This window comes from Chiloscyllium plagiosum, unplaced genomic scaffold (assembly GCF_037043375.1).
Source record: "Chiloscyllium plagiosum isolate Xiang-an unplaced genomic scaffold, Cpla_swu_hap1 HiC_scaffold_40, whole genome shotgun sequence".
In the NCBI taxonomy this organism is placed as follows: Eukaryota; Metazoa; Chordata; class Chondrichthyes; order Orectolobiformes; family Hemiscylliidae; genus Chiloscyllium; species Chiloscyllium plagiosum.
The window spans coordinates 24,987,670-25,131,848 of NW_028270178.1; the positions used below are offsets into that span (position 1 = coordinate 24,987,670).

Below are 144,179 nucleotides of genomic sequence, written 5' to 3' on the forward strand. Positions count from 1 at the left end.
ACCTGCTGTGCTGTTCCAGCAATAAAGTTTCAGCTTTGATCTCCAGCGTCTGCAGACCTCACTTTCTCCTCAATAGGGAAGAGGACACAAGATGCCTGTAGGTGTGAGACAGTGGAAGAGTAACAGGGCGAGACTTTTGGGTCAAGTTTGGTTGAGATGGAGGCATTCATTTTCTAAATTGAAGGAAAGTTTTAAATTCTGAAGCGTACTGGGGTTGGTATCATAGTTCAGAATGCTCTTAAGTTTACCATACAGGTTCTGTTGTCAGTTAGAAAGACAAATGCAACGTTAGCACTCATTTCAAGAGAACCAGAATACAAGAGCAAGAATGAAATGCAGAAACTGTACTCGTCTCTGGTCAGATTGCATTTGGAATGTTGTGAGCAGTTGTGGGCTCCATATCTTAAACCGTTTGTGCTAACATTGTAACGGATCCAGAGGACATTTACAAGAATCATCCCGGGGATCACGGGTTTGTGATAAGAGGAGCAGTTGACGGGTCTGCGGCTGTACTCCAATAATTTCGAAAGATGAGAGGTGCATCTGATCAAAATGCACGGAATACTGTGAGGCCTGTAGACAGCGTGTGTGGCAAATCTGTTTCAATTTCAATGGGATAATGGGATGGAAGGGCATTGTTTCAGAGTGGATCATGACTCTTTAGAACAGAGGTGAGAAGGAAGAACAAAGAACAAAAAAACATTACAGCACAGGAACAGGAAATTCAGCCCTCCAAGCCAGCGCTGATCCAGATCCCTATCTAAACCAGTCACCTATTATGCAATGATCCTAGTCCCTCTGCACCCTGCCCATTCATGTGTCTGTCTCGATACATATTAAATAATGCTGTTTTGCCCGCCTCTACAACTCCACTGGCAATGTGTTCCAGGCACCTACCAACCTCTGTGGAAAGACATTTCCACGCATATTCCCCTTAAACATTTCCCCTCTCAACTTGAACTCATTACCCTTGTAATTGAGTTCCCCACTATAGGAAAATCTTCTTTTTGTCAACCCTATCTACACCTCTCATGATTTTAAAGACGTGAATCAGATCCGCGCCCCTCAACCGCCGTCTCTCTAATGAAAAAAGTGTTAATCCACTCAACCTCTTTTCATAGCGTCCTCCATACCAGGCCACATCCTTTCAAAAGCATCCACATACTTCTGCTAATGTGGTGACTAGAAATGTAAACAGCATTCCAAATGAAGAAAAGCCTTCTTGACTACTTGACCGAGCTGTGTTGCCACTTTTGTACGTTAATTCCCAGGAGCTTTTTCCATTTACGTATAGTTCACTCCAGAATTGGATCTTCCAAAATGCATCACCTCACATTTGCTGGATTAAACTTCATCTGCGGTTTCTCCACCCAACTCACCAATCTATCTATATATATATATATATATATATATACTGCTAAGTTCTCTGACAGTCCCCTTTACTAACTGACTCCACCAATCTGCAAGCTTGCTAAACAGTCCCTGATGAGTCCTTCAGTCCTCGAGGTCAGTTATCTATATTAGTGAGGAGGAGTTACGTCAACCAGAGAGTGTGAAATTATGAACCACATTGCCAGAGATGGCAGTGAGTAACTCGTTATTCCGTTTATTTAAGGCAGCAAGAGGAAAGTTTCTGGATTAGTAAGGGAGTCATCGCTTACAGGGAGAGGACTCGAAGGGCCGAATGATCTAATTTTGCTTCCACATTTTGTGGTGTTCAGGCTGCAAATGTCTAAGAGGCAGAAAAGGGATAATAGAGAGAGAAGAGAGGAAGGCTGCAAGGATTGGAAGGAGAGATTGTGAATGAAGGAAGATTGAAGGAGGAAGCAAGGGATCGAGAAGGGGAGAGAAGAATGGGGTTGGAAACCAGGAAGCAGAACCATTGGAAATCAGTGAGGAAATTAACTCCATGAATTATTCTGTTTGTAAGGTTGTATTTCTCCCATCGGATCAGCATGAATTTTGGCAGGAGAATGCATGTCATTCTGATCAGTAAGGAAACAATTGTTAAGTTTCAATTTGAGATCGAGGCCTGAGATGTGGCAACAAGTGTGCAACTGCCCGGATTAAAGTTTCCACTTTTGTGTGTCTTTATTGCAGATTCGTGCACCACGTTTCTGGTGAAAGCATGATCAGTGCGATGGCTTTCTATGGTAGAAGTGTGTTCATGGTTTTGAAGAAAGTGTCAGAAAATGCTGCACACAAACTTTTTGTGCTCTTGCGTCAAGTCAATATGGCGAGATGTAATACATTAATCCTTCTACTTGTGAATGTGGCTTTAAGAATTTTGGTGTTTGGAGACAGTTCAAAATATTGATGGGTCCTTCCAATCTAATTCCACTGAAATGTCTCACGCATCAGCACAAAAAATGGTTGAAGTTTTTACAGTAACGGTGTCACTTAATGGACATGTTATTGAGCATCACCCGAACATCACAAAGGAACGGTCCAGAATGAACCTTGCCCCTGAATCTGTGAAGTATGTGAGGGAGGTGTTTGCTCCTGAAGACTCTGATTCTGAACCATAGCATCAATGTGGATCCAGAACCTGTTTCTGCTACTTTTCACTTTCACTGAATGACTTTCAATTTCACGTGGCCAGCTTCATTTTCCTCCAAACTGAGTTTGGTCACAGATTCCCAGACCGTTGAAAGATTGGATTAAATATTCCGCAACAGCAGTACCTTGTTTCCGGACATGGCGAGTAATTTCCAACCCGTTATAATGAAACCCACCTTTTTAATGTTTTCAAATCGCACCAGCACCAGACACTACGGAATAAGTCGAGACTGATTGAGGTCTACAAAATCATGACTGGTATAGACGGAGTAGGTAGAGATAAACTTTTCCCATGGTGAGGGATTCAATAACGAGAGGTCATACGTTCAAGGTGAGAGGTGAAAACTTTAAGGGGGATACACGCGGCAAGTACTTTATGCAAAGGGTGGTAGGTCCTGGAACGCATAGCGAGCGGAGGGAGTAGAGTCAGGCATGGTAGATTCATTTCAGGTACGTCTGGGCAGATGCATGAATAGGTGGGGAGCAGAGGGATGCAGAAACTTAGGAATTGGGCAATAGGTTAAGACAGTGAGTTTGGATCGCTTCAGGCTTGGAGGACCGAAGGTTCTGTTCCTGGGCTGTACATTGTATTTGTTTTTTGTTCTTTGAGACTTCCCAGGCCCTTCCTCCTGCTACCAAGTGTTTCCATTTGCACGTTCATCGGCCTAAAGAGCTTCTCAAATTCTTAGCCAACTACGTCTATTCTACTTTCAAGAACTCATCACTGTTTCCACCTGCAGTGATTGTCATCAGGTCAATCAGCTGGACCTCAGGATATGAGTTCCCTGATTGGGGCTGCTAATCTGATCCAATCAGGGAGACCTGGTTAACTCAGCAGGGTGAATGTAAGGGAAATTGTGATGCTGAATGCCTGACTCATTGAGAGGCTATTGTTAAAGGCTTTGCAGTTGTAAATAAAGGATGATTGCTCATGAATTTCTGGCCTCTGCAGAGTTACTTCCTGAACAAACATTGTTGATGCCAATGTGGGGTCGGATCTCTGGATCTTCACTTTGCACAACTCCCGCTCCTGCCCTTACTCCCATTCCCATTCCACCCCAACCGTCCCGCAAAATGTCCTGTAACTGCCCTTTGAACATTTTGAACAGGTGCACTACTGAGTCAACGTATGATTCTGGAATGTGTCAAATCAGGAGTGATGATCCTGGAGGAGACCTTCAGTCAGCTGTTTTAGGTTTGTCCACTGAAGAAACTTGGTGTGAACAAAGCATCGACGTTGATTTCATTAAACTGGGAAAGGCAAGAATGATGGAGGCTGGGGAGTGCATGTCCATTTAAGTGCATCAAAGATTCACGAGAATGAAAGCTGGATAACAGCGCTTCAATGATGAAATCACACAAACTCAGGGTTGTATTCCGAAATCTCAGAAAGATCTGAGAGGAGTACAGTTTTCAAGAAAAAATTTGAAATTGATGGTCTGACTGCACAGAAAGGCATATTGTTGCTCTTTGATCGAGGACTAGGATCATCATCTATAAATCTAAGAATGGTCTGAAATGCTTTCAAGATTGAAATGAAAGAACATTATTTGACATTTCTCTAGCTTACGTTGCGCAGACTATATCTCTCTCACTCACTCACTGAACCTGCACTTCCTCTTTTCAGGTTTTCTGTGTCCTCCTTGTATTTTCCTGTCTCACCTAACAGTGTGTTCCAAAAAAATCATTTAAGTCATTGATTCAGATTATAAATAGCTTTGTCTTGATTAATGTTCCTTGTGGCATCCAATAACTTGGGCCTGACAATCTTGAAAAAGACATGTGTATTCGCATTGTCTGTTTTCTGTCCTTTATCAGCCCTGACGCAAAATCCCGTGTTCCCAACACTACTGGAGCTCACCGACAAATTTGACACCAGCTTAAACATTGCTGATTTTTTACACTTTCTACATCTTTGTCACTGCAAATCCCTCCCTGCCCCCACCTCTCCATTTCTCTTCGAACAACTCCATCAATTCATTGTTCAGCTGTTTTATGTTTCTTCACTGAATATTGCCAATACACCGGGGAACTGAAATATATTCCTGATAAAGGGTTTTTGCCGAAACGTCGACTTTCCTGCTCCTCGGATGTTGCCTGACCTGCTGTGCTTTTCCAGCATCAAATTCTGGACTGAGAAATATTAATATCCCTCGACTGCAGTGCAGCTTGTGTGTTTCTCAGGGTCACATCTGAAAAATCTCCAGAACAGTTTAAACTTGCAGGAGAATCTTTATCGTTTGAAGCTTATGTGACCTTAGAGGAACAAATCTCAAGAATTATTTGACTTGTTTAAAATTTTGTTTTAATTTATGAAGTTATACTGGATTGATACACTGCTGTGCATTGCGATGTTGGACTTGTTGACACCTCGAACACATCATCTCCATTCACAACTGTCATCTCTTTATGGAACAGCCGCTGTTTAACAGGGCAGCCACATCCCAGGGCTGAGGAGAACAGTTCTCAGAGAGACACTTAACAACCGGAATATCATTACGAAATTGTCCAATTGAAGGGAAGGACGACATTGAAATCAAAGGATATTTCAGAGTGGAACGGCTCGGTTTTGTGTATCATATTTGCAATTTCCAATATTTGAGATTGACCGATTGAGATTTGCATCATTCATTAACCCTCAGTTATCTTCTGTCACAACTTAGGGTGAATTCACTGTCATCACTTGTTTACTCAAATTCTTAAATAATACAATTGATGGGTGTAGTAACGTGTCTGTTCCCCAGGTGATACCATCAGGCATAAATGAAAGGCTTTGGGAATATTTTCCACAGCTTTTAGTACAGACAGATTGCCTGCACATAGGGATTCGCGCAAAAAATGTATCAAACAGTTTATCAGGCACGGAAAATATGTTACGTGATCCTTCCAATTGTAGCAGTTCCTGGTGAGTGCTGTGCATCGTTGACTTCGTGTAAATCTGCATGAGGATACTCTGCGGTTTCACTCTCCCGTTCACAATGATACATGGACATGTTGTGAACACCGTCACACAGGGGCAGACAATAGTTGATTTCGATTCAGACCGCAGGCTCCCAGCATTGCAGACTCAGCAGGAATTGCTTGACAAATGAATTTCCCGCTGGATAATTAATCTCTTCCTGGAACCTACAGTAAATCTTCATTTTAATCAGATGCTTCAGATTAAGTAGAATTAAGTAGAATTACAATATAATTAAGTAGAATAGTCACTTTGGATTGTGTGATGTAAACTGTGGAAATCGTATGCAGTAAGTGCTAAAGCATTTAGGGTGAATTTCGTTTTTGTTTTTGAGTAATTAACCGGTGTGCTTCTCTGTGTCACTGAAGATAATCATTATGTTAACAGAGAGAGTTTAGATAGTGGCATTTGCCCTCAATGATGAAACAGATTTTTTACCAGTTCAGTTATCATTCTCCATCGTATGTCCAATGCATCAACTCATGTTGTTGTGATATGTTTGCCAGAACCCGACCTGGTAAATGAAGCATGCTCCATCAAAGGTTCCATTGTAGATGAATATTAACACTTTGCATTCGAATTCCCTTCTGGAAACGAACGCCCACCCTAAATTGGCTATGGCATTGTTTTATAGCCCTCTAAAGGCTATTTTGCATTTTTGTGAATCTTTCCCTCTGAGCTTCCAAATACATTGATCGCATTTGGACGCTTGTTTTCAAAGGATTTTTTTGAAAATCACCCTTCCTACCTAAGTGCAGCAATGCATGTTTGACACTCCAGACATTATTTTCATTTAAATGGGAATCTGCAACCAAAATGTCAAATAGCAGTGCAGGTTCGAAAGGCTGAATGGACCTCACGTTCTCCAAATTCTTAAACCCTGGAAAGTCAGAGCTAAACTGAAAAAGCAGAGTAAGATAAAGACTTACGGCCTTAATGAATCAATTCAAAGAAAAACTAAAACTGCTGATGAAAGTTGGCTCGTCTGTTTGCATGTGCGAGAAGAAAGCATTCTTAACATTTTGAACCCAGCGATCCTTTTTCAGGAAAAGATGTCCTGACCAGTTATCCTGAATGCTCAGCTAAGGACTTAATCATATTTTTCCGCGTTCTCCTTTAACTGCCCTCCAAGGCAGTGCATTGCACGGTTCTCCAGTGTAAGCCTTAACCTCAAATACCCTCCAAAACGTAAGCCAGTCACCGCAAACGTATGCGCCCGTGTCATTTGCCAATTCACTGCACCACCCCTGAATTCCCCAAGTAAACTTAGAAGTAAACATTTTTGAAATGAGTCAGGCTCAGAGCTGATATTTTTAGATTTGACCACAGACAGTTCCCAACTAATGCATTTAGGTGCTAATACCATCCATTGCTTTCTGGATAGACGTGGAGAAAGTTTTATCAATAATCCCCGATTTGCATTTTACCCGCGTCTCTTTCAGTTAACTTCCTGGTGATTTTGGTTCTCGCACGTGGAAAGTGTGGCCTCTCAAACTGCACAAAGCGATGCCTAGTGGCCATGGCAACGGCAGATTTACTGTTCATTCTCGTGAACGTCATACTGTGGCAACTCAATAATTTTTATTTCCCAAGGAGTTTCCTGGACCTCACCCCTGTGTGTAGTTCTATCTTTGTTCTGATTCATATAACCACAGACTGTTCTGTCTGGTTCACTGTCCTTTTCTCCTTTGATCGTTTTGTTGTCATTTGCTGTCAGAAACTGAAGAGAAAATATTGGACAGACAAAACCTTGTCTGTGTCTCTAGCTACAATTGGCATTCTGCTCTGTTCAAAAAACATTCCTTTCTATTTTTTGTTTCAACCTGGGTGGATAGTTGACAATGTTCCGTGGGGCTGCCGAGTAAAGTCAAGTTTTTTTACTGATCCCAGGTGGCTGGGATTTAACTGGTTTGACAACGTTTTAACACCTTTCATTCCACTGGTGTTAATTCTGTTGATGAACACTTTGACGGTCAGGCACATCGTCGTGGTTAGTCGAGTCCGGAAGGCACTCAAGGGTCCAAGTACGGGAGAATGTCACAAAGATGCAGAGATGGAGAGCCGGAGGAAGTCAATGATTACCCTCTTCACCATATCCACCAGCTTCATACTTCTGTGGGTAGTGTACGTAACAAGTTTCTTATATAACTTCATTAATGGAACAACTTTAACTGTTTTTGCGCCAATCGGATACCTCATCAAGGATTTCAGCTGCAGCACAAACACATTATTTTATGCAGTGACTCTGTCCAAGTTCAGAGCGAAGTTCAGGAACGCAGTGCACCAACTGGTCATATAAATTCTTCACTTAATGATTCAGAAAAACAACTGAGAGAGGTCCAGAGGCAGCCACAGTGCTCCCTGTGCAGGAATTGTATATGTACAGCCAGGATTCCATCAGCACAGCTACATGGATCTGACAATAACACCCAGCAGTGAATGGGGAAGGGGTGCGTAACAGGACGGGTCACCTTTCACTATGCTCAGGAACAAGCTGCTGCCTTACACACTGTCACATACTGTGACACACAGACAATGATCAGCAAGCATTAGGCCATTCTGCCTTCGATTCTGATCCTCCTGCCATTCCAGAACATCGCATCTCATCTAATTCTAACGTCAAATCCGCTTTCACATCTGCCCCGAGGACGATCCCACTCCTCCCGCTCCGAAGATTAACAATAATCTATCAATTTCTGCATTGATATTATTGAAGGACATGACGAAGGGACATCAAGTAAAGAGGCAAGAGGTGACTGTCAGGCGTAGGGTAGGGTGGAAAGAAGCTGCAAAAGTGATTGTAAATGACGGACTGGCTGTGAGTGATGGGTTCAGCTGGAACATTGGGTTTTCACGGACTTCTCTGTGGTTGAGTGTTAAAGACCAGCAGGATGGGTCTCTGCATTCCCCTGCAGGGGAGGATGTCCCAACTACACCATGATGATAATCAGACTCTCTCTGTTTAACTCGCAATAAACACTTTATTACAACAAGAGACAGGCTCCTTGTGCTGGTCATTTCTCCAACTAAATTTGAAATTATTTTCTGCTGTTCTGTTCATTTTTGAAAGAGTTTCTTCAGTCCAGCTCCAATCCACTCTCAACACTGGGATATTATTTCCCCTTCACTCTGTCTCTTTCTGTCTACCATTGTCTCACTCTTCTCCTTCTCTCTATCTCTGTCTCACCCTCTCTTTCACTCTCTCTAACTGTCTCTCTCACTATCGATCAGTTTCTCGCAATCAGTCTCTTCTTCTGTCACTCTGACCGTCTTTCTATCTCGCTTCACCTTTCTCTCTTTTCGCTCTCTCTGTATTTCAGTCTCAGTTTCTCTCAGTTTCTCTCTATCGCTCTCACTCTCTCTGTCTCTCTCACTCTTTGTCTCTCTGTCTAATTCTTTCTCCCTTTCTCTCTGTATCCTCTCTCCCATTGTCTTTCTCTGTCTCTCGCTTTGTCTCTTTCTCTCATTGACTGACTCAGACACTTGACTCAGTTTACCACATGTTCACATACAGTGGCTCAAATCCCCTACTTATCCCTTCAGTCACTGATTTTACCGCAGGAAGCGATTTTGGAAAACACAACACGCACGGACACAACCAGCAATACGTTGATAAAATATTAATTAGAGTTCTCTAAAATTCTGTGTGCATTCATCTGCGGCACTCTGATTCTATCCCTCTTTCTCTCTATATCTATCTATCTATCTATCTATCTATCTATCTATCTATCTATCTATCTATCTATCTATCTATCTATCTATCTATCTATCTATCTATCTATCTATCTATCTATCTATCTATCTATCTATCTATCTATCTATCTATCTATCTATCTATCTATCTATCTATCTATCTATCTATCTATCTATCTATCTCTTTCTCTCTGTCTCACCCATCCCATTCCCCCGCTCTCTCCTCTGTTGTCAGTGTGGGAGATTATCTGTGCCTTTTTTTTCCCCTTTTGTTGTGTGAGGGTCTCGGCGTGAGTAGTTTCCTTGTCTTTGTGGTAATGTCACTCTATGTAAGTGTCCCTCCTTTTTTCCCCTTTGGATGTTTCCCTGTACCATTCTTTTTGAGTGTGTTTCTGCATCTGTGTGTGTTTTGATCTCTATGTGTGTGTTATTGAGTTTGAGTTTGTGCAGTTTGAGTATGTTATTGAGTCTGTGTTATACTGTGACTGCGAGTGCAATATATCGTCTATGTTTTGCACATGTACATCTGATGGGTTTCTGACTGTGTAAATGTTCTTTGTGCACTTGTGTGTGCGTCACTGTGTGTGGTAACCTTCCTAAGACGTGTGTGTGTGTGTGTGTGTGTGTGTGTGTGTGTGTGTGTGTGTGTGTGTGTGTGTGTGTGTGTGTGTGTGTGTGTGTGTGTGTGTGTGTGTGTTACTGTCAGCATCTCATGATGGTTCTTTGACTCTATGTTTAACTGTCTCTGAGTCTTTCTGGGAGTCAGCGTGCCTGGCTGTGTTTCTGTTCAAGTAGATGTGTCTATTGCTCAGACTGTGCTTGTCTGTACTTGTGTTCAGATCCTTCCGTGCCCCCAGAAGGGTATCTCTTTGCCTCTGGATTTGGTTATAATTGTTGCTCTATGACTTTATTTAATTGAGTGTAACTGTATTTGAGTGTGGTCATGTGAATATGTGAATGTATTGCAATATTTCGATAAGTCCTTGTACATTGTTGCATAATGTCTCGAAGTATAACTTCATTTCCATACGTTAGGATGTTTGCGTGATTCGGTGTCTATGAATAGATGTGTTCCTCTGTCGAAAGATGACTGTATTACCCTGTGTGCGGATGTACATGCCTTCTCATTGTATGCATAAGTGTATTCTATAACTTCCATTATGATTGGATTTCTGTCTGCGTGTGTGAAGTTTTGGGTGTACTGTACTTTCAAGGGAGCTGAAAAGCTGGCCAGGACTTCGCAACGACACACAGTACTGGAAACTTTAAATGTAAGAATTAGTTGAACAACTAGCAGGAGGTGGGTTGCTATGAGACAAAAACAAATTCAAATTCCGCTAATCGGCTTAAATCATGCCCTAACATACCAAATTGCAGCAAGTTTCAATTTAGTATTTTGATAATTTTAAAACCAATGAAACAACCCAATGTTTTCGGATATAAATATCAGCTATTTTTAAATTAGCCAGAGTAGCAAAAAGCAGCAGTCAATCAACTATTACAGGCTTCCAGCAGAACAGCTCTCTGAAAGGCACCTTTATCGATAAAAGACCTGGGAAGCAGAATCAGTGCGAAGTAGAAAAGAAGACAGAGAGATCTACAGAGGAAACTCGACAAAGATGATTGGCTTTGAAGCGTGTTTTTTTTTGTAAATCGTAATCGGGATTTTTTGTCGGATTTGTATTATAAAGGAGCTATTAAAATATAGTTTGAAGCGAAAGGCGGTGTATATAGTTGTTAGCTAATATTCACTGTTAGACTAAAAGATAAAGTTGTTAATTTACTTTAATTAGTGACTTTTGGGATAGTTCTTTGTCTCTCGAATTTTAACAGATTAGAGACGGGGTGAATCTTTCCTGTGCTGCTGGTTTAAATTAACAGAGGGGTTTACCCAATATCGTAAAAGTTTGGGGGGGCGGGATCATTAGGGATTAGTAGAAGTTTTTCACGGATGCGGTTTAAAGGATGTCAATGCCTTGGAAGTGCTCTGGAGGAGTTTAATAGTCAGAGGAATATAGCAATAGAAAGGAGTGACCCTCAAGCCTATTCCACCATTCAATGGCTAATCTGTAGCCTAGCCCCATATTCCTAACTATAGACCATATCCCTTAATACCCAGGCTTACCAAAAGAAAATCAATCTCGGATTTGAAGTTAACGACTGGTGCAGCATCCACTGCTTTTTGTTGAAGAGACTTCTAAACATTCATCACCCTTGCTGTGTGGACATGCTTCCGAGCATGCCCCTGAATGCTCTGGTTCTAATTTTCAGACTGTGTCCCTTTTGTTCTGCAATCCCCAACCATTAGAAACACCTCATCTTTATCTACCCTGTCTTCTCGTTTCTAAAGAAACCAGGCCTAATATGTGCAATCTTTCCAGTCCAGGTTTAAAGTCCAGGTAACATTTTTGCTAAATTACATTGTACGTCTTCCAAGGCAATGCATCCATCCAAAAGTGTGGTACCTGGATCTGCTGCCAGTACTCCAAGTAAGATCTAACCAGTGTTTTGTACAGCTGCAGCATAACTTCTGTTACTTTACATGTGTCGAGAGAGTCGCTGAAAGGCTAGCATTTATATATCATCCCAGACAGCAACTAACAGTCAACCACCTTACTGTAAGTCTGGAGTCACACATCAGTTAGACCATGTGAGGATGGCAGTTTACTTACCAAAGGGCATCAATGAAAATATTCCTTTTCTTTCTCCTGTTAATGCTGACGTAAAATAATTGATCAACATGTTGGCCATTTCCACATAGCCATTGGCAATATCCCCTCGAAGCTTCGTTTTTGTATGGACTGATATATTTGTTTATTTAGTGGGCCTTGTTTTACATTAATGAGACGCGGTTGACTACAAGATATCATTTAATATTTCTGAATCTGAAGACAGATAAATGTACAACTTTACAAAACTTGCCTTTTCCTCCAATATCCTGAATAACAGTTCTTAAATGTCTATGCACGTTTAAAATCTGCTTTGGGAAAAGATGATATTAGAAAGTGTATACTACACAGATTACAGCTCATGGAACTGGAGATAAGGCTGTTCTTCCTACTCCTAAGATTCCTGATTCTTGACACCAATGTCCTCTGGAGTGTGTGTGGAATTCATTTGATTTGGGTGTCATGTTTGAGCTCGCTATCGGGGTCATTTCTGTGTACACTGGCTTAGCAGTAGTTTGATGTAACAACGAAATTAGCATAGTTACTTGGAGTTTGTGTTTCGGGAAGGGTGTTACAAAAGACAGTATTTGGAAGTTTTAATTTATTCCTCTTAACTGAGCCAACCCTCGGAGCCTAGTCGTCGCTAGAACAATTGTTCTGAACCTCAGGTCTATTCTTGCACCCAAAACCTTGTGGCAGTGTCACATCAACAAACCATTCAATATTCTGAAGAAGGGCATAGGCCAGAAACGTCGATTCTCCTGCTTCTTGGATGCTGCATGACCTGCTGCGCTTTTCCAGCAACACATTTATCAGCTCTGATCTCGAGCATCTGCAGTCTTCACTTTCTCCCATTCAATATTCAATGAAGGTTTGTATATCTCTCTGGCATCATTCATTTCGCCAGTGAACACCGCAAGCTTCCTGCCTCACAGCGCCCGAGACCCGGGTTCAATTCCCGCCTCAGGCGACTGACTGTGTGGAGTTTGCACATTCTCCCCGTGTCTGCGTGGGTTTCCTCCAGGTGCTCCGGTTTCCTCCCACAGTACAAAGATGTGCAGGTCAGGTGAATTGGCCATGCTAAATTGCCCGTAGTGTTAGGTAAGGGGTAAATGTAGGGGTATGGGTGGGTTGTGCTTCGGCGGGTCGGTGTGGACTTGTTGGGCCGAAGGGCCTGTTTCCACACTGTAAGTAATCTAATTTAAAAAATTGAGTGTAGTCAATAAAAATAATTGGTTTGCGTACTTGAGCATACTCGCTGCCGTTGCCAGGATTCCAATACTGCCACCATACCTGCCATTGATGCCGTCTTCCTCCAGTGTCACCATCCAAAGGAAGAGAAGACAAAAGAGCAAAGTAGAAATAAGGATGCAATTGCCTCGTGATTGAAAGTTAATGGGTTCAGGGGCCCAAACGCTGCCCAACCTGCTACTGTCGCCATCATAAAAGAAATCACAAGGAAACAGACAAGGAAGATTGACCAAGTCTCGAGTTTTCACCTCTGAAGTGAGACGAGAGAGGCTTGGATTGTTTTATATCAGAGAAGCTCAGGGGGAACCTGACTGAGCTGTACAAAATTTTGAGGGATAGAGATAGTACAGATAGAAATAAAACTTTTTCTTCTTAGAACTGAATGACTAACTAAGAGGATTCGATTAAAGTTAAGGGACAGAACGTTTAGAGATGTGAGAAAAGTATTTTTCAGACAAAGAGTGATAGGAATCTGTAACTGGCTACCTGTAAGGGTGGTAGAGACATAAATACTTTTATCAGTTATTAAGTATTGAGATATGCACTTGTGATGCCAAGAGAAACTAATCCCCATGGGCTAAAAGTTGCAAAATGGCACGAGAATAGGCAAGTGGTTGTTTGCAACACAATGGGCTGAGGGCCGTTTTCTGTGCTTTGACTCCAATTTCTAATTACAAGCTGAATTACTCTACTGAACTGCCCTGCCTGGACTATGGACTATTCCTGGCCACTCCTCTGGTCTTCCTTCACGCCACTCCAACATTGTTTGCAATCCAAGTTTAAAAACTCAACTCTCTCCAGAAAGGATTAGCCACTCAGCGCAGCCATGACAACATGCCCAGGTTTAAATGCCCAGCTACATGTGACGCTTAAAGTGGTCAAATTGTCAATTGGCTGAACGGGACTAACTGGTGCTTGGCGAAACGAATCGGGACAGACGCAAACTGAAATCCCATCCTAAGCATCGCGCAGGCTCGCTGTTCAACTGTCACCGTGAGAGCCGCGCCGCTGGCAGGGAAATAACAGGGATCTGTGAAGATTTAGAGGTGCTGGTGTTGGACTGAGGTGAACAAAGTTAAAAATCTCCTTGCTCCTTTGTCACACGGGAAAGACAACATCCGGTCCCGGGACCGAGGGCCCATGCGGTTAACCCAGTACCGAGCATGTGCGGTCACCAGAGAAGGGGCATTGCCATGTTTTGTTCTTTGGTGATGGTGAGAAATGTATTTAATCTTCACAATTACAGCGTCAGTTTGAATGGTTTATTGGATTAACACAGTGGTGATATATTGTATGAATGTCCTATACTTAACACATGAACTGCGAAAGGAGATCTGAGTGCGGCTTAAGAGCCAAGTTATAAAAATCTGTGGAAAATGCACAGAGATATTGCTTCTGCAGAAAGCACAAGGCTGAATTATTAGGGTATGTGCATACTAAGAACCAACCGCAGAACAGAAGTGGGCAAAAAGCAAAACCAGACCATAAGACAGTTTAGCACGACCACAAATCGTTTGTACGGAGGCAGACACCAAATAAGGAATAGAACAAACAAGAGTAAGGTGCGACAGGCTTAGAGTAGTGGGAGAAGTAAACAGAGGTGGAGGGAAGCTAAAGCTTGTGATAGGCTATGCGCAACAGCAAAAGTTACCAATGGGGTAAAAGGGGGAGTATCGAGACACTCACAGAGACTGTATAATAATATGCTGATATTGTTCAGCTGTTTGCCGATTTCGGTACACCCGCTCTTACAAGAATGCTTGAATAAAATTGCTGCTTCAGAATTTGACTAACTAAATTTATTTATCGGTGAGCTTCGTATCTCACAACTGGGAGCTCGTCTGGGATACTGCCATCAGTGGTGGAGTAGGCACCATCAACATGTGAGAAGATGCATCCCATTCACCTTTAGAATGGTCCTGTGCTTCTTGGAGGTGGGTGCCCCTCCCGGTCACTGAACAAAATTTTAATGGAGTCATTCTGAACCAGGAAAGGGGTTCCAATGTTTTGATTCCCCATCGTTGATGGTGGGCAGAGCTGCAGTCTGGCAACTCCGTGCACGGACCGAGTGCAGTGAAGAGACTATTAAGTATTGCCTTGGTGACTTGGGGGTGAGATACGAGATTCAAATTGACGGGCTACATTTGATCACCCTGGGTCGTATGAATAGAAAAAAAAGGGCACCGGGCAAAGAAAATGGAAAATGAATAATCCCTGACAACATCCCTCCAAAAAGTCAGTTGGGACGGATGTTGAGAAACTGGAAAGAGAGTACATGTACTGGGGACAAACGTTTCCAGTGGGGGGGGGGGGGGGGGGGTGGTAATTCAGAAAATAGATGGGTGAGGTGAGAACTCACCGAATGGATTGATAAGTGGGGCACAGAATGTGATTGTAAGGAGACGGATTAGAAGCAGAAATAGAAGGCAAAAATGACGGTAGCCACGGATGACGAAGTAGTCAAGAAAAGGATAGAACCGGTGACTAACAACAGGAGTAGACCGTGACAGCATGTAGAAAAGAGAGAGTGGGGAAAAAGAGATAAGGTTCTTAGCTGTGCAAAAATAAAGTGAATTTGAACTTGACAAGTTGCGACTTAGTCAGTAAAGTCAACAGAATGGATGTTAAAAGAGAAGGTAGCAATATATATATAAATATGTCAAAAATCTGCCACGTTTTAATGAGAAAGATGTTGAAGCCTTCTTTGTTTCATTTGAAAACTTAGCTCGGGAGATAGAGTGGTTCGAGGATTTATGGGTAATACTAATTCAGACTAAACTGATCGGCACAGCTAGCGAGGTATTTGCTGCACTGTCAGATGAGGGGTCAAGAGATTATGAAGAGGTTAAACAGGCCATGTTAACTGTTTATAAATTGGTACCAGAAGCATATAGACAGTAGTTCAGAAACATAAAAGAGGAGCCAGGGCAGATTTATGTTGAGTTCGAAGGAATTAAAGAGTCATTTGAACGATTGGTGCATGCCTGAAAGATTATTCTGATGGGGGAGTTATAAAAACTCATTTGCAGAGATGGTAAGAATTCACGTGAAGGAACAGAAAGTTCAGGAAGTGAGAATGCAGCGGAATTAGCAGATGATACCTGTTGGTGCAGAAGACAAGCTCCTGGCCAGAACTTCGTCCTTTCAGGGATAGAAGTTGGGCGAATTGGAAATCCTACACTACGAAACCAAGAGTAGAGAGCACTGATAAGAGTTTACCACAGGTAAATAAAGAAGCCCCAGACGATGGAAAGGCGGAGTGACGATCGAAAAAAATGAAGGAAAAGTTGAAGGACAATTGTTATATATTCCAAGCATAGGGAGCAACTTATTAGGAAGAGACTTGGTCAATTTTTTTTCCGACGAGCAATTGGGGTTAGAGTCCCCTGGGTATATTTGAGGTTCAAGTCCCCATGGTTTAATAGGTGTTAGAGTCCCCTGGGTATATTTGGGGTTAGAGTCCCCATCGTTTAACAGGGGTTCGAGTCCCCTGGGAATGTTTGGGATTGAAGTTAGAAAGTGGTTTACGTCTCATCGTGACGAAGTTTGCTCCAGAAAACAATGAAGAGGGTCTCAAGGAATAAGTTACACTATGTAGAAATGTAAATGAAACACTTAGGACAATTGGTCAGTGAGGGAAAAAGGATAATTAGTCCTGAAAGGATTGAAGGAATAGTGGGAATACCACTTCATCGAACTAAGCGAGAATTAAGGAATTTTTGGGGTTTTGTAGATTATGTACTTTGTCGTACGCCCAAAAGACAAAGTAATTCAGTTTCATTTTAATCAAATTTGTTATTTCCTTCAGTCCTGCTAAGATCCTGGAACTTTTTGGGTGTATAGATCTGTGCTCTTGAGAAGGGAATGAGAGATTTAATCAATCACCTTATCGTGGAATGGAAAGTTTGTGTTCACTGCAGACCAGTATTGTTGAGTTTTAAACAAGGGTCTGAAGAGTTGATTTAAAACTGAGTATATTGGCACTGAGCTGTCTCTTAGCTCCAAGAAGAAGTTTAATGGAGTTCCAGGTTAATCATGGAAGTCACAAGCCACTTTATCAAACATTAGATGCGGAGATTCTGGTATGAGTATCATATGGACACCGGGAGCACTGTTTTGTCCAATAAATTAAAAAAAACTTTTTGTTTTCTTTTCATGTATGCATTTCTTTGAGATTAGTACTTTTATACTTTTACTGTGTGTTCTGCATCGTAAGTGAGTAGCTTGATTTACTCTGTTTAATCAACTTTTTTTTTATAATGAACTCCTGTTATTTTGCCTAAACATTATTTGCAGTTTGGGGTTTGGACAATTCAGGAAGAGGTCACTTCGTGAAATCAAAGGAAATAAGGTTTTAATCTATCAAGCTCGATTTCCACCAGGGGTTTCGCTTGATCCGTGATTGCGTCAGCTGGTAGCACAACAGAGGTGAGGTGAGGGTGTTAAATACATTGTCTAACTCGTGAGGAACTGATTAACTAACCCCATACTTCGATCAGACTGTGCCCCAACTGCTTCCCTCCAGTTCCATTATATATCATAGACCCTGACCGGACAACCATACTGAGGTATAATACCATATTACCCCTCCCCAATTTACTACCCCGTCAGCCTGCAAAAGATCCAACCCAAAACAAATTCCATCTCCCCCTGGCAGACCCAGAACACGGGAAGTACATGCGACATTAGATTCTCACAGTTCAGATTTGATGCTCAGTTTTGATCACCACCTAACATTGAGGACAGAATTGTAGTGAGGAGAGAATAAGAGAGATTTACAAGAATGTTGCTAATATGTGGACATTACAGCATCATCGTGGAAGGTTGGATAGGTTAAGGTCATTTTCACCGTAACAGAGGAGAAAGAGAGGTAATTGATCGAGGTGTCCGAACACTCTGGGATTTGAATGGAGCCATATCATTCCGAATGGAGGACCCTTTCCCATGGAACAAGAGGGAAAGGTTATAGGGGACATGAGGACGAGCCCTTTCATCTGTAGGGTGATCATATGTCTGGAATTCACTTCTCAGCTTCGGGGGAGGGGATGTTTCAGCTGGAATAGTTCAACTGATTTAAAGGAAACCTGGATCTGCACCTCAAATAGTGTTGTCTTCAAGGGACAATCTGCTGGAAAGTGGGATTACAACAGGAAGATAACTCATTCAGTCGATGCAGACATGAATGACCTCTTTGAATGGCACAACAATCCTGCAGTTGTTTGGGATCATAGAAGAACTGCGGGATGTTAACGTAAATTCCTTCATTGGGCTGAATGGCCTGTTTCTCTGCTGTACATTTCCACCAGTCCGAAAGAATGGTTGGAACACTGTGGAATGTTAATGCGAATTTCAGAGTCTGTGGTTGCTCCCTGAAGAAATGACTGCAGCTTTGTAATTTTTACAATGCATGAAGTCATTCTTCGTAGGAAGGAATAATTTTAACTGAGGTTACAACAGACGAATTTGTCAATTTGGTCATTAGGTTAACAATGCGTGCCTTGTTTAGTTATTCTCATTCTTCAATAAAGTGCTTGTAAGTCAATTTTGTGAACTCACGTTCTGTCCATGAACTGCTGGGTATTCGGATTATCAGCTTAAATTGAATGTATGCCTGACATGATCAGAACGTAAGAGGGAATCACGGAGTTCGGGTTTTTGTAATATTATATTTTATTATACACAGATTGGAGCAACAACACTCAGTTATTGCAAACGTGGACTGTTTGTTTGTTCTGTATTATGTACTTTATTCTTAAAATATCAACAAGCACATTCGAAAACTATTTAAGTCAGACAACGCAGAAAATGCAAAAGGAAGTTCACATTTCAAGATTTGAAATTTGCATTCCTTGCTGAATCAATGGACATAAAAAGTTAGAATATTTGCTAAACATTAAAAGGAATTGTTGACTTTCCAAAAACAAGTCATGAGGATACACTCATTTCACAGGTCCTCACTTTATCATCACAGTGAGGACTTAGATGGTATTTGGTGTCTTAAACGATGAAACAGAACGTTGTCAGCTCTGTTCGCATTTTCAATTGAATAATTGCATCTTCTCAAGTGCAACAATTCATCGTTTTGGAACATAACGCCGAGAACAACCTCCTGTATACTGAGTGCAGTCGACCAAATGTTCCATAGTCGATGAATATCAACACTTTGAACCTCAATTTCCTTTTCGGAATGAACACCTCTCCTTTGTTTGCAAGGATAGCGTCTTGTGCAGCAGGAAAGCTGTGATGACGTTTTGAGTCCAGTAATTCATGTTCAGATGAAGAAGTCCAGGTTAAGAGTGATTCTGGTAACACTCTTTCTCTTTTCAGAGATGGTGCCACACCTGTTGAGTTTCGCCAGTTAATTCTATTTCTGTTTCATGTTTCCAGCAACGACAGCTCTTTGATTAATCTGATCACAATGTTTCAGTTTCCAACCTGACCCCAGCAGTAATTCTTGGAACCATAGAACCCTACCAAAAGTCCCTTCAGTATATTGAAATTGTGTTTCAAGACTGCACTAAACCAACACTTGTTCCAGATTTCAGCGCCACACTCAAAATAGTGAACGTTATGACATTTCAAGTGTTCATCATCCAGGTAAAGTCCAAAGCACTGAATTATGAGATCCTCCTCTCTCTGGTTGAAAACCTTTCCCTCCAAACCCCTCAAAATCGCTTATCTTTCACCTTAAAAATTATGCTCCCTTCTCGTCTGTCAATTGCCTCTGCCCAATTACTTAAAGTCAGTATTAAGCAGCTTTAAAATGAATCAGGCTTGGAGCTGCCATGTTTAAACGTGACATCTGAACCTTCCCTACTGACCCAGTTAGATGTTAAGACCTTCCATTACTCTCCGGGAAGACACATAGATTGTTTGATCAGTAGTTTCATATACCTTAGTATAACTGTATGTCTGTGTGTGCATTGTTAAGACACAGGTTAAATCACTCTGATAATTTCAACAAGCAACACAGAAAATATTCTCCCAGTGCTATGATTTGGTAAAATTAGGGACGCAATAAATTATCCAAAAAGTCACTAATTAAAGTTAAAATTAACAACTTTATAAATTAAGTCGAACAGAGTAAAGAAACTGTCAACTGTTTACAACTCCTTTTTCTAAATTTATCTTTTATCTTCGCCTCTACTATGCTGGTGTGATAAAACAAATCCAGGTCACGATTAAGAAAAGAAAGTCATAGTTCACAACTACTTTGCTCTGCCGAATGTCCTCTGTTTTCTTTTCTTATTCTGAGGGATTCTGCTTCACAGCTGGTTGCTAGATAAAGGCACCTTGAAGAGAGCTGCTCTGCTGAGCAGGCTGTATGAATTGTTGGCTTGGATGTTCTCTTTGCCTCTCTGGCTGACTGCTCTAAAAGTCTGACATTATACCCCAAAAACAGTCGATAGGTTCATTGAACATCGAACATAGAACATTATAGTACACTACAGACCCTTCTGCCCTCGATGTTGCGCCAAACCGGGGAACCAATCTGAAGCTCATTTCATCAACACTCTTTAATTCTCGTTCATATTCCTAACCAATGACCATTTAAATGCCCATAACTTTGTCGAGTCCACGACTGCGGCAGGCCGTGCGTTCCACGCCCCTCCTACTCTCTGAGTAACGAAGCTACCTCTGACATCTGTATTATATCTATCACGATTCAATTAAAAGCTCTGTCCTCTCGTGCTAGCCATTACCAGGCGAGGCAAGCAGCTCTCCGTTTCCATCCGATCTAAACCTCTGATAATCTTATATGTCAGAATTTAGTCACCTCACAACATTCTTCTCTCTGATGATTTAGCCTCAAGTCCCTCAAACGTTCCTCGTAGTACCTTCGCCTTACCAGGCAACATCCGAGTAAATCTCCTCTGAACTCTTCCCAAAGCTTCTGCATCCTTCCAATAATGTGGTGATCAGAGCTGCATGCAATACTCTCAGTACAGCCGCACCAAAGTTCTGTAAAGCTGCAACATGACCTCATGGTTCCGAAACTCGATCCCTCTGTTACTGAAAGCTAACCCACCATATGCCTTCTTAACAGCCCTAACACATTGGGTGGCAACATTGAGGGTTTATATACATGGACACCGACATGTCTCTGCTTATCCACACTCCCAAGAATCTTACCATTTGCCCAGGAATCTGCATTCCTGTTACTCCTCCAAAATTAGTCACCTCACACCTTCCTGCATTAATCTCCATTTACCACCTCTCAACCCAGCTCTGCAGCCCTGTGAAACCTAGAACATCCTTCGGTACGGTCGACAACTGTACTGAACTTCGTGTCATCCACAAATATACGAACCTATCCATGCCCGCCCTCATCCATGTTGTTTATAAAAATTTTAAAAATCAGTGGAACAAAAAAAGATCCTAGTGGTACACCACTGGTAGCTGAAAATTGATAATTGACAATTGATAATTGGTTTTAAAATTGTTAAAATACTAAATGCAAACTTGATTGGAGTATGACATTTTGCGGCATAATTTAAACTGATTAATCAAATTTGAATTTGTTTTTGTCTCGTAGTAACACAGGTGCTCTAGCTAGTCAAACAAATGACACATTTTAAATTTTCCAGTACTATCAGTGTGGTTCTCTAAGTCTTTGCTCACTTTTCAAATCTCTTAAAGGTACAGTCCCCTTACACCGACATAAAATTGAAAAGGAAACTGCTGTTTTTCAGCACATTGGTTAACAGTGACATTACACTGCTCAAGTTTGGAACAAAGTTCCAGTCGAATTCGTTGAGTCCTAGGAATCAAAGCACCATCTTTTGAGGTTCGTAATCGAAATTCCTCGATGGCCTGCATCTTTGCATTCCAATGAGTTGACCTTCTATGCCCGATGTTATGGCCCAAGAACGTCAAATCTGCTTTTGCAAATTCAGTTTGGTATAAGTTTCTTACTACTTCTGTTTCTCGTAGTCGTTCAAAGAGCTCTGCTAACTGTACCATATGTTCTTTCCAGGACGTACAAAAGATCACAACATTGTCCAAATAGGCTGCACAGTTTGTTAACCCAGCCTCAACTCTGTATGAGTCGTTGGAATGTGACTGGTGCGTTCTTCATTATAAAGGGCGTCACTTTAAACTGATGCAGCCCATTTGGGGATAAAAATGTAGAAATTTATTTCGCTCTCTCTGATAAAGGTACCGTCCAGTTACCAAAAATAAGTCCAAAATGGCGATGTAACTGGCTTTTCCGACATTCTCGACATTGTCTTACAAAGTCAGTATTGGATACAAGTCCGATTTTCAAGTGGCGTAGACCTGCCGATACTCCACACAGTACCATTTTACCCCACCCAGTTTGGGAACTAAGACAATCGGCGAATTCCACTCGCTTGGCTCAGTTCGATGATATCCTTGGCAAGCATGGCCTCCCCATGTATCTGGCCCCGCGTGGCTTTGAAAGGATTAAGCCAATAGGGTGTTGCTTTACTAGAGCAGTATTCCCTACATCTACACCATGTTCAACAGCATTAGTCCTCCCATCCGATTCTTACAAATATCCTTGTACTGCTGTAACAAACCTTTCAGCTGCGTTCTATGCTCATGAGGCAGATAGTTTACGAGCCTTGCCAACTCCTCAGGGATATTTTTATTTTTTCATCTATTTTGAGACACATCCAAATCCACACCATCTAGATTTGATTCCTCGTTCTGCGGGGCAGTAAGTAACACATATTTCTTTCGTTCTTTCTCTCTAGTAAAATACGGTTTCATTATATTCACATGACACACCTGACACCTTTATTTCTATCTGATATCTTTACTAGATATTTCACCTGTGTCAACTTTTTTCTCAATTTGATAGCGACCACTACAATTGGCTTTGAATGAATCTTCTAACATTGGATACAGTACGAAAACGTCACCCACTTGTGCAGACGCCCGATTCTTAGAGCTTATGTCTGCCACCTGCTTCATTTCATTCTGTGCGCAGTTTGGGTCCTGTTTAGTTAACTCACCAACTGGATTTAATATCTCCCTTACCTCTGATACATAATATAAGTGTAAGATCTCCCCCTTTCGTCCTGTCAGTTTTTCTTTAATCAGTTTCAAAGGGCCTCTTAATTTAGGCCCGAATATTTAATCGAAGGGAACGAACTGAGTAGATTCGTTTGGGGCATCTCTAATGGTAAATAATACGAACGGGATACCATTATCCCAGTCATTCGGATATTCCTGACAGTCTGCTCTCAACATGGTTTTCAGGATCTGATGCCATCTTTCGAAAGCTCCCTGAGATTCAGGACGATATGCACTTGATTTAAAGTGCTGTATACTTAAGCTATCCATAACCTCCTTAAACATCCAAGCAGTAAAATTTGACCTTGCTTCAACTGAATCTCTCCGGGTAGCCCATAACGAGTGAAAAAAGATCCTAACTCATCCACCACACTTTATGCCTTGATACTCCATAATTGAATTGAATCCAGACATCTGGTAGACACATCCATTATGGTAACAAGATCTGGTTCCCACTTTTTCTTTTCAGGAGGTGACTTACACAATCGTTCATAACCTGTGAGAAATGTTCTTCAAATGCGAGACTTGGCCACAAAGGTACTAGTTTTGGTACCGCCCGTGGCTTAGCTAACATTTGCCATGTATGACACATACAGCAAAAGCTTACTACATTCTTGTACGTTCCAGGTCAATCAAAATGTTATTGTACCTTAGCCTGAGACTTTCATATGTCTAGGTGACCTCTCACAGGTAGTTAATGTGTTACCCATAACACCGCCTGTCTAGATGCTATCATCAACACCACCTGATTCACTTCGGCCCATTTCTCCTCTGCACTAACCTGCGGGGGAGGTGTTCTCCATTTTTGTCTCAGGATTCCATCTTTCAGATAATAACCTTCAAGAATAATCTCTGCCTCTGTTTCAGAGTACGCCTTCACATATATATGTTGTCTTTCTATTGCAAGTCCCTTCGCCTTTCAAGACTAAACACGTCTGTCTAACTTTGGACTGTTCAGGCTTTTCCTACGACATTACGTCAAACAGGGTGTTCGCTAATTGAACCTCAACTTATTCATTTTTCTGTTTATATTTAGCTTCGTGCTGTGACTTATGATAGTGGGATCTTGTTACAACACAGTCTGGGAAAATATCAGGCTGTTTCTGTTTTACCTCCTCGGTTTCTTTGTCTTCCTTAGTCTTCTCCACAAGAAGGGGCTTCACTCCCACCTTGGACCCTGCTAAACTGTTCCCAAGAGCAAACTGTATCCCTGTAACTGACAATCAGTCCATTACCCGAACTGTTACTTCGTGAGTTGGCACTCCAACCTAATCTGTCATAGGGGAACGGTAAATTCTGTCCATCGATCCAACAAATGACCACACTCTCGGCGAACAGGTCAGAAAGATTGCAAATTCGTTCATCTCTTACTATCAATGACTGTTTAATTCTTTAGCTCTCAAAATTATAACTTCTTGCCCTTCTCCCTCTGTATTTCTGAGTACATTTTACTCACAGAAGTGACTTCTTTACAGAGATCAGGTGCTAACTCCAACTCCACTCCCTGCCTAGGCAATGCACTCTCCTCCAGCTCCTTGACTGTTTGTGGTGTCTCATTTACTACCTTCACTAATGCCACTGGCTTAGCAGTTTTTCCAACATCTTTTCGCACAATGCTTTTCTTTATGAGCAACATTGTGACTTTACATGGTCTTCCTTCTAGCGGGGAAAACCACTTTAACCACTTGCCCCTCTGATACGACCAGCACTTTAATTTTCAGTGTCCCACTCCATTACAGTGAAAACACCTGAGGCATTTCGCCTCCTTTCCACCCTCTTCGGCTTCTTCTTGCAACTTGCGATAAACTCTTACCAGGGTTCTCCACTCTTTGTTAGTGTAGGATCGCCCCTCTTCCCAACTTTCATCCCTCACAAGACGAAACTCTGACCGAATGCTTGTCTGATGCACCAACTGCTAATTTACAGCCAGTCTCAATTTCTGAACATTTTGTTCCTCCACATGAGTTATTATCAACTCTCATCGGTCCTATCTGTATTTAAAGCACGCACCCATCTCGCTAAATGTCTGTGGTTACGACTTTCAAACTCTACATAAGTCTGACCTGTTTCCTTCTTTATATTCCTGAACCGCTGTCTATATGTTTCCAGTACCAATTCACAAGCACTTAAAATAGCCAATTTCACCTCTTCATCATCTCTGCAAACCTCATCTGACAGCACAGCGAATACTTCACTTGCTCTCCGTGCCAGTTTAGCCTGAACAAGGATTACCCATAAATCCTTGGGCCAGTCCATCCGCCCAAACATTTTAGCAAACTAAACAAAGTGGGCTTCAACATTTTTCTCATCAAAACGTGGCAGACTTTCCCATCTTTGTGTATTTCACTACCTTCTCTTTTAATCTACATTCTGTTAACTTGACTTTGCTGAGGAAGTCGCAATTTCACAAGTTCAAATTCTCTCTCGTTTTGTGACTCTGTCTTCCTTCTCTCCCTTTCTCTCTCCCGTTCATTTCTCTCTCTTTACTTTTCTGTCTCCTTCTCTGTTTCATCTCTTTATCTTTGTTTATCTTCTAACTCCCTTCTCCTCAAATGTAATTTAAGTTTTTCTATCTCTACAGCACTTGTCTGTTTCTCTGACACACCAAAGTATTTGAGTAATACCCTTTTTAGCTTTACTTTTTAGATTAGTAAATTTTAGCTTTACTTTTGTCCTTGGTTAAATCGAAATACAACTTCTTTGCTAATTCTATAATTATGACCTTTTTCTTTCCTTCTCAACTTTCTTGGTAACTATGAAAACCACCGTTAAATCCCAGAACCTCTTTAGCAATTTTAAGAGGCATTTCTCTCACTTCAAAGTCAATCAACTACAAATCCGCGAAAGTAAACATATTGCCTCATCTACTTTTTTATTTAATTTTCTTGGACCTTAACCTCCGAGCGTTTGAATCTATTGGGATTCTTCATACCCACGAATCTATTCAAATGTGTCTAAACCAGTTCATAATCTCATATGAAAGCCCCCAATCTGTTATGACGCAGCATAAATCCTCCCCTCCCCCAATAATTTAGTGCAACAATACACAAAAGTTTCACCACCGGCTGTAATCTGATAAAAGTTGACAGGTCAAGAAGTATCCCAAAAGGTCATTATTGGAAGTATAATATAAGAATTTAATTCGTTACAGCCTAACAGAGAATAATTAACTGACAACTATTTACAACTCCTTTCCCTAAACTGTCATTTACCTGCTCTTCTACAACACTAGTTCGCTAAAACACCCGATTAACAGTGACAGAAAAATTCAAATTTCAAAACCAGCCAGCTGTCGAATCTCATCTTTGCCTCTGTAGATTTACTCTACAAATCAGTGTCAATGTTTTTCTCTGTGCAAAAGTCTTCTCTTGTCAGGTATCTCTCAGAGAATTCTGACTAGCAGCCTACATCTATTGGTCTTTTGGCAGTTCTCCTCCAATTGTCCATTTTTATTTCAGTTTTATACCACACAGCATTGTATCGTTTCATTGGTGTTAATACTGTCAAAATACCAAATTCAGACTTGATTCAATTTTGTGATTTTGAGTCACAATTTCGACTGATTGGACAATTTTGAAATTGTTTTTGTCTCCAGGCAACGCAGTGAATGGCTTTGTTCGACTAAATGTCACATTATAATTTGTTCAGAACACTTTGTGCTATATGAGATAGTTATGCAAGCTTTCAACTCTCTTCAAGGTACCGTACCACTTACACCTTCATCACTCCGTCATATCCCAGGTTTTGGCCACTGTTGTGTTTGCAGTCTGGAGACCGACAAGAATATATTATTGTTGAAGTTGGAAAATCTTGTAGTTTAGGAGAGGGATATTGGGTTTGCAATTCGAAACAGGAAGATGAGGGGAATTCAGAGAAAAGGGTCAAGCAGAGTAAGCAGGACATCGTGAAAAGGAAGTTATGTTTGACTACTTTATTAGAGCTTTCTGAGAAAGTTTTAACCAGAGTGGATAGAGGGGAGGTGGTCTTGGTGTTGCATTTGGACTTGCAGATGACATTGCACAAAGTACCTCACAGAAGTTTGAATCATCATCTAAAATCCAATGGTATGGGTGGTACAATAATTGATGCAGATAATAAATTGATTGAGTAAACAGTAATTTCTGGTTTTTTTGTTTCTGATTGACAGCTTCAGAAGCAAACAGCCACCTCTCTCGCCTGTTACACCGGAGGAGGCCATTCAGCGAGTGGCGGCAGTGGCCTAGTTGAATTATAACTGGATTGTCAGTCCAAAGACACTGGATTTTGAATTTTAATTCAATAGAGGTCTGGAATTAAAGATTCCTGGAAGAGATGAATAATTTCCCAGGTAATGTCTGTGGAATCTGCGATGATGGGATTCCACGGGGTATCTTTAATCTGAGACCTCATTACTTTCCTCTGCAACTGTGCAAAATGTGCACTTGGAATGTTGTGTACAGTTCTCGCCGCCCCATTGCAGGAAGAATATAGAAGCATTGGAAAAGGTGCAGATGAGATTTATCTGGTCTGGAGCAAAGATTTTATGAGTAAAGGCTGATTGACTTGGATCTGTCATCATTGGAGATAAGAAGGCTAATAAGCATTGAATAGAGACTTAGAAGTTGATCAGAGGATTAGGGAGGGAAGACTGCGAGAGTCATTTTGCCTTGAATGTTGAGGCCAGCACGTACGAGGGGACATAGCTGCAAATGGAGTGGTGATAGACTTAAGACAGACGTCAGAACCTTTTTTTTTAACTCAGAGAGGGTAATACTCTACATGCTCATATAGTTAACGCAGCCACATGAAGGATTTTTAAACATCCTTGGATATTCATATGGATGCTGATGGGATAGTGGAGGGGGGTGGGCTTAGATTAGTTCATAGGTCGGTGCAACATCGAGGTTCGAAGTGCCTATTCTGCGATATTCTGGTATCGGTAAGGAGGAAAGACCAGGTGAATGCGCTGTCTGTGGTGTTCATGTCATACTGTCTGGCATAAAAGGTTTGATCTTCAGGATTTCGGGCTGTGATAACGTTACAGATTCATGTTTTCCCTTCAGTCTCTGAGCACAGAGCAGTCCGTGTGAAACTTCTCGAAGAGCAAACATGAGCATGTGCCGTCCTGCTACATAGTGTGGACCATGGACTCGAAGATTATCTTGGAAGCATCTGAGGTAAACAGTGAGGCTTTAAGGTTCTTCGACTCCTGGAAATTGACCACGGCATCGACACCCATCGTCTGCATCTCGGGAAGGTTCTGCATGATTCACCGGAATCTGAACAGTTCTCCCCATTTCTCTCTCACATTAAAAGTACTTTTCAGAATAAAGATCCTCTTGATGCTCCCCTTTAAAAGTTATCATCAGTTTGATGGAGACTAAGAGAGGGGCTTCCCATTTCTCCAAATTGTGGAATCCCTTTTGAGCTCCTCCACTGTTGATGGTAATACCAGTTTCACATTCAGATTCCACGTTGCCTTGTTGACCAGCAGGAGGCAGTGGTCAGAGAAAAGAGTAATGTCAGCTTGACGTTGGTGGATTTAAACAATACAAATCCTAACCTGTGTAATCTCACTTTACTGGTGAAACACTTGAGCCCTGGTGAAACTCTCTCATTCCCTTCCTCATGAATTTTTGTTTCAAGGTGACTGGCATTGACAGGTCTGCGGCATCCAGGCTCCTGAATCCGTTTGATTCCAATCACCAAGCCGGTTGCATCGTTCATTCTTCTTTGCTGATTAGACTTCATCTTTATCTTATATTCCTTGTGGAAGTCATGGTGGAGGAAGTTGTCAGCAGTGACGTCCACACCGACGAATTTGTGAACTTGGAATAAGAATCCTGATGTCGGGAGTGGCGTCGGTGTGGTAGGCCCACATATACAACCCAATATCTTGAATTTTTTTTGTACCGGTGTAAATGAAACAGTGGAACTGAGATATAAAAACCGGAAGCTTGGTACGAGGAAGAAGAGAGTCAACTCTAATTCAATGAGCTGTAATCGCGCATTTTAAGCTAAACTGTGGGCATAGACATGTCAGAATCTGAACGTTGCTTGGGATATTCGAGAGAAAGACTAGTTTTTTTTAATCGAGTGGAACAGTTGGAGAGACAAATAGAAGCGATGAGGAATTTGCAACAGCTACAGTATGTGATGGATGACAGTTATAGAAAGGGGGGAAAGTCTCAGATACAGTCACATAGATGGGATAATTCCAGGAAGGGTGAGAGAGGTAGGCAGCTAGAGCAGGAGTCTTTTCTGGATATACCCATTTCAAACAGGTGTGCTGTTTCGGAAAATGTAGGGGGTGATGGATTCTCAGGGGAACGTAGCACAACCAGCCAATTTTCTGGTATTAAGACTGGCTCTAATGCAACGAGGGGTACGTCGGCTTCCAAGAGATCAATTATGTTAGGGAGTTCTGTAGTCCGAGGTACAGACAGACGATTCTGTGACCAGCAGAGAAAAAGCAGAATGGTGTGTTGTTTCCCTGGTGCCAGGATCAAAGATGTCTCAGGGAGCGTGCAGAATGTTCTCACGGGGGAGAGGGGCCAGCAGAAGGTCATTGTCCACATTGGAAGGGAAAAGGTTGAGGCTCTGAAGGGAGATTACAGACAGTTAGGTAGAATTTTAAAAAGGAGGTCCTCAAGGGTAGTAATATTTGGATTACTCCCAGTGCTACGAGCTAGTGAGGGCTAGAATAGGAGGATAGAGCAAATGAATGGATGGCTGAGGAGCTGGTGTATGGGAGAAGGATTCACATTTTTGGATCATTGAAATCTCTTTTGGGGTAGAAGTGAGCTGTACAAGAAGGACGAATTGCACCTAAATTGGAAGGGGACTAATGTACTGGCAGGGAAATTTGCTAGAACTGCTTGTGAGGATTTAAACTAGTAAGGTGGGGCGGGGGGGGGGGGGCACCCAGGGAGATAGTGAGGATCGATCTGAGACGGATACAGCTGAGAACAGAAGTGAGTCAAACAGTTCGGAAAGGCAGGGACAATGTCGGACTTTTCAATTAAACTGCATTTATTTCAATGCAAGCGGCCTAATAGGGAAGGCAGATGAACTCAGGGCATGGTTAGGAACATGGGACTGGGATATCATAGCAATTACGGAAACATGGCTCAGGGATGGGCAGGACTGGCAGCTGAATGTTCCAGGATACAAACACTACAGGAAGGTTAGAAAGGGAGGCAAAACAGGAGGGGGAGTGGCATTTTCGATAAGGGATATCATTACAGCTGTGCTGAGGGAGAATATTCCTGGAAATACATCCAGAGAAGTTATTTGGGTGGAACTGAGAAATAAGAAAGGGATGATCATCTTATTGGGATTGTATTGTAGACCCCCCCCCCCTCCCCCCACCCCCCCACCAATTGTCAGAGGGAAATTGAGAGAAAAACTTGTAAGGATATCTCAGCCAACTGTAAGAATAATAGGGTGGTTATGGTAGGGGATTTTAAATTTCTAAACATCAACTGGGGCTGCCATAGTGTTAAAGATTTAGATGGGGAGGAGTATCTTTAGTGTGTACAAGACAATTGTCTGATTCAGTATGTGGATTTACCTACTAGAGAAGGTGCAAAACCTGACCTACTCTTGGGAAATAAGGCAGGGCAGGTGACTGAGGTGTCAGTGAGGGAGCACTTTGGGGCCAGTGACCATAATTCTATTCGTTTTAAAATAGTGTCGGAAAAGGATAGACCAGATCTAAAAGTTGAACTTCTAAATTGGAGAAAGACCAATTTTGACGGTATTAGGCAAGAAGTTTCAAAAACTGATTGGAGGCAGATGTTCGAAGGTAAAGGGACGGCTGGAAAATTGGATGTCTTCAGAAATGAGATAACAAGAGTCCAGAGAAAGTATATTCCTGTCAGGGTGAAAGGGAAGGCTGTTAACTATAGAGAATGCTGGATGACTAAATAAATTGAGTCTTTGGTTAAGAAAAAGAAGGAAGCATATGTCAGGTATCGACAGGATAGATCGAGTGAATCCTTAGAAGAGTGTAAAGAAAGTAGGAGTATACTTAAGAGCGAAATCAGGAGGGCAGAACTGGGACATGAGATAGCTTTGGCAAATAGAATTAAGGAGAATCCAAAGGGTTTTTACAAATAAATTAAGGACAAAAGGGTAGCTAGGAAGAGAATAAGGACGTTCAAAGATCAGCAAGGCGGCCTTTGTGTGGAGCCACTGAAAATTGGGGCGATACTAAATGAATATTTTTCATCAGTATTTACTGTGGAAAAGGATATGGAAGATATAGACTGTGGGGAAATAGATGGTGACATCTTGCAAAATGTCCAAATTACAGAGGAGAAAGTGCTGGATGTCTTCAAACGGTTAAAGGTGGATACATCCCGAGGACCTGATCAGGTGTACCCGAGAACTCTGTCACAGGTGAGGTGCCAGAAGACTGGAGGTTGTCAAAAGTGGTTCCACAGTTTAGGAAGGGTGGTAAGGACAAGCCAGGGAACTATAGACTGGTGAGCCTGACCTCGGTGGTGGGCAAGTTGTTGGAGGGAATCCTGAGGGACAGGATGTACATCTATTTGGAAAGGCAAGGGCTGATTCGGGATCGTCAACATGGCTTTATGCACGGGAAATCATGTCTCACAAACTTGGTTGAGTTTTTTGATGAAGTGACAAAGAAAATTGATGAGGGCAGAGCGGTAGATGTCATCTATATGGACTTCAGTAAGGTGTTCGACAAAGTTCCCCATGGGAGACTGATTAGCAAGGTAAGATCTCATGGAATACAGGGAGAACTAGTCATGTGGATACAGAACTGGCTCAAAAGTAGAAGACAGAGGGTGGTGGTGGAGGGTTGTTTTTCAGACTGGAGGCCTGTGACCAGAGGAGTGCCACAAGGATCGGTGCTGGGCCCTCTACTTTATGTCATTTACACAAATGCTTTGGATGCGAACATAAGAGGTACAGTAAGTAAGTTTGCAGATGACACCAAAATTGGAGGTGTAGTGGATGGCGAAGAGGTTTACCTCAGATAACAACAGGATCTTGACCAATTGGCTGAGAAGTGGCAGATGGAGTTTAATTCAGATAAATGCGAGGTGCTGCATTTTGGAAAAGCAAATCTTAGCAGGACTTATGCACTTAATGGTAAGGTCCTAGGGAGTGTTGCTGAATAAAGAGACCTTGGAGTGCAGGTTCATAGCTCCTTGAAAGTGAAGTCGCAGGGAGATAGGTATGCTTTCCTTTATTGGTCAGAGTATTGAGTACAGGAGTTGGGAAGTCATGTTGCGGCTGTACAGGATATTGGCTAGGCCACTGTTGGAATATTGCGTGCAATTCTGGTCTCCTTCTTATCGGAAAGATGTTTTGAAACTTGAAAGCGTTCAGAAAAGATTTATAAGGATGTTGCCAAGGTTGGTGGAGCTGAGCTACAGAGAGAGGCTGAAAAGGCTGGGGCTGATTTCCCGGAGCGTAGGAGGCCGAGGAGTGACCTTATAGAGGGTTACAAAATTATGAGGGGCATGGATAGGATAAATAGGCAAAGTCTTTTCCCTGGGGTTGGGGAGTCCAGAACTAGAGGGCATACGTTTTGGGTGAGAGGGGAAAGATATAAAAGAGATCTAAGGGGCAACCTTTTCACGCGAAGAGTGGTACGTATAAGGAATGAGATGCCAGAGGATGTGGTGTCGATGATACAATTGCAACATTTAAGAGGCATTTGAATGCGTATATGAATAGGAAGTGTTTGGAGGGATATTTGCCGGGTGCTGGCAGTTGGGACTAGATTGGGTTGGGATATCTGGTCGGCATGGACGGGTTGGACCGAAGTGTCTGTTTCCATGCTGTAAATCTCTATGACTCTATGACTCTATCTATTTAAAACTTATTAATATTTATAAAATTATTTAACCACGTCCCATTAGTACTGTAAAACGTGGCCGACGAAGGAAGCAAATAGATCAAACCATACGAAAGCAAATCTTCCAGGGGATATTGTTAATGTCTCCAGGCAAATGGTCAACGACCTGATTAATCTTTTGCCTCAGTGTTTTTCAGTTAAAAAGTCAACAGGTAACGTTTAATGCATGCCCGTTCGGGAAGGAAACAGCCATCCTTACCTGGTCTGGCCCATATCTGACACAAGATCCACAATGTGGTTGAGTCTTAACGGCCCTTTGGGAGGGCAACACATGCTCTCCTAACTCGTGACACACTCATCCCATATGTGGCCACAGAAGTTACACTGCAGCTATGAAAAGCCTGGTTCGATCACGCTGGGACTACTAGCAGATCCAAGTACCATGCCTTTGGAAGAACACATACAGAGCAGATTTGAAAAAATAATACCTCTACTTTGTGCACAAGGTAAGAGCGGAGAATGTACAAATTAGGTCTGCTCTTCCTATAAATTAGAAGACAGTGTAGATTAAGATAAACTATATCCCCTGGTTGGGAATTCTCAAAGAAAGGTATATAGTCTGCAAATTAGAGTCAATGTGTTCAGGAGCGATGATAAGAAGCACTTTTACACAGAAAAGAGAGTAGTCGTTTGAAAGTTTCTTCCACAAACGGCACTGGATGTTGGACCAGTTGTTAATGTTAAATCTGAGAAAGATTTTCTTCTTTGGTTCTGCGTATTTATTAAGTGATAATTCACAAACACGAATGTATGAAGTTAATTTGAATAACAGAACAGGCTGAGGGGTTAAAGGTCTGTAGCTATGATGCTATGACTATTAATCTTCTTCCAGAACCGATCCAGGGCATTGACATTCTTCCTAAACTGTAGTGCTCAGAAATGGGATAATCTCAGTTTTAACACATTACCAGACAAGAGTTCAAAACATGTCTTGTGGTTGATGTGTTCTCTTTGGATTTCAGAAAACCATTTGATAAGTTTCCCCACGGTTTGCAATTACAGAAAATAAGGAGACATGGGATCAGAAATTGGCTAGCTGAAAGAAGACAGAGGTTAGTGGTTGATGGGAAATGTTCACCTCGAGTTCAGTTACTAGTGGTGTACTGTAAGGATCTGTTTTGGGGCCACTGCTGTTTGTCATATTTATAAATGACCGAGATGAGGGTGTAGAAGAATGGGTTGTGGAGATGTGAAAAGTGGAGAAGGATACTGAAGGTGAGAGAGAGGACACTGCAGAGCTGATCTGAGAGGCGAAAATTGGAGTTTAATGCGGAAAAGTGTGAGGTGATTCTCTTTTGGAAGGAGTAACAGGAATACAGAGTACCAAGCTAACGGTAAGATTCTTAGCATGTGGATGAGCACAGAGATCTCGGTGTTCATGTCCATAGATCCCTGAAAGTTGCCACCCAAGTTGATAGGGATATTAAGAAGGTGTAAGGTGTGTTGGTTTTTATTGCTGGAGGGATTGAGTTTCTGAGCCATGAGGTCATGTTGCAGCTGTACAAAAATCCAGTGCAGCCGCAGTTAAAGCATTGTGTACATTGTGATAAAGCATTGCTTCATTTTCAATGATACAATGAGTGTGCTGTTGGCGTCGACACACCCAGAAAGACGAGACTAGGAGATCATTCAGCACCTTCTTCAGTCTGATCCAAAGGAACAGGAGGCTATTCAGCGCCAATTTCTCTCAACAGCTGCTGCCAAACGTGCTGAGTTTTCCCAACAATTTCTGTTTGTGTTTCTGATTTACAACATTCACAGTTCTTTCAGTTTTTAGTCAGGTCCTTCTGCAGCCTGTTGCACAGGAGGAAGCAATACAGCAGGGAGACACAACGGCCAAATTGGAATTATCGCTAGACTGTTCTTGGAGAGACCCAATTAAATATCTGGGCACCCAAGTTCAAGTCCCACTACAACAAACGGTGGAATTTGAAATCAATAAAAGCCTGAAATTAAAGAGGCTAATGATGTCCACAAATACCAAGTTGATTGGCAGTTCATTTATATTGTGTCGAGAGGGAAAGCTCCATTCTTAAATGGTCAAGACCATATGTGATTCCAGATCTGCGGCACTGTGGTCGTCACTTAAATGTCCTCTTCGCAATTAGAGATGAGTAATAGATACTTGTGCTAGCCAGCGAAATCCTCAGCCGATAACTGAATTAAAAAAGTCCCTTTTGAGACCCAAACGGAGGAAGTGGAAGAGACAATTTAGCTCAGTTTGAGATTGTAAAGAGGAACAGCTGAAGGCCATTCATCCTCTCCCATGTGAGTACAGAAAGAGCAGATAGGCAATACTTCAGGAGGGAATGGAAAGGTGGGCATGTGTGACGTTCAACGTCAACTAGATAGGGAATGAGGCAGTTCTCAGTGAGGTGGAGACAGGTGATTTTGGGATGCAAAGAATATCAGAGGCGACTATTTTTTGTCTTGGACGGAGGGAGATCCAAGTCTCAATATTGAGGGTCTGAAGTTTGAGGGTATGTCGCCTTTTCTTGGTAGCTCATCAGATGGCTACGCCTGCTTCCACCCTGTCAACATTAAACCTTGAAATCATCTCTGTTACCGGATATTTCATCATTTCTCTATTCCCGTGTCTTTAATAATCTCTGTTGCCCTGTATGTAATACATTCTATTCCTCAGCATTTACTTCTCTCCGAATTAATTCGTCCTTCACTGCCTATTTCGATGAATTTAATCGACTCCCTATTAATTTGAGGTTCCGCCACTGTATTGATCAGTCAACTCTATCAATTGCCCTGTATTTTGTATTTTAATTTTTTTGTACTTACTCCTCCCCTATTAGCTTTACTTTACCCTCGTGGGTAAAGCTGGGAATTTGTGTTGCAAACGTTTCGTCCCCTGTCTAGGTGACATCCTCAGTGCTTGGAAGCCTCCTGTGAAGCGCTTCTGTGAGTTTTACACCGGCATTTATAGTGGTTTGTCTCTACCACTTTGTGGTGTAAAATTCCAAGCAGTGGAATGTGGTGAAACGGTTAAAAATTATGTCCCAATACATGTGTGAATCTAACCGGAATGGAGGTGTTGCTTAGTCCCGTGTGAATCTTATTACACACCTCCCCGTGTGAATCTTCTTATCTGTATATAACCAGAATGGAATGTGTTTTTTAGCCTTGCTCTGCTGTTCACATGAATGTTTATATCTGGAAAAGAGTATATCAGCTGGAAAAAGTCTCCAGTTCGGTGAGTCTGCTCCGGGGTTACGTTTAACCGCCGAGCGTGGGTTGTTGGCAACCGCTCTACGAGAACTGACGGCTCCCAGTTCCGGTAACATGTAGAGTGAGTATAAGCCATACCCGGGAGTCTGCTCCGGGGTTACGTTTAACCGCCGAGCGTGGGTTGTTGGCAACCGCTCTACGAGAACTGACGGCTCCCAGTTCCGGTAACATGTAGAGTGAGTATAAGCCAGACCCGCTGTACCTGGTTGTGGCGACGCTGCGGGGAATAAAAAGCTGAAGCATATTCTAGCAGACTCGCCTCTTGGTCGTTTGTTCTGTGTCAGACTACTCTCCTACGAACCTGACCTTGAGAATTTTTTTAAAACACACTTCCAGTTGTCAGTTCCAGCTGTCTGTTGCAGTGGCTACTAAGAATAGCTGGTCGTGTCGTTTCGCAGCTAGTTGGTGTTCATGGATGCGTATCGTTCGCTGTCTTCCTGTTTGTCTTATGTAGTGTTTTGTGCAGTCCTTGCAGGATTTTGCACACTACATTGGTTTTGTTCATCCTGGGTATCGGGTCCTTCGTTCTGGTGAGTTGTTGTCTGAGAGTGCCTGTTGGTTTGTGTGCTGTTATGAGTCCTACTGGTCGCAGTAGTCTGGCTGTCAGTTCGGAAATGCTCTTGACATATGGTAGTATGGCTAGCCCTTTGGGTTGTGGCATGTCCTTGTTCTGTTGTCTTTCCCTTAGGCATCTGTTGATGAAATTGCGCGGTTATCCTGTTTTTGGCAAATACATTGTAGAGATGTTCTTCTTCCTCTTTCTGCAGTTCTGGTGTACTGCAGTTTGTTGTGGCCCTTTTGCACAGTGTCTTGGTGCAACTTATTTTGTGTGTGTTGGGGTGGTTGCTTTTGTAGTTCAGGACTTGGTCTGTGTGTGTGGCTTTCCTGTATACCTTTGTGGTGAATTCTCCGTTTGGTGTTCTCTTTACCATCACGTCTAGGAATGGGAGTTGGTTGTCCTTTTCTTCCTCTCTATGAATCTGATTCCTGCGAGTGTGACGTTGATGATCTGGTGTGTGTTCTCTATTTCTGTGTTTTTAATGATTACAAAGGTGTCATCCTCATATCTGACCCAGAGTTGTGTTTGAATTTGCGGTAAGACTGTTTGTTCTAATCTTTGCATTACCGCTTCTGCTATGAGTCCAGAGATGGGTGAGCCTATCGGTGTACCGTTGATTTGTTCATATATTTGGTTGTTGAATGTGAAGTGTGTTGTGAGGCACAAGTCCAGTAGTTTGAGTATGCCGTCTTTATTGATAGAATCACCGACCTGTTGTCTGTTCTGTATTTCCAGTAGGTTGGCTATTGTTTCTCTGGCGATGGTTTTGTCGATAGAGGTGAACAGTGCTGTTACATCGAATGAGACCATAGTTTCTTCCTTGTCTATGTGTATATTTCTGATGATGTCGAAAAATTCCTGTGTTGACTGTAGAGAGTGTGAGGATCCGCTGATCAGGTGTTTCAGTTTCTGCTGTAGTTCTTTAGCCAGTTTATGTGCTGGTGTTCCTGGTCTGAGTGGGACGTCTAGTTTGTGCACTTTCGGTAGTCCATAGAATCTGGGGGTGTTGTTGTTTTCAGGTTTCATTCTTTGTAGGTCAAATATGGTTATCTGTCCGTTTTTTTGTACGTTCCTCAGTGTGTTGTTTTTCCTATTGTTGAGCTTTGGGGTGGCGTCAAACTCCCTCTTTTGTTAGGTGTTGGTATCTGCAAGTAGCTGTTGCGCTTTTTGGATGTACTCTGCTTTGTTTCGGATGACCGTCATTCTGCCTTTGTCTGCTGGTAGTATGATTATGTTCTTATCGTTTCTTAGTGATTTCAGTGCTTCACTCTCCTTGGTGTTGAGATTATGTGTTTGTCTTTTCCTAGTTATCGGGGATACGATACTTTGTCTCACTGTTTGTTGTGTCTCTTCTGTCAGTCCATTGTTCCTGAGTGTGCATTCTAGTGCTGCTAGGAAGTCTGCTGTCTTGGAGTGCCTGTGTTGTAGTTGAATCCCTTGGCCAGTCTTGTTCTTTCCGTGTCTGTGAGCTGTCGGTGGGCGAGGTTTCTAAACCAGTGTGTGTTGTGGTGTCCTCTCTGTTGTGTGTTAGTTCGGCCATTTTTTGTCAGTGCCTTTTTTTGTGGTGTGTGGTCCTATTCTGTCCTATGGTGACGGCTTGTTCTATGGTCCGGGTCCATTCCTGATTAGTGGTTTTTGAAATTAACGATGTTTGGCGTGCAATTTCTTGTCTATATTTGTGCAGTCTGTTGTGAGCGTCTGTAATCATTACCTGGATCATCCTGAATCCGTTCTGTCTGGCAGTGTCCCTGGCTTGTGGATTGTTGACTGGTGGTCTGTATCGTGCAGGATCAGGAGTTGTTCGTATGCGGCGCTTAGGCAGTTGGCACAGGATTCCTATTTTCTGGCTTGTCTTAGCGTCTCCCACCCGTGGGTGTTCAAACTTTGTGAGAAGATTTGTAGCGCGGGTGCTGGTTGTTGTGGTTCTGTTCGCCGAGCTGGGAATTTGTGTTGCAGACGTTTCGTCCCCTGTCTAGGCACGAAACGACACGACCAGCTCTCCTTAGTAGCCACACACGCAGGTGACAAGCAACATGAGTTCGACTGGAGCAACACTACCATTATAGGACAAGCCAAACAGAGAACAGCCAGGGAATTCCTGGAGGCATGGCACTCATCCACAGATTCAATAAGTAAGCACATCGACCTGGACCCAATCTACCGACCACTGCAACAGACAGCTGGAACTGACAACTGGAAGCGGCAGAGACAAAGCACTACAAATGCCGGAGTAAACATCACAGAAGCGCTTCACAGGAGGCTCCCAAGCACTGAGGATGTCACCTAGACAGGGGACGAAACGTCTGCAACACAAATTCCCAGTTCAGCGAACAGAACCACAACAACGAGCACCCGAGCTACAAATCTTCTCACAAACTTTACTTAACCCTCCCTTGGGCTGTATTTAATCTTGTATATTCTCCTGTATTTAACTATCTCTCTATTCCCTTGTGTTCAACCCTCTCCCTACTACTCTCTGTTTAACACTGCCCCATTATACTTTCCATTTGACCTTCTCTTGATTATTCTCCATTGAATCCACTCTATTTAAGCCAATATTTAAAAGACAATCTTCAACCCTGTCTCTGTATTCATCTTACTCCCGATTGCTCTCTCAGTAGCTTTCTGATTATTACGCTCCATTTAATTCACTCATCTTTGTAGTTTAAAATCTCCTTTTTCCTGCATTTAAGATTTTACCGATTATCCTGTACTCAACTTCTTCTCGTTAATATCTGCATAGTTATGTCTCTATTACGCTGTATTAACACTCTTCCTATTACTCTGTGTTGGATCCTCTCATCTTCCACAAAGGCTGGGAACCCGTCATCAAGTCACTGCTTTTACACTTACACAGTACACGATCCTGATCCAGATAGCACAACATTTGATTCCTTCAGTTCGTTAGAACCCATAAGACTCCTGTTTATATTTCTCTCAGTCAGGACCCTCTGATGGGACCAGCTTAAGAGCCCTACTCAGGGAGCTTATTTAATAAGATTCATCTGGCTGACCTCATTATAATTCCTACAGCTTGCCCTGCATTAATTCTCTTCCTGTTTCCTTGAAATCTGCACTCTTTCTCTTACTCTCTATAGACTTCTACCACTATTACTTCCTACTAAATCTTCTCCATGTTCTGCCTTTAATATTCCTCTCGTTCCTTGTATTCGGCTCTCTCCCTATTACCCTCTCCTATTGCCTGTTTAATCCTCGCCACTATTCTCAACTGAATTCTCCCCAATTACAATCTTTGATCCTCACCCTGTCTGCATTCAATGCTCTGTATTTCACCAGTCCTGTTCAATTATTGTTGCCTCTTCCAGGAGATGCGTTTACACATGACAATAACCAGAAAACAGCTTTCACTGCCATTTCGTTCCCCACATCGGCTAACAAGTGACTGCTGCTGGTCTGTGCTGCCACCTCTCTGGCCAGTGCTCGGTCTGCAAATCCATTCCAATGTGTTGATGGTGCCCCATATAGACCCATATTTAAGATGGGTTGGACACGATTACAACTTTACAATTAACTAGCAGTGTTGATATGCAAATAGAAACAGCTCCAATGCATAAGTGTATTTACACATAAATACGAACAGTTCGAATGGACAACAGTATTTAGACATTAATTGGAACAACTCTAGTTCAAAACAATATTTATGTAGAAGCACAAGCACTTCCAATACACAAGAATATTTGCCTCTAAACGCAATCTGTTCTAATACCCAATAATATTTGCACAGACACAAAGACCTCCAACATTACGTCAGTACATGTTATACATATAAATCATGTAATATGGAGTACGTGAATGACCTGGAGGAAGGAAACAGATGTACCATTGCAAGATTTGCAGATGACACAAAAATATTGGGAAAGCAAGTTGGCACATTGCATGTCTTTTCTTAGGCACACGGATGGAGCAAATTCTTGCAGATTGGTGACAAATGTCTCTCGCTCTGAGTTCATGTGAAGATGTCGGTGTGGTTCTGTGTCTGTGTGCAGATGTGTTTCCATATCCTGCATGACTGGTTTTGTGTGAAGGTGTGTCGAGGTGCTGCTATCTTACAGTAGAACTGCAATTCTGTGTATGTGTGCATGTGCATTTGTGTGTTTGTGTGTTTTCGTGTGCGCATGTGTTTTTCTGTATGTTTGTGTGCGTGTGGATGTATTACTATGTCAGTGTGTAGGTGTCTTCTTAAAGTAGGTGGGGACGTCGGCTTGTTGGAGAGAGAGTTTGAAGATGTCAGGAAGATGCCAGTTGGATCATACATGAATTGAATGCATGGGCAGGGACTCTGTTCAGGTCCGTCGCATTCCTTCTTGACTCCCAGGATCATTGATCTGATGTCTGTAGCGGTGAACGAGGGATCAATTCCACTCATACCTGTGAGGACAGTTGACACTGCGCCACTGGCATTCTGCTCAAACCAAACAGAAAAAGCATTGAGCACCTCAGGGAGGGGTGTGTCTTTGTCCGCTATCTGACTCTACTTCATTTTCCATAACATAATGGTCTTTAGACAATCAGCGTGTTCCTGGGTGTGGTGAATGTCGACCCATCCTGTTCTCCCCCTCCCCACCTACCGCTGGGTGTTATACTCAGATCCATGAGGTTGTGATGATGGAATCCGTACATATGCAATTCCTGCACATTCACCACTGTGGCTGCTTCTGGAGCTCTCTCAATTGTTTTGCTGATTCATTAAGTGAAAACTTTACGGGACCAGCTTTTGCACCGTATTCCTGAATTTCGATCTGAACTTTGACAGAGTCACTGCATAAAACAGTGTGTTTGCGATGCAGCTGAAATCCTTCAGCATTTCTCCGATGGATGTAATACAGATCTGTTCCTCCCTCTGCGTCTGCCCAGAGAGCAATGGAAGATCCTACTATCATATTGAGGCAGGGAAGTAACAGATGGAAAAGGGACTTTTTTATGTTGAAAGGTAAGAGTTTTGTAAGAGATTTGAGGAAAAACATTCAGTCAGAGAATGTTGTGGTTTCTGGTAATTCAGTACATGTGAGCGTAGTTGAGGCAGGAAACATCACAACCTTTCAAAACTACCTGGGACGAGTTTGGATTTCATTTCGTTATGATGGCACAGGCCTCATGGACTCACATACTTCTTCTGTCCATTTGGGTTACACAATTCTAAAAATTGCTTCTGGAAAGTAGGTTGTGAAGTGAAACGTTTTCATGAATTAAATCAAAGTCTGTGAATACTGAAAATATGAAACAGAAACAGAAATAGCTAGCGAAACTCAACAGGTATGGGAGCATCTGTGGAGAGAGAAGCAGAGTTAATGCAATCATTCTTCATCAGAAAATCTTCGTCTGCATATTTGTCAACGAACTCAAAGCATCAACTTGGTTTTCTCTTCGCAAAAGGCCCTATCATTGCAAACAAAGGAAGGGGAGTGATTTCCAAAAGGGAATTGGAATTCGTAGTCTTCATATTCATCTACTACGAAACATATGTTTGACGGCTCTTAGCAGGTTGGGCTTGTAAACAGACCTTTTGGTCCAAATCATTCATGACAATCAGGCTTTCTATCATAATCTACTCGCATTAGCCCCAATATCCCTCTAAACGTTTCACCTTCATTTACCCATTCACTTGCTTTTAAAATGTTTTAATGTTCCAGGCCCTACTATTCATTTTCTCTGGCAGTTCATTTCATACATACACCAGCCTTTGTGTGAAGGACGTTATACCTTTGAAATCATTCCACTCTCATCCTAAACCTCTATCTCTGGACTCCCACACAACAGGGATAAGACCTTGTCTACATACCTAATCCACGACTCTCATGGTTTTCTTAACCACGATAAGGTCACCCCTGACCTCTAACTGCCCATTAAAAACAGAAGTTTCAGCCTTTACCGATTGCCGAAATCCTCCAGACCTGGTAATATTCTTGGAAATCCTTTCTGAGTCCTTTCATGTTTCATACTATCTTTCCTTTCGGAATGAACCAGAATTGTACACACTTCTTCCAAAAGTGGCAGAACCAACGTTGTGTATAGCTACAACATAACCTCACAACTCCAATAATCAGTTATTTGACCAATAAAAAAAATATACCAAACACGTTCTTTACTGTCCAATCGACCAAAGACTCCACTTCCAGAAATCTATGAATCTGCATTCCAAGGCCTGTTTATTCAGTAATACTCCACAGGATTTTACTATTCATCTAATATAAATTCCGTCTGCTACTCTTTGGCCCATTGGTCCATCTGATCAAGATCCGTTGTACTCTGTGGTTACCTTCTTCACTGTATCCTACACTTCCATTGACATTTGCAATTTTGATATGCACACTGAACAACTACCTCTCCATGCCAACCTTAACACTGTGGTAGTCCCAGTCTATGTTTGGAAATTTGAAATCCTCTACAGTTATCACACTATTATACGGTCAAATAACAGAGATTCCGTTTCAAATTTGTTTCTCAATTTCCTACTGACGAGTGAGGAGTGTCTTGTACAATCACAATAAGGGAATCAATCATTTCTTAATTCTCAGTTCCACGCAAACAACATCTCTGAATGTATTCCCAGGAATATCCTCCCTAAGTCCAGCTCTAATGTTATCAATTACCAACAAGCAAATCCCCTTCTTCTCTTGTGCCTCTTTCTATCCATCCTACAGCATTTCTAACCTGGAACTTTTAGCTGCTAGTCCTGTCCATCCCTGAACGCATCTGTGTAATTGCCATGTTTTACCAGTCCCATATTCCTTACCACATTCTCAGTTCTTCTGCCTCAACTGTACGGCATCTTATATATAAATAATTGCTATTTAATTTGTCAGTCCGCCCTCGTTCACTGCTTTGTTCTTGCTTGCCCTGGCTATTGAATTGGCTCACTTTCCCAAATGTACCAATCTCAGAAGGATCTCTTCCCTCACTATGTCCCTGGCCACACCCTTCCCCATAGCCTCGCACCCTGCCTGCCATGACTATTGGAATTTTCCCAACATTACCTATCATACCGACACCAGGTCCTAGCTCCCAGACCTGCCGAGTTTTCACCATACCCCCAGACCTTCTTCTCACTGAGAACGAACAATCAGTCCTCAGCAAAGGTCTTAATCTTGTTTCCCTCTGTCCACCAAACAACGATTTTAATATGCATTGTGATGTCGAGCACTTCTTCCGAGCTTACTTTTGCAGTCAGGGCTCGTGCACACCTTCCAATGACCCCTTCATTTGCCTCCAACACACTCCATCCACCAGGACACCCCACTCTGGCCTATTACCAGCCCTCTATTTCTTCATTTCCACCGCCGCCGAGACATTAACCGCCTCAAACTGTCTACTCCTCTTCCCCACGCCAACCTCTCACCAGTACAATGTGCAGCCTCCACTCCCTCTGCTCCAAAGCCAACGACACCATCAAACTAGCGGATAAAGGGGTTGCAGTGGTAGTTTTGCACACTGACCCCTAAACTGCTGAAGCCAGACGCCAACTCGAAGACACCTCTGCCTAGCGCCCCCTGTCTATGACCCCACCACCCCATCACCAAACCATCATTCTCAGACCATAGAGAACCTCACGAGATCTCACAGGCACAACTTCCAACCTCGTAGTCCAGGAACCCCGCACCGTCCGATATTACCTCCTTCCGAAGATCCACAAGCCTGACCACCCCGGCTGACACATTGTGTCAGCATGGTCTTGCCCCACTGAACTAATCTCCACTTATCTCGATACTATCTATCCAACAGAGTCCAGAAACTCCCCACATACTTTCGAGACACCACCTACGCCCTCCACCTCCTCCAAGACTTCCGTTTCCCCGGCCACCAATGCCTCATCTTCACCATGGACATCAAAGCCCTCTACATCTCTATCCACCATGACCAGGTCCTCCGAGCTCTCCGTTTCTTCCTCTCACGACGTCCCCAACAGTCCCCAACAAATCCTCTCGCTTTCTCCAAACCAAAGCGTTAACCACGGGTACCCGTATGGGCCCCAGCTCTGCCTGTCTCTTTGTCGGCTCTGTCGAATAGTCCATCTTCCGATGTTACACCTGCACCATTCCCCACCTCTTCCTCCATTACATTGATGACTACATTGACGTAACGTCATGCTCCCGTGAGGAGTTTGAGCAGTTCATCAACTTCACTAACACATTCCAACCCGACCTTAAATTCACCTGGTCCATCTCTGACATCTCCCTCCCCTTCCTACACTTCTACATCTCTGTTAATGTCGACTGACTTGACACTGACATTGTTTACAAACCCACTGACTCCCACAGCTTTCCGGATTACACCCTTTCCCAGCTACCTCCAGCAAAAATGCCATCCCGTATTCCCAATACGGCCTCCGCCGTATCTGGTCCCAGGAAGACCAGTTCCACCACAGAACACACCAGATGGACCCCTATTTTACAGACTGCAATTTCCCTTCCCACGTGTTTGAAGATGCCCCCTAAAACATCTCATCCACTTTCCGCATCTCCATCATCAAACCCCTACAGTAACAGAAACCCCAACCGTAACAGAAACCCCAGTCCACGCTTCCAACCCTACCAAACTTCGCATAAACTGCATCATCCGCTGACATTTCTGCCGTCTCCAAATGGATCCCACCACCAGAGAAACATTTCCCTCCCCACCCCCTATCTTCTTTCCGCAAAGACCGTTCCTTCTGTGAGTACGTGGTCAGGTCCACTCCCTCCTGCAACCCATCCTGCTTCCAGGTACCCTCCCCTGCCACGGCAGGAATTGCAAAATCTGCACCCACACCTCATCCCTCAAGGGAGCCTTCCACAAGCATCAAATTTTCACCTGCATATCCACCAATGTCATTAATTATGTCCATTGCTCCAGGTGCAGTCTCCTCTACATTGAGGATACTAGACTACCTCCTTGCAGAACGCTTTATGGAACATCTTCGGGAAACCCGCACCATTCAAGCCCACCGCCCCATGGCCCAACATTTCAACTTCCCCTCCCACTCTGCCGAGGGCATACATGTCCTGTGCCTCCTCCACCGCCGCTCCCACACCACCCGACGCCTGGAGGAAGAACCCCTCACCTCTGCCTCGAAACACTTCAACTCCAGGGCATCAATCTGGACTTCATCAGTTTCCTCATTTCCCCTCGCTCTCTTTACCCTAATTCCAAACTTCCAACTCAGCACTGTCTTCATGACCTGCCGTACCTGCCAATCTCCCCTCTGACCTATCACCTCCACCTCCTCCCATTCACCCATTGCACTCTCAGTTGCATTTTCCCCAACCCCACCCCACCTCCAATTACCTATCTATTTAACCCTTTTCCTATTCCCATGTACGTAACCCTCTCCCTGTTTTAAACACTTTCCCAAATTTCCCTGTCTTTAACCTTCTCCCTGTTCCCCCGTATTTAACCCTCTCCCTGTTTTTAAACCCTTTCCCTGTTCCCCTGTATTTAACCCACTCCCTGTTTTTAAACCCTTTCCCTGTTCCCCTATATTTAAGCCTCTCCCTGTTTTTAAACCCTTTCCCTGTTCCCCTGTATTTAACCCTCTCCCTGTTTTTAAACCCTTTCCCTGTTCCCCTATATTTAAGCCTCTCCCTATACCCCTGTAACTAACTCTCTCCCTATATCCCTGTCTTTAACCTTGTCCCTGTTCCCCCGTATTTAACACTCTCCCCGTTTTTAAACCCTTCCCTATACCCCTGTAAATAACCCTCTCCCGGTTTTTAAACCCTTCCCGGACCCTATATATTTAACCCTTTTCCTATTCCCATGTACTTAACCCTCTCCCTGTTTTAAACACTTTCCCTAATTTCCCTGTCTTTAACCTTCTCCCTGTTCCCCCGTATTTAACCCTCTCCCTGTTTTTAAACCCTCTCCCTGTTCCCCTGTATTTAACCCTCTCCCTGTTTTTAAACCCTCTCCCTGTTCCCCTGTATTTAACCCTCTCCCTGTTTTTACACCCTTTCCCTGTTCCTCTGTATTTAACCCTCTCCTTGTTTATAAACCCTTTCTCTATTCCCCTGTATTTAACCCTCTCCCTGTTTTTAAACCCTTTCCCTGTTCCCCTGTATTTAACCCTCTCCCTGTTTATAAACCCTTTCCCTGTTCCCCTGTATTTAACCCTCTCCCTGTTTTTAAACCCTTTCCCTGTTCCCCTGTATTTAACCCTCTCCCTGTTTTAAACCCTCTCCCTGTTCCCCTGTATTTAACCCTCTCCCTGTTTTTAAACCCTTTCCCTGTTCCCCTGTATTTAACCCTCTCCCTGTTTTTAAATCCTCTCCCTGTTTTTAAACCCTTTCCCTGTTCCCCTGTATTTAACCCTCTCCCTGTTTTTAAATCCTCTCCCTGTTTTTAAACCCTTTCTCTGGTCCCCTGTATTTAACCCTCTCCCTGTTTTTAAACCCTCTCCCTGTTCCCCTGTATTTAACCCTCTCCCTGTTTTTAAACCCTTTCCCTGTTTTTAAACCCTTTTCCTATTACTCTCTTATTAAACCTTGTCCTCATTATCCTCCATTTAATTCTCCCACTTTTACAATCTTTAACCCTCTGTCAATCTCTCTTTAACCCTCGCTCTTGCCCCTGGTGCTCTTTAAATACATTCCCCCCATGCCGAATATTTGTTCCTGCCCCAACAGCGAGAGACCGAGTGCCCCCGCCTAATCATTCCCCGCAGGCGCTAACACGCGACCGCGGGTGCTCTGTGCTGCTGCCCGTCCGGCCGTCGCTGGGACTGCAGATCCATCCCGTAACACTGAGGAGCTCAGCAGCAGCCCCACGTGGTCAGACATTGTAGTGCTGGTGGGTGGAAGGCAGCTGCAACTTCAACACTCCCTAATATTTATATATAAACAAGAGCAGTTTCAACATGTGATGGTATGTGTATATAAACACGAACAGCTCCAATTCACAACAATGCCTATAGCATGTATACACACAAACATCTCCAATACACAGCAATATTTATCTATAAACACGAACAGCTCCAAAAAAGTTGTACATAATTGTGTATTGGAACTGTTCTCATTTATTTGTAAATATTGTTGTAATGTAACTATTAGTACTTATGTATAAATATAATAGTGTATTGGAGCTGTTTATTTATACATAAATAACAAAATAAAATGTTATTTGGCATATATTTAATGGAATTTATATATAAGCACAAACAGCTCCACTGAACAAATAATATTGATAAATAATTAAGAACTGTGCATGACAATTTTTATTCATAAATACAAAATATTCAAATATACAACAATATTTATGTACGAACACAAACGGTGGATACTAGATAGCATTGGCAGGTAAGGTTAAGTATAATATAAAGAGATTCTGCAAATTATATTAAGGGTAAGAGGGTACCTCGGGCAAAAGTAGAGTTTCTAAAAGATCAAGAAGCTTTTCTTTGTGTTGAACCTCAGGAGATGGGAGAGGTGCTAAATGAATACTTTGCATCAGTTTTATTACTGTGCAGAAAGAAAAGGAGTCCAGAGAATGCAGAGAAATAAATGTTGATGTTTTAGAAATGGTTCGCATTACAGAAGAGGAAGTTCTGAGGGTCTTAGAAAATATAAAGGTTGGTCAATCTTCAGGATCTGATCTAATGTATCCAACAACATTTTGAAAATAAGAGAGGAAATTGCTGGAACTCTTGCAGAAATATTTGCTTCATCGATAACTATCAGTGAACAGCATAATCACTGGAGGTTGGCTAATGTTGTACCTTTGCTTAAGAAAAGTTGTAAGGAGAAACCAGCGAACTATAGAGGGAGGGTGAGGGAGGGTGCAATATCCCAGTGAGGGGGGTGTAATATCCCAGTGAGCAGGATGTAATATCCTAGTGAAGGGGTGTGTAATATCCCAGTGAGGGGGGTATAATATCCCAGTAACAGTGGGTGTAATATACCAGTGAGTGGGGGTATAATATCACAGTGAGAGGGTGGCGTATTACCCCAGTGAGGTTGTGTGTAATATCCCAATGAGGGGCGATGTAATAATCCAGTGTAATATCCCAGTGAGAATGGTGGTGTAACATCCCAGTGAGGGAGGTGTAATATCCCAGTGAGGGGGGTGGTGTAATATCCCAGTGTAGGGGGTACAATATACCAGTGGGGGGGGGGGGTTGCATAACATTCCAGTGAAGGGGGGTGTAATATCACAGTGAGGAGGGGTGTAATATCACAATGTGGGTGTGCGTAATATCCCAGTCAGGGGTTGTAATACCCCAGTGAGGGGGTGTAATATCTCTGTGAGGGGTGGGTGTAATATCCCAGTGAGGTTGTGTGTAATATCCCAATGAGGGGCGATGTAATAACCCAGAGTAATATCCCAGTGAGGATGGTGGTGTAACATCCCAGTGAGGGAGGTGTAATATCCCAGTGAGGGGGGGTGGTGTAATATCCCAGTGTAGGGGGTACAATATACCAGTGGGGGGGAGGGTTGCATAACATTCCAGTGAAGGGGGTGTAATATCACAGTGAGGAGGGGTGTAATATCACAATGAGGGTGTGCGTAATATCCCAGTCAGGGGTTGTAATACCCCAGTGAGTGGGGGTGTAATACCCTAGTGAGGGGGTGCGTAATATCCCAGTGAATGGGGTGATGTTAATATCCCAGTGAGTGGGGGGTTGTATAATATCCCAGTGAGTGGGGGTGTAATACCCTAATGAGGGGGTGCGTAATATCCCAGTGAATGGGGTGATGTTAATATCCCAGTGAGTGGGGGGTTGTATAATATCCCAGTGAGTGGGGGTGTAATATCTTAGTGAGGGGTGCGTAATATCCCAGTGAATGGGGTGATGTTAATATCCCAGTGAGGGGGGGTGTAATATCCCAGTGAGCGGGGTGTAATAGCCTGGTGAAGGGGGTTTAATATCCCAGTGACGGGGGTTGTTGTATCCCAATGAGGGGTGTGTAATATCCCAGTGAGGGGGTGTAATATACCAGAGAGGGGGGTGTAATTTCCCAGTGAGAGTGGGTGTAATATACCAGTGATGGGGGGTTATAATATCCCAGTGAGAGGGGATGTAATATCCCAGAGAAGGGAGGAGGGTGATATCCTAGTGAAGGGGATGTAATGCCCCAGTGAGGGGTGTAATATCCCAGTGAGGGTGGTGTAATATCCCAGTGAAGGGAGTGTAATATCACAGTGAGGGTAGTGGTTAATATTCCAGTGAGGGGGGTGATATAATACCCAGTGTGGGCGGTGCAATATCCCAGTGAGGGGTTGTGTAACACTCCAGTGAAGGGGGGTGTAATATCCCAGTGAGGAGGGGTGTAATATCATAATGAGGGTGTGCGTAATATCCTAGTGAGGGGTTGTAATACCCCAGTGAGGGAGTGTAATATCCCAGTGAGGGTGTGAGTAATATCCCAATAAGGGTGTGCGTAATATCCCAGTGAGGGGGTGTAACATCTCAGTGAGTGGGGGTGTAATATCCTAGTGAGGGGATGCGTAATATCTCAGTGAGTGGGGGGATGTTAATATCCCAGTAAGGGGGTGTAATATCCCAGTGAGGGGGGTGTAATATCCTAGTGAATGTGGTGTAATAATCCAGTGAAGGGGGCTGTAATATCCCAATGAGGGGGGTGTAATATCCTAGTGAAGGGGGTGTAATATCCCAGTAAGGGTGGTTGTAATATCCCAGTGTGGTGGGTGTAATAACCCAGTGAGAGGGGTGTAATATACCAGTGAGCAGGGTGTAATATCCCAGTGGGGACGCGTAATATCCCAGTGAGGATGGTGTAATATCCCAGTGAGTGGGTGTAATATCCAAGTGAGGAGCGTGTAATATTTCCCGTGAAGGGGAGGTGTAATATCCCAAAGAGGGTGGTGTAATATACCAGTGAGTGGGGTATAATAACCCAGTAAGGTGGGGGGATGTAATATCCCAGTGAGGGGGTGTAATATCCCAGTAAGGGTGGTGTAATATCCCAGTGAAGGGGGTGTAATATCCCAGTGAGGGTGGTGTAATATCCCAGTAAGAGTGGTTGTAATATCCCAGTGTGGTGGGTGTAATAACCCAGTGAGAGGGGTGTAATATCCCAGTGAGCAGGGTGTGATATCCCAGTGGGGGCAGTGTAATATCCCAGTGAGAGTGGTGTAATATCCCAGTGAGTGGGTGTAATATCCAAGTGAGGAGCATGTAATATTTCCCGCGAAGGGGTGGTGTAATATCCCAGAGAGGGTGGTGTAATATACCAGTGAGGAGGCTATAATAACTCAGGAAGTTGGGGCGTGTAATATCACAGTGATGGGGTGTAATATCCCAGTGAGGGGATATAATATCCCAGTGAAGGGGGGTGTAATATCCCAGTGAGTGGGGTGTAATATCCGAGTGAAAGGGATATAATATCCCAGTGAAGGGGGGGGTGTAATATCCTAATGAGGGAGTGTGTAAATCCCAGTGAGGCTGTGTAATATCCCAATGGGGGTGTGTGTAATATTCCAGTGAGAATGGATGTAATATTACAGTGAAGGGGGTGTATAATGAGAGGGGGTGTAATATTGCAGTGAGGGGGAGGGTGTAACATCCCAGTGAGGGGGATGTAATATCTCTGTGGGGGGATGGTGTAACATCCCAGTGAGGGGTTGTAATATCCCAGAGAGGGGTGTAGTGTAATAACCGAGTGCAGATGGTGCAATATCCCAGTGAGGCGTTGTATAATATTCCAGTGAAGGAGGGGGGATGTAATATCCCAGTGAGGAGGGCTGTAATATCACAATGAGGGTGTATGTAATATCCCAGTGAGGAGGGGGGTGTAATATCCTAGTGAGTGGGGGGTGTAATATCCTAGTGAGGGATTGCATATTATATCAGTGAGTGGGGGGGCGCAATATCCCAGTGAGAGTGTGCATAATATCCCAGTGAGGGGGTGTGATATCCCAGTGAAGGGGGTGTAATATCAGAGTGTGAGTGGGTGTAATATTCCAGTGAAGGGGGTGTATATTATCCAACGAGAGGATGCGTAATATCCTAGTGAGGGGTGTGTAATATCAGAGTGAGAGTGGATGTAATATTCCAGTGAAGGGGGTGTATATTATCCAACGAGGGGATGCTTAATATCCTAGTGAGGGGTGTGTAATATCCCAGTCAGAGTGGATGTAATATTTCAGTGAAGGGGGTGTATATTATCCAATGAGGGGACACGTAATATCCTAGTGAGGGGTGTGTAATATCCCAGTGGACGGGATGTAATATCCCAGTGAGGTGGAGTGTAATATCCCAGTGAGGGGTGGAGTAATATCCCAATAATGGGGGTGTAATATCCCAGTGAGGGGGGTGTAATATCCCAGTGAGAGTGGATGTAATATTCCAGTGAAGGGGGTGTATATTATCCAATGAGAGGGGGTGTAATATCACAGTGAGGGGGATGTAATATCCCTGTCAGGGGGGATGGTGTAACATCCCAGTGAGGGGGATGTAACATCCCTGTGAAGGGTTGTAACATCCCAGTGAGGGGTGTGGTGTAACATCCGAGTGCAGGTGCTGCAATATCCCAGTGAGGGGTTGTATAATATTCCATTGTGGGGGGGGGGGGATGTAATATCCCAGTGAGGAGGGCTGTAATATCACAATGAGGGGGTGCGTAATATCCCAGTGTGGGGGTGCAATATCCCAGTGAGGGTGTTGTAATATACCAGTGAGGGTGTTTGAATATTCCAATGAGGGTGTGTGTAATATCCCAGTGAGGGGGGTGTAATATCCCAGTGAGTGGAGGTGTAATATCCTCGTGAGGGGGTGTGTATTCTCCCAGTGAGTGGGGGGGGCCCAATATCCCAGTGAGGGTGTGCATAATATCACAGTGAGGGGGTGTAATATCCCCGTGAGGTGTGTGTAATATCAGAGCGAGAGTGGATGTAATATTCCAGTGAAGGGGGTGTATATTATCCAATGAGGGGATACGTAATATCCTAGTGAGGTGTGTGTAATATCCCAGTGAGAGTGGATGTAATATTCCAGTGAAGGGGGTGTATATTATCCAATGAGGGGATGCGTAATATCCTAGTGAGGAGGGTGTACTATTCCAGTGAAAGTGTATGTAATATCCCAATGAGGGTGTGTGTAATATCCCAGTGAGGGGATGTAATAACCCAGTGAGTGGGGATGTAATATCCTAGTGAGGGGATGCGTAATATCCCAGTGAGTGAGGGGATGTTAATATCCCAGTCAAGTGGGTGTAATATCCCAGTGAACAGGGTTGTAATATCGTAATGAGGGTGTGTGTAATATCCCAGTGAGGGGGTGTAATATACCAGTGAGGAGGGTGTAATATCCCAGTGAGAGTGGGTGCAATATACCATTGATCGGGGGGCTATAATATCCCAGTGAGAGGGGGTGTTAAATCCCAGTGAAGGGGGTGGGGTGATATCCTAGTGAAAGGGGGGTAATATCCCAGTGAAGGGGGGGGGGGGGTAATATCCCAGTGAGGATTGTGTAATATCCCAGTGAGTGTGGGTGTAATGTCCCAGTGAGGGGGTGTAATATTCCAGTGAATGTGGTGTAATATCCCAGTAAGGGGGGTTTTAATATCCCAGTGTGGTAGGTGTAATATCCCAGTGAGAATGGTGTAATATCCCAGTGAGAGGGTGTAATATCCCAGAGAGGGTGGTGTAATATCCCAGTGAGGCAGTGTAATATCACAGTGAGGGTGGTGTAATATCCCAGTGTGGTGGTTGTAATATCCCAGTGTGGTGGTTGTAATATCCCAGTGAGAGCGGTGTAATATCCAAGTGAGGAAAGTGTAATATTTCCCATGAAGGGGTGGGGTAATATCCCAGAGAGGGTGGTGTAATATACCAGTGAGGAGGGTATAATATCCCAGTAAGTTGGGGGGTGTAATATCCCAGTGAGGGGATATAATATCCCAGTGAAGGGGGTTGGAATATCCCAGTGAGTGGGGTGTAATATCCGAGTGAAGGGGATATAATATCCCAGTAAAGGGGGGACGTAGTATCCCAATGAGGGAGTGTGCAACTTCCCAGTGAGGGTGTGTAATATCCCAGTGAGAATGGATGTAATATTCCAGTGAAGTGGGCATATAATATCCAATGAGAGGGGGTGTAATATTGCAGTGAAGGGGGTTGGTGTAACATCCCAGTGAGGGGGATGTAATATCCTTGTGGGGGAGCAATGGTGTAACATCCCAGTGAGTGTGGGTGTTATATCCCTGTGAGGGGTTGTAATAACCCAGTGAGGGGTCTGGTGTAATATCCGAGTGTAGGTGGTGCAATATCCCAGTGAGGGGTTGTATAATATTCCAGTGTAGGGGGGATGTAATATCCCAGTGAGGAGGACTGTAATATCACAATGAGGGGGTGCATAATATCCCACGGAGCGGGAGCAATATCCCAGTGAGGGTGGTGTAATATCCCAATGAGGGTGTTTGTAATATCCCAATGAGAGTGTGCGTAATATCCCAGTGAGGGGGGTGTAATATTCTAGTGAGGGTTTGCGTATTATCCCAGTGAGTGGGGGGGAGGGTAATATCCCAGTGAGGGGGTGTAATATCCCAGTGAGTGGGGTGTAATATCAGAGTGAGGGGGTGTAATATCCTAGTGAGGGGTGTGTAATATCCCAGTGAGCGGGGTGTAATATCCCAGTGAGGTGGAGTGTAATATCCCAATGAAAGGGTGTAATATCCCTGTGAAGGGGGGTGTAATATCCCAGTGAGGGTGTATAATATCCCAGTGAGTGGAGTGTAATATGCTAGTGTAGGGGATGTAATATTGCAGTGAGCAGAGAGTAATATCCCTTTGAGGTGGAGTGTAATATCCCAATGTAGGGGGTGTAATATCCCAGTGAAGGGGTGTGTGTAATATCCCAGTGAGGGGGTTTAATATCCCAGTGAGGGGGTGTAATATACCAGTGAGGGTGGTGTAATATCCCAGTGAAGGGGGTGTACAATATCCCAGTGAGAGGGGGTGTAATATCCCACTGAAGGGGGTGGTGTAATATCCTAGTGAGAGGAGGTGTAATATCCCAGTGCCAAGGGGGTGGTGTAATATCCAAGTGAGAGTGCTGTAATATCTCAGTGAGGGGGGGTGTAATATCCCAGTAAGGGGAGTTGTAATATTTCAGTGTGGTGGGTGTAATATCCCAGTGAGGGGTTTTTAATATCCCAGTGAGCAGTGTGTAATATCCCAGTGGGGGGGGGGGGGGGGGGGGTGTAATATCCCGGTGAGGGTGGTGTAATATCCCGGTGAGTGGGTGTAATATCCAAGTGAGGGGGGTCTAATATCCCAGTGTAGGGGGTGCAATATCCCAGTGAGGGCGTGCATATTATCCCAGTGAGGAGTGGTGTAATATTCCAGTGAGGAGGGGTGTAATATCACAATAAGGGGGTGCGTAATATCCCAGTGAGGTGGTGTAATATCCCAGTGAAGGGGGTGTAATATTCCAGTGAGGGGAGTGTAATAACCCAGTGAGGGTGTGTGTAATATCCCAATGAGGGGGTGCGTAATATCCCAGTGAGGATGGTGTAATATCCCAGTGAGGGTGTATGTAAAATCTCAATGAGCGTGTGCGTAATACCCAGTGAGTGGAGTGTAATATCCCAGTGAGGGGAGGGTAATATCCCAGTGAGTGGGGGTGTAATATCCTAGTGAGAGATTGCAAAATATCCCAGTGAGTGGGGGGAGGGGAATAATATCCCAGTGATGGGTGGTCTAATATCCCAGTGAGGGGGTGTAATATCCCAGTGAGGGGGTTGTAATATCTGAGTGAGAGGGGGTGTAATATCCTAGTGAGGGGTTGCGTAATACCCAGTGAGTGGGGTGTAATATCCCAGAGAGCGGGTGGCGGGCAATATGCCAATAAGGGGGTGCATAATATCCCAGTGAGAGGCTGTAATATCTCAATGAGAGTGGATGTAATATCTGCTGTGAAGGGAGTGTAATATCCCAGTAAAGGGGGGTGTAATATCCCAGTGAGTGGGGTGTAATATCCCAGAGAGCGGGGGGTGGGTAATATGCCAATAACGGGGTGCATAATATCCCAGTGAGAGGTTGTAATATCTCAATGAGAGTGGGTGTAATATCTCATGTGAAGGGAGTGTAATATCCCAGTGAGAGGGGGTGTAATATCCCAGTGACGGGCGTGGGTGGGTGTAACACCCCAGTGAGAAGGGGTATTATATCCCAGTGACGGGGTGGGGGGTGGATGTAATATCCCAGTGAGGGGTTGCGTAATATCCCAGTGATGGGGTATAATATCCTATTGTGGGGGTGTGTAATATCCCAGTGAGGAGGGTGTAATATCCCAGTGAGGGAGGTATTATCCCAGTGAGAATGGGTGTAAAATCCTCATGAGTGGGGGTAATATCCCAGTGAGGGGATGTAATATCCCAGTGAAGGAGTGTAATATTCCAGTGAGGGGGTGTAATATTCCAGGGTGGGGGGTAATATCCGAGTGAGAGTGTGGTCTCACCAGGGCCCTGTACAGCTGCAGAAGGACACCATTTACTGCATCCGCTGCACCCGATGTGGCCTCCTCTATATTGGGGAGACAGGCCGCCTACTTGCGGAATGTTTCAGAGAACCCCTCTGGGACACCAGGACCAACCAACCCAAACATCCTGTGGCTCAACACTTCAACTCCCCCTCCCACCCCACCAAGGACATGCAGGTCCTTGGACTCCTCCATTGCCAGACCATAGCAACACGACGGCTGGAGGAAGAGCACCTCATCTTCTGCCTAGGAACCCTCCAACCACAAGGGATGAACTCAGATTTCTCCAGTTTCCTCATTTCTCCTCCCCCCACCTTGTCTCAGTCCCAACCCTCAAACTCAACACCACCTTCCTAACCTGCAATCTTCTTCCTGCCCTCTCCACCCCCACCCCCACTCCAGCCTATCATCCTCACCTTATCACCCTCACCTTAACGGCACGGCGGCCCAGTGGTTAGCACTGCTGCCTCACAGCGCCTGTAGACCCGGGTTCAATTCCCGACTCAGGCGACTGACTGTGTGGAGTTTGCACATTCTCCCCGTGTCTGCGTGGGTTTCCTCCGGGTGCTCCGGTTTCCTCCCACAGTCCAAAGATGTGCGGGTCAGGTGAATTGGCCATGCTAAATTGCCCGTAGTGTTAGGTTAAAGGGGTAAAGGTAGGGGTATGGGTGGGTTGCGCTTCGGCGGGTCGGTGTGGACTTGTTGGGCCGAAGGGCCTGTTTCCACACTGTAAGTAATCTAATCTAATCTAAAAAAAAACCTCCTTCCACCTATCGCATTTCCAACGTCCCTCCCCCAAGTCCCTCCTCTCTATCTTTTATCTTAGCCTGCTTGTCACACTCTCCTCATTCCTGAAGAAGGGCTCATGCCTGAAACATCGATTCTCCTGCTCCTTGGATGCTACCTGACCTGCTGCGCTTTTTCAGACCTAACAGTCTATTCAACACCAGTTCCTGCCTAATATAAATTCCCTTCAGTTCATCCATTACCCTCATGATGGGGGCTGAGATCCCAATGGGGGAGGGTTACTATCCCAGTGAGATGGTGGGTAATATCCCAATGAGATGGGGGGGGGGGGTGATATCCAAGTGAGGGAGGGTTACTATCCCAGAAAGATGGAAGGTAATATCCCAATGATGGAGGGTTAATATCCCAGTGAGATGGCGGGTAATATCCCAATGAGGGAGGATTAATATCCCAGTGAAATGGGGGTAATATCCCAGTAAGATGGGGGTGCTTAATATCCAAGGATTGTGAGTGCGTGGGAGTTGGGCTCAAGAAACTCTTGCAAAAGTAAACAGAAAATAATTTCAAATTTCAATGAGAGGGGGCCATCAGCACCCGGAGCCTTTCCCCTGTTGTAATAAAATGTTTATTGTGAGCTGAACAGACAGAGTCTGACAATCATCATGGTGCAGGAGGGACTGTTGCTGCTCCTCCCCCTCCTCCTTTGCAGGAGAAATGCAGAGATCCCTATTGCCGGTCTTTAATACTCATCCACAGGGCAGTCGGTGAAGATCCGATGTTCCAGCTGAACCCATCACTGACAGCCAGTCAGTCATTTCCAGTCAATCTTGCACCCTCTTCCCATCCTCCCCTGACCATAACAGTCTCCTCTTGCTTCCATACCTGCTGTCCCTTTGTCATGTCTTTCAATAATTTCAGTGCAGAATATTGTTAACATTTGGGCAGGGAGGAGTGGGGTTATCCTCAGGGACAGAAGTGAATTCGAATTTGACATTATAATTGGATGAGCCTTGATCTTCTGGGCCAGCAGGAGGGCCAGAATGGAAGGGCTGAATGGCCTCCTGCTGCTCATTGTGTGTCCCCATGTGTGACAACCTGTCAGTCAATCAGGGATAGCAGCGTGTTCCGAGCATGGTGAATGGTGACCCATGCTGTCCCCCTCCCCCTCCCGTCCACCACTGGGTGTTATACTCAGATCCATGTGGTTGTGCTGATAGAATTCTTGGCCATACATGTGCAATTCCTGCACTGGGAAAACTGTGGCTGCCTCTGGAGCTCTCTCAGTTGTTTTACTGAGTTATTAACTGAAGAGTTTATGTGACCAGTTGGTGCACGGCATTCCTGAACTTTGCTCTGAACTTGGACAGACTCACTGCATAAAATAATGTGTTTGTGCTGCAGCTGAAATCCTTGACAAGGTATCCAATTGGTGCAAAAATACCAAAACTTGTTCCGTTAATGGCAAAGTATAAGAAATTTGTAACGTACACTAACCACAGAAGTATGAAGCTGGCGGATATGGTGAAGAGCGTAATCACTGACTTCCTCCGGCTCTCCATCTCTGCACCTTTGTGACTCTCTCCCTTGCTCTGACCCCTCAGTGTCTTGCGGACTCGACTGACCACTAAAATGTACCTGACCGTCAGAGTGTTCATCAACAGGATTAACATGAAAGGGACGAAAGGGGTTAAAACGTTGTCAAACCAGTTAAATCCCAGCCACCTGGGATCAGTAAAATAGATTGCTTTTGTTCGGCAGCCCCATGGAACGTTGCCAACTGTCCACCCAGGTTCAAACCGAAAATAGAAGGGAATGTTTTTTGAACAGAGCAGAATGCCAGTTGCAGCCAGAGCCCCAGCCAAGGTTTTGTCTGTCCAATATTTTCTCCGCAGCGTCTGACAGCAAATGACCACAAAACGATCAAAGGAGAAAAGGACAGTGAACCAGACGGAGCAGTCTGTGGCTGCGTGAATCAGAACAAAGATGGCACTGCACACAGGGGTGATGTCCAGGAAATTTCTTGGGAAGTAAAAATTATTGAGTTGCCATAGTACGACGTACACGAGGAGGAACAGTAGATCCGACGTTGCCATGGCCACCAGGCATCGCGTTGTGCAGTTAGAGAGGCCACACTTTCCACGTGCAAGAACCAAAATCACCAGGAAATTAACTGAAAGAGACAGGGGGTAAGATTTAAATCGGAAATTATTGATCAAACCTTCTCTGCGTCTGTCCAGAAAGCAATGGATGGTCTTAGCACTGAAATGAGTTAGCTGGGACAGGTCTGAGCAGAAGTGGGTATTGCAGATGCTGGAGATCAGTCAAGATTAGAGTGGTGCTGGAAAAGCACAGCAGGTCCGGCAGCATCCGAGGAGCAGGAAAATCGCTGTTTCGGGTCCGAGTCTGCTCCGGGGATGTTGCCTGGCCTGCTGTGCTTTTCCAGCACCACTCTAATCTTGATTGGGATAGGTCTGAGAGCGAATCTAAAAATGGCAGTTCCGAATCTGTCTCATGTCAAAAATGCTCCCTTTTGAGTTTGTTTTTTGGGATTAGGTTACTTACAGTTTGGAAACAGGCCCTTCAGCCCAACAAGTCCATACCAACCCTCCGAAGAGCAACCCACCCAGACCCATTCCACTCCCTTTACCTAACACTACAAGCAATTTAGCATGGCCAATTCACCTAACCTGCACATTTTTGGACTGTGGGAGGAAACCCACACAGACAGTTACCTGAGGTGGGAATTGAACCCAGGTCTCTGGCGCTGTGAGGCAGCAGTGCTAACCACTGTGCCACCGTGCCACCCAACCTTTAACTGGGAGGTTTAACTGGGAGGGGTGTACTGTATTGACAGATGACAAGGTTGTATAATTTAAGGTGAAAGGATTGAGTTTTAGAGGGAATTTGAGGTTCAGACTTTCACCAGAGGATAGTGGGTACCTGCTTTGGAGGGTAGTTGAAGGAGGGAACCTAAAAACTTTAACATTTCCTTGGCTGAGCATTCAGGACATCTTTAACTGAAGAGGGATCCCTGGACTCAAAACGTTAACAATGCTTTCTCCCCGCAGATGCTACCAGACTAGCCAGCTTTCGTCAGCAGATTTTGTTTTTCTGTGAAACGTTTCATTAAGGCTGTAAATCTTTGTCTTAACCTGCTGTTTCAGTTTAGCTCTGACTGTCTAGGGTGCAAGAATTCGGAGAAGGTGAAGTCCATTCAGCCCTTTGAACCTGCCGTGCTATTTGACATTGTGGTGGCAGATTCCCAACAGCAGTGCTTTCTTTCTGGCCATTCCCCTTGGTGCTCTTAAAATCACAGAACGCACCTGTCTCACACCCCAGAAAACACACTCAGAGTTTGAGGGAGAGAGATGGAACGGTGGAGACTGGAAGCATTATCTCTTACTCCAACACATGACAATCAGGGTCTGAATCAACCTGAGGATCATGAAACTGGAGTCCCATCTCAAGACTCGGTTTTTGCTGACTTTCTGTTTCCTGCCCTCTAACCATACGCTGTGCACACTCTTACATTAGCTGTGTTGTCATTAAATCATTTTCCCGATAGCAACATCTAACATAGCACTTTCCCAATGCGCTCTGGAAATGCACAGTCTACGTACACAATCTACATTAATGACTACAGTTGCAAATACAAATAGGACTGCCCCTAAAGCCATAATCATTGGGGTCATACGGCACAGACCCTTCAGTGCGACTCATTCATGCCCAACACATATCCTAAATTAAGCAAGTCCTGTTTACCAGCATTTGATCTATATCCTATTCATTTATCCATATAGACGTATTTTCAAAGTTGTATTTGTACCTGTCTTCACTACTTCCTCTGGCAGCTTATTCCATAACCGCATTACCCTCTGCATGGAAACGTTGCCCCGCAGGTTCCTTTTAAGTCTTTACCCAATCAACTTAAGCCGATGTGCTCGAGATTTGGGCTCCCTACAATGGGGAAAAAACAAACAATGGCTATTCCCTCTATCTGTGCCCTTCATGAATTTATAAGCCTCTAGAAGGTCACCTCTCAGCCTCCAATGCACCAGACAAAATAGCTCCAGCCCATTCAGCCTCTCCCTATCGTTCAAACCGTTCAGTCCTGTAACAGCCTTGTCAGTCCTTTCTGAACGTTTACAAGATAGCAGCATCTTTCCGTTTGCAGTGAGATCAGAATTGAATACAGCATCCTATAAGTCACCTCACTAATGTCCTGTACAGCTGCAACATGACGTCCCAGCTCCTATACTCAATACACTGCGAATAAAGGTTAGCTTGCTAAACACTGTCTTCACCATTCTGTCTGCCTGCGTCTCATCCATCTCTGTTCGGCAAAACATCCCAGGACCCGACCATGAAATGTCCAAGTCCTGCCCTGCTTTGCCTGACCAAAATACAACATCTTACATTTATCCAAATTAAACTCCATCTGCACCTTCTCGGCCCAATGCCCAGCTGATCAAGGCGCTGTTGTACACTGAAGTAACCTTTTGCACTCTTCACTACACCACTTGTTCTGGTGTCATCTGCAAATTTGCTAACCATCGCTGCTCTTTTCACATTCAAATAATTTATATAAGCGATGAAAAGGTCGTGGAACCAACACTTGCACCATACTGCTGTTCAAAGAGTTCGAAAAACAAACTGTCGAAATTAGTGGCGTGCATGCAAGTCAACATCCCTAAAGTTGTGACATGTCTCAGCAGAGCGTAAACTTCACTCTGTTTGGAAAGAAGGGGGACAGAATGCAATACAATACAATACATAGAGTACTACGTGCATTTGAAAACTAGGGCTGACCCTTGCACTACTCTCTAGTAAGAGAGGGATGACCGGTGGTGGTGCAATCTGAATATTGTGTGTCTCAGCCAATGACAGAGATTGAGAAAGAGAATCCTTAACTGGACGCACGCTGTTGGCGTCACGCTGCATTGCCAAGTAGCTATCCAGCCAATTGAACTAACCGACCCCAAAATACCACAGTGCGCGTTTACATGAAAATAATACCTTACAGTGTCAAGCAGGCAGTGCTGCAATTTGGTCGAAAGGGTGATTTTCAAAGATTCCTTGGAAAACAAGCATACAAAAATGGGATCAATGCGTTTGGGAGCTCAGAGGGACAGATTCACAAATGTATAAAATAGCGTTAACAGGGTAACAAAACAATACAATTGCTAATTCAGGACAGGCGTTCATTTCCAGAATGAAATTGGAATACAAAGAGCTAATATTCATCCACTATGGAGCCTTTGTGGGAGCACGCTTAGTTTACCGGCAAGATTAGAGTGGAGCTGGAAAAGCACAGTAGGTCAGGCAGCATCCCAGGAGCAGGAAGTCGATGCTACGGGTAAAAGCCTCTCATCAAGCTTTTGCCAGAAACGTCGATTTTTCTGCTCCTCGGATGCTGCCTGACCTGTTATGCTTTTCCAGCGCCACTCTAATCTTGACTCTGATCTCCAGCATCTGCAGTACCCACTTTCGCTTAGTTTACCTGGTCGAGTTCCGGTAAACATTTCACAACAACATGAGTTGATGCACTGGACAATATATAATTATACGATGGAGAATGGCAACTGAACTGAGAAAGACTTGTTTCATCATTAAGCGCACATGCCACGATCTAAACTCTGTTAATATAATGATTAACTTCAGAGGCACAAAGAAACACACCGGGTTAATTACTCAAAACCCGAACGAAATTTACCCTAAATGCTTTAGCACTTAGTATATACAATTTCCACAATTTACATCACACTGTTCCAAAGTGACTAATCTACTTAATTCAATTGAAACTCTCCGAAGTCTCTGGTGAAAATGGAGATTTCCAGAAGGTTCCAGGAGGAGGTGAATTATTCGGTGGGAAATTCAATTGTCAAGCAATTCATGATGAGCCTGCGATGCTGGAGATTCTGCAGTGAGCCTGATCTGAATCTAAATCACCCATTGTCTGCCCTGGTATGACCTTGGTTAGAACCTGCCCATGTATCATTGTGAACGGGAGAGTGAAACCGCAGACTAACCTCAGATTCACACAAAGTCAGCGGTGCAAGGCACTTACCAGGAATTGCTACAATCGGAAGGATCACGTAACATATTTTCCGCGCCTGAGATATCGTTTCATGCATTTTCTGCGCGAATCCCTTTGTGTAAGCAATCTCTCTGTACTAAACGCGGAATATTATTCCCAAATCCTTTCATTTATACCTGATGGTATCGCCTGGGGGACAGCCACGTTGCTACACCATTCAATTGTATTATTGAAGAACTTGAGCAAACAGGTGACGACAGTGAATTAACCCTAAATTGTGAGAGCATTTTTCATACTGTGGTTTACTGGATGATACAAATCTCAATCGGTCAATCACAAATATTGGAAAATGCATCTATGATACCCAAACACTATCCGTCACACTTTGAAATCTCCTTTGATTTCAATGTCGTCCTTCCCTTAAATTTGACAACTTCGTAATCAAATTCCGGTTGTTGTGTCTTTCCTCAACACTGGGATGCGGCTCCCTGTTTAACAGTGGCTGTTCTGTAAGGAGATGGTCAATGGACGTGATGCGTTGCAGGTGTCAACAAATCAAACATCGCAATAGAGCTCCTCGAAGTGCACAGTAGCGGCTCAATCCACGATAACTTCCCAAACGAAAATAAAACTTTACAAATAACTCACTGGAAGGAATCCTTAAAGATTACATAAGCTTCAATCAATACAGATTCTCTGACAAGTTGAAACTGTTCTGGGATGTTTCAGAGCTGACTCCGAGTCACACGCAAACTGTATAGCAGCAGATGGGCGTTAATATTTCGCGGTCTCCCCCCCCCCCCCCCCCCCCCCCCCCCCAGTGTACTGAACACGTTCAGTGAAGAAACCTGAAACAGCCGACCGAAGAAGTGATGGAGTCGTTTGAAGGGAAATAGAGAGGTGAGCGCAGGGAGGAATTTGCAGTGACCCGGATGCAGAAGTGTCAAAAAGCAGTGTTGTTTAAGCTGATGTCAAATTTGTCAGCGAGCTCAAGTAACAGGACTTAGTGTCAGGACTGATAAAGGATAGAAAACAGAGAATGGGAATAAACATGTCTTTTTCAGTTTGTGAGGCCGGAGTTAGTCAGTGCCACAAGGAATATTAATTGAGACAAAGTTATTTATAATCTCTGTCAATGACTGAAATGATGTGATCATGTGTTTTCTTTTTCTGAGAAGGCACTATTAGGTGAGACAATAAGATACAAGGTGGACAGAGAAACCCTGAAAAGGGGAAGCGCAGGTTTAGTGAGTGAGTGACAAAGAAATAGTCTGTGCAACGTAAGCTAGGGAAATACTAAGCATCGTTCGTTCATTTCAATATTGAAAGGATTTCAGACTACTCTTAGATTTATAGATGATGTATCTAAATTTCCAACAAAGAGCAAGAAGCCTTTCTGTGCAGTCATGCCCCAATTCCCATTTTTCTCTGGAAAGCTTTACTCCTCTCAGATCTTACCAAAGTTCAATAGTGCAACCCTGGGTTTGTGTGATTTCACGCCCTCGCCATTGAACCGTTGTTATCCAGCATTCATTCTCTTGATACTTGGCTGCACTCAAATGGACACGGACTCCCAAGCCTCCACTCTTCCTTGCTTTTCACTGTTAATGAAGTCAATGTCGATGGCTGCGTTAACATCAAGTTTCGTCATTGGACAAACCTAAAACAGCTGACTGACGGACCCCTTCAAAGTCATCAGTCCTGACTTGACGCAGTCCAGAATGATGTGTTGACTCAACCGGGTACCCGCTCAAGAAGGACCTAGAACAGCTCCAGGACATTTTGGGGAGGGGTGGGATGGGGATGGGATAGAGCGGGAGCGGGAGCTGTGCAAAGTGAAGACCCAATGGTCCTGGCCCACAATGACACCAACAAGGTCCATTCGTGAAATAACCCTGCAGAGGGCGGCACTCCATAAGCAATCACCCTTTATTTACAAATGCGTAGCCTCTCAATGAGTCAGGCATTCAGCATCACAATATCCCTGACATTCACCCCGCTGTGTTAGCAGGTCTTTCTGATTGGTGCAGATTAACAGCCTCCATCAGAGAGATCATATCCTATGAGGTCCAGGTGGCTGACCTCATGACAGTCACTACAGGTAGAGGCAGCGATGAGTTCTTGAAAGTAGAATTGACATAGATGGGCAAGAAATTGAGAAGCTAATTAGGCCGATGGACATGCGAATGGAATTACTTGGTAGCAGGAGGAAGGGCTTTGGTAGTCGCGACTTTTACAGTGGTTTCTGGGACTGTTGTGATCTGAAAACATTGTAAAGGTGGGTTTCCTTTTAACGGGGTGAAAATTGCTACCAGTCTCGGGAAACATGGTACTGTTGTTGCAGAATATTTAATCAAATCGGTCAGAGGCTGGGAATCTGTGATCGAACTCCGTTAAGAGGAAAATTAAGCTGGTCACGGAAAGTTGAAAGTCTGTAATTGAAAGAGAAAAGCAACAGAAACACGCTCTGGATGCACAATGATGCTGTGCCTCAGAAGCCGAGTCTTCAGGAGAAAGCACCGCCCTCACATACCTCACAGAGTCAGGGGCAGGGAGACCCTCAATAACATGTGCACTAAGTGATAATTTTACTGTCGAAACCTCATTTTCTTTGTGATGATGCGTGCGGCATTTGGATGGAATCAGAATCGAAGAACCCATCAATATTTTGAACTGTCTCCAAACACCCAAATACTTAAAGCCACAACGCACAAGCAGAAGGATTAATTTATTTCATCTCCTATTGAGCTGACACAAGAGCACAGATGTAAGCATGGAGCAGTTTATTATATTTTTTTTCAAAAAATGTGGACAAACTGAGACAGCATTATGTAACAATATTATTGTATTTGGGAAGAATAGCTATAAAATACTGAAATTGTTTATTAAGATGGAGAATGCAGAAATTGAATTTGAAACTCAGGGCTTTGAATCTAAATAAAGAGAACAACAAGGAATTGATGCATAACTGGGTAAAAATGGACTGAGTTCACAGTAGATAGGCAATGCTGGAAGACTGGAGCGAGGTTAATGTGCTGCCACTATTTAAGAGAACTGGTAAGGAAAGGCCAGGAAACTATAGACCAGTGAGCCTAATGATAGTGATGGTTAATTTGTCAGAGGGTGAAATAACTCTCAAAGGAGGCAGTTTCCCTGTCAAAATGTTATCTGTTATTTTACACGTGCACAAAACAACTTGTTCAGATCCAGTTGCAAGAATGCAACGACACTATGAGACTGCTTGTTTCTATCTGTCAGCCAGGGCTCCATGATTAGCCTGGAGATACAGCTCCAATCAGTGATCTCATACTTGAGGAGATTTACCAGGTCCTCATTCTAATCACTACAAAGGGGACTCTGAGGAATAGGATTTACATGTTTTTGGAAAGGTAAGGGCTGATTTTGGATGGACAAGAAGGCTTTATGTGTGGCAAATTGCATCTCTCTAACTTGACCGAGTTTTTTTTAAAGAAATGACAAAGAGGACAGAGAGTCATACAGCCATAGAAATGTACAGCATGGAAACAGACCCTTTGGTCCAACTCTTCCATGACGATCAGATATCGCAACCCACTCCAGTCCTGGCCCATATGCCTCCAAACCATTCCTACTCATATACCCATCCAGATGCCTTTTAAATGTTGCAACTGTACCAGCCTCCCACCACTTCATCTGCCAGCTCATTCCAAATGCCCACTGCACGAAAAAATTGCCCCTTAGGTCGCTTTTACAACTTTCCCCTCTCACTCTAAACCTTTGCCCTCTAGTTCTGGACTCCCCAACCCCAGGGAAAATACTTTGTCTATTTATCCTATCCATGCCCTCATGATTTTATAAACCTCTATAAGGTCACCCCTCAGCCTCCGATACCCCAGGGAAAACAGCCCTAGCCTATTCAACCTCTCCCCATAGCTCAAATCCTCCAACCCTCACAACATCCTTGTAAATCTTTTCTGAACCCTTTCAAGTTTCACAACATCTTTCTGATAGGAAGGAGACCAGAATTGCATGCAATATTCCATCAGTGTCTTGTACAGCTGCAACATGACCTCCCAACACCTGTACTCAATAATCTGACCAATAAGGGAAAGCATACCATACTTCACTATCCTATCCACTTTCAAGGAGCTATGAATCTGCACTGGAAGGTCTCTTTGCTCAGCAACACTCCCTAGGACCTTACCATTAAGTGTATAAGTCCTGCTAAGATTTGCTTTCCCAAAATGCAGCACCTCACATTATCTGAATTGAACTCCATCTGCCACTTCTCAGCCCATTGGCCAGCTGGTCAAGATCCTGTTGTAATCTGAGGTAATCCTCTTCACTGTCCACTACACCTCCAATTTTGGTGTCATCTGATAAAATGACAAGGGGCATGGATCAGGTGAATACCGAGGTCTTTTTCCAGGGTAGAGGTGTCCAAAACTAGAAGGCATAGGTTTACGGGGAAAAAAGAAATATCTATTCCTCTGAATGAATGTATGATTTATTTATTGTCAACTATATTTCAAACAAAACCAGGAAAAATGTACTGTAGCCACAATCTGGTGCCATTTGAAGATAAAGGAAGAATAAAAGCAAGTACTTAAAATAAAATTCATCTTCATTGGTTAGGATATAGAGAGGAACCTCGATTATCTGGCATTTGGTTATCCGAATTTTGAATTAAATACAAGCAGCACATCTTTCCAGGCCACTCTGGTCCTAATTCCCAGACTGTCCTCCCTCGTTCTAGAATCCCCAACCAGTAGAAATAGTTTATTGACCCTGTGTTTTCTCTGCCATACAAAGCAGTTGACAACAAAATATTCAATATTTTGAAGAAGACATATTTAGTTCTGAGCAGTAAATGAGTAGAAGAGCATGGGGAGAAAGATGCCTTATGATTTTATGCTTATTTTTTTTTATCTCCAATCGTTTTTTGGAGCAGGGTATTTTTGGGTTTATGCATGGATCAAGGCACATTTACATGTATAAAGAATGCTGTATTAAATTAATGCCTAGTTGAAGGTATCCTCTTTTTAATTTTTAATTATATTCAAATGCTGTTTGGTTTAGATTGCAACCTTATGGCTCATTTTTCCTTCTCATTACCAAGATATAAAATGTTGTGAACTTTGTATTGCTTCTTATCTTCAATGCAAACAGGAAATGCAATTTTATTCTGAGCTCTGTCAAACACCAATCCTCTTGACCTTTCATTGTGAAGCTGGTACAGTTTAAGTTTACAATGGTGGGCCCTCTGGTGGGTTCAGAGCATATTGCTGTCAGTCTGTTTGGCTGCTCTATGTTGACTTCACAATAGTCTGCCCTCTTTCGAGCATAATTCAGACTCTTCGCTGGAATCCAATTGAAATATAAAAAAAGATTTCTTTCTGCTGTTCATTCTGTCATTTCGAAACTGCAATCTTGCGACCTGCGCTGGAGTTTTAGATGGGGTCGGTTAGATATGGGAAGTCCAGTGAAATGCCAGGAGAACGTTAATAATGGGAGCTGTGAAGTAATGCTTGTTTGATGTTAGACTGAAGACAAGATAAACTAAAAGGTCAAATGTTACACTGGAGCAAGAGCACAGAAAGCTGCTGGCTCATTTCTGTTCTATTACATATTTCCAAGTTTCAGTTTGGGGCTGAATTCCTGCTGCAATAGGGAATGTCTCAAAAGATGTTTTCTGTCCTGCATAAATGCATCATCAAAATGTGAATTCCCTTAGAGAGATAGAAAGGGAGTCAGCTCTTTGAAGGCGTGTGCATGTTTCTGTGTGTGTGTGTGTATGTACGTGAGTGTTGAGAGTTCCATCATGGAATTATTGACACTCAAGTTGGACACATATAGGCACGGCCTCTCGCTCACACAGATATATTCACTCTCAGTCAGAACCACACACACACATAGATACACATGATAGAAATACAGAAATATAAGTCAGAGAGAGGAAGTTTTTACTGGGAGTCAAACTGAGAGCAGGAAAATTCCGAGATAGAACGTCATTTTGGGGGGTTTAGGGTCAGAGAATCTTAGGTGTTAGTATGGGACCAATGTTCAATATTTCCAAACTGTATTGATGTTCCTTCTCCCTTGCCTTTCCCTACTTATAAAGTCAACGTCAGTGCTGTGCTAATAGGAAATTGTGGTTGTGAACAAATCTAAGATGGCTGACTTGACTCGTTTGTCAGCAAGGGTGGGGAGGGGGAAATGTGTCAAAAGCCATTTCCATTCGCAGATTCTCGCTGAGGTAGCAAATAGAGACAGCTGTTTGAAGGTGATTAAATGCAAATTCCAGAATCTGTTTGCAATGAATGCCTGAGATAAGGTCAGATTCCAGTAATGTCTGCCTTACCTTCCAAGCTCCATATATTGTATCTGAGAAACTCAAATAGACAAAACCTGAAATAGCTCAGCCACTGAATTCTATCTCTGCAGCCTTGGATTGGAATCTGTCACAGACTGAGAGCACTGCGTGGCTGGGCCCGATCCAAATATCCCTCAGTGCCTTTGTAACTGTTGGTCGATGTGTGAGTGTCTGTCTGGTTCTCTCCATTCTTTCAGAGGAAATGGAAATCGCCACCTTCTGGTCTGTAACTCACTCTCTATCATGTTAAGTTCATGTTTCTACAACAATCTCCTGGCAACAACAGTCAATGTATCACTTGTCTTCCTATCTGCTGGCACTACCATCATGTTAACTTTCTGATATTCTGCACAAGATCAAACAAACCCCATGGACAACGGCATTCCAGAATTTCTCACCATTTGCATCAGAAACATTCTGCTTTTCCTTTTCTTCCTGCAAATCACATGCCAATACATTATGTTGCACCTGCCAATGTTTAAAATATAACTCAGACAACACAGACAGCAAAGTAGATGATATGATGGGATGCAGCAACTCTGTTACACTCAGTAACTTCATGTTGCAATGTAATAATATGCCGTCAGAAACCTGCCCTCCCCCAAGGACAAAATCTCCCTGGGTCTGGAAGTGTGGACTAGGCAAGGAACGGGATTTTAGTCCGTCACTAAATTAGTTTGGAAATCTGCGCTGCACATGGACATTTCTCCACATTATATTCCATTGGCCAATGATTTGCCCACTCAGTGAAGCTGGCCATATCGGATCACAGTCTCTTTGGTTGTCCCCACAGCTTTCTCTCCCACCCAACATGGGTCTTGTCAGTGACCCTGGGAGACACTACATGGGAACATAGAAGATGGGAGCAGAAGTAGGCATTTGGCCCCTTGAGCATGCTGTGCCATTCAAGATGATCAATGTTTGGGAGATTTGTAGCTCAGGTGCTCGTTGTTGTGGTTCTGTTCGCCGAGCTAGGAATTTGTGTTGCAGACGTTTCGTCCCCTATCTAGGTGACATCCTCAGTGCTTGGGAACCTCCTGTGAAGCGCTTCTGTGATGTTTCCTCTGGCATTTATAGTGATTTGTACCTGCCGCTTCCGGTTGTCAGTTCCAGCTGTCCGTTGCAGTGGCTAGTATATTGGGTCCAGGTCGATGTGCTTATTAATTGAATCTGTGGATGAGTGCCATGCCTCTAGGAATTCCCTGGCTGTCCTCTGTTTGGCTTGTCCTATAATAGTAGTGTTGTCCTAGTCAAACTCATGTTGCTTGTCATCTAAGTGTGTGACTACTAAGGATGTTGTTTTGTGGCTAGTTGGTGTTCATGGATGCGGACAGTTAGTTGTCTTCCTGTTTGTCCTATGTAGTGTTTTGTGCATGGGATTTTGTATACTGCATTGGTTTTGCTCATGCTGGGTATCGGGTCCTTTGTCCTGGTGAGTTGTTGTCTGGGAGTGGCTGTTGGTTTGTGTGCTGTTTTCTGAACCCTTTCAAATTACACATTTTCTGAACTCTTTCAAATTACACATTTTCTGAACCCTTTCAATTGACACAACACCTTTCTGATAAGAAGGAGACCAAAATTCCACGCAATATTCCAACAGTGGCCGAACCAATGTCCTGTACAGCCGCAATATGACCTCCCAACTCCTGTACTCAATACTCTCACCAATAAAAGAAAGCATACCAAACGCCTGCTTCACTATCCTATCTACCTACGACTTCACTTTCAAGGAGCAATGAACCTCTACTCCAAGGTCTCTTTGATTAGCAACATTCCCTAGGACCTTACCATTAAGTGTATAAGTCCTGCTAAGATTTCTTTTCCCAAGCAGCACCTCAAATTGATTTAAATTCCATCTGCCACACCTCAGCCCATTGACCCATCTGATCAAGGTACCTTTGTAATCTGAGGTAACCTTCTTCACTGTTCATTCCACCTTCAATTTTGATGTCATCTGCTAACTTACTGACTATACCTTATATGCTGGGAGGGAGAAAGAAATTGAGAGATTTTACATGAACGAGAGAGAAACAGTGAGAATGTGTATGATCCAGACAGAGAGAGACAGAGAGTTTGTACATGAGAGAGATTCCCCTTCCCCCTGACACTGAGGGGTTCTGGTATCACACACCAGAATGAAATCAGATGGTGTGTTTGTGCAGGACATAATCCCTGGAAATTGGACGTCTGTTCATGCAGATGTTCAGAATCAGGAATCTAGCAGAGAAAGCCAACAGAACAGAGAGAACTAAACAAGTAACTTTGTGTTGAATTTGGGGAAGAGTTCAGTTACTGTTGAGAATGTTGAGCCAATAATATATTGGGAAAAGGTGAGGACTGTACTTACTGGAAACCAGATTCTAGATTAGAGTGGTGCTGGAAAAGCACAGCAGGTCAGGCAGCATCCGAGGAGCAGGAAAATCAGGCAAACGCCCTTCATCAGGAATGAAGGCAGGGTTCCTCCAAGGTGGAGAGATAAGTGGAGAGATAAGTAATATATTGACCTTGTTGTACTGCAGTCAAGAGCTCAGGAGTGAGTGAGTAAGTGTGTGTGTCTGTGTGTGATGGAGCAGTTCAAACTGAATTTAACTCTGTGTCTGTGCTTGGAGAATGCCTGCACTTCAGATATTTGACTGCAATATCATGGAGAGCTCTCTCCATGCCTGTCCCAGGAGTCATTATGCAGACGGTGTAGAGAGAGATTTACTCTGTATCTCCTCCATTAAACAGGAGATATCATTGCAATGTACAGATGACACAAATTGTAACTGGAGTAAACAGAGAAGAGCAGGAGTCTTTAGGAGGATACAAGCAGACACTGTTTACTGTCATTGGGAAGATGTCTGAAGGTGAAAGTGATCCACAGAATTGCTGAAGTCATCTCAGTAAAAGATTCACAGAGAGACTTCCTTCCTGCTGATGGCCAATTAATGTGAAGCACAGAATTCCTGTGAAATAGGCATGTAAGGGCTGAGGGATTTCTGTTTGTCATAACGAGCAAAACAGTCACCTAACGTCATGGTGGGAAGAGGCCAGGCCTGAATTTAGCCCAAATCACAGCCTGACACTGCAAACCCACAAGACAACTGAGAGATGGACATTTATAAAACACATCCTGTGTTTTCAGTGTAATCTCAAACTGGGTTACAGTTTTCTAATGTCCTCAGTGAGGTTGAGGGAATGGGGAAGCTAATTTCAGAGACAGAGCGAGAGAGTTACAGACACAGACACAGAGCCAGGAACACACAGAGACAGGATTGGAGGATCCTGAAGATGTTTCAGAGCAGACTATGAGACGGACACAATTTATACATCAGCAGATAGGAGTGAATCATTCTCTGTGACTTCCAGTGCACTGAGCACAGTTTCTATGAATGAATGAGATGTTGGGATCAGAACAGAACCGAGAAAATCAAATAAAGAACTTGGTATCGAATTTGTTGAGTTCATCCATTTTTTGCTGTCTGTGTGTCTCTGTGTGCGTATATCTGTGCATGTATGTGCACACGTGTGTGTGTGTGTGAGAGAGTGTGTGTGTGTGTGTTTGTGTGTAAAATGGAGAGAGTAAGGCGTGAGTTTAAATCAGCATCTTTCAACAGATTTTACCTGCTGTTAATATTTTGAGTCATATCATCTAGGGAGCTGTCCCTAACTCTGTGTTGTCTCTTCCCTGGAAGTGTTTGATGGGGATTCAGTAAAGGGAGCTTTACTGTGTATCTCACTCCATACAGTCCCTGTCCTGAGAGTGTTGATGGAGACAGTGTTGGATTTAATCTGAACAACTGATCCAGCATCCACAGCTGTTTGTGGAAGAGAGTTCCAAATCTCTCCCTCGCTTTGCATGTCAAAGTGCTTCCTAACATTTCTCCTGAATGCTCTCGACCCTCATTCTCAGACTCTGCTCCCTCTCGTGCTGCAATCTCCCATCAGTGTGAATCGTTGACTTTGATCTACCTTGTCTTGTTGCTTTCATAAGATATCGATCAGATCACCCCTTTACATTCTCAATACATTCTCAATAATCTCTCCTCAGAATGAGGTCCAGGATCATTCCTGTAACCCTCCTTTATGCCCCCTCTCTGTTCTCCAGCCTGATAGCCACACACTTGTTTACAGTAAACTCCATCTGACAGTTTTGCCCATTCACCCAGTCTATCAATCTCCTCTTGTAATTCATGGTACCACCTGCACTGTCTACAATGCTGCTTAACTTTGTCATAGAATCATCGGGTTAGAATCCACCAGCATGGAAACAGGTCCTTCAGCCTATACTGCTCCAAGCTGACTACAATATCCATTCACACTAACCCCATTTCCCTGCACTTGGCCTATAACCTTCTAATTCATTCCTATCCATATATTTGGCCAAATGCCCTTAAATGTTGTTAATGTACCCACCTCAACCACTTCCACTGGCAGCTCATTCCATATGTGTACCATCCTCTGTATAAAAAAGTTACTCCTCGGGTTCCCTTTCAGTCTTTCCACTCTAACCTTACACTGATGCCTTACAGTCATTGGTTCCCTAACAAGACTGAGTGTATTCACCCTACTCATGCCAGTCATGATCTTACACATTCCATAAGATGCCCCTTCAGTCTCCTACACTCTAAATAAAAAAGTCCTTGCTTGTCCAACCGCTTGCTATTATAACTCAGTCCCTTCAGTCTTGGCAACATCTTTGTAAATTTCTTTCACACTCTTTCCAGTTTAATAACATCCTTCCTGTATCAAGGTGACCAAAACTGAACACAATCCTCCAACTTCCCAACCTCTATACTCAATGCCCTAAATGATGAAGGCCAGTGAGCCAAAAGCCTTCTTCACTGGCCTGTCTACCTATGACTCCACTTTCTGTGAACCGTGCATCTGAATCGCAAAATCCCTCTGTTCCACTAAACTCCATCAGGCCCTACCATTCACCATGAAACTCCTGCCTTGATTGGACTTTCCAAAATGCAAGACCTCACACTTATCTAAATTAAACTGCGCTTGCCATTTCTCAGTCCACTTCCCCAGCTGATCAAGATCCTGCTGATATTTCCTAGAACCTTCCTCATTGTCCATGAGACCACCTATTTTAGCGTCATCTGCAAACTTACTACTCATGCCTTGTACATTCTCATCCAAATCAGTGGTATGGATAACAAACAGCAATGGGCCTAGAACCAACCCCTGAGGCACTCCATTAGTCACAGGCCTCCAGTCCAATAAGCAGCCTTCCACTATTACCCTCTGCTTCAGCGTAGAGGGAGATTTACTCTGTATCTAACCCCATGCTGTCCCTGCTTTGGGAGTGTATGATGGGGGGGGGGGGGGGAGGGGATAGTGTCAAGGGAGCGTTACTCTGTATCTAAACTCGTGCTGTTCCTGTCCTGGGAGTGTTTGATGGGGACAGTATAGAGGGATCTTTACTCTGTAAGTAACCTAGCGTTGACCCTGTCTTGGGAGTGTTTGTTGGGTTTACTATCAAGGCATCTTTACTCTGTAACTAGCCCAGTGCTGTCCATGTCCTGGGAGTGGCCGAAGGGTCAGTGTAGAGGGATCTTTGCCTGGATCTAACTCCACGCTGTCTCTGTCCTGCGAGCATATGATAGGTCAATGTAGTGGAAGCTTTTTCTGTCTCTCAACCCATTCTCACCAAACTCTGGGAGATTCAGGTGGGAAAGTGTAGGGGGGACACATACTCTCTATTTAACACAGTGAAGGAGCTGACCTGAGTGTGTTTGATGGGGACAGGATGGGGGAAGTGAGTAATTCAATCAGTACGTAATCCCATGCTGAACATGGCAGGAAATTTGAAACGCTGCAGTGCAGAGGGAGCTTTCCTCTGTATCTAACATCAGCCTCTCAACCAGCCCTGGAGTTTTAGATGGGACCCGTTAGATATGGGGAGTCTGGTGAAATGGCAGGTGAACTGAAATAATGTGAGATGTGAAGTAATGCTTGTTGGATGTTAGACTGAAGACAAGATAAACTAAAAGGTCAAATGTTAAATTGGGAGCAGGAATACAGAAAGCTGCTGGTTCATTTTTGTTCTGTTACGTATCTCCAAGTTTCAGATTGGAGCTGAATTACTGTCACAATGGGGAATGTCTCAAAATCTATTTTCTGTCCTGCATCATCAAAATGTGAATTCCTTTACAGAGATAGGAAATGGAGACTATACTTTGATGGTGTCTGTGTGTGTACATACGAGAGTATTAAGAGCTTGATCATGGAATCATTGATCTCAAGTTGAACACATAAAAGCATGATCTCTCACTCACATAGATATGCTCACTCACAGTCAAAACCATAATACACACACACACAAAACAGACACACATGATGGAAATAGAGAAATAGAAGTCAGAGAGAGAGAGTTTTTACTGGGAGGTCACACTGAGAGCAGAAAAAATTCCATTTTTGGGGGTTTTTGGTCAGAGAATCTTAGATGTTAGTGTTGCACCAATGTTCAATATTCTCAAACTATATTGATGATGCCAGTCTCTCTTGTTTTTACCTATTTATAAAGTCAATGTCAGTGCTGTGCTAATATAAAATGGTGGCTGTGAACAAATCTGTCTGACTTGATTCATTTGTCAGCAAGGGAGCGGGGGGAAATGTGTCAAAAGCCATTTCCATTTCCATTCATAGATCCTTGAAGAGGCAGGAAATACAACCATCTGATGAAGGAGCAGCACTCCAAAAACTAGCTTTTCCAATTAAACCTGTTGGATTATAACCTGGTGTTGTGTGATTTTTCTAACTTTGTACACCCCAGTCCAACACTGGCATGTTCAAATCGGAAATAGAGACAGCTCTCTGAAGGTGATTAAAATGCAAATTCCAGAACCTGTTATAATGAATGCCTCAGACAATGTCAGATTACAGCAAGGTCTGCCTTACTTTCTAAGCTCCAACTATCTGAGAGACACAAATATACAAAACCTGAAATAGCTCAGCCATTGAATTGTAGATCTTTAGCCTTGGATCAGAATCTGTCACAGACTGAGAATCCTCTATGGTTAGGCCCTATCTAAATCTCCCTCAGTCCCTTCCTGACTGTTGGCCACTGTGTGAGTGTCTGTTTCTCTCCCTGCTTTCAGAACACATGGAAACTTCCACCTTCCAGTCTGTAACTCACTCCCTATCATGATAAGCTCACATTTCTATAATAATCTCTTGACAACAACATTTAATGTATCACTTATCCTCCATCTGCTGGCACTACTATCTGATATTTCTGTACAAGATCAAACAAACCTCATGGACAATGGTGTTTCAGAATTTCTCACCATTTTAAACAGAAACATTCTGCTTTTTCTCATCTTCCTGCAAATCACATGCCAATACATTATATTCCACCTGCCAATGTTTTAAATATAATTCACACAACAGTGATTGCAAGTCGATGATATGATGCGATGCAGCAAACTCTGATACACTCAGTATCTTCATGTTGCAAATTAATAATATCCTGTCAGAAACCTGTCCTCCCCTCAGGGACAAAACCTCCCTGGGTCTGGAAGTGTGGACTATGCAGGGAACGGGAATTTTAATCTGTCACTGAGTTAGTTTGGAAATCTGTGCTGCGCATGGACATTTCTCCACATTATATACCATCTGCCAATGATTTGCCCACTCAGTGAAGCTTACCACATCGGATCTTAGTCTCTTTGGTTGTCCCCACAGCTTTCTCTCCCACCCAACATGGGTCTTGTCAGTGACTCTGGAGATATTACATAGAGATAAAGAAGATAGGAGCAGGAGTAGGCCATTCAGCCCCTCGAGCATGCTCTGTCATTCAAGATGATAAAGACTGATCTTCAAGCTCAATTTCCTAATCCTGTCCTCCCCCTCAGGTCACCTTTGTTCATTTAGACACATGAACCAAACCGAGATCCTGTATCAGAGAGAGAGAGAGATTGTGTATGAGAGAGAGAGTTGTTGAGATGTCAGAGAGATGGATAATTGAGATGGTGTACGATAGAAAGAGAGTGATACTCAAATGGTGTATGGGAGAGTGTTGGCGGGACAATATATGAGATTGAGATTGTGTTCGAGAGAGGAAGAGACCACTAACATTATGTATGAGATAGATGTTGACAGACGGGGAGATAGTGAGATTGTACATGGGAGGGAGAAGGAAATTGAGAGATTTTACATTAGAGATAGAGAAAACAGTGAGATTGTGCATAAGCCAGAATGAGAGAGTTTGTACATGAGAGAGAGGAGTGAGTGAGTGAGTATGTGTATGTGTGAAAGAGAGAGAGAGAGGGGTATGAAGACAGTTCAACTCAGTTTACCGCTGCAACTCTGCTTGGGGAATGCCTGTCCTTCAGATATTTGACTGTGACATCATTGAGAGTTCTCTCCGTGCTGTACCTGTCCCAGGAGTCATTAATGCGGACAGTGTAGCGAGCTTTACTCAGTATCTCCCTCCATTAAACAGGACAAATCATCGGAAGGTGCAGATGATGCACAAATTGCCCATGAAGTAAACAGGGAAGAGCAGTAGACTTTAGGAGGAAACAAGCAGACATTGTTTACAGTCGTTGAGAAGATATTTAAGGATGAGAGTGGTCCACAGGATTGCTGATGTTATCTCAGTAAAACTTCCTTCCTGTTGTTGGCCAATTAACATGAAGCACTGAATTCCAGTGAAATAGGCATGTGAGGGCTCAGGGAAGCGATAGTGTTTGGATGTTAGACTGAGGAGGGACAATACAGATTAATGGTACAATGTTAATCTGGGGGACAAAACAGAGACTTCAGTTGTAAATCTGGAATTCTGTCAGCACAGGAGAGGGGAAAATGTCTCAAAAGCACGTTTTAAATTTGGTGATATAATCACATTAGCTTTCTGTGATTTGTGAGCAAGGATCTGGAATATATTGCTGAATATCTATTAAGTCCTGGAGTAAAGTCGTATTTGATCCAATAATGCAGAGCCCTGGTGGCACACACACACATTCTCGCTGATCCCTCAGAATCTCCCGATCGAGGGTGGATTTGGTTGCCCCCCACATATCAATCATAAACAGGATTGGATTTTCAGCAACCACTAAGGTAATGTGAGGCTTCTGCTGGAGTGGTGGGAAAGTACTGACGACTGGGAGGTTCTGGCTCAGAAGTTGTTGAAGGTGAAAGGAGTCCGGGGTGGCAGATTCTGGGATTGTGTGAAAGAGACATTCGGTCCTCCAGTGCCCGGGCATTCTACAGCTGAAACACAAACCTATTTGCGTAACTGGGTATCGACACCATCTCCCCTTCTTCCAAAGTACATTAGGGAACAGCCCTGGTTCTCCTCTCCAGGGTCCCCTTACGAAGGGTCACTTGGTAGGGGCCTACATCTGGGGAAAGAGTGTGTGCCCATGGGATATCCCACTCCCAATGAAAATCCCACTCCCAATGAAACTCATCAATACTGACTGAAGGCGTGTTGTGATCATGGAGCAGCTGAACAAACTCAGTTTTTGTGTGACATTTAGAGCATGACTTGGGGTGGTTCTGGCCGTCCCTGTAATAAATAAGGACCCTCCTCATCTGGGATCTGCTGTTCTCAGACCAAACCATATTGTTTGTGCATACCATGTCTGCGACACTCTAGGAGACACATTGTAAAATCATATAGTTAAACGATGGTGTGTCCTATCTGCCATGAAAAGCTTGATCCCCAGCATAAGTCCCATAGCACGCAACAAATATTCCCCAAAAGTCCTCTCCAGCTCTTCAGACTTACGTTTGCAGTCTAGGACCTTAGTAATGTTGATAGGCAGTTGCAGGGCACGCTCTAATGACTGGACAATTTGGTTCACTTGAGTGTCCTCTTTGAATTAGTTATTTAAATCATTGTAAGTGTGGACAGGTCTCTTTCTGTCACCCTCGCCCATTTGCTCTTGCCACTTAATAACTTCTTCTAGTGACAAGATCATATAACAGAGGACTAACAGATGTTGCATTTTACATTTGAATTGTGCGCTGGTTTATCTGTACAATCCAGAGCCAGATTCATTATCATGATCATCTCTTGGGGGTTCCAAGGGACATAGACCCCGATTGTTGGCGGCTCATCCCCCTCATCTGCTTTGGGGTTTGGCAGCTGCCTTGTAGGGAGCATAGTTTTGCGGGTGACATGGAGATGGTGAACTCCAGTGCAAAGGTCATAAGGTGCCTTTGGTTTCCTGGAGCACATCTTAACCCGATCTGCTACACATGTTTTCCCGGGGCTTGGGTATGGTGGCGGGGATGGAGTCATAGGTGGCTCAACTGGTGCACTCAGGTAACATCCCATTCCTCCTCTGCCTCAGTATCATTCCCTTCCTCCTCGCAAAGGGTCGGTATGCCAGACATGAGCTCAGAAGTGCTTAGGTTCTCTCTACAGCATTGTCGCTTTAACCACTCTTGTATATCTTCCTCAGCTTTAGCCTCTTTATGCTGTTTCTCCTATTCCCTTTTGTGCCTACCATCCAGCTATTCTCACTCAACCTTCAACACCTCCCAACTCCCAGCTGCTGTTAATACCTCTTGTCACAAGCATTATTTCCCCAGCTGGCTGGTAAGGTGTCCTGCCATTTACTGCTGGCTCTCACCTTCCATTCCTTAATAATGGATTTCCAATTTTCCTCATGATTTCTTTTTTTCCAAATCAGGTTCACCGCCTGCTCACAGGAGTCCATATCCCAAGTCCTGCCCAGGGTGAAATCTTGTCCCCTAATCATTCATGCAGCGTAAGTTTTGTGAATTATTTTCCTGATCAGGTAAATTCCTGCACATGTTCTGAAATGGGGTCCCCTTCCCATCCACAAGAAGTGATTGTCTCACTATACCGCCCTGCTCTAGTATAAACAAATTTCCGCTGGTCTGATGAGTACTAAGGAGTGAGAAATTTATAGAGACTACTCTCTTTCATATTATATATTAATTTCCACCATCCATGTCTGAAAGAGTCAATTCCCTAAACCAAACCTGTCAAGGTGGCAGGGTGGTTCAGTGGTTAGCACTGCTGCTTCACAGCACCAGAGACCTGGGTTCGATTCCAGCCTTGGATGAACTGGCTGTGTGGAGTTTGCAATTCTCCCTGCGTCTGCATGGGTTTCCTCCCATAGACCAAAGATGTGCAGGTTAGGTGAATTGGCCATGCTAAATTGCCCATAGCGTTAGGTGAAGGGGTAAATGTAGGGGAATGGGTCTGTATGTGTTAAACTGCGGTAGGTTAGTGTGGACTTGCTGGGTCAAGTGCCTGTTTCCACACTGCATGGAATCTAATCTAATCCAAAGTCGTGATGACCACTTCCCTGACCAGAGTCCCCAGTCCCGATCTTTTCTTCTATAGCAACAATGCAGAGCAGCCAATGTCACCCTGCAGCAATTTAGAGCAGTCAGACAAAACTTTGCTCCCTTACAAGCTGGGTCCTGGTGGTTCGTTCAACCCCTTCAAGGTGCCAGTTCCACGGGGCAAGGGATAGATTGTCTGGCCGAACTAAAGGAGTGGTCTGGAGTAAGATACCCCAAGCTGCCCTTACCACTCTGTTCTGTTCAATTCAGCCAGGCGAGACTTTCCCTATGTTGAGGTCTGAGTCTCGGAACTAAATGAGGAACTCTTGACTCTTAATTCTGGACAACACAAATTTCAGTTCAAAGGTAGACACTTTATTTTTTTGAACAGCCAGTGAGAGATTCTGAGTGATACCAAAAGGAGTCATGTAGCCTACTTGTGGTGGCACCCCCAGGTTGCATCCCTCGATGAATCTCTGAACATTACATGCAAGCAGTGTGTTTTATAAATAATTTGGGTGTGACTAATACAATGTTCTCAACATCAAGTGGCTGATTGCTGTTATGTTGTTAAAACAGGTATTTCTCAATCTTACAATGACTAGTAATTGCTACCTTCCTGTGATAAATATCGAATTGTACACAGGAACTTGTTATTGTATCATTCACAATCTTATGTTAATAGGTAAGGAGGTAGATAATAGAATTTTTGTATTGTTCGCACTGTTGGTCTTCATGTTCCCTTGCTAATAGGTAAGGAAGCATGTTAACAGCAACAGGAGGCAGTTAATAAGATCTATAACCAGGGCTGACAGTCTTATTCAGGGAAACAAATATCTTTGCCTGGGGCTGAGAGTAAAATACACATGTATGGCTCCAGATCATTTTGGCAGCTTGGAGGCAGCCAGCCAGCCACTGTGATTTCCAGTCTCAGCCTGTAGAGGACAGGTACACAATTGAACATACAATGAGTCACTCGAAGAAGGGATCTTTAACCCTTGAAATCCTAATGTTTCAAAACACTATGATAAGCCAGTAAAATCAAATTTCTTTGGTTTTGGGGTTCTCAAACTTCATCACTATCTCCATTCTTTCAAATTCCAATACTTCCTTCATCTTTTCCCTTTTATTGGTTCTTTGGAATGCTGTTTCTAACTGCTTTATTGCTTCTTCATGCTCAAACTGTTTTAAGTAACTTTTTTACAGACAATTCCAATGACTCACGTATTGGAGTGATCCCTCATATTCCACATATTTCAAATGCTTTGACAAAACTTCAATTCCCTCTTTTTTTCTTGGCTCTGACAGGCATTTGCACCTGTAAATCATTTGGCAGTTTTCAGTTCAGCCTTGGTTAAGACTTGTACATCAGTCAGTGTTAACTCCTGTCTCTACTGCATGGTTGGAGCTACCTCCATTGCCATCTGATGTTTTAGTGCAGCCTTTAATACTGGTCTCTGTTCTGCTTCCTCATGAATTACTCTTACCCCACATTCAATCCGCATTCAGAAATTCATCACAGAGCCTCCAAACCTTTGTCATGAGTTATTCAGCCAAGAGTGTGCTCACAATCAAGTATATTTGAACATATGAGCTGGTGGCATTATGGGCACATTCCTGGTCACATTTGACCCTCTTCTAGGTAACAAACCATCTCCACTTGAAAAATATTCAGTCTCCATTATCCATGAGCCATTACAAATGCTTAAATATACTATATACATTATATACATATGTAAATGCATCTTTCATAGACAATCAATTCAATCACAAAATGGTAAATTTTCCAACTCTACAGAGGACAAAATAAATAGATTTTATCAATAATAACTGATATAAAATAAACAAACTTTAACAGGTGACAAAATAGATGAACAATAATCATAATGAAATTTAAGCGGTATCCTCCTTAATCCCAAATATGCACATAATTAGGACAGACTAGATCGACAGTTTGGCCACAACATTAACAATGAAAAACTGAGGAAAAAAGGAACAAATTCTGTGGATCGAGTTCAGACTACAGAAGTGGGATGAAGTAACTTCCTCAAATTGTTGGCGAAAACCACAAGAAATACCACGTAGATGTTGACTGCAGTGAGAGCAGTAGATCATCAATTCCGTAGCTGGTCAGTTGGACCTAGGTCATTGCTCGAGATAGAAATTCTTGTTTTTTGAGTCTTTCGAGTGTTTGATCATTACTCACGAGAGAGAGAGTCAAAGATCTCTGTTTACAAGGTTTTCAAAAATTTGTATGCCACCTCCATTTCTCAAGTTTGCAACACACTGCAACTTAAAACCCCAAAGATTGTTAAAACACTTGGTGTCAGCTTGCCTCAATAGAGGATCAAGATCCAGCTTCTCCAAAGATTACATGCCTTTGTGTAAGATATATGTGAATACCTTAGACTTCCACTTTCAACCTTGGAGTTGTGAAAAAAAAACCCTCACTTTGTTTGGACACTGCTGTGTTGCAAAGATTCAAACTTTCCCAGTTTATGTAACAAGAGGCCTTTGAATCAGCATCTTCTGACTTTCTCTTATTCTTTCTTTATTTCACCATTTAGCTATTCCGTTCTTTTGCAATTTTTCACCTCTATTTGTTAGTCTGTTGCAAAAAACAAATGCTCAAAGACGAAAAAACGGTTTTAATAAAATCTGGTGGACGGATAGTATATGGCTCAAGGAAGAAATTATTAAAAATGCTGACAAAGGTGAGTTCGGTTCTTGAAATCTTTAAAATGACGTGCAATCATTGGGGAAATTGGACAAATTGACTTTCTTTCTCAATATTATGGAATTGTTTGAAAACCTTCTCTTCTCCCACCTACAGTCAAGGAGGTGAAGAACCAACAAAGGAAGCAGCTTAACATTAACATTTCAGCCTTCTCTCAACTCAGTCTCTACTCAGTCTGAGATTAGATTAGATTAGATTAGATTAGATTAGATTAGATTACATTACAGTGTGGAAACAGGCCCTTCGGCCCAACAAGTCCAAACCGACCCGCCGAAGCGGGGTTTTAAGTTGCAGTGTGTTGCAAACTTGATGGCCAACTTCTTATTCTGATACTATCTTCTTGCGCTTTGGAGGCCCCCAGCCAAGAGCAGCATCCTTCCTGCAGCTATCCTATTCAGCTTTGTCAGACGTTTGTATGCCTCAAAGAAAATCAGCTCAGTTTTCAAACATGCGGTGAGTCTCTAATCTAGGTGAGCGTGGACTGAGGAAATGGGCTGAAGGGAACACAATTAGGTCAGGACACATGGAGACCAGGGTGGGGGGGAATGAATGAAAAGAGGTGGACAACAGCCAAAGGAGGAGCCAATATGGCTGGCACAATGTGCATAGTCATCTGGCCTTGCTGTGCTGTGCAGCAGACAAACTGGGATGTGATAGATGGGAACTGAGGCAGATCGGAGCAGTCTCCCAGTGAGGAAGCTCAGCTTGTCTATGATGGGGCTCTGTTGTATCAGGCACTGCAAGCCTGGCCAGTTCCAGTCGGTAATACTGGATAAGCAGTGACTACGATGAGAGAATGGGGTTGTACCCTAAGGGGAGTGTCAGCCACACTGACTGTGTAACAAGAGCAGTGTATCTTTGTGGCTGTTGCTGCTGAGGCTCAAAGCCAGATTATCACCTCTTCCCTGGGTGTACAGCTGCCTTTCAAAGGTAGTGTGGCTGCAAGGGACGCTGGTCTTTGGGCAGTTAGTGGTGAGCTGTTCCAGGAATAGTACATGGTCAGAAGGGTGGAAATCACACAAGAAAAAGATGCAATGTATATCGTTAATGATGCATGTTTGGCTAAGGTGTGGCAAGAAATCTCACTAGCCCTCACTGAGTGAAACGCTGCCAGAAACCCAATTCAACATGGACTTAATTCAAAACAAACCCCAAAGATTCAGCGTACAATTTCTGCTGCATCACTCAGCATTTCAAACCTGTTTAATGTTGAGCAGCAAGTGATTTTCATGGATCAACTGCGTCATTTGACAAACCTTAATCTCTGCAAGTTATTCTGGCTGTGAGTGAATGGCAGACACATTAATAAGGAAGAGTGTTTATTACATACATGGTTTCAGCAACTTCCTTTGAGTAAGCAAAATCATTGACTTCTTTTGTGCTCAATAGCCTGGATCTAACTCAATCTGATCCTCTCCCTGGGTGAACCCAGACCATACACCTCAGACAATGAATACTGGTCCCCATTTGACAATGATATCTATTCCAGCTCAGCAGCCCCTGTCCACATCATGAATCCACACACTTTCCATGAGGGTTACTGGGCACTGATACTGACCAAGACCTTGAAATCTAGGAATATTGATTACAACTGCCCATGCTCCACTGCAGCCCAGCGTGAGGCTCTTCCTGGCTCCTTCCTGTCTGTGCCTGTCCCTGCTGGGAAATATTGAGGCCCAGATATCCTATAGAAACCACACTGGGAGGTTGCGGATGTTGTATCTCATTACCCAGTGGTCGGCCTCTGACCAAACAATGGGTGATGACCCGCACCCCCATCCCCCACCCCGCAACTCAGTGTGACCTGGAATCTGGGAAACAGTCAACTGTATTTCAAACTGGAGCATGGCTGATTATAGAGTCAAAGAGATGTACAGCATGGAAACAGACCCTTCGGTCCAACTCGTCCATGCCGACTAGATATCCGAACCCAATCTAGTCCCATTTGCCAGCACTAGGCCCAAAGCCATCGAAACCCCTCCTATTAATATTGCATTCAGATGCCTTTCAAAAGTTGTAATTGTACCAGCCTCCACTACTTCCTCTGGCAGCTCATTCCATACACACACCACCTTCGGTGTGAAAAACGTTGGCCCCGAGGTCGTTTTAAATCTTTCCCCTCTTACCTGAAACCTATGCCCTCTGGTTCTGGAGACCCCATCCCAGCGAAAAGATGTTGTCTATTTATCCTATTGATGCCCCTTATAGTTTTATAAACCTCTATAAGGTCACCCCCCCAGCCTCTGATGCTCCTGGGAAATCAGCCCCAGCCTATACAGCCTCTTCCAATAGCTCAAATCCTCCAACCCTGGCAACATCCTTGTAGATCATTTCTGAACCCTTTCAAGTTTCACAACATCTTTCCGATAAGAAGGAGACCAGAATTGCATGCAATATTCCAAAAATGGCCTAACCAATGTCTTGTATAGCCGCAACATGACCTCCCAACTCCTGTACTCAATACTCTGACCAATAAAGGAAAGCATACCAATGCCTTCTTCACAATCCTATCTACCAATGACTCCACTGTCAAGGAACTATGAACATACACTCCAAGGTCTCTTTATTTAGCAACACATCCCAGGACCTTTCTATTAAAGTGTATAAGTCCAGCTCTGATTTGCCTTTCTAAAATGCAGCACCTCGCATTTATCTAAATTAAACTCCATCTGCCACTTCTCAGCCCATTGGCCCGTCTGATCAAGATCCCATTGTCCTCTGAGGTAGCATTTCTCGCTGTCCACTTCACCTCCAACTTTGTTGTCATCCGAAACTTACTAACTCTACCTCCTACATTCACATATAAATCATTTATATAATGACAAAAGGCAGCGGACCCAGTGTTGATCCGAGTGGCACACCACTGTTCACAGATCTCCAGTCTGAAAGGTAAGCCTCCATCACCGCCCTCTGTCTTCTACTTTCAAGCCGATTCTGTGTCCAAATGGCTAGTTCTTCCTGTATTCCATGAGGTCTAACCTCACTAACCAGTCTCCCAAGAGGAACCTTGACGAATGCCTTAGTGAAGTCATAGAGTCAAAGAAATATACAGCATGGAAATAGACCCTTCGGTCCAACCCGTCCATGCCGACCAGATATCCCAACCCAATCTATTCCCATCAGCCAGCACCCAGCCCATATCCTTCCAAACCCTTCCTATTCATATACCTATCCAAATGCCTCTTAAATGTTGCAATTGTTCCACCCTCCACCACATCCTCTGGCAGGTCATTCCATCCACGGACCACCTTTGGTGTGAAAAAGTTGCCCCTTAGTTCTCTTTTATATCTTTCCCCTCTCACCCTAAACCTATGCCCTTTAGTTCTGGAATCCCCCATCCCAGGGAAGAGACTTTGTCTATTTATCCTATCCATTTCCCTCATAATTTTGTAAACCTCTACCAGGTAACCCTTCAGCCTTTAATGCTCCAGGGAAAACAGCCCCAGTCTATACAGCCTCTCCCTATAGCTCAAATCCTCCAACCCTGGCAATATCTTTGTAAATCTCTTCTGAACCCTTTCAATTTTCACAACATCATTCCGATAGGAAGGAGACCAGAATTGCATGCAATATTCCAACAGTGGCCTAACCAATGTCCTGTACAGCTGCAAAATGACCTCCCAACTCCTGTACTCAATAATCTGACCAATAAAGGAAAGTATACCAAACACCATCTTCACTATCCTATCTACCTGCGACTCCACTTTCAAGGAGCTATGAACCTGCACTCCAAGGTCTCTTTGTTCAGCAACACTCCCTTGGACCTTAGCATTAAGCGTATAAGTCCTGCTAAGATTTGTTTCCCAAAATGCAGCACCTCGCATTTATCTGAATTGAACTCATCTGCCACTTGTCAGCCCATTGGCCCATCTGTTCCAGATCCTGTTGTAATCGGAGGTAACCCTCTTTGCTGTCCACTACACCTCCAATTTTGGTGTCATCTGCAAACTTACTAACTGTACTTCTTATGCTCGCATCCAAATCATTTATGTAAATGACAAAAAGTAAAGGACCCAGCACTGATACTTGTGGCTGATCCATTGGTCACAGGCCTCCAAGTCTGAAAAACAACCCTCCACCATCACTTTCTGTCTTCTACCTTTGAGCCAGTTCTGTATCCAAATGGCTAGTTCTCCCTGTTTTCTGTGAGATCTAACCTTGCTAATCAATCTCCCATGGGGAACCTTGTCAAATGCCTTACTGAAGTCCATATAGATCACATCTACCGCTCTGCCCTCATCAATCCTCAAAAAACTCAATCAAGTTTGTGAGACATGATTTCCCACGCACAAAGCCATGTTGACTATCCAAAAACAGTCCTTCCCTTTCCAAATCCATGTACATCCTGTCCCTCAGAATTCCCTCCAACAACTTTCCCACCACCGACGTCAAGCTCACCTGACGTCTATAGTTCCCTGGCTTGTACTTACCACCCTTCTTAAACAGTGGCACCATGTTAGCCAACCTCCAGTCTTCTGGCACCTCACCTGTGACTATTGATGTTACAGATATCTCAGCAAGAGGCTCAGCAAACATGTCTTTAGCTACTCACAGAGTTTTAGGGTAGACCTGATCAGGTCCTGGAGATTTATCCACCTTTACCCATTTCAAGACATCCAGCACTTCCTCCTCTGTAATATGGACATTTTGCAAGATGTCACCATCTATTTTCCTACAGTCTATATCTTCCATATCCTTTCCCACAGTAAATGCTGATGCAAAATACTCATTTAGTATCTCCCTCATTTTCTGCGGCTCCACGCAAAGGCAGCCTTGCTGATCTTTGAGGGGCCCTATTCTCTCCCTAGTTAACCTTTTGGCCTTAATGTATTTGTAAAAACTCTTTGGATTCTCCTTAATTCTATTTGCCCAAGCTATCTCATGTCCTCTTTTTGCCCTCCTGATTTCGCCCTTAAGTATACTTCTACTTCCTTTATACTCTTCTAAGGATTCACTCGATCTATCCTGTCTATACCTTATATATGCCTTTTTCTTTTTCTTAACCAAACCCTCAATTTCTTTAGTCATCCAGCATTCCCTATACCTACCAGCCTTTCCTTTCACCCTAACAGAAATATATTTTCTCTGGATTGTCGTTATCTCATTTCTGAAGGCTTCCCGTTTTCCAGCCACCCCTTCATCTGCCCCCAATTCAGCTTTCCAAAGTTCTTGCCTAATACCGTGAAAATTGGCCTTTCTCCAATTTAGAACTTCAACTTTTAGATCTGGTCTATCCTTTTCCATCACTATTTTAAATCTAATAGAATTATGGTCGCTGGCCCCAAAGTGCTCCCCCACTGATACTTCAGTCATCTGCCCTGCCTTATTTCCCAAGAGTAGGTCAAGTTTTGCACCTTCTCTAGTCGGAACATCCACATACAGAATCAGAAAATTGTCTGGTAAACACTTAACAAATTCCTCTCCATCTAAACTCTTAATACTATGGCAGTCCCAGTCTACATTTGGAAAGTTAAAACCCCCTACCATAACTATCCTAATATTCTTACATATAGCTGAGATCGCCTTACAAGTTTGTTTCTCAATTTCCTTCTGAGTATTAGGGTGTTTATAATACAATTCCAATTAGGTTATCACCCCTTTCTTATTTCTCAGTTCCACCCAAATAATTTCCCTTGATGTATTTCCACGAACACACTCCCTCAGCATAGCTGTAATGCTATCCCTTAGCCAAAGATGCCAGCCCCCCTCTTGCCTCCCTTTCTATCCTTCCTGTAGCATTCGTATCCTGGAACATTAAGCTGCCAGTCCTGCCCATCCCTGAGCCATGTTTCTCTAATTGCTATGATATCCCAGTCCCATGTTCCTAACAATGCTCTGAGTTCATCTGCCTTCCCTGTTAGGCCCCTTGTGTTGAAATAAATGCAGTTTAATTTATTAGGCCTACCTTGTCCCTGCCTGCCCTGACTGTTTGACTCGCTTCTGTTCTCAACTGTAATCAGATATTTCTACTCTCGAGGACCTTCTTTTTAAATTTCTGCCTAACTCCCTGTAATCTCCCTTCAGAATCTCAACTTTTTCCCTTCCTATGTCGTTGGTTCCAACGTGGACAATGAGAGCAATTGTGTTAGGGGATTCCAAGGTACAGACAGACGTTTCTGTGACCAGCAGCGAAAAAGCAGAATGGTGCGCTGCTTCCCTGGTATTAGGATCAAGGATGTCTCAGAGATGGTGCAAAATGTTGTCGAGAGGGAGAGGGGCCAGCAAGTCCACACAGATCACTTTTTTTTGAAGGGGAAGGATAGAGGATTGTCCAAATATAGTGACAGCAGTAATCTTTAGAGATTGAAAGAGTCACCTAATGAGACAGTCAGTCCAGCTCGAGATTCCTGCAGTGACTTTAGACACCTCTTTCCATTTGGACTGAAACTATTTCCCCACAGCCTGAAACAGATTGAAGAGTAAACAGGAAACAGATTAAATACAGCCATAATTAAAATGGAGGTAATCTTTCAATAATCATTGACAAATGCGACCCAGAAAAGTGAAGACAAACTCTCACCTGATCAGCTCCAAACCTCTGCAAGTCTGTAGAAGGGAGGTGACAGTGGGGATGAACTGGTCTGAGAAGGAATTCGATCCCAGATCTAGAACTTTCAATGACTGGTTTGTACTGAAAGCAGTAGACAGCTCCTGAGCACAAGAATCTGTGAGACCGACGTCATACAAACTGGGCAGAATGGAAAGAGAAATGAAAAGAATCAAAGTAAACCTCCACTGCTCATTAAAAACACTAACAATGATTGTGGTAATAATGTGCAGTGTTTGTTAGTAAAACAATGTTTATTTAAAGTGTCGATTCGAAGTATGTATTTAAATCAATTCTTGATCAGAATAAGCATGTACAGTATGACATCAATTCATAGAAACACAATCTCACAGAGTCTGGTACTTACTGCAGTTTCTGTAGTTTACAGTCAGAGTTCCCCAGAACTGCACACAGTAGTTTCACCCCTGAATCTCCCAAATTGTTATTATTCACGTTCAGTTTCATTAAAGACTGGTTTTTACTGACAGCAGAATTGAGAACCTGGACACCAAGATTTTGTCAGACCATTTCTGAACAGCCTTAGGATGAGAGAGAAAGGAACACCAGGAATCAGAGTAAATCCTCGGTGCTGGTCATTACTTATCCAAACAATAACTTAATTATAAACACAGTCTCCCAAAGTGTGGTACTCACAACAACTTCGGTATTTTGCAATGAGGATTCATCAGAGCCAATGACAGTCGTTTCACTCCTAAATGTTTCAACTTATTATTTCCGAGGTTTAGTTCTGCCAGAGATTGGCTTGTGTTGAGTATAGAGGCGAAATCCTCAGCACAAGATTCTGAGAGACAGTTGTCACGAAGCCTGGCGATTACAATCAGAGGAAATACCCAGTTTTCATTCTTATTTGTGCTAATAATAAAGTGTTGGGCATGTAGTTATTACAAACACAAGTTAAACTACTTGGGTACTTACTCAAGTTTTTGTATTTTACAGTTTGGATTCCTTAGAACTGCTGGCAGCAATTTTACTCCTGAATCCCCCAATTTATTGTCATTCAGGTTCACAACGGTCAGTGAGCGACCTGTACTTAGAATGGAGCTGAGATCGTCGGCACAAGAATCTGTGAGCATGTTATTGTTGAGACTGGGGATCAGAGAAATAGGGGGAGGGAGAGAAACAGAGTGCACACAAGAAAGCCACAGAGAGAGAGAGAGAGAGAGAGAGAGAGAGAATGCAAGAGAGCCAGAGAGAGAGAGAAAGAATGCAAGAGAGCCAGACATAGAGATAGTGCATGCAAGAGAGTCAAACAGAAAGACAGAGAGAGATAGTGAGAGTGAGAGACAGACAGACAGAGGGGGAACATGTGCAAGAGGGCCGGAGGGTCAGAGAGAGGGGCAGCGCACATGAGGGAGCAGACAGCATGCGAGTGTAAGAGAAACAAAGAAAATAAAAACAGGATTTTAGTATTAACACTATTATAGAGTCATAGAGATGTACAGCATGGAAAAAGACCATTCGGTCCAACCCGTCCATGCTGACCAGATATCCCAACCCAATCTCGTCCCATCTGCTTGCACCCGGCCCACATTCCACCAAACCCTTCCTATTCATATACCTATACAAATGCCTCTTAAATGTTGCAATTGTTGCACCCTCCACCACATCCTCTGGCAGCTCATTCCATAGACGTACCACTCTCTGCGTGAAAAAGTTGCCCCTTAGGTCTCTTTTATATCTTTCCCCTCTCACCCTAAACCTATGCCATCTCGTTCTGGACTCTCTGACCCCAGGGAAAAGACTTTGTCTATTTATCCTATCCATGCCCCTCATAATTTTGTAAACCTCTATAAGGTCACCCCTCAGCCTCCGACGCTCCAGGGAAAACAGCCCCAGCCTGTTCAGCCTCTCCCAGTAGCTCAGATCCTCCAACCCTGGCAACATCCTTGTAAATCTTTTCTGAATCCTTTCAACTTTCACAACATCTTTCCGATAGGAAGGAGGCCAGAATTGCATGCAATATTCCAACAGTGGCCTAACCAATGTCCTGTACAGCCGCAACATGACCTCCCAACTCCTGTACTCAATACTTTGACCAATAAAGGAAAGCATACAAAACGCCTTCTTCACTATCCTATCTACCTGCAACTCCACTTTCAAGGAGCTATGAACCTGCACTCCAAGCTCTCTTTGTTTAGCAACACTCCCGAGGACCTTACCATTAAGTGTATAAGTCCTGCGAAGATTTGCTTTCCCAAAATGCAGCACCTCACATTTATATGAATTAACTCCATCTGCCACTTCTTAGCCCATTGGCCCACCTAGTCCAGATCCTGTTGTAATCTGAGGTAAACCTCTTTGTTGCCAACTACACCTCCAATTTTGGTGTCATCTGCAAACTTACTAACTGTACCTCTGATGCTCGCATCCAAATCATTTATGTAAATGATAAAAAGTAGAGGGCACAGCACCGATCCTTGTGGCACTCCACTGGTCACAGGCCTCCAAGTCTGAAAAACAACCCTCCACCATCACCCTCTGCCTTCTAGCTTTGAGCCAGTTCTGCATCCACATGGCTAGTTCTCCCTGTAGTGCATGAGATCCAACCTTGCTAATCAGTCTCCCATGGGGAACTTGTCGAACGCCTTACTGAAGTCCATGTAGATCACATCTACTGCTCTGCCCTCATCAATCTTCTTTGTTACTTCTTCAAAAAAACTCAATCAAGTTTGTGAGACATGATTTCCCACGCACAAAGCCATGTTGACTATCCTGAATCAGTCCTTGCCTTTCCAAATACATGTACATCCTGTCCCATCAGGATTCCCTCCCACAACTTGCCAACCACCAAGGTCAGACTCACCGGTCTATAGTTCCCTGACTTGTCTTTACCGCCCTTCTTCAACAGTGGCACCACGTTTGCCTACCGCCAGTCTTTCGGCACCTCACCTGTGACTATATACAAATATCTCAGCAAGAGGCCCAGCAATCACTTCTCTAGCTTCCCACAGAGTTCTCGGGTACACCCGAGATCAGGTCCTGGGGATTTATCCACTCTTAACTGTTTCAAGGCATCCAGCACTTTCTCCTCTGTAATACTTATAATAATAATGATGTAAACATTCAGAGATCCAGATATCGACAGGCGTAACTGGAGCAGAGATGAAAACTGTGGTGCTGGAAAAGCACATCAGGTCAGGCAGCATCCGAGGAGCAGGAAAATCAATGTTTCGGGCAAAAGCCCTTCACAAGAACCACCATCCATTTAACATCCACCTCATCAAGGCCCTGAAGGACTTTATATATTTTGTTCAAGTCACCCACAAACCCATCTAAACTCCAGTGGAAACAAACCCAATCTGTCCACGTTATCTTCGTAAGAGAAGCTACTCGTTCAAAGTATTAATCTAGTAAATCTCCTCTGAACCACCTCTAACGCATTTACATTCATTTTTAAATGAGACTGGGGTTAGAGTGAATTGACACTGTAAAGGTTCAATAGGGATTATGATAGGTAAATTAAAGAACAGGCTATAATTAATGAATCTTGTACCAAATGAACTGATGCAGCCTCAAGCAGGAATTCATAAATAACAGTTTGTTCCATCAAACAATTGCAGAGAGGCCTTGGGCCAGAAAAGGTTTAGACACAGGGAGATGAAGGACACTGATAAGAAATGAGGCAAATCAATATGGTGTCAATGATCTTTGACTGAGTGAAAGAGACATGCATGTCATTAATGTATGACCTGCAACTGAAATCTGTTTTGTTTTGTTTGTAGGAAGCAAGATTAGATGCTTCTGGTATAAAGGTCCTCAGTTTTTCTGTATTCTCCAGAGTCTTACTCTGGTCGAACTAGTGATGCTGTCCCTACGTTGCTTGATTAAAACAACTGCAATCCTGTACTCAGTCTCCAGTGGTTGATCGAGTTACTGCAACAGAGAACAAAACTATACCCAGTGTCTGAGATGTGATTTCACATGGCCTGTATAACTGAAGCATAACATTCTTACTCTTACATTCAATTCCACTTGTAATAAAAGACAGTTTCGCTTCACTTTAAGTGAGATGCTGCAGCTGTAACTCATGTAAGAGAACACCAAGATCCCTCAATACCTCAGAATTCCTCAGCCATTCTGCCTTTAAAGGTTTACCCAATATATCAGACTTCATTGAAGGATTGTCACCTGCTTCGGATAAGAGGAGCCTGTGCACTTACTGTAACTGTGTTTGATCTCCCTATAGTTTCCTGCCTCCCTTCATTATTGAATATAGGGATTGCCTCTCTTGAGTAGGCCTCTCTTGGCCTAAAGCTTTCTATCGGTATGTGAGGATTAAAAGGATGACTAGGGTAGGAATAGGGCCAGTCAAAGACAAAAGTGGGAAGCTGTGTGTGGACCCTGTGGAGATCAGAGTTGTGAAAACGAATATTTCTCATCTGTTTTCACTCGGGAAAATGAGTATAATGTAGCGAAGACAGAGATTCGGGTTTTTGGAGTAGAAAGGATTGAGGTTAGTAAGGACGAAGTGTTATCAATTCTTGAAAGTGTGAAAGTAGACACGTGCCCTGTGCCGGATGGGATTTATTCGAGGATTCTCTGGAAACTAGGGAGGAGATGGCAGAGCCTTTGGTCTTGATCTTTGAGTCGTCATTGTCTACAGGTTTAGTACCTGAAGACTGGAGGATTGCAAATTTTTTTTAGATTAGATTAGATTACTTACAATGTGGAAACAGGCCCTTTGGCCCAACAAGTCCACACTGACCTGCCGAAGCGCAACCCACCCATTCCCCTACATTTACCCCTTTTACCTAACACTACGGGCAATTTAGCATTGCCAATTCACCGGATCTGCACATCTTTGGACTGTGGGAGGAAACCGGTGCACCCGGAGGTAACCCACGCAGACTTGGGAAGAATGTGCAAACTCCACACAGTCAGTCACCTGAGTTGGGAATTGAACCCAGGTCTCTGGCGCTGCGAGGCAGCAGCGCTAACCACTGTGCCACTATGCTGCCCACAAATGTTGTGCCCTTGTTCAAGAAGGGCAGTAGAGATGACCCAGGTAATTATACACCATTGAGTCTTATATCTGTTGCAGGAAAAGTTTTGGAAAGGATTATAAGAGATAGGATTTGTAATCATCTAGCAAGCAGCAACTTGATTGGAGATAGTCAACATGGTTTCGTCAAGAGCAGGTTGTGTCTCACAAACCTCATTGAGTTTTTTGAGAAGGTGACCAAGCATATGAATGAGGGTAGGGCAGTTGACGTGGTGAACATGAACTAGAGTGAAGCCTTTGATAAGGTTCCACATAGTAGGCTTTTGGAGAAAACGCAGGGGCATGGGATTGAGGGTGATTTAGCAATTTGGATTACAAACTGGCTTTCCGTAAAAAGGCAGCAAGTGGTGGTTGATGGAAAATATTCAGCCTGGAGTCCGGTTACTAGTGGTGTGTCACAAGGATCATTTTTGGGAGCACTACTGTTTGTCATTTTTATAAACGACTTGTGTGCAGGCATAAGTGGATAGTTAGTAAGTTTGCAGATGACACTAAAGTTAGTGGAGTGGTTGACAGTGTGGAAGAATAATACAGGTTGCAAGAGGACTTGGATAAACTGCAGAATTGGGATGAGAGGTGGCAAATGGAGTTTGGTGCAGCTAAATATGAGGTGATTCACTTTGGGAAGAGTAACAGGAAGGCAGTATACTGGCTCAATGGAAATGTGCAGAGGAATCTTGGTGTCCATGTACATAGATCTCTGACAGTTGCCATCCAGGTTGGTAGTGCTGTTAAGAAGGCATACGGTATGTTAGGTTTTAGTGGTACAGGGATTGAGTTCTGGAGCCGTGATGTCATGCTACAACTGTACAAATTGTTAGTGCAGCCACACTTGGAATATTGTGTACAGTTCTGATCGCCCCATTACAAGAAGGATGTGGAAGCATTGGAAAAGTGCAGAGGAGATTTACCAGGATGTTGGTCTGGAAAGAAGGTCTTATGAGGAAAGGCTGTAGGACTTGGGTCTGTTCTCATTGGAGAGAAGAAGGCTAAGAGGTGATTTAATAGAGATATACAAGATGATCAGAGGATTACATGGGGTGGACAGTGAGTCTTTTTCCTAGGATGAGGACGTCGGCTTGTACAAGGGGGCACAGCTACAAATTGAGAGGTGATTAAATTTAAGACAGATGTCAGAGGCAGGTTCTTTGCTCAGAAAAAGGTAAGGGCGTGGAATGTCCTGCCTGCCAATGTAGCTAACTCAACCAAATTAGGGGCATTTAAACAGTCCTTGGATAAACATATGGATGATGAAGGATAGTGTAGGGGGATGGGCTTAGATTAGTTCACAGGTCAGCGCAATATCGAGGGCCAAAGATCCTGTTCTGCGCTGTATTGTTCTATGCTCTATGAATCTTGGGAATTTTGGAAATTCATGCCAATACAACTCCAACCTCATTTGCAAACTCCTTCAAGGCCCTGCGATGAAGTCCACCTGGAGTCGGAGACTGGTCAGTCCCCTATTCCATCAGTTTACTGAATAAAGTCTCCATAGAGAATGTAATCTCACTATGTTCCTCCCTCTCGCCTCCTGAGTTTGTTTTACCTTCGACAGTCAGAGAGAAGTAGAATACTTGTTCATTTCATTAGCCATTTCCTTATTATTGACTATTAACTTCATATCCTCACTCTCTCAAGGACCAAAATTTACTTTATGTCTACATTTTATCTTTATAAACCTATGGAAACTCTTGCTTTACTGTTTTCAGATTCTAATTCCCTCCTCCTGACTAACTGAATAAAGAACCTGCCATTCTTTATTTTCAGATCAATCATCTGATCTACCTTCATCTTTACAAATGCATCAAATTAAATGGTTTCTCTCACTTCTTTAGCTAACCATAGATAGAGAGTCCTCCCTCTAAAATTTCTTGCTTTCGTTGTAATAGACTTATTCTGATTATTCTGAAGTATGCTCTTAAATGTCACCACTGTTGCCATTAATCTATCTCAGAGCTGAATCTGCCATTCACTTCAGCTACCTAAGCTTTCAAACACACACCATATTTAAAATGAAAGTACTTGTCTTAGGCCCAATCTACTCTCTTTCAAACTTGATGTAAAACTAAATCATATTGTGATTGCTGCTACCGAGGAGTGTACGGCGGAGATTGTTTCACAAACCTTGTCACATCACACAATTCCCATAATATGATGAAACGTATAACCTGCTGCCTGATTGCTCCAGATCACGCAACTCAAAGAAACTCGCAAAAGCAATCGATAACTTCTCATCCAGGTTACCACTGCCAAACTGATTAGTACAATCTACACATACATTCAAGTCAGTAATGATTATTGCCATCCCATTATCACAAGCACCCAATATTTCTTTTTATCTACCTTGTCCCACACTGTGGTTACCATTAGGGGGCCTGCAGACCACTTCTATGGGATACTGCTTTCTACTAAGAATCCTTATGCCATAATAATTCACTTCAATGTGTGTTATGGATTTGTTCACTTCGTTAGGAAAGACATGGAGCTTTCACTCTTCTGTTTATTTAGTTTGTGACATTAATTTTCATGGTTGCTGTTTTCCTAACTTTCCTTTACTTCTGTCCCTTCCTGTAATTCTCTCACTCTCATGTTACCATTTTCCTTTCAACATTTCTTTTGATAAAGCACATCTTTTCACCTTGGATTCCTTGCACCTATTATGGAGTGTAAAAGCCTCTCTCTCATTCCTTGTTGCCATCAACGTGCCTCAGTGGTTAGCACTGCTGCCTCTCAGCACCTCAGACCTGGGTTCGATTCCAGCATTGGGTGACTGTCTGTGAGAGTTTGCACATTCTCCCCATGTCTGCATGGTTTTCCTCCAGGTGCTCCGGTTTCCTCCCAAAGTCCAAAGATGTGCAGGTTAGGTGAACTGGTCATGTTAATTTGCCCACAGTTTTCTTCAGGGATGATGAGCATTATTCAGGGAACTGTAGAGTAATAGGGTAGGGGAATGAGTTTAGGTGGTATATTCTTCGGAGGATCAGTGTGGACTTGTTGGGCCAAATGGCCTGTTTCGACATTGTTGGGATTCTATGATTCCCAAGTTCTGCAGTTTGCAAGAGCACTGTTCAGGTACAGGCTGCCCGAACTCTATCACTCCCACTCTCCTGGTGCCCTACAAACCAGAACTCACTTCTCTCACATATTTGTTGAGCCACGTATTCCCTAATTTTACGAAACCTACGTCAACTTGCAAGTGGCTCAGGTAGTACTCTTCGGATTATAACCTGTGAGAGTCTGCTTTTTTATTTGCTGCCTAGCTCCCCGTAATCTCTATGCTTAACCTCTTTCCTAATTCTACCAATGACATTGAAACCTACGTGGAGCAAAACATTGGGATTTTCTCTCTCCCATTAGATATTAGAAACAATCACACACTGTCTGATACTCACCAGAGTTGCTGCATTTTACAATCCGGATTCCTCAGAATCTCAGCCAGTAGTTTCACTCCTAAATCTCCCACCTTGTTGCTTCCCAGCCTAAACAGAAACAAAGAGTGAGAAACAAAGTGAGACAAATGATGCCTGCCTTTCTCTTTTGCATCTTGAATGTACACAGAGACACTGAAAAACATCAGAAAATGACCAGATTTTCCCAACATTGGCAACCAGTCTTTTTTGTTCAAAACCCAAGTGAATGCCACTAAAATCAATGATAGACCTTACCGGACAGCAGGAAGGTGACTCTTCAGTGAGAATGACAGTCTCCATAAAGTGGGGTAGTAAATACAGCTTCAAGGTAAAGTGCAGCACTGTAAGGCAGCATGATGGTGAGGGCTCAGTGATTGGAGAAGGCAATCCCTCAGACATTGATCATGGCCAACAGGTATGATGAACTGGTCATTTGAAGTCAAGGAGGAAGACTGTGGCAAGGATAGTTACAATGCAGACAATGCTACAGGATGTCAACTAGAGTAGGGCAGAATAGAATGCAGCAATAAGGAGGATTTGTACAATTAGTGACATAGAGAGCATTCTCTGTAGCTACAAATAAAAGTTTGGTCGAGTATGTCCCTTCTTAGGTGTCACGTTAAGGAAGGCTTCATGGTAGTTGGAGATAAAATTGTAAGGAAGAGGGATAATTCAATTGCAGCGGACCACAGACACTCAGAGGTACTGAGTTTGGAAGAATTAACACATGGCAAAAGCGCCAGAGTGGGATAAAATGGTGCCTTTTCAAAGGATCCTGGCATTAGTCCTGGGTCAGGAAGGAGCGATACGGACAGGACAGACTCCAGCTGAACCAGGATAAGGCACCTGTTCTCCTGGAAAGAGCAAACATGGAGGCAGAAAACAATTAAAACTAATAAATGAAAGCGGTACAGGAAATTAGATCAGTCTAAATGAAACGGGAAAGGACAAAATACATAAAATAATTAATTACTGTCACAAAGCTGGCACCTTTTTTTTTGAAAAGCTGTTCCTTTTCTCAAGGATACTACATCCTTGGTTTTTCCAAAGGGGTAATAAATCACTTCTGGTTCTGATTAGTCTGGTTTGGTACAGAGATTAAAGGGTATTGAGAGGCCTTTTTGTTCATATGTAAACAGATGAGACTTTAGGCCAAAGTGGTCATGTGTGAGAGGTGACCTGTATAATGAAAGGGGCTGGTGAGCTCTCTAGCTGAGTAGTTCAGTCCAAGCTTGTTAGGAGTTCAGCTGTGTGGAAACAGGCTCTCTCTCTCTGCCCTTCTAACTTCAACCTGTAAGTATCTGTTCCATTTTTTAAACTGTTTTTGAGGGGGTTTGCTTTATTGAGACTGTTGTGTATATTCGGAACAGCATAATGAAGTCTAGTTTGGATAGGTTGAGTTCTGTAGGGGTTCTTTGTTCTGTTCTTTGTGTTTCATTTTGAATAAATTTCTGTCTGTTTTAAAACCTAGTAGTCAATCTAGCTAACTTACTCCGGGTAATTCTCATTGTACACTTACCAAAACAAATTGCAAAGTTATGGTCTGAGTTGCCTGCTCAAGAATGTTTTGAGTGGTCTGGTTTCGTCCATAACAGATTGGGGGCTCTTTGCGGGATTTTAAACAGCGAGTGATAGGTGCCTTTATTTTGGTTTGCTTGGGCAGACAAAGTTTGGGATTGTAATGACTCTTTTAGTCACCAAAAGTTTTCTGGAAGTGGATGTTGTCACTTTGGAAGTTTTGCAAAAGGTGAATTAGACCAAACTGCAGGAATTAACAAACAACCTGGAATTTCAATGGCCTGCTTCTGTGAGGAAAGGAGAGATAATTACAGCAGTAGCTCAGCATTTAAACTTGCTGAAGAAACCATCAGAATCTGTAGAGACAGCAAGTATTCAATTACAAATAAAGCAGCTGAAATTAGAGGCGAGAGCTAGGGAAAAGGCAGCAGAAATGAAACAGTTTGAGTTACGATTAAAAACAGAAGAGAGGAAAAAAGAGAGAGCTGCAGGATAGAAAGAAAAAGAGAGAGATTTAGAACTTCAAACACTGATACTTAAAAAGGAAAGTCAGCTTAAAAGGCTGGAGATAACGGCTGAAGTGAGGAAGCCCTGGTAGTCAGAAGCCAGGTGAGAAACTTTAAATATGTTCAAGCATTGCCTAAATTTGATGAGAAGAATGTGGAAGCCTTCTTCATCTCATTTGAAAAGGTGGCTAAAATGCAGTGGCCAGTGGCAAGATGTGTTTTGTTGATTGAAACGAAATTTGTAGGTAGGGTAGGGGTATTCACATCCCTATCTGAGGAGGTATCTGGGGAATATGAGGAGGTGAAAAAAGCAATTTTAATTGCATATGAGTTTGTACCAGAAGTCGAGCGGCAACATTTCAGGAATCCAAGGTGGGACGCTGATCAAACCTGTATTGAATTTGAAAGGATCAAACAGAGTAATTTCGATAGTTGGATAAGAGCTTTAAAAATTGAGCAAACCCACGATGCTCTTAGAGAGGTAATTATTTTGGAGGAATTCAAAAATTCACTACCTGAAGTAGTGCGAACTAATGTGAAACAGCAGACAGTTAAAATGGCAAGGCTAGCAGCTGAAGTGGCTGATGATTATGAGCTGGTCCATAAAACTCTGTTTGGCTTCCCGAATCAATTTCAGTCCATGAAGGATATAAACTGGGACAAAGAGATATCCTCAAGTGAGAAGGGAAAGGTAGATCTCAGTGAAGATCATAAGGATACCTTACCACAGGGTAAAAAAGAAACCCTTGAGGGGGACAAAGAAATTAAAAGGGTCCAGTGTTTTCATTGTAATAAAGTGGGCCACACGAAATCACAGTGTTGGTGGGCTAGAAGAAAGCCAGTTGTAGAAAAACCAGACAAGCCTGGAAGTTTCGTTGGACTAGTAACAAAAAGCATAAGGGAAGTTAGATAACGGACTCAGAGCGTACAAGTTGATCAGAGGTTGGTTAAGGAGGAAATGACAGATCTGCTTAAAAAATATACATGCAAGGGTAAAGTTTATTCACATAGGCCTGGAGAAACAGGTAAAGAGGTTACAATATTGAGGGACACAGGATCCTCTCAGTTTGTGATGTTGAAGGATGAGGAGATAATGTACTCTTGAGAGACTAATGCCAGAAAAGGTACTGGTAACAGGAATTCATGGTGAGGCAAAAAACACTCAATTATGTAAAACGAGGTCGAGAGTCCAGGGAAGAGTGGAGAATTTATGCCAGGAGTACTGGACAAACTCTCAGCTTCAGGAATACAATTTGTCCTTGCAAATGATATAACTGATACACTGTTAGGCATGTTGCCTACTCCAAACGAAAAGTCAGTGGAGACGCAGGCAACTGAAGAAATGAAGAATGTGTATTCAGGAATTTGCCCTGATTGTGTGGTCACAAGATCACAGAGGCACAAGTTGAAGCAAGAAAGATAAAAGGTACGGATAAGGAAGCTGACATATGGATATCCAAGACTTTTTTTGATCAGGTAAGTGGGACAGAGCAGGAGCAACTAGATAAACATGCAAGTATCTTTAGCTCTGCTAAGCTTATCGAATTAGATCAGAAAAATGAGAACTTAAAAGAGTTATATCAAAAAGGCATTTACATAGGAGAGTGAATGCATCCCTGTGTGTTATGACTTAACAAATGATATTTTAATGAGGAAATGGAGACCATCACACATTTAAGCTGATGGGAAATGGGCAGATTCATCAAATTGTTTTGCCAGTAGGGTATAGAAAGGAGGTGCTGCGAGTGGCGCATCAACGATCACTTGGAGGTCATTTAGGGATGAGGAAAACACAGGTTAAAATACAAAGGTATTTTTACTGGCCTGGACTACACAAGAACGTAGTTGAATTTTGCCAGACATGTCATACATTTCAGCAAATCAGAAAAATCACAGGTAGTAAAAAATCCTGCACCTTTAATTCCTATTCTCGCATTTGAGGAACCTTTCACAAGAGTTTTGATTGATTGTGTAGGTCCCCTACTTCAAACAATAATGGATGTCGACTAGATTTCCAGAGGAAATCCCATCATGCAACATCACAGTTAAAAGGGTTGTAGAAGAATTACTTAAAGTCTTTACCAGATACAAACTACCAATAGAGATCCAGTCAGATCAAGGATCAAACTTTACATTCAAACTATTCAACGAGGTTTCGGATAACTTGGGAACTAAAGCAATTCAAATCTACACGTACCATCCAGAATCGCAGGTAGCGCTAGAGAGATGGCATCAAACACTAAAGACCATCTAGAGGGCTTACTGTCAGGATGATCCAGATGATTGGGATAAGGGAGTTCTATTTGTACTTTCTGCGATTCCATCAAATGAAATGACCAAATTCAGTCCATTTGAATGAATATTTGGGCATGAAGTAAGAAGGCCGTTAAAATTGATTAAAGAAAAATGAATAAGTCAGAATTCAGAGACCACCTATTTGGACTATGTGTCAAATTTTAGAGAAAGATTAAATAGAGTTGGAGAGTTGGCTAGACAGCATTTAAAAGTAGGCAAAAGTGAGTACTGCAGATGCTGCAGATTAGAGCCAAGAGTGTGGTACTGGAAAAGCACAGCAGGTCAGGCAGCATGCGAGTAGCAGGAAAATCGATGTTTCCTGCTCCTCAGATGCAGCATTTAAAAGTATCACAGCATAAAAGTATACAATGAAACAGGAAGCGGGTAAGAAATCACAAATTCGCAATTTTGCAATTGGGATAAGGCATTGGTGTTACTTCCAGTGATAGGTGAAAGCAAGGCTTAGTGGACCTTATTAACTCGAGAGGAAATTGAGTGAGGTGAACTACTTGATAAGAACTCCAGAGAGGAAGAAATCTCACAGAGTGTGTCATGTGAATATGCACAAAGGGTATTTTGATAGGCAAGGAAAGCAAGAAGAGAAGGTGTTAATGATTACAACACAGAAGGAAGAACCAAGAATTGAACAACAAGGAAGATACAAAAATTTACATAAATTATTGAGTTACCTTCCACAAGAAAATCAAAATGACCTGAAAGAGTTATTATTATCACATGGGAAGAAATATGCAGAAATAAACTGGGAATTACTAACCTAATTGTGCATGATGTAGAGATAGGAGATGCTGTTCCGATTAAGCAACATCCTTATCGGCATAACCCTCTAAAGTTGGCACAGGTTCAGAAGAGGAAAGAGCACATGCTCCAAGATGACATAATCGAAGTGACTTACAGTGACTGGAGCCCACCCATAGTCATGGTGTCAGAGTCGGATGGTACTCGATGGATATGTGTGGACTATCACAAAGTCAACGTCGTTACAAAGACTGATGCATATCCAATTCCACGGTTGCAGGACTGTGTCAAAAAAGTGGGACAAGAAACTTACATATCTAAGTTGGATTTGCTCAGATATTACTGGCAAGTACCCTTCTCAGAGAAAGCCAAAGCAATTTTGGCTTTCATGGACTATATCAGTTCAAAGTCATGCCATTTAATATGAAAAATGCTCCAGCCACATTTCAGAGACTGACTAATAAAGTCATTGTTGGATTACCCAACTGTGGTGTATATTGATGACCTGATTTTTAGTCACTCATGGAAGGAACATTTACAGCATTTATCGGACTTATTCCACTGACTTCGGAAGGCAGGCTGGTGGGTAAACATAGCTAAAAGTGAATTTGCCAAAGCCCAAGTCCCCTTCCTAGGCCATGTTACTGGACATGGACAAATGGCCCCACTGGAGGCAAAAATGAAAGTAACTGAGGAATTTCTTTATTCCGTTCTTTGTGTTTCATTGTGAATTTTGTGAATAAATTTCTGTCTGTTTTAAAACCTCGTAGTCAACCTAGCTAACTTACTCCAGGTAAATTCTCACTGTACACTTACCAAAACAAATTGTAAAGTTATAGTCTAGGTTGCCTGCTCAAGAATGCTTTGAGTGGTCTGGCCTAGGCCATAACATTACCGACAGAGGTGAAACAGAAAAACAGGATTCATGAGTATGAGAGCAAAGTGATGGTTAAAATAGAATAAGAGGAATCACCATTAAAATCTGTTAAAGTCTCTCAGGAAGAACAAAGGCAAAAATACCGAGGAGAAATTACTGAGACACTGAAACATTTTGACAGAGAACTCAACATTGCAAGATTGATGCACTTGGGGAAAGCAAGTGGAAGAAACAAAGTTGTGTTAGTGCAGAAACGATAATTATTAATTCAAACATAATATCAGCACAAATCAGCTAGATATAAATAGTATCATATAACTGGAGACAATGGTTAGCAAAGATTGATCGCACAAGCAATTCATACACCCACTTCTTAGTGCAGGGGAGGTGAAGAGAGAAATGTACACATAGATTCCTGGGTGAGTCTTCTGTCAAATTGGTGAGAAAAAAAGTAAGTAAATGGATGATAGAGTTGTGGATGATAGCATTTTAAAGTTGTGTCCCCTCATGTTTGCCATTCCCATACTTGGAAAAAGGCTCTCACTGTCCACGCTGTCTAACCCTCTGATTATCTTGTATGTCTCTATTAAGTCACCTCTCAACCTTCTTCTCGCAACGAGAAAAACCTCAAGACTCTCAGCTTTTCTTCGTAAGACATTCCTTCCATACCAGGCAACATCCTAGTGAACCTCTTCTGCACCCTTTCCAAAGCTTCCACATCCTTCTTATAATGCGATGACCAGAACTGTACACAATACTCAATCCCTCTTTTAATAAAGGCCAAAACACTGTATGCCTTCTTAACAACCCTGTCAATCTCGCTGACAACTTTCACGGATCTGTGTACATGGACACCGAGATCTCTCTGCTCATCTGCATTCCCAAGAATCTTACCATTAGCCCAGTATTTTGCATTCCGATTACTCCGTCCAAACGTATCACCTCACACTTGTCCGCATTAAACTCCATTTTCCACCTCTGAGCCCAGCTTTGCATCCTATCTATGTCTTTCTGCAACCTACTGTTGCAGAAAGACTTTGTCACTATCCACAACTGCACCGACCTTAGTGTCATCTGCAAATTTACTAACCCACCCTTCTAAGCCCTCTTCCAGGTCATTTATAAAAATGACGAACAGCAGTGGACCCAACACCGACCCTTGCAGTACGCCACTAGTAACTGGACAACAAGATGAACATGTTCCATCAACTACAACCCTCTGTTTTCTTTCAGCAAGCCAATTACTGATTCAAACTGTCAAGTCTCCCACAATCCCATTCCTCCGCATTTTGTAGAATAGCCTACTGTGGGGAACCTTATCGAACGCCTTGCTGAAATCCATATACACCACATCAACCGATTTACTCTTATCAACCTGTTTGGTCACTTTGTCAAAAAACTCAATAAGATTCGTTAGGCACGACTTACCCTTCACAAAACTGTGCTGACTGTCCCTGATCAGTTTATTCTTTTCTAGATGGTTATAAATCCTATCTCTTATAACCTTTTCCAATAGTTTACCAACAACTGAAGTGAGACTCACTGGTCTGTAATTACCAGGGTTGTCTCAACTCCCCTTTCTGAACAAGGGAACCACATTTGCTGTCTTCAGGCACTATTCCTGTCGATAATGATGTTTTGAAGATCAATGCCAAAGGCTCGGCAATCTCTTCCCTTGCTTCCCAGAGGATCCTAGGATAGATCTCATCCGGCCCAGGGGACTTGTCTATTTTCAAACTCTGCAGTATTTCTTATACCTTCCTTGTGAACCTCAATCTCTTCTAGTCTAGATGCAAGTATCTCTGTATCTTCCTCGCTAACATTTTCATTTTCTATAATGAACACTGTCAAAAAATACTTATTTAGTGCTTCCCCTATCTCGTCTGACTCCACACACAACTTCCCACTATTATCCTTGATTGGCCCAAATTTAACTCTCGTCATTCTTTTATTCCTGACCTACCTATGGAAAGCCTAAGGGTTAACCCTGATCCTATTTGCCAAAACTTTTCATTTCTCCTCCTGGCTCTTCTGAGCTCTCTTTTTAGGTCTTTCCTGACTTCCTTTTAACCTCAAGCACCCTAACTGAGTTTTCACATTTTGTCCGAACATAAGCCTTCTTCTTCTTCTTGACTAGGGATTCCACTTCCTTAGTAAACCATGGCTCACGCATTCTATATCTTCCTCCCTGCCTGTCAGGGACAAACTTATCTACGACAAACAGGAGCTTTTCCTTGAATAAGCTCCACATTTTTAATGTGCTCATCCCCTGCAGTTTCCTTCCCCATTCTACGCTTCCTAAATCTTTCCTAATTGCATCGTAATTTCCCTTCCCCCTGCTGTAACTCTTGCTCAGTGGAGAACACCTATCCCTTTCCATCACTAAAGTAAACCTTACCAGAATTGTGATCGCTGCCTCCAAAGTGCTCACCTACTTCCAAATCTCACACCTGGCCAGGCTCGTTACCCAGTACTAAATCTAAAGTGGCTTCGCCCCTTGTAGGCCCTGTCTACATACTGTGTCAGGAAGCCCTCCTGCACACACTGGACAAATACTGACCCATCTATAGTACTCGTACTGTAGTGATCCCAGTCAATATTTGGATAGTTGAAGTCCCCCATGACAATTACCCTGTCTCTCTCATTCCTATCGAGAATCATCTTTGCTATCCTTTCCTCTGGGACTATTTGGAGGCCTTAAGAAAACTCCCAGCATGGTGTCTTCTTCTTTCCAGTTTCTAACCTCAGTCAATACTACTTTCTACAACTGTAATATTGTCCCTGATCAACAATGCCACACCTCCCCGTCTTTTACCATCTTCCCTGTTCTTACTGAAACATCTGAATCCTGGAACCTGCAACAGCCATTCCTGGCCCTGCTCTATCCATGTCTACGTAATGGCCACAACATCGAAGTCCCAGGTACCAACCCACGCTGCCAGTTCACCCACTTTATTTCGGATGCTCCTCATGTTGAAGTACACACACTTCAATCCAAGTTCTCGCTTGCCAGTGTCAGATATTTGATTTTGGAACTCCCTACTCTCATCCTCTTCTGTACCTGTCCTACAAATTTGGTTCCCATCCCCCTGCTGTATTAGTTTCAATCCACCTTAATAGTTTTAGCGAATTTCCCACCCAGGATATTGGTACCCCATCCTGCTTGTAGAGGTCCCACCTACCCCAGAAAGAGCTCCAATTATCCAAAAACCTGAAACCCTCCCTCCTGCACCATCCCTGTAGCCACGTGTTCAACTCCTTTCTCTCCCTCTTCCTCACCTCACGAGCACGTGGCACGGGCAGCAAACCGGAGAAAACAACTCTGTTTGTCCTAGCTCTCAGCTTCCATCCTAGCTCCCTGAATTTCTGCCTCAAGTCCCCATCTCTCTTCCGATCTATGTCGTTGATGCCAATGTGGACCACGACTTGGGACTGCTCTCCCTCCTCCCGAAGGATTCCAAAAACACAATCAGAGACATCACAGACCCTGGTACCGGGAGGCAACACACCAACCATCTCTCTTGTCCCCACAGAACCTACTATCTGTCCCCCTAACTATCGAGACCCCAATGACTACTGCTCTGCTCCTCTTCCCCCTTCCCTTCTGAGTAACAGGTGCCCCACTGCTTTCCCCTGGCAAGTAATCCACCCCAACAGTATCCAATATGGTGTACTTATCATTGAGGGGAATGGCCAAAAGAGATCCCTGCACTGCCTGCCGGTTCCCTTTCTGTCCCCTAACTGTCAGCCATCTGTCTTTTTCTTTTATCTGGGGAGTGGCTACCTCTCTGTAAGTCCTGTCAATAACCCCCTCTGCCTCCCGAATGATCCAAAGTTCATCCAACTTCAGTCTTAGTGGAATCTGTCATCAATATTCATTCTTAGTAAATTGTATCGAAAATGATTCTCTCTGATCCAACTGAATTCTTCGTCTCCCTTCATTATGGAGAAAAGACACAATCCATGGCTGCTCAAAAATTAGAGACAGATAGTTACCTCAGCTCTCGGCATTTGTGAAGTATGGGTCCCAATCGCTGCAGTCCTTCGTACTGAATGTAGCAATTCTCAAGATCAAGTTCTTTTAGTGAATCACAGAATTCAATAACAAAACAGAGGACGACACAGTCTATTGGGGTCAGTCTCAAATCACTTAATGAAAATATTTCCACATCTTTCACTGAGTTCCATGTAAGTGATTTATTCTGAGACTCAAACAGGTAGTGCAATGTATTCAGGAGGTTTCTTTTACCAGTTATAGTCTTAGTGTTTCCAATCTGTCCTTTAACAATGTCCATCATCCAATCAACAGGCTGATTGACCGTCTGATGAAGAAACGGACACAGAAACTCTTCCAGAGGATAAGCTGACTGTGGGGAGGAGAGACCCACAACAAAACAGATGAATATTTCAAATCGCCCATCTTCCTTACTATAGGCCTCACTGAGCAATTTCTGAATGTCCCTGGGATCAGGAGTCAGGAATTGGGCAAGGGCCGCTACAAATTCTTGGATGGTGAGATGTGGGAATGTGTGGCACACAATCTGTGCAGAATAATCTCTCTCCAAAAGTTCCATCATAAATCCAGACAGGAACTGGGAAGGTTGCAGACTGTGCTGAATCAAGTCTCCAGTTCTAAACACAATCTTCTTCTCAGAGATGCCAGTGAAGGCCATCTCACCAAGCTTCAGAAACACATCACGGGGATTTTCAATCTGACGGCTATGGTTTTTCAGAATGTTGTAAATGTAGTAGGAATACAGTTGGGTGATGGTCTTGGGAACCTGCTGTTGTTTCCTATTCCTTTGTGTGAAGAAGGGACCCAGTGATAGACCGAGGATCCAGCAGTATGAAGGGTTGTAGCACATGGTGTACAGGATCTCACTCTCCTCTACATACTTGTAAACAGCTGCTGACACTGTCTGATCCTCAAAAAAACCTGCTGAAATATTCCTTCCGTTCATCACCAACAAATCCCAGGATTTCAGCCCAGATACTGATCACAGCCTTTTCCAATAAATGCAATCTGGTGGGACGGCTGGTCACGAGCACTGAACATCCAGGGAGCAGCTTGTGCTGGATTAAACTGTACACAATGTCAGATACTTCACATCAGCACTCAGGATCATTGCACATGAGCCGAGGTTCTGTATCTCTCCGATTATCAGAAAAATAAATACTCTTCTTGAATTCATCCAAACCATCAAATATAAAGAGCAATCCTTCTGGGTTCTTCCAGAGTTCTTCTAGAGTAGTCCCAAAGTAAGGGTACTGATCCAATATCAGATTCCTCAGGTTTATCTGACAGTTAATAATGTTCAAATCCTGGAATTTAAAACTGAATATAAATTGGAACTCTGGGTATATTTTCCCAGTGGCCCAGTCATAAATCATCTTTTGTACCATTGTTGATTTTCCAATTCCTGGGACTCCGCTCAGTGCTTCTGAACTTCCAGTATATTTTCGGGGAGAAAAACTGCTGTGGAACAACTGATCAGGTCGGATTTTTTCCAGTACTTTCTGGAGATGTTTCTCCCTCCACTCTTCATGATCTCGGCCTCTTGCTAGCAGTTCATGTTCGACAAGTGTCCGATCTCGAACAGTAGAAATAACTGATAGCTCAGTATATCTACCAACCAGCTGGAAAATCTTCACCTTGACCTTTATGAGGATAGTATTCACTCGCAGTATTTCAGTTTGGACATGGAGTGTCTCCTTGTGTTTCTGTTGAACATCTTCAATTGGAACAGACAGAAATCAGTTCTCCATGTTAGTTATATTAACATTGAAAGAAAACAAAAGTCAAAATGTCTTTTGAAGAAGACAGTAAAATGCTGCATTACAAGCACAGAGCCAACACAATTTGTGCAGAAGTTAAACATCCATGCATTAAAATGTGAGTTGTAAGCAAAGGACAGTTGAGAAAGAATTCAAAATCTTTAGTATTGGTCATGGAGATTTTTATGAAGGTGATATATTCCCTTCAAGGTTTATAATAAGTCTTATAACAGACATTATCTTACAAATTCTCACAGATAACTCACCTCATGTCCCCCAAAAGCCTACCTACAAACTGCAAGCCCAGATGGGTGAATGGAATTCTCTCCGTTTGCTTGGGTTAGTGCAAATGTTGGACTGGGATGAGTTGCATCACCTTCAATATTCACCCCATTCACTGTGGACACACAACGGCAGCTATGTACATCTTCTGGAAGATGCACTGCCACAATTTACCTGATTCTTTAGACTGTACCTCCAGTTTTGAAGGACAAGTGCAGCAGATGAATGGGACCACCACCACAAATTAATTTGCTGTCACTGTGTCAAACCTTACAGTAATGCTCTCATTTCCACACAATAAGCATGATAGAGATAGAACTACAATTCATATTCTAAAATATGTGTTTAGCAAGCGTCACTTAAGTGTAACACAATCCTGCCAGGCGTGTACGGGGTTTCACAGCATAACACAATCCTGCCAGGTATGTACAGGGTTTCACAGCGTAACAGGACCCTGCCAGATATGTACAGGGTTTCAGAGTGTATAAGGACCCTGCCAGGCATGTACTGGGTTTCAGAGTGTATAAGGACCCTGCCAGGCATGTACAGGGTTTCAGAGTGTATAGGGACCCTGCCAGGCATGTACTGGGTTTCAGAGTGTATAATGATCCTGCCAGGCATGTACTGGGTTTCAGGGTGTATAATGACCAGGCCAGGCAAGTACTGGGTTTCAGGGTGTATAATGACCAGGCCAGGCATGTACTGGGTTTCACAGTGTATAAGGACCCTGCCAGGCATGTACTGGAGTTCAGAGTGTATAAGGATCCTGCCAGGTGTGTACGGTGTATTGGGTACCTGATGCAACTTTCACGCTGCGTGATAAACTGCATGAACTGTATACATTGAATCTACGCAAAATAGTTGAAATTCAAGCCAATTAGAATCATGTCTCCCAGCTCTGACTTTCAGATTCTCAAATTTTGAAACCTTAAACAAATAGCTAAAGTCAAACATGCTGGTGCAGAAATGAAATAAAATGATTTAAAATATCCATATTATTAATTACCTTTGAGGTGACTGGGTGTTTCGGATAGATTTCGGACCATATCCATATAATGAAATAGATCAGGACCTGTTCAGATTATTTAGATTTCATTAATTCTGGTCTGTGCAACATTGTGGCAAAATATGAAGTGCTCCAATCTGAAATGAAATAATATGAGACTCTACTGTACCATGTTCCTCTATTTCTTTTAGTATTTTATCCAACTTTGGGACCCCATGACGTATTTTCACAAAGGAATCCCACATCACCCTTTGGGCCTGAGGGCTTTTCTCCATCACCAGATTTAGCAGCATTTTGGAACTGTCTGCCTGGTTTCTCTTCTCCATGAGGTCAGTGATTGCCTGGAAAGAATAATCATTTATAGATTGAGTAGATTACTTAGTGTGGAAACAGGCTCTTCGGCCCAACAAGTCCACACCGACCCTCTGAAGAGCAACCCACCCAGACCCGTTCCCCTACATTAACCCCTTCACCTAACACTACGGGCAATTTAGCATGGCCAATTCACCTAACTGGAAACCGGAGCACCCAGAGGAAACCCACGGGGAGAATGTGCAAACTCCACACAGACAGTTGCCTGAGGTGGGAACTGAACCCGGGTCTCTAGTGTTGTGAGGCAACAGTGCTAACCACTGTGCCCCTGTGCCATCCATGGTCATGGAGATAAAGATCAATATTGGTAATGAGAAGAAAGGGATCTCCTCAGGAATTGGATACCCCAGTTATTTTGAGCCTGGAAAGCAGTCACTGTACCATATCCTGATCCATGGTGAATAGGTGAGCATACTGTAAACCACTTCTGGAAAGATAGGATCCTAAATTTGCCATTTTGCCCCCGAGCATGGCTTTTCCATTAACTGTATCTCAGAGTTGCTTTAAGTATAGTTACTGGGCATGATCCAGTCTGATTAAGGACAAAACAGTGAAGAACAGAATTGGCCCATTCAGCCCCTCCAGTCTAAACTGTTCATCATTCAAAATTACGGTTCATGTCAATTACCTTTTTCTTGAAAACACTTCACTTGTTTGCCTAATATCTTGTGCAAAAGCACATGCTCATTGTTTAGGAAGACAATTATTTCAGCTCCAGACAATCACTGTAACAGTATCTCAGCACTGTGTCCTGGGATCAACTGCGTTCAACCATGTGCAGCAAGCCCCGGCCGACAGCCTGGATTGGGTTGACAAGTGAGAAGTAATGCTCATGGCACAGAATTGTCAATTGATCAGTTTCTGAATTAAGAGCCCGATTTGCTGCCTTCCTTCCCCATTCAAGGGCATGACCATCTCTGTCTCACTATCACGCTGAACTTGATTCAAACCCAGTCACCGCTGAGCAGGTGAAGGTACCGTGTAAGGAAGAACACAGACTCAGAGGGAACACAGATTTCAAGTGGTCCTGGAGGGTTACAGGCCATGAACGGACTTAAACTGGAGGCAGGGTATTTGAATGATAGTCATGTGAGCATCAGCAGCACTGAATTAAATAAGCAAAAGAATGCGAACTAAGTGGCAGTCAGGTGGGATAGGGTACATGCAAAAAGGCTTTGGATGACTGAAGTTTAATGTGCTCAAAGGGAAGTCTGTCACAGTATTATTTAAATTATTGGGGAGGCAATAGCCTAGTGGTATTATCGTTAGACTGTTAATGCAGAGATCCGGGTGATGCTCTGGGGACCCGGGTTTGAATCCCACCACAGCAGGTGATGGAATTCAAACTCGGTAAAATCTGGAATTAAAAATCTAATGATGATCAAGAATCCATTAATGATTGTTGGAAAAAACAATCCAATGTTCACTGGTGTCCTTTAGGGAAGGAAACTTCCATCCTTACCTGGTCTGGCCAAAACGTGACTCCAGACCCACAGCAATGTGCTTGACTTTTAACTGCCCAGTGGGCAATAAATGCTGGCTTGGCCAGTGATGACCTTATCCCGTGAATGAGTTTGAAAAAAGTATTATTGCTTCGTGTGTCAAAGGCATGGATGGGTGTTTCATCAACTCGCAGACTGAGATAGGAGACACTGGAATAATAGAGGGAAAAGCAAGCAATATTTGTGATGTAGGGGACAAAGAATTAAAAGCTCAGTCGAAGGACAAAGAACACAGAGATAGTAAAGTTAGTTACAGCTTCAGATTGTAGTTGAGAATTAGTTGAAGTGATGAAAGGATAAAACTTCTTCTAAGCTGATGACATCAGGTATACCAATACTTAACAAGTCATAAAATCACTGAGTCCCAGGCATTCAATCCAGATCCGATCCCCCCCAAAGTTTGAAAACTTTGGTCTTTTTCTTCATCCAACATATCCTTTTATTGTTATTCTGCCAGTTTGTGATTGTTATATAATTGGAACCATTCTGTGTCCCTTCCACTTACTGAATGTTCTTTTCCACTGAAAATCCTCTCAAATGTTAACAATGAGCTGAGACCATCGACCCCTTCTTCAATCGCCTGCTCAAGTCTGTCCCAGTAGAATTTCACCATCCGGAATAGCTAGTAGCTCTTACACTCTCTCAAGAACTTAGTGATTGTGGAGTCTGGACCTGTGAGCACAAACATGAATAAAACTTTATACCCAGTCAGTCAGTCATTCCTTTTATATTGAGTAACTGTATGTACCTGTGAACCACTTTATCAGCATGGTCTTGAAATCTGTACAATCTGCTTGTTCCTATTCTTCAAAATTGGCCATATTTGTCAAACGTGACTGACATGTGCCACCATCCCTTAATCATTCCCTCCACCACTAACTCTTGATTACATTAATATTGAATTACAAATTCCAGAGATTCCTCTTTATCCAACTGACAATAATTCCTGAACAGCTTTCAAAACTCAGAGACAGTGAAAACATTGGAACAAATTCCCGACTCAGGCGACTTACTGTGTGGAGTTTGCACGTTCTCCCCGTGTCTGCGTGGGTTTCCTCCGGGTGCTCCGGTTTCCTCCCACAGTCCAAAGATGTGCAGGGTCAGGTGAATTGGCCATGCTAAATTGCCCGTAGTGTTAGGTAAGGGCTAAATGTAGGGGTATGGGTGGGTTTCGCTTCGGCGGGTCGGTGTGGACTTGTTGGGCCGAAGGGCCTGTTTCCACACTGTAATCTAATCTAATCTAAAATCTAATCTAATCTAAAGAAAGTGCAGATTCCTGATCTTGGAGCCTAACTCACTAACAGATCAGATATCTTGAAATGCACCACATCTATCGAGGTGCTAAAAACAACTCTCCATTTCTGAATGTATGGGCAGTGGATTTGACCAGGCGGGGAAAATCACCAGTCTCTGAGTCAGAATTGGGATTCAATGACAGAGTTGATTGTATAAAGAAATTGGAGCTCCAGGGAGAGACAGACATCCGCCAGCACGGCTGTCAGCTGCGAGCCTTCTCTCACCCTCGGAGCACATGTCAGGATATTTTACACATTTCATGGTATAATAGTTCAAGTATCGAGTCTTTGTTTTTTACAGCAAGTTTTGTTTACAGAAAACATTAGAGTCATTGACAGTTTTAGCAGCCACGCAGATGTTCATTGCTGTAGTAATTGGTTATGATCGCTTTTCCTGAGAAGAAAGATTGTTTTATATTATTCAAATTTGAAGTATTTACACTTGTATACAAGTAGTCTCAGGTAGTTAACATTTTTATTGAGGATGGTGGCTGGACTCAGACACTTCGATGAGCAATAGACGTTACTGATGTGTATTCTGTCCCCCACCTGCCTTAAACTGATCATCTATGTTCTGTGTCTATTGTGCTGATATCCTATTGGCCTCAGGCAGTATCTGCGTATGCTTTGCTGTATGTTTCCATGTAATGGCTCAGTAGCCGTGTAGCGTGCGAAGTAACCAACTTATGGCTCAGCGGCCATGTTGTGTCTGTGTGCCCCATGTCAGCATGCCCCTGTGAACTCCCACTTCACTTTCTTGTCAAGAACAGTCACTCATGAATGAACTCCAGACCCATCATTATCATTTGAGGGCCAACATCTTCTGACTCTAACTCTTAGAGTGTGTGTGAGAGAGACAGACAAGGAGAGGGAAGGGTGACAGAGAGAGAGGAGCAACAGAGTTAGAGGGCTAGTAAGAGAAAGGGTAAGTGAAAAAGACAGTGAAGGTGACTGGGAGAGAGGGTGTGACAGAGGTAGTCTGGCGCACTGACCTCTACACTGCTGAAGCCAAATGCCAACTCGAGGACACCTCTTCCTACCGCCCCCTCGACCATGACCCCAGCCCCCCCTCAACAAAACAACATCTCCCAGACCATACAGAACCTCATCAGCTCAGGAGATCACCCATCCACAGCTTCCAACCTCATAGTCCGGGAACCCCGCACTGCCCGGTTCTACCTCCTTCCCAAGATCCACAAGCCTGACCACCCTGGCCGACCCATTGTCTCAGCATGCTCCTGCCCCACTGAACTCATTTCTACCTACCTCGACACTGTCCTATCCCTCCCAGTCCAGGAACTCCCCACATACATTCGAGACACCACTCACGCCCTCCACCTCCTCCAAGATTTCCGTTTCCCTGGCCCCCAATGCCTCAACTTCACCATGGATATCCAATCCCTCTACACCTCCATCCGCCATGACCAGGGCCTCCAAGCCCTACGTTTCTTCCTCTCCCGACATCCCCAACAGTACCCTTCCACCGACACTCTCATTCGTTTGGCAGAACTGGTCCTCACCATTAACAATTTCTCCTTCGAATCCTCCCACTTCCTCCAAACCAAAGGGGTAGCCATGGGCACCCGTATGGGCCCTAGCTATGCCTGTCTCTTCGTTGGCTACATAGAACAGTCGATCTTCCGTAATTACACCGGCACTACTCCCCACCTCTTCCTCCGCTACATTGATGACTGCATTGGCGCCACCTCGTGTTCTTGCGAGGAGGTTGAGCAATTCATCATCTTTACCAACACATTCCAACCTGACCTTAAATTTACCTGGACCATCTCTGACACCTCCCTCCCCTTCCTGGACCTCTCCATCTCCATTAATGACGACCGACATTTTTTGCAAACCCACCGACTCCCACAGCTACCTGGATTACACCTCTTCCCACCCTACCTCCTGCAAAAATGCCATCCTTATTCCCAATTCCTCCACCTCAGCCGTATCTGCTCCCAGGAGAACCAGGTCCACAACAGATGGCCCCCTTCTTTAGAGATCGCAATTTCCCTTCCCACATGGTTAAAGATGCCCTCCAACGCATCTCGTCCACATCCCACACCTCTGCCCTCAGACCTCACCCCTCCAACCGTAACAAGGACAGACCACCCCTGGTGCTCACCTTCCACCCTACCAACCTACACATACCAACCGCCACCTCCAAATGGACCCCACCACCAAGGATTCTGCCACCTCCAAACGGACCCCACCACCAAGGATATATTTTCCTCCCTCCCCTATCAGCATTCCGTAAAGACCACTCCCTCCATGACTCCCTCGTCAGATCCACACCCCCCACCAATCCATCCTCCACTTCCGGCACCTTCCCCTGCAACCGCAGGAGGTGCAAGACTTCCGCCCTCACCTCCCTCCAAGGCCCCAAAGGAAACTTCCATATCCGCCACAGATTCACCTGCACCTCCACACACATTATCTATTGCATCCTCTGCACCCGGTGTGGCCTCCTCTATATTGGGGAGACAGGCCGGCTACTTGCGGAGCGTTTCAGAGAACACCTCTGGGACACCCGGACCAACAACCCAACCACCCTGTGGCTCAACATTTCAACTCCCCTTCCCACTCCACCAAGGATATGCAGGTCTTTGGACTCCTCCATCGCCCCAACAAAACGACGGTTGGAGGAAGAGCGCCTCATCTTCTGCCTAGGAACCCTCCAACCACAAGGGATGAACTCGGATTTCACCAGTTTCCTCATTTCTCCTCCCCCCACCTTGTCGCAGTCAAATCCATCGAATTCAGCACCGCCTTCCTAACCTGCAATCTTCTTCCTGACCTCTCCGCCCCCACCCCAGTCTGACCTATCACCCTCACCTTGACCTCTTTCCACCTATCACATTTCCGACGCCCCTCCCCCAATTCCCTCCTCCCTACCTTTTATCTTAGCCTGCTGGACAAACTTTCCTCATTCCTGAAGAAGGGCTTATGCCCGAAACGTCGATTCTCCTGTTCCCTGGATGCTGCCTGACCTGCTGCGCTTTTCCAGCAACACATTTTCAGCTCTGATCTCCAGCATCTGCAGACCTCACTTTCTCCTCAACCTACACATAAACCAAATCATCTGCTGACATTTCCGCCACCTTCAAACAGACTTCACCACCAGGGATATATTTCCCTCCCCACCCCTTTCCACCTTCCGCTATGACCGTTCCCTCTGTGACTACCTGGTCAGGTCTACGCCCCCCCCTTCAACCCACCCTCCCATCCTGGCACCTTCCCCTACCACTGCAGGAATTGCAAAACCTGCGCATACACCTGCTCCCTCACCTCCGTCCAAGACTCTAAAGGAGCCTTCCACATTCATCAAAGTTTTACCTGCACATCCACCAATATCATTTATTGTACCCATTGTTCCCGATGCAGTCTCCTCTACATTGGGGAGACTGGACGCCTCCTAGCAGAGCGCTTTAGGGAACATCTCTGGGACACCCACACCAGTCAACCACACCACCCTGTGGCCCAATATTTCAACTCTCCCTCCCACTGTGTCGAGGACATGGAGGTACTGGGCCTCCTTCACCGCCGCTCCCTCACCACCAGACGCCTGGAGGAAGAACGCCTCATCTTCCACCTCGCAACACTTCAACCCCAGGGCATCAATGTGAACAGTTTCCTCATTTCCCCTTCCCCCACCTCACCTCCGTTCCAAACTTCCAGCTCAGACCTGTCCCCATGACTTGTCCCAACTGTCTATCTTCTTTTCCACCTATCCACTCCCGACCTATCACCTTCATCCCCTCCCCCACTCACCCATTGTACTGTATGCTACTTTCTCCCCAGCCCACCCTTCTCTCACTTATCTCTCCACCCTTCAGGCTCTCTGCTTGCATTCCTGATGAAGGGCTTTTGCCCGAAACGTCGATTTTACTGCTCCTCGGATCTTACTGGGGGGTCACACACACACGGACTATCTAATCTCACTGGAGGGGGGGGGGGGGCATGGTTTAATCTCTCTGGAGGCATCTCACACTGATCTCAGGAGGTGTTACACACTATCTGATCACACTGGGGGAGGGTCACGCACTGTCTGATCTCACTTGGGGGGGGGGGGTCACACACAGTCTGATCTCACTGGGGGGGTTACACACTGCCAGATCTCACTGGGCAGGGTCACACACTGATCTCACTGGGGGCAAGGAGGGGGTCAAATAGTCACTGCCTAATGTCACTGGGCGGTTACATACTGTTTGATCTCACGTGGGGGTCACACACTGTCTAATCGCACTGGGTGTTCACACACAACACTGTCTGATCTCATTGGAGGGAGGGATCGCACACTGATCACATTGGGGAGTGTCACACACTGATCTCTCTCGGGGGGTGGGTCACACTCCAATCTCATTGGGGGTGTCACACACAACATTTTGTGATCTCACTGGGGGTAGGGATCGCACACTGATCACATTTGGGGGTGTCGCATACTGTCTGATCTCGGGGGGCGGGGGGGGGAACGGGGTGGAGATCAAATACTGTTTCATCTCACCAAGAGGATCACACACTGTCTCGTCACACTGGGGGGTGGTGGTCACACATCGTCTCATCTCACTGGGGGGTGTTCACACACTGTTTGCTCTCACTGCAGGGTGGGTCACACGCTGATCACATTGAGGGAGGGTCACACACTGATCTCACTGGGGTGGTGGGTCGCTGTCTAATCCCACTGGGGAGGTCACACACTGATCTTACTGGGGAGGGTCACACACTGTTTGATCTCACTGGGGGGTTGGGTCACACTGTCTGACCACACTGGAGCGTGCACACACTGTCTGATCGCACGCTCCAGTGTGGTCAGACAGTGTGACCCAACCCCCCAGTTGGGTCACATACTGATCTCACATGGGGCTTACAAAACTGTCAAATCTCACGGGGGGGGGGGGGAGTCGCACATGTCAATTCACACTGGGGGGCACACTATTATCACATTGGGGGAGTCACACACTGTCTGATCTCATTGGGAGGTGACACACTGCCTGACCACACTGTGATCTTACTGGGGGTGTCACACACTGATCTCACTGGGGGCGAGGTGGTGTCACAAACTGTCTGATCACACTTGGGGCAGGGTGGTGTCACAAACTGTCTGATCACACTGGGGGGGTGATCACACACTGCCTTGTCTTACTGTGGGGGTGGTTCACACACTTTCTCATCCCACTGGGGTTGGGTCACACACTGTCTAATCACATGAGTGGATCACGCACTATCTGATCACACAGGGGCGTCGGGTCATACAACGATATCATTGGGGAGGTTCAGACACTGATCTCACTAGGGGGGTCATACACTGATCTCACTGGAGGCGCGGGAAAGGTAACACACTGACTGATCACACTAGGGGGGGTCACATACTGTCTGATCACATGGGCAGGGTCACACGCTGACTAATCTCACTGGGGAGGGTCACACACTGTCCGCTTTCACTCGAGCGTCACACATTGTCTTATCACACTGGGGGGGGGTCACACACTGTTTGATCTCACTAGCGGGTCACACACTCACACAGTGTTGGAGCTCACGGGGGGGGGGGGATCGCACATTGATAACACTGGGGGTCACACACTGACTGATCGCACTGGGAGGGGGGTCACACAATGTCTGATCACATTGGGAGAGGGTCACACACTGATCTCACTGGGGTGGGGGTCACTGTCTAACCTCAATGGAGGGGGTCACACATTGTCTTATCACACAGGGAGTCACACACTTATCTTACTGGGGGTGGTCACACACTCACTGACTGTCAGATCTCACTGGGGGGGGGGTGACACACTGATCTCACTAGGGGGGCCACACACTGCTTATCATACTGGGTATGTCACACACTGGGGGAGGGTAACATACTGTATGATCACATTGAGGGAGGGTCACACACAGTCTGATCACACTGACTGATCTCACTGGGCGGGTGGGTCACACACTGTCTTATCACACTGGGGCGGTCCCACACCATCTGATCTCATTGGGGGGTGGTGTTGGGGGGTCACACACTGTAGGATCACACTGAAGTGGGTCACACAGACCGTCTGATATCACCAAGGGGGGGTCACATTCCATCTGATCACACTGGGGACGCTGTCACACACTGTCTGATCTCATTGTGGGGGGGGGGGTCACACACTGTAGGATCACACTCGGGGGGGGGGGGGTCACACACCGTCAGATCTCACCAAGGGGAGTGTCACACAGTGTCGATCTCACTTGGCGCTGAGTCACATACTGCCTGATCTCACTGAGGGGAGGGTGAAGAGACACTCACTGATCACACTGGAGAGGTCACACACTGATCACACTGCGGGGGGTGGTCACATACTGATCACACTGCGGGGGGTGGTCTCACTGGGGTGTCACATACTGTTTAATTCACTGGGGAGCATCACACACTGTCTGATCTCATTAGAAGGGGCACACACTGTCTGATCTCATGAGGAGGATCACACTCTGTCTGATCTCACAGGGGAGGGGGCACACACGGCCTGATCACGGAGGTGGGGGGCCACACACCCGCATCTCACTGGGGTGAGCACACACTGTCTAATTCACTGGGAACATCAACACTGCCTGATCATACTGGGGGTCGGGTCACACACTGTCTGTTCACGCTGGGGGGTCACCCACTGCCTGACTGCACTGGGAGGGGGGGGGAGTCACACACAGTCTGATCTCACGGGGGCGGGGGTTACACACTGATCTCACTGGGATGGTGACAAAGTTTGATCTCACTGGAGGGGGTCACACACTGTCTGATCTCATTGTGGACACACACACACATACTGATCACACTGGGGGGTGGCACACAATCTCTTATTTCACTGGGGGACGGTCATACACTGTCTGATCCCAATGGGGAGCATCATACACTGTCTGATCTCACTGGGGGGGGTCACACACCACCTGATCACGGGGGGGTGGGTGGGGGTGGGGGTGGGGGGGGCACACCCACGTCTCACTCGCACATTGATCACACTGGGCAGTCGCACTCTGTCTGATCTCACTAGGGGGGGGGTCACACACAGCCTGATCGTACTGGGGGGGGGGCACACGCTCATCTCACTGGGGTGAGCACAAATTGTCTAATTCACTGGGAGCATCACACACTGCCTGATCGCACTGGGGGTCGGGTTACACACTGTCTGATCACTCTCGGGGGAGACATGCTGTCTGATCTTACTGCAGTGGTCACACACTGATCTCACTGGAGGGGGGAATCACACACTGTCTGATCACACTCAAGGGTGTCACACATTGACCTCATGGCGGGGTCACATACTGATCTCACTTGTGTGGGTCACACACTGACTGATCTCATTGTGTGGGGAGGGGTGTCACACACTGTCATATCTTACTAGGAGGAGGTCACACACTGCCTGATCGCACTGGGATGTCATACACTCACACACTGTCTGATCTTACTGGAGGGGGGGTTCACACACTGTTTGATCTCACTGGGGTGGTCACACACTGATCTCACTGGAGGGGAGAATCATACACTGTCTGATCACATTCAACGGTGTCACACACTGTCTGATCTCATGGCGGGCTCCCCCCCATGTCTGAGCATACTGCTGGGTTCACACACTGATCACACTGGGACGGTCACACATTGTCTGATCTTACTGGGGAATCACACTGTCGGGATCTCACATGTGCGGGTCACACATAGTCTGATCTCACTGGGAGAGGGTCACACACAGTCTGATCACAGTGGAGTTGGGTCACGCTGTCTGATCACACTGGGGTTGGGTCACACGCTGTCTGATCACACTGGGGTTGGGTCACACGCTGTCTGATCACACTGGGGTTGGGTCATACGCTGTCTGATCACACTGGGGTTGGGTCACAAGCTGTCTGATCACACTGGGGTTGGGTCACACGCTGTCTGATCACACTGGGTTTGGGTCACACGCTGTCTAATCACACTGGGGTTGGGTCATACGCTGTCTGATCACACTGGGGTTGGGTCACACGCTGTCTGATCACACTGGGGTGTCACACGCTGTCTAATCACACGGGGGTTGGGTCACACGCTGTCTGATCACACTGGGGTTGGATCACACAATGTCTGATCACACTGGGGTTGGGTCACACGCTGTCTGATCACACTGGGGTTGGGTCACACGCTCTCTGATTACACTGGGGTGTCACACGCTGTCTGATCACACTGGGGTTGGGTCACACGCTGTCTGATCACACTGGGGTTGGGTCACACGCTCTCTGATTACACTGGGGTGTCACACGCTGTCTGATCACACTGGGGTTGGGTCACACGCTGTCTGATCACACTGGGGTTGTGTCACAAGCTGTCTGATCACACTGGGGTTGGGTCACACAATGTCTGATCACACTGTGGTTGGGTCACACGCTCTCTGATCACACTGGGGTTGGGTCACACGCTGTCTGATCACACTGGGGTTGGGTCACACAATGTCTGATCACACTGGGGTTGGGTCACACGCTGTCTGATCACACTGGGGTTGGGTCACACAGTGTCTGATCACACTGGGGTTGGGTCACACGCTGTCTGATCACACTGGGGTAGGGTCACACGCTGTCTGATCACACTGGGGTTGGGTCACACAATGTCTGATCACACTGGGGTTGGGTCACTAGCTGTCTGATCACACTGGGGTTGGGTCACACAATGTCTGATCATACTGGCGGGTGTCACACGCTGTCTGATCACACTGGGGTTGGGTCACACGCTGTCTGATTACACTGGGGTTGGGTCACACAATGTCTGACCACACTGGGGTTGGGTCACACGCTGTCTAATCACACTTGGATAGAGTCACACGCTGTCTGATCAATCTGGGGTTGGATCACACAATGTCTGTTCACACGGGGGTTGGGTCACACGCTGTCTGATCACACTGGAGTTGGGTCACACAATGGCTGATCACACTGGGGTTGGGTCACACGCTGTCTCATCACACTGGGGTTGGGTCACACGCTGTCTGATCACACTGGGGTTGGGTCACACGCTGTCTGATCACACTGGGGTTGGGTCACACGCTGTCTGATCACACTGGGGTTGGGTCACACAATGTCTGATCACACTGGGGTTGGGTCACACACTGTCTGATCACACTGGGGTTGGGTCACACGCTGTCTGATCACACTGGGGTTGGGTCACATGCTGTCTGATCACACTGGGGTTGGGTCACACGCTGTCTGATCACACTGGGGTTGGGTCACACAATGTCTGATCACACTGGGGTTGGGTCACACGCTGTCTGATCACACTGCGGTTGGGTCACACAATGTCTGATCACACTGCGGTTGGGTCACACAATGTCTGATCACACTGGGGTTGGGTCACACGCTGTCTGATCACACTGGGGTTGGGTCACAAGCTGTCTGAACACACTGGGGTTGGGTCACAGTGTCTGATCACATTGGGGAGGGTTACACATTGTCTGATTTCACTTGTAGAGGTCACACACTGAACACAATGGAGGGGGGGTCACACACTGTCCTCATTGAGGAGTGTCACGCACATTGTCTAATCCATTGTGAGGGATCATACTGGGGTGGTGGGGGGTCACATACTGCCTGATCAGAGTGTGGGAGGGTCACACTGTCTGATCTCACTGGAAGGGGCACACACTGTCTGATCTCACTTGAGGGTCAAGCACTCACACCGTATGATTGCAATGGGGGGAGGGGGGTCACACAATGATCTCACTGGGGTGTCTCAAATTGTCAGATCTTACTGGGGTGCTCACACACTGATCTCACTGGAGGGGGGAATCACACACTGTCTGGTCACACTCAGGGGTGTCACACACTGATCTCATGGCGGGGTCACACACTGATCTCACTGGGGAGCATCTCACACTGCCTGATCACATTGGGGGAGGGTCACATATTGATTGATTACACTGGGGGTTCACACACTGACTGACCTCACTGCGGGGTCACACACTGTCTGATCACACTGGGGGGTGGTCACACACTGTCTGATCACAGTCAGGGAGCCACACTGATCACACTGGGGTGTCCCACACTGTCTGATCATACCAGGATGGTCACACACTGTTCTCACTGGCGTGGTCACACATTGATCTCACTGAAGGATGACACACTGGGGAGATCACACACTGTCTCATCTGACTGGGGGTGGCGGCGTCACACACTGTCTGATCACATTGGGGAATCACAGACAGTCTGATCACACTAGGGGTGTTAACACACTGACCACACTGGGGTGGTCATACACTGTTTGATCTCACAGGGTGATCACACACTGTTTGATCTCACTGGGGGAGGGTCACACACTGATCTCACTGGGGGTCACACACTGTCTGATCACACTGGGGTTGGGTCACATATGGTTGGATTACATGGGAGTGGGGGGGCACACACTGTCTGATCTCACATATGGGGGTCACACAGTCTGATCTTACTGGGGGCATTAACTCACTGATCACACTGGGCTGGTCACACACTGTTTGATCTCACATGGGGATCACATACTGTTATCACACTGGGAGGGGTCACACACTCTTTGATCACACTGGAGGGGGGGTCACACAATGTCTTATCACACTGGGAGGGGTCACACATATTTGATCTCACTGGGGGGGGCACACGCTGTCTGCTCTCCGTGGTGGGCTCACACACTGTCCCATCACACTGACGGGGGGACGGCGGTCACACACAGATCTCACTGGGGTGGTCACACACTGATCACACCAGGGAGGGTCACATGCTGTCTAGTCTTACTGGAGGTGGTTCACAAAACTGTCTGATTTCAGTGGAGCGGGGTCACAAAACTGTCTGATCTCACGAGCGGATCACACACTGTCTGATCACACTGGGGGAAATCACACACTGCCCGATCACACTGTAGGGGGTCACACACTGATCTCACTGAGGGATCACACACTGTAGAGGGTCACACACTGATCTCACTGGGGGGGCGATAACAAAATTGTTTACTCTCACTGGGGGGGTCGCACACTGTCTTACCACCCTGGGAAGGGTCACACACTGTCTGATCACGGGGGTGGGGTGGGGTTACACACTGTCTCATACCACTAGGGGGGTGGAGGTGGGGTAGGAGTCACACAGTGTTTGTTCACAAAAGGGGAGGTCACACACTGTCTGATCACACTGGGGGGAGGGTCACAAAACTATCTATTCTCAGTGGGGTGGGGGTCACACGCTGTCCCATCACACTGTGGGGGGGGGTGGGATCACACACTGATCTCACTGGGAAGCATCACACTGATCACACTGGGTGGGGGCCCCCACTGTCTGATCACACTGGGGTGGGGACACACTGATCACACTCTAGGGGGTCGCACACTGTCTGATCTCATTGTGGGGTCACTTACTGTTTGATCTTACTGGGAGTGGCTCACAAAACTATCTGATCTCAGTGCGTGAGGGGGAGGGCGTCACACACTGCCTGATCGCACTGAGGAGTCATACACCATCTGATCACACTGGGGGGGGGGGCGTCACACACTGTCTAATCTCACTTGTGGGGATCACACACTGTCTAATTCACTGGGGAGCATCACACAGTCTAATCTCATTGCAGGTGGGTATGTGGGTTCAGACACCAACTCTTCTTACTGTGGGGGGGGCAGACATTATCTGATCTCACTGCGAGGGGGTCACACACTGATCTCACTGCGGGGGGGTCACACACTGTCTAATTCACTGGGAATCACACACTGATCTCACTGGGGGGGGTCACACACTGATCTTACTGGGGGGCGTCACACACTGATCTCACTGAGGGGGGTCACACGCTGATCTTACTGGGGGGGTCACACACTGATCTTACTGGGGGGGACACACACTGATCTCACTGAGGGGAGTCACACACTGATCGTACTGAGGGGGGGTCACACACTGATCTCACTGAGGGGGGTCACACAGTGATCTTACTGGGGGGGGTCACACACTGATCACACTGAGGGGGGTCACACACTGATCACACTGAGAGGGGTCACACACTGATCATACTGGGGGGCGTCACACACTGATCTCACTGAGGGGGGTCACACGCTGATCTTACTGGAGGGGTCACAGACTGATCTCAATGAGAGGGGTCACACACTGATCTTATTGGGGGGGGTCACACACTGATCTCACTGAGGGGGGGCCACACACTGATCTCACTGAGGGGGGCACACGCTGATCTTACTGGGGGGGTCACACACTGACCTTACTGGGGTGTCACACACTGATCTCACTGAGGGGGATCACACACTGATCTTACTGAGGTGGGGGCACACACGCTGATCTCACTGAGGGGGGGTCACACACTGATCACACTGAGGTGGGGTCACACACTGATCTCACTGGGGGGTCAAACACTGATCTTACTGAGGGGAGTCACACATTGATCACACTGGGGGGGTCACACACTGATCTTACAGGGGGGGTCACACACTGATCTCACTGCGGGGGTCACACACTGATCACACTGAGTGGGGGTCACACACTGATCTCACTGGGGGGGTCACACACTGATCTCACTGCGGGGGTCAAACACTGATCTTACTGAGGGGAGTCACACATTGATCACACTGGGGGGGTCACACACTGATCTCACTGGGGGGGTCACACACTGATCTCACTGCGGGGGTCAAACACTGATCTTACTGAGGGGAGTCACACATTGATCACACTGGGGGGGTCACACACTGATCTTACAGGGGGGGTCACACACTGATCTCACTGCGGGGTTCACACACTGATCACACTGAGTGGGGGTCACACACTGATCTCACTGGGGGGTCATACACTGATCTCACTGGGGGGGTCACACACTGTTCACATTGAGGGGGGTCACACACTGAGCGGGGTCACACACTGATCTCACTGAGGGGGGTTCACACACTGATCTTACAGAGGGGGGGTCACACACTGAGGGGGTCACACATTGATCTCACTGGGGGGTCACACACTGATCTTACTAAGGGGTGTCACACACTGATCTTACTGGGGGGTCAGACACTGATCTCACTGAGGGGGGTCACACACTGATCTTACTGAGGTGGGGTCACACACTGATCTCACTGAGGGGGGTCACACGCTGATCTCACTGAGGGGGGGGTCACACACTGATCTCACTGGGGGGTCACACACTGAGGGGGGTCACATACTGATCTCACTGATGGGGGGTCACACACTGATCTCACTTTGGGGTCACATACTGATCACACTGAGGGGGGTCACACACTGATGACACTGAGGGGGGTCACACACTGATGACACTGAGGGGGGGGTCACACACTGATTCACTGAGGGGGGTTCACACACTGATCACACTGAGGGGGTCACACACTGAGGGGGTCACACACTGATCTCACTGGGGGGTCACACACTGATCTTACTGAGGGGGGTCACACACTGATCTCACTGGGGGGGTCACACACTGATCTCACTGTGGAGCATCACACTGATCACACTGGGTGGGGGGCCCCCACTGTCTGATCACACTGGGGTGGGGACACACTGATCACACTCTAGGGGGTCGCAAACTGTCTGATCATAGTGGGGGGGGGGGGTTTCACACTGCCTGATCTCATTGTGGGGTCACACAATGATCACACCAGTGAGAGTCACTTACTGTCTGATCTTACTGGGGGTGGCTCACAAAACTATCTGATCTCAGTGCGTGAGGGGGAGGGCGTCACACACTGCCTGATCGCACTGAGGAGTCATACACCATCTGATCACACTGGGTGGGGGGGGTCGTACACTGTCTAATCTCATTGCAGGTGGGTAGGTGGGTTCAGATACCAACTCTTCTTACTGTGGGGGGGGGGCAGACACTATCTGATCTCACTGCGAGGGGGTCACACACTAATCACTCTGCGAGGGGGTCACACACTGATCTCACTGCGGGGGGGGGTCACACACTGTCTAAGTCACTGGGAATCACACACTGATCTCACTGGGGGGGTCACACACTGATCTTACTGGGGGGCGTCACACACTGATCTCACTGAGGGGGGTCACACGCTGATCTTACTGGGGGGGTCACACGCTGATCTTACTGGGGGACACACACACACTGATCTCACTGAGGGGAGTCACACAGTGATCTTACTGGGGTGATCACACACTGATCTCACTGAGGGGGGGTCACACACTGATCTTACTGGGGGGTTCACACACTGATCTCACTGAGTGGTGTCACACACTGATCTTACTGAGGGGGGTCACACACTGATCTCACTGAGGGAGGGTCACACACTGATCACACTGAGGGGGGTCACACACTGATCACACTGAGAGGGGTCACACACTGATCATACTGGGGGGCGTCACACACTGATCTCACTGAGGGGTGTTTCAAGCTGATCTTACTGGAGGGGTCATACACTGATCTTACTGGGGGGGGTCACAGACTGATCTCAATGAGAGGGGTCACACACTGACCTTACTGGGGGGATCACACACTGATCTCACTGAGGGGGGGGTCACACACTGATCTTACTAAGGTGGGGGCACACACGCTGATCTCACTGAGGGGGATCACACACTGATTTTACTGAGGTGGGTGCACACATGCTGATCTCACTGAGGGGGGGGGTCACACACTGATCACACTGAGGGGGGGTCACACACTGATCTCACTGGGGGGTCACACACTGATCTTACTGAGGGGAGTCACACATTGATCACACTGGGGGGGTCACACACTGATCTCACTGGGGGAGTCACACACTGATCTCACTGAGGGGGTCAAACACTGATCTCTCTGTGGGGGTTACACACTGTTCACACTGAGGGGGGTCACACACTGAGCGGGGTCACACACTGATCTCACTGAGGGGGGTTCACACACTGATCTTATAGAGGGGGGGTCACACACTGGGGGGGTCACACACTGATCTCACTGGGGAACATCACACTGATCACACTGGGTGGGGGGCCCCCACTGTCTGATCACACTGGGGTGGGGACACACTGATCACACTCTAGGGGGCCGCACACTGTCTGATCATAGTGGGGGGGGGGTTCACACTGCCTGATCTCACTGAGTGCTGTCACACACTGATCTTACTGAGGGGGGTCACACACAGATCTCACTGAGGGGGGGGGGTCACACACTGATCTCACTGAGGGGGGTCACACAGTGATCTTACTGGGGGGGTCACACGCTGATCTTACTGGGAGACACACACACTGATCTCACTGAGGGGAGTCACACAGTGATCTTACTGGGGGGAATCACACACTGATCTCACTGAGGTGGGGTCACACACTGATCTTACTGGGGGGTTCACACACTGATCTCACTGAGTGGTGTCACACACTGATCTTACTGAGGGGGGTCACACACTGATCTCACTGAGGGAGGGTCACACACTGATCACACTGAGAGGGGTCACACACTGATCATACTGGGGGGCGTCACACACTGATCTCACTGAGGGGTGTTTCAAGCTGATCTTACTGGAGGGGTCATACACTGATCTTACTGGGGGGGTCACAGACTGATCTCAATGAGAGGGGTCACACACTGACCTTACTGGGGGGGTCACACACTGATCTCACTGAGGGGGGGGTCACACACTGATCTTACTAAGGTGGGGGCACACACGCTGATCTCACTGAGGGGAATCACACACTGATTTTACTGAGGTGGGCGCACACATGCTGATCTCACTGAGGGGGGGGTCACACACTGATCACACTGAGGGGGGGTCACACACTGATCTCACTGGGGGGTCACACACTGATCTAACTGAGGGGAGTCACACATTGATCACACTGGGGGGGTCACACACTGATATTACAGAGGGGGTCACACACTGATCTCACTGCAGGGGTCACACACTGATCACACTGAGTGGGGGTCACACACTGATCTCACTGGGGGGGTCACACACTGATCTCACTGAGGGGGTCAAACACTGATCTCTCTGTGGGGGTTACACACTGTTCACACTGAGGGGGGTCACACACTGAGCGGGGTCACACACTGATCTCACTGAGGGGGGTTCACACACTGATCTTATAGAGGGGGGGTCACACACTGGGGGGGTCACACACTGATCTCACTGGGGAGCATCACACTGATCACACTGGGTGGGGGGCCCCCACTGTCTGATCACACTGGGGTGGGGACACACTGATCACACTCTAGGGGGCCGCACACTGTCTGATCATAGTGGGGGGGGGGGGGGGGTTCACACTGCCTGATCTCACTGAGTGCTGTCACACACTGATCTTACTGAGGGGGGTCACACACAGATCTCACTGAGGGGGGGGGTCTCACACTGATCTCACTGAGGGGGGTCACACAGTGATCTTACTGAGGGGGGGTCACACACTGATCACACTGAGAGTGGTCACACACTGATCATACTGGGGGGCGTCACACACTGATCTCACTGAGGGGGGGTCACACGCTGATCTTACTGGCGGGGTCATGCACTGATCTTACTGGAGGGGTCACAGACTGATCTCAATGAGAGGGGTCACACATTGATCTTACTGGGGGGGTCACACACTGATCTCACTGAGGGGGGGTCACATGCTGATCTTACTGGGGGGGTCACAAACTGATCTTACTGGGGCGTCACACACTGATCTCACTGAGGGGGATCACACACTGATCTTACTAAGGTGGGGGCACACACGCTGATCTCACTGAGCGGGGGGTCACACACTGATCAAACTGAGGGGGGGTCACACACTGATCTCACTGGGGGGTCACACACTGATCTTACTGAGGGGAGTCACACATTGATCACACTGTGGGGGTCAAACACTGATCTTACAGGGGGGGGTCACACACTGAACCCACTGCGGGGGTCACACACTGATCACACTGAGTGGGGGTCACACACTGATCAAACTGAGGGGGGGTCACACACTGATCTCACTGGGGGGTCACACACTGATCTTACTGAGGGGAGTCACACATTGATCACACTGTGGGGGTCAAACACTGATCTTACAGGGGGGGGTCACACACTGAACCCACTGCGGGGGTCACACACTGATCACACTGAGTGGGGGTCACACACTGATCTCACTGGGGGGGGTCACACACTGATCACACTGCGGGGGTCAAACACTGATCTCTCTGTGGGGGTCACACACTGTTCACACTGAGGGGGTTCACACAATGAGCAGGGTCACACACTGATCTCACTGGGGGGTCACACACTGATCTTACTGAGGGGGGTCACACACTGATCTTACTGGGGGGTCAGACACTGATCTCAATGAGGGGGGTCACTCACTGATCTTACTGCGGTGGGGTCACAAACTGATCTCACTGAGGGGGGTCACACGCTGATCTCACTGAGGGGGGGTCACACACTGATCTCACTGGGGGGTCACACACTGAGGGGGGTCACACGCTGATCTCACTGAAGCAGGTCACACGCTGATCACACTGAGGGGGTCACACACTGATCTTACGGAGTGTGGTAACACACTGATCTCACTGAGGGGGGTCACACGCTGATCTCACTGAAGGGGGTCACACACTGATCTCACTGGGGGGTCACACACTGAGGGGGGTCACACGCTGATCTCACTGAAGCAGGTCACACGCTGATCACACTGAGGGGGTCACACACTGATCTTACGGAGTGTGGTAACACACTGATCTCACTGAGGGGGGTCACACGCTGATCTCACTGAAGGGGGTCACACACTGATCTCACTAGGAGGGTCACACACTGATCTCACTGAGGGAGGGTCACACACTGATCACACTGAGGGGGGTCACACACTAATCACGCTGATGGGGGTCACACACTGATCTTACTGGGGGGGTCACACGCTGATCTCACTGAAGGGGGTCACACACTGATCTCACTAGGGGGGTCACACACTGATCTCACTGAGGGAGGGTCACACACTGATCACACTGACGGGGGTCACACACTGATCTTACTGAGGTGGGGGTCACACACTAATCACACTGAGGGGTGGTCACACACTGATCTTACTGAGGGGGGTCACACACTGATCTTACTGAAGGGGGGTCACACACTGATCACACTGAGGGGGGGTCACACACTGATCACACTGAGGGGTCACACACTGATCTTACTGAGAGGGGTCACACACTGATCACACTGAGGGGGGTCACACACTGATCTCACTGAGGGGGGTCACACACTGATCTAACTGAGTTGGGGTCACACACTGATCTCACTGGGGGGGTCACACACTGATCTCACTGAGGGGGGTCACAAACTGATCTCACTGAGGGGGGGTCACACACTGATCTCACTGGGGGTTCACACACTGATCTCACTGGGAGGGTCACACACTGATCACACTGAGTTGCGGTGACACACTGATCTCACTGCGGGGGTCAAACACTGATCTCTCTGCGGGGGTCACACACTGATCACACTGAGGGGGGGTCACAGACTGATCTCACTGAGAGGGATCACACACTGACCTTACTGGGGGGCGTCACACACTGAACTCACTGAGGGGGGTCACACGCTGATCTTACTGAGGGGTGGGTCACACGCTGATCTCACTGAAGGGGGTCACACACTGATCTCACTGAGGGTGGTCACACACTGATCACACTGAGGGGGGGTCACACACTGGTCTTACTGAGGGGGGGTCACATGCTGATCTCACTGAAGCGGGTCACACACTGATCACACTGAGGGGGTAACACACTGATCTTACTGGGGGGGTCACACACTGATCTGACTGAGGGGGGTCACACACTGATCTTACTGAGGGCGGTTCACATATTGATCTCACTGAGGGGGGTCACACGCTGATCTCACTGAAGGGGGTCACACACTGATCTCACTGGGGGGGTCACACACTGATCTTACTGAGGGAGGGTCACACAATGATCACACTGAAGGGGGTCACACGCTGATCTCACTGAAGGGGGTCACACACTGATCTCACTGGGGGGGTCACACACTGGTCTCTCTGAGGGTGGTCACACAATGACCACACTGTGGGCGGTTCATACACTGATCTCACTGAGGGGGGTCACACACTGATCTCAGTGAGTGGGGTCACACACTGATCTTACTGAGGGAGGGTCACACAATGATCACACTGAAGGGGGTCACACGCTGATCTCACTGAAGGGGGTCACACACTGATCTCACTGGGGGGGTCACACACTGATCTCTCTGAGGGTGGTCACACAATGACCACACTGTGGGGGGTTCATACACTGATCTTACTGAGGGGGGTCACACACTGATCTCAGTGAGGGGGGTCACACACTGATCTTACTGAGGGGGGGTCACACACTGATCACACTGAGGGGGTAACACACTGATCTTACTGAGGGGGGTCACACACTGATCTGACTGAGGGGGGTCACACACTGATCTTACTGAGGGCGGTTCACACCCTGATCTCACTGATGGGGGTCACACGCTGATCTCACTGAAGGGGGTCACACACTGATCTCACTGGGGGGGTCACACACTGATCTCTCTGAGGGTGGTCACACAATGACCACACTGTGGGGGGTTCATACACTGATCTTACTGAGGGGGGTCACACACTGATCTCAGTGAGGGGGGTCACACACTGATCTTACTGAGGGAGGGTCACACAATGATCACACTGAAGGGGGTCACACGCTGATCTCACTGAAGGGGGTCACACACTGATCTCACTGGGGGGGTCACACACTGGTCTCTCTGAGGGTGGTCACACAATGACCACACTGTGGGCGGTTCATACACTGATCTCACTGAGGGGGGTCACACACTGATCTCAGTGAGTGGGGTCACACACTGATCTTACTGAGGGAGGGTCACACAATGATCACACTGAAGGGGGTCACACGCTGATCTCACTGAAGGGGGTCACACACTGATCTCACTGGGGGGGTCACACACTGATCTCTCTGAGGGTGGTCACACAATGACCACACTGTGGGGGGTTCATACACTGATCTTACTGAGGGGGGTCACACACTGATCTCAGTGAGGGGGGTCACACACTGATCTTACTGAGGGGGGGTCACACACTGATCACACTGAGGGGGTAACACACTGATCTTACTGGGGGGGTCACACACTGATCTGACTGAGGGGGGTCACACACTGATCTTACTGAGGGCGGTTCACACCCTGATCTCACTGATGGGGGTCACACGCTGATCTCACTGAAGGGGGTCACACACTGATCTCACTGGGGGGGTCACACACTGATCTCTCTGAGGGTGGTCACACAATGACCACACTGTGGGGGGTTCATACACTGATCTTACTGAGGGGGGTCACACACTGATCTCAGTGAGGGGGGTCACTCACTGATCTTACTGAGGGAGGGTCACACAATGATCACACTGAGGGGGGTCACACACTGATCACACAATGACCACACTGTGGGGGGTTCATACACTGATCTTACTGAGGGAGGGTCACACAATGATCACACTTGGGGGGGTCACACACTGGTCACACTGAGGGGGGTCACACACTGATTATACTGAGGTGGGGTCACACACTAATCACACTGAGGGGGGTCAGACACTGATCTTAATGAAGGGAGGTCACATACTGATCTCACCGAAGGAGGTCACACACTGATCTCACTGAGGGGTGTCACACACTGGTCTTACTGAGGGGGGGGGTCACACGCTGATCTCACTGAAACGGGTCACACACTGATCACACTGAGGGGGTAACACACTGATCTTACTGGGGGGGTCACACACTGATCTGACTGAGGTGGATCACACACTGATCTTACTGAGGGGGGGTCACACACTGATCACACTGAGGGGGTAACACACTGATCTTACTGGGGGGGTCACACACTGATCTGACTGAGGGGGGTCACACACTGATCTTACTGAGGGCGGTTCACACCCTGATCTCACTGATGGGGGTCACACGCTGATCTCACTGAAGGGGGTCACACACTGATCTCACTGGGGGGGTCACACACTGATCTCACTGAGGGTGGTCACACAATGACCACACTGTGGGGGGTTCATACACTGATCTTACTGAGGGGGGTCACACACTGATCTCAGTGAGGGGGGTCACACACTGATCTTACTGAGGGAGGGTCACACAATGATCACACTGAGGGGGGTCACACACTGATCACACTGAGGGGGGTCACACACTGATCTTACTGAAGGGAGGTCACATACTGATCTCACCGAAGGAGGTCACACACTGATCACACTGAGGGGTGGTCACACACTGATCTTACTGAGGGGGGTCACACACTGATCTTACTGAAGGGGGGTCACACACTGATCACACTGAGGGGGGTCACACACTGATTACACTGAGGGGTCACACACTGATCTTACTGAGGGGGGTCACACACTGATCACACTGAGGGGGGTCACACACTGATCACACTGAGGGGGTCATACAATGATCTTACTGAGGGGGGTCACACACTGATCTTACTGAAGGGGGGTCACACACTGATCACACTGAGGAGGGTCACACACTGATCTCACTGAGGGGGGGTCACACACTGATCTCACTGGGGGGTCACACACTGATCACACTGAGGGTGGTCACAGACTGATCTCACTGCGGAGGTCAAACACTGATCTCACTGAGGGGGGTCACACGCTGATCTCACTGAAGGGGGTCACACATTGATCTCACTGAGGGTGGTCACACACTGATCACACTGAGGGGGGGGTCACACACTGATCTTACTGAGGGGGGTCACACGCTGATCACACTGAGGGGTCACACACTGATCACACAATGACCACACTGTGGGGGGTTCATACACTGATCTTACTGAGGGAGGGTCACACAATGATCACACTTGGGTGGGTCACACACTGGTCACACTGAGGGGGGTCACACACTGATTATACTGAGGTGGGGTCACACACTAATCACACTGAGGGGGGTCACACACTGATCTTACTGAAGGGAGGTCACATACTGATCTCACCGAAGGAGGTCACACACTGATCTCACTGAGGGGTGTCACACACTGGTCTTACTGAGGGGGGGGGGTCACACGCTGATCTCACTGAAACGGGTCACACACTGATCACACTGAGGGGGTAACACACTGATCTTACTGGGGGGGTCACACACTGATCTGACTGAGGTGGATCACACACTGATCTTACTGAGGGGGGGTCACACACTGATCACACTGAGGGGGTAACACACTGATCTTACTGGGGGGGTCACACACTGATCTGACTGAGGGGGGTCACACACTGATCTTACTGAGGGCGGTTCACACCCTGATCTCACTGATGGGGGTCACACGCTGATCTCACTGAAGGGGGTCACACACTGATCTCACTGGGGGGGTCACACACTGATCTCACTGAGGGTGGTCACACAATGACCACACTGTGGGGGGTTCATACACTGATCTTACTGAGGGGGGTCACACACTGATCTCAGTGAGGGGGGTCACACACTGATCTTACTGAGGGAGGGTCACACAATGATCACACTGAGGGGGGTCACACACTGATCACACTGAGGGGGGTCACACACTGATCTTACTGAAGGGAGGTCACATACTGATCTCACCGAAGGAGGTCACACACTGATTACACTGAGGGGTGGTCACACACTGATCTTACTGAGGGGGGTCACACACTGATCTTCCTGAAGGGGAGTCACACACTGATCACACTGAGGGGGGTCACACACTGATTACACTGAGGGGTCACACACTGATCTTACTGAGGGGGGTCACACACTGATCACACTGAGGGGGGTCACACACTGATCTCACTGAGGGGGTCATACAATGATCTTACTGAGGGGGGTCACACATTGACCTTACTGGGGGTCACACACTGATCTCACTGAGGAGGGTCACACACTGATCTCACTGAGGGGGGGTCACACACTGATCTCACTGGGGGGTCACACACTGATCACACTGAGGGTGGTCACAGACTGATCTCACTGCGGAGGTCAAACACTGATCTCACTGAGGGGGGTCACACGCTGATCTCACTGAAGGGGGTCACACATTGATCTCACTGAGGGTGGTCACACACTGATCACACTGAGGGGGGGGTCACACACTGATCTTACTGAGGGGGGTCACACGCTGATCACACTGAGGGGTCACACACTGATCTTACTGAGTGTGGTAACACACTGATCTCACTGAGGGTGGTTCACACACTGATCATACTGAGGGGGTCACACACTGATCTCACTGGGGGGGTCACACACTGATCTCACTGAGGGGGGTCACAAACTGATCTCACTGAGCGGGGTCACACACTGATCTTACTGGGGGTTCACGCACTGATCTCACTGGGAGGGTCACACACTGATCTCTCTGCGGGGGTCACACACTGATCACACTGAGGGGGGGTCACAGACTGATCTCACTGAGGGGGGTCACACACTGGTCTTACTGAGGGGGTGTCACACACTGATCTCACTGGGCGGTGTCACACACTGATCACACTGGAGGGGGTGACAACTGATCTCACTGCGGAGGTCAAACACTGATCTCACTGAGGGGGGTCACACGCTGATCTCTTGAAGGGGGTCACACACTGATCTCACTGAGGGTGGTCACACACTGATCACACTGAGGGGGGGTCACACACTGATCTTACTGAGGGGGGTCACACGCTGATCACACTGAGGGGTCACACACTGATCTTACTGAGTGTGGTAACACACTGATCTCACTGAGGGTGGTTCACACACTGATCACACTGAGGGGGTCACACACTGATCTCACTGGGGGGGGTCACACACTGATCTCACTGAGGGGGGTCACAAACTGATCTCAATGAGGGGGGGTCACACACTGATCTCACTGGGGTTCACACACTGATCTCACTGGGAGGGTCACACGCTGATCTTACTGGAGGTGTCACACACTGATCTCACTGAGGGGGGTCACACACTGGTCTTAATGAGGGGGGGGTCACACGCTGATCTCACTGAAGCGGGTCACACACTGATCACACTGAGGGGGTAACACACTGATCTTACTGGGGGGGTCACACACAGATCTGACTGAGGGGGATCACACACTGATCTTACTGAGGGGGGGTCACACACTGATCACACTGAGGGAGTAACACACTGATCTTACTGGGGGGGGTCACACACTGATCTGACTGAGGGGGGTCACACACTGATCTTACTGAGGGCGGTTCACACACTGATCTCACTGAGGGGGGTCACACGGTGATCTCACTGAAGGGGGTCACACACTGATCTCACTGGGGGGGTCACACACTGATCTCACTGAGGGTGGTCACACAATGACCACACTGTGGGGGGTTCATACACTGATCTTACTGAGGGGGGTCACACACTGATCTCAGTGAGGGGGGTCACACACTGATCTTACTGAGGGAGGGTCACACAATGATCACACTGAGGGGGGTCACACACTGATCACACTGAGGGGGGTCACACACTGATTATACTGAGGTGGGGTCACACACTAATCACACTGAGGGGGGTCACACACTGATCTTACTGAAGGGAGGTCACATACTGATCTCACCGAAGGAGGTCACACACTGATCTCAGTGAGGGGGGGTCACACACTGATCTGACTGAGGGGGGTCACACACTGATCTTACTGAAGGGGGGTCACACACTGATCTTACTGAAGGGAGGTCACACACTGATCTCACCGAAGGAGGTCACACACGGATCACACTGAGGGGTGGTCACACACTGATCTTACTGAGGGGGGTCACACACTGATCTGACTGAAGGGGGGTCACACACTGATCACACTGAGGGGGGTCACACACTGATCTCACTGAGGGGGTCATACAATGATCTTACTGAGGGGGGTCACACATTGATCTTACTGGGGGTCACACACTGATCTCACCGAGGAGGGTCACACACTGATCTTATTGAGTTGGGGTCACACACTGATCTCACTGAGGGGGGTCACAAACTGATCTCACTGAGGGGGGGTCACACACTGATCTCACTGGGGGGTCACACACTGATCACACTGAGGGAGGTCACAGACTGATCTCACTGGGGGGGTCACACACTGATCACACTGAGGTGTGGTGACACACTGATCTCACTGCGGGGGTCAAACACTGATCTCTCTGCGGGGGTCACACACTGATCACACTGAGGGGGTCACAGACTGATCTCACTGAGGGGGGTCACACACTGGTCTTACTGAGGGGGCGTCACACACTGATCTCACTGGGTGGTGTCACACACTGATCACACTGGGGGGGGTGACACACTGATCTCACTGCGGAGGTCAAACACTGATCTCACTGAGGGCGGTTCACACACTGATCTCACTGAGGGGGGTCACACGCTGATCTTACTGGGGGGGTCACACACTGATCTTACTGAGGGGAGTCACACATTGATCACACTGAGCGGGGGTCACACACTGATCTTACTGGGGGCATCACACACTGATCTCACTGAGTGGGGTCACACACTGATCTTACTGGGGGGTCACACACTGATCTTACTGAGGGGGGGTCACACACTGATCTTACTGAGGTGGGGTCACATGCTGATCTCACTGAGGGGGGTGGTCAAACACTGATCTCACTGAGGGGGGTCATACGCTGATCTCACTGAGAGTGGTCACACACTGATCTCACTGAGGGGGTCACACACTGAGGGGGTTAAGTACTGATCTCACTGGGGGGTCACACACTGATCTTACTGGGGGGTCACACACTGATCTCTCTGAGGGGGGGGTCACACACTGATCTTACTGAGGTGGGGTCACACACTGATCACACTGAGGGGGGGTCACAGACTGATCTCACTGAGAGGGATCACACACTGATCTCACTGAGGGGGGGGTCACACACTGATCACACTGAGGGGGGGTCACACACTGATCACACTGAGCAGGGTCACACACTGATCACACTGAGGGGGGGTCACACACTGATCTTACTGAGATGGGGTCACACACTAATCACACTGTGGGGGGTCACAGACTGATCTTACTGAGGTGGGGTCACACACTGATCTCTCTGAGGGGGTCACACACTGATCACACTGACGGGGGTCATACACAGTTCACACTGGGAGGTCACACTGATCACACTGGGGGAGGTCACACACTGATATCCCTGAGAGGGGTCATACACTGATCTCACTGAGTTGGGTCACACACTGATCTCACTGAGGGGTCACACACTGATCTCACTGGGCGGAGTCACATACTTATCACACTGAGGGGGGGTCACATACTGATCTCACTGCGGAGGTCAAACACTGATCTCTCTGCGGGGGTCACACACTGATCACACTGAGGGGGGTCACACACGGATCTCACTGAGAGGGGTCACACGCTGATCTTCCTGGAGCGGTCACACACTGGTCTTACTGGGGTGGGTCACACACTGATCTTACTGCGGGGGTTCACACACTAATCACACTGAGGGGGGTCACAGACTGATCTTACTGAGGTGGGGCCACACACAAATCACACTGATCACACTGGGGGGGGGGCACACACTGCTCTCACTGAGGGGGGTCACACACTAATATACTGAGGGAGGTTACACAATGATCTCACTGAGGGGGGACACACACTGATCTTACTGAGGGGGGTCACACATTGATCTTACTGAGGGAGGTCACACACTGATCACACTGAGGGGGGTCACACACTCATCTCACTGGGGGGTCCCACACTGATCTCACTGAGGGTGGTCACACTGTTCACACTGAGGGGGGGTCACACACTGATCTCACTGAGGGGGGTCACACGCTGATCTCACTGAAGCAGGTCACACGCTGATCACACTGAGGGGGTCACACACTGATCTTACGGAGTGTGGTAACACACTGATCTCACTGAGGGGGGTCACACGCTGATCTCACTGAAGGGGGTCACACACTGATCTTACTAAGGTGGGGGCACACACGCTGATCTCACTGAGGGGGGGTCACACACTGATCACACTGAGGGGGTCACACGCTGATCTTACTGAGGGGGATCACACACTGATCTCACTGGGGGGGTCACACACTGATCTTACTGAGCGGGGTCACACACTGATGACACTGAGGGGGGTCATACACTGATGACACTGAGGGGGGGGGGTCACACAATGATCTCACTGAGGGGGGTCACACACTGATCACACTGAGTGGGGGTCATCACATTGATCTCACTGAGGGGGGGTCACACACTGAGCGGGGTCATACACTGATCTCACTGGGGGTGTCACACACTGATCACACTGAGGGGGGTCACACACTGATCACACGGAGGGGGGTCACACACTGATCACACGGACGGGAGTCACACACTGATCTCACTGGGGGGTCACACACTGATCTCATTGTGAGGGGTCACACACTGATCTCACTGGGGGGCGTCACACACATCTCACTGAGGGGGGTCACACGCTGATCTCACTGGAGGGGTCACACACTGATCTTACTGGGGGGTTACACACTGATCTCACTGAGGGGGGTCACACACTGATCACACTGAGGGGGTCACACACTGTGGGGGTCATATACTCATCTCACTGGGGGGGTCACACACTGATCTTACTGAGGGGAGTCACACATTGATCACACTGAGCGGGGGGGGTCACACACTGATCTTACTGGGGGCATCACACACTGATCTCACTGAGTGGGGTCACACACTGATCTCTCTGGGGGGGTCACACACTGATCTTACTGTGGTGGGGTCACACACTGATCTTACTGAGGTGGGGTCACACATTGATCACACTGAGCGGGGGTCACACACTGATCTTACTGGGGGCATTATACACTGATCTCACTGAGGGGGGGGTCACACACTGATCTCACTGGGGGGTCACACACTGATCACACTGAGGGCGGTCACGAACTGATCTCACTGAGAGGGTGGTCACACACTCATCTCACTGGGGAGTCCCACACTGATCTCACTGAGGGTGGTCACACTGATCACACTGAGGGGGGGTCACACACTGATCTCACTGAGGGGGGTCACACGCTGATCTCACTGAAGCAGGTCACACGCTGATCACACTGAGGGGGTCACACGCTGATCTTACGGAGTGTGGTAACACACTGATCTCACTGAGGGGGGTCACACGCTGATCTCACTGAAGGGGGTCACACACTGATCTCACTAGGAGGGTCACACACTGATCTCACTGAGGTGGGGTCACACACTAATCACACTGATGGGGGTCACACACTGATCTTACTGGGGGGGTCACACGATGATCTCACTGAAGGGGGGTCACACACTGATCTCACTGAGGGAGGGTCACACACTGATCACACTGAGGGGGGTCACACACTGATCTTACTGAGGTGGGGTCACACACTAATCACACTGAGGGGTGGTCACACACTGATCTTACTGAGGGGGGGTCACACACTGATCTTACTGAAGGGGGGTCACACACTGATCACACTGAGGGGGGTCACACACTGATCACACTGAGGGGTCACACACTGATCTTACTGAGAGGGGTCACACACTGATCACACTGAGGGGGGTCACACACTGATCTCACTGAGGGGGGTCACACACTTATCTTACTGAGTTGGGGTCACACACTGATCTCACTGGGGGGGGTCACACACTGATCTCACTGAGGGGGGTCACACACTGATCTCACTGAGGGGGGATCACACACTGATCTCACTGGGGGTTCACACACTGATCACACTGAGTTGCGGTGACACACTGATCTCACTGCGGGGGTCAAACACTGATCTCTCTGCGGGGGTCACACACTGATCACACTGAGGGGGGTCACACACTGATCTCACTGAGGGGGGTCACACACTTATCTTACTGAGTTGGGGTCACACACTGATCTCACTGGGGGGGGTCACACACTGATCTCACTGAGGGCGGTCACAAACTGATCTCACTGAGGGGGGATCACACACTGATCTCACTGGGGGTTCACACACTGATCACACTGAGTTGCGGTGACACACTGATCTCACTGCGGGGGTCAAACACTGATCTCTCTGCGGGGGTCACACACTGATCACACTGAGGGGGGGTCACAGACTGATCTCACTGAGAGGGATCACACACTGACCTTACTGGGGGGCGTCACACACTGAACTCACTGAGGGGGGGTCACACGCTGATCTTATTGGAGGGGTCAAACACTGATCTCACTGAAGCAGGTCACACGCTGATCACACTGAGGGGGTCACACACTGATCTTACGGAGTGTGGTAACACACTGATCTCACTGAGGGGGGTCACACGCTGATCTCACTGAAGGGGGTCACACACTGATCTCACTAGGAGGGTCACACACTGATCTCACTGAGGGAGGGTCACACACTGATCACACTGAGGGGGGTCACACACTGATCTTACTGAGGTGGGGTCACACACTAATCACACTGATGGGGGTCACACACTGATCTTACTGGGGGGGTCACACGCTGATCTCACTGAAGGGGGTCACACACTGATCTCACTAGGGGGGTCACACACTGATCTCACTGAGGGAGGGTCACACACTGATCACACTGAGGGGTGGTCACACACTGATCTTACTGAGGGGGGTCACACACTGATCTTACTGAAGGGGGGTCACACACTGATCACACTGAGGGGTCACACACTGATCTTACTGAGAGGGGTCACACACTGATCACACTGAGGGGTGTCACACACTGATCTCACTGAGGGGGGTCACACA

At 45.6% G+C, this 144,179-nt stretch overlaps 3 protein-coding genes across 3 annotated transcripts; all 3 read right to left on the bottom strand.

Annotated features, from left to right (window-relative positions):
- Nucleotides 1-58,338: 58,338 nt before the first annotated feature.
- LOC148138413 (allatostatin-A receptor-like) lies at nucleotides 58,339-79,693 on the bottom strand. The gene is made up of 3 exons (XM_087981710.1): nucleotides 79,367-79,693; nucleotides 63,093-63,198; nucleotides 58,339-59,195 (listed from the first exon to the last, which is right to left on the bottom strand). Exons 1-3 carry the CDS (start codon nucleotides 79,691-79,693, stop codon nucleotides 58,339-58,341), a joined length of 1,290 nt encoding a protein of 429 aa, XP_087837836.1.
- Nucleotides 79,694-86,679: 6,986 nt separating this feature from the next.
- Nucleotides 86,680-114,988, bottom strand: LOC122546086 (NACHT, LRR and PYD domains-containing protein 3-like). The gene is given in 12 exon segments (XM_087981742.1): nucleotides 86,680-89,815; nucleotides 89,934-90,101; nucleotides 90,328-90,467; nucleotides 90,469-90,499; nucleotides 90,615-90,785; nucleotides 90,897-91,067; nucleotides 98,376-98,462; nucleotides 103,488-103,750; nucleotides 111,409-111,474; nucleotides 111,578-111,749; nucleotides 113,788-113,954; nucleotides 114,296-114,988. Coding segments are annotated over 7 exon segments (801 nt in total). The 5' UTR covers nucleotides 98,390-98,462; nucleotides 103,488-103,750; nucleotides 111,409-111,474; nucleotides 111,578-111,749; nucleotides 113,788-113,954; nucleotides 114,296-114,988; the 3' UTR covers nucleotides 86,680-89,709.
- Nucleotides 108,338-109,450, bottom strand: LOC148138414 (NACHT, LRR and PYD domains-containing protein 3-like). Its single transcript, XM_087981741.1, has one exon. The coding sequence runs from the start codon at nucleotides 109,304-109,306 to the stop codon at nucleotides 108,338-108,340; it is 969 nt and encodes a 322-aa protein (XP_087837867.1). The 5' UTR covers nucleotides 109,307-109,450.
- Nucleotides 114,989-144,179: the final 29,191 nt, after the last annotated feature.

Coding starts and splice junctions, on each gene's coding strand:
- LOC148138413 (XM_087981710.1), bottom strand. CDS start 79,693: ATGGGATGTTACCTGAGTGCACCAGTTGAGCCACCTATGACTCCATCC. Junction 63,199..79,366: donor AACCAGCGCACAATTCAAAT/GTAAAATGCAAC, acceptor TTCCGCGTTTAG/TACAGAGAGATTGCTTACAC. Junction 59,196..63,092: donor TCCGATTGTAGCAATTCCTG/GTAAGTGCCTTG, acceptor TGTCTCTTTCAG/TTAATTTCCTGGTGATTTTG.
- LOC148138414 (XM_087981741.1), bottom strand. CDS start 109,306: ATGAACGGAAGGAATATTTCAGCAGGTTTTTTTGAGGATCAGACAGTG.